Here is a 140,317-nt window from a genome sequence, read left to right as displayed (position 1 = left end):
AAGCATGTTGAAATTTTAATGTGAATTCCCTTAAATATTATAAAGGCTTAGGGCTGTTTTTTAAAAAATATGCCTATTGACCATTTCTATTTCTTCTCTGAAGTCCTTAGTCATATCCTTAGATCTTTTTTTATTGGATTTTCTGTCTTTTCTTATTAGTTTGTTGGTGTTCTTTTTCTACTTAGGGAGATTAACAGATTAACCTCTGTTACATATATTACAAGTATTTTCTCCTGGTTGTCTGTTCTTTATATCCTGGCTATTATTTAGGGTATCTTTTGTTTATTTCTGTGTAGTCCAATCTGGCACTTTTTTTCTTTTTATGATTTCTGGGTTTCATATCTTTTTGAGACTACCCCAAAATTATTAGGGGAAAAAAATCCTCTTATGTTTTACCTTATAGTTTCATTTTTCTACCTGCTACCATTTTTTTCACAGTGAGCAATTCAATCTATCTGGAATTAATTTTTGGTTTTGGTGTGACCTAGGGTCTTATTATCTAATTATTCCCACATCATTTAATTAAATAATAACTAATTATTCCAACATTATTTATTAAATAATAGCTCAGGAGTTTGCTGGATGTCCCCCATCTTCTATCTGGGAGCAACATTCTTTAAGTTACAGGACTTAGTGGAAAATTTGATCTACCATTTCACTCCAGAACATTCCTTTGGTGCCATGTGGCTTTCAGGAGCTGCCTCTGGATCATCCTCTGATACTGCAATGACCCCCAGTCCCCCCAAGGGCGACACTCCATCTTCACAGGAAGCCAGGAAAAGATGGGATGAACACACCTTTCTACCTCATGCCTCTTTAGTGTTCATAAGACCAGACAGCACTTGTTCCTTTAGCAAAGAGTTTGGACATTTCCAGAGGGAAATCACTGTGAAGAGAATCAAACATGTTAAATCTCACTTCTCCTTCAAGTTGCACAAAGGTAGGCAGCTGGTAGCCCAGACCTTCCAGACCTTGTGCTTCAGATGCTTCTCCAATAGCTTTCTAACTGGGTTCTCCAGCACTTTGGTTTGTTCATTGTCCCTCTTGCATCCTCTTCTTCAAGTCTCAAAGTGGAGAAACGCTACCTTCCCTTCCTCAGGAAAACCCTAATTCTTCCCCCAAGGAGCCTGGGTTCTTTTCTTCAAATAAACTTCTGAGTCTTAGTTTGGTAGTCTCATCCAACCCTGAGTTTCATCCATGGTCCCACAGGTGCAGGGGAGATGGGCACCCAGCTTCTGGGAGATGGTAAAGGAAGAACGTCCAGTTCCTGTTTTATTTACAATCTTCCCACCCATGAGCACGGCAGCAGGGTTGCTGGTATGGTTCCTCTACTGGTTGATCTGTAAAAGTAAGCATCTCATCCTAGGTAAATTACTTTTCTTTCCCTTAAAGACTATGCAGTCTATACCCCTATCAAAGCAAGGATATTTCCTCTCAAAATTAACAGAATCACTGAGTAAAAATTATTTTGCTGAAGAACAAAGGACTTGGTTTCTCTCCTGCTTTTCTTGAGGTCTGGGAGAGCTTCTGGCATCACAGAAGGTTTATAGCTCTTAATGGCTGTGCTCTGTGATACCCAGGAAAAAGCACCTGCCTTAGTTAAACTCTTCAAGTCAACACTGTCCTCTGATTTGGGATGGAATGGCACGGCCAATTCTTCCACACGATGCTTCCCCAGAAGTTTGAAATACCACATACATTTTTCCCTTCAATTCTAGTATGTATTTCGATCTATTTTTATACTCTCCTTCCCAGAGATCAAAAACTCTAATAGTTTTAACCCTATAGTTTTAAGACCAGGCCAGAGACCAGAATGGGGGAGTGGTGGGAATTGGGGTAAACTAAAGGATACAGCCCCAGGGGCAGCTACCACCCAGCTCCAGCCAATTGTTGCCATGTGAGAATGTAGGCCTAATGTGACTAGAGGTTTGAATTCTAGAAGAATTTTTATGAGAAAACATCTGGCAGCCTTAAAAAACATATTAATCAGCCCAAACAAAATCTGTGTATGCCGGTTTTCACCCTCTGCTTTATTATGACCCATTTTTCTCTCTGCCTATCCTTGTGCCAGTGCAATCCTGTTTGAAATAATGCTTATATGGGCTGAACTGTCTACCCCCCAAATTTATGTGTTGAAGTCCCAACCCCCAGTATCTCAGAATGTGACTATATTTGGAGATAAGACCTTTAAAGAGGTAATTAAGGTAAAATGAAGTTGAGTGGGCCCTTAATCAATATGGCCAGCATCCTTATAAGAAGAGGAGTTTGGATACAGATACACACGGTATCGAAGACCAAGTGAAGACACCTGAGGAGGATGTCTTCATGCCAAGGAGAGAGATCTTTGAAGAAACCAACCCTGCTGAAACCTCAGCTGGATCTCAGACTTCCAGCTTCCAGAACTGTGAGAAAATAAATTTCTGCTGTTTAAGTTACTCAGTCTGTGGCAGTTTGTCTGCTTTTCTTGAGTCTGTGGCAGCCCTAAAAAACTAATACACCACCTCTTTATAAAAAGACCTCCTGGGCTTCCCTGGTGGCGCAGTGGTTAAGAATCCACCTGCCAATGCAGGGGACACGGGTTTGAGCCCTGGTCTGGGAAGATCCCACATGTCACGGAGCAACTAAGCCTGTGTGCCACAACTACTGAGCCTGTGCTCTAGAGCCCGCGAGCCACAACTGCTGAGCCCGCGTGCCACAACTACTGAAGCCCATGCGCCTAGAGCCCATGCTCCGTAACAAGAGAAGCCAACGCAATGAGAAGCCTGCGCACCACAACAAAGAGTAGCCCCCGCTCGCTGCAACTAGAGAAAGCCTGCACGCAGCAACAAAGACCCAACGCAGCCAAAAATAAATAAAATAAATAAATTAAAAAAAATAAAAAGACCTCCTACTCAGAGCAACTTATTTGAATATCACAGTCTCCCTGAATAGAGGTCATTATTCTTCTCCTCCAGATAAGAAAAATATAGTTCAGGGACGTAAAGAACAGTAAGTGGCAGAGCCAGACTTAAGACCCAGGGCTTTGCGTACTGAGTTTAATGCTCTTTCCACCAGATTTGAGGTGAGAGGGGAAGGACTAGGTAGTATGAATATTTCTACTGCAGAAATGGGAAATCAAGAGGAGCCCACTATCACCCTGATAACCATACGCTGGGTGATGGTCCATAAGAAGGTAGAACCACTTGCCTGGCCCTGCATGATGGCATCTTCCTGAAGCAAACAGTACTCTTCAGCTGTAGTGACTTGCAGGGGTGGTAGCTCACTGTTATCCCATCCAGGGCTTCCATGCTGAAGTCTCTAGAAACAACATCAAGGTTATGAGCTGGCCTTCTGAGTCTGGAAGACTTTTATTTGGAATTCCATTTTGTATCAGAAAGTTATCATCAGTAAATTTAGGGATACCCGCTGCTGTATAATAAAGAATTTGTCTGGTCTTTGTCCCAGGTTCCTGAGATAGAGCTTCTAACTGTTGGAATTTTGTGAGTGATAGGAATGTCTTTGTTATTCAGTGTCGATCTTTAGATAGTTTCAGGATGGGAGTTGGTCATGCTGGAAAGATTGGTCACATAATTATAGGGTTGGGACTTCAAGCCAGGTGATACCAGCTCAACCTCTGGGAAGGGGACGGAGGCCGGAGACTGAGTTCAGTCACAACGCCACTGATTCTATCAATCCTGCCTATGTAATGAAACCCCAATAAAAACTCTGGACACCAAAGCTCAGTTGAGCTTCCTTGTTGGTGCTGGGAGGGTGATACATCCTGATTCCATGGGAGAGGACATGGACGTTCCACGTTCAAGACCTTTCTAGAGCTCATCGTATAGGTCTCTTCTTTTGGCTGGTCCTGATTCATAAGCATAATAATAAAACTGTAATTGTAAGTATAGAGCTTTCCTGAGTTCTGTGAATCATTCTAGTGAATTATCAAACCTCAGGGGGTTGCAGGAACATGTGAATTTGTAGCCAGTTGGTGAAAACTACAGGTAGCCTGGGGACCCCCAGACTTGTGGCTGGCATCTGAAGTGAAGGCAGTCTAGTTGGGGACTATGCCTTTAAACTGTAGTCTGCACTAACTCCAGGTTTAGTGTCAGAATTGCAGTATTGCACCTGCCCTTTCCTTTCCTTGTGGTTGGTTCTAATTTTGAGGGATTACATTGTGCCTAACACACGTGAGGGCCCCAAACTGGTCCTCAGCTACTATTAGCCTATGCTGCCATTAACTGAAACATCTTCATTTCTACCTGGCTTCACTCTCTACCCCTATTCCTGACCAAAAGTCTCTCAAATCCATCTCTCTCTCTCTCTCTTTCTCACTCTCTCTCTTTCCTACTTTCCCACTTCCACAGCCTTTATGGGCCCCTGGGAGCATGTGACTCTTTCTGAAGGAGAAATTTGAGGTCATCTCAGGCCTATCTGCCTACATGTCTCAGATGTCCTCATACCTGGCATGAGGAAACCTCTGGGACTTCCCTTACAGGAAGCAGGTACAGGTCTTTTTTGTTCTCAGATTCTCAGTCATTGGCAGAGGAGAAGTGCAGGACACAGGCCCCTATATCAGGGACACACATCAGCCTAGAAGAAGGAGGAGGAGGAGGAAGAGAAGAAGAAGGGGAATGGAGAAGGAAGAAGAATTAACATTTGAGGACTCGCTATGTATCAGGCACTGTTCTGACCACTTTTCTAATATTAATTCATTTGATTCCTGCATCAACTCTAAGAGTTAATAATGCTATTATCCTAATATTTTACAAAACAGTGGGGCAGAGATTTAAAATAATTTTCTCAAGTCATACAGCTAGTAAAGTCAGAGCCAGAATTCAGGAACTGGGGTCCCAGTGATTATGAATGATCTGTACTGCCTTCTTTTCCATAGACCTCAGCATCGCTGCCTTCCCTTCTACCAGCTAAGGTAACTCTTCTGCCCTCAGAGAAGAAAATCCTGGCTCTCAGTAATCAAATATTTTGTTTTAAGTATTTCAGCATTTGTCTGAAGTTCAACTTTCGCAAAGCAAATAACTATTTTGTTCTCTGCTGTGTCAGTCTTTCCCTAAAGGGAATGAGATGAAACGCTCCAACCACTGCTTCCTTAATGTGGGAGGGCCACTCGATTACAAGGGAGCAGCTGGGGTTGTTGCTATAATCTGACACTTGAATGAGGCTCCCTATCCTGAAACAAAAGAATTTATTGTAACAAGAGGCAGAATGATTCAGTGAAAAGAGCATGAGTTTTATTAAAATGCTCATGTTTCACTAAGAAACAAAAACAAATTACAAAACCCTTTCAACAGTTGGTTCTCTCTCTCTCTCTCACACACACACACAATTGGAAATATACACACCAAATTTAATAATAATTTTTTAATATAAATTCATTTTATTTATTTTTGGCTGCATTGGGTCTTTGTTGCTGCGCACGGGCTTTCCCTAGTTGCCGCGAGTGGGGGCTACTCTTCGTTGCATCACCCTAATCTCTGCCCTCATATTCACATGGCATATTCCCTGTGTGCATATCTGTGTCCAAATTTCCCCTTTTCATCAGGATACCAGTCATATTGGAATAGGGGCCCACCCTACTCCAGTATGACCTCATCTTAAGTAGATATATCTGCAATGACCCTATTGCCTAATAAGGTCACAATATGATCAGTACTTCAGCCTACGTATTTGGGGGCACACAATTCACCCCATCACTAGCATATTCCTAGGAGTGGAGTTCCCAGGTCAGATGAGCTACTGATAATACTGCGATAATGACATTATCAGTCTTAGTATGCAGCTCTCTGCAATAATTACGATATACATGGTATATTTAGAATTTGCATTTTCCTGATGGCTAATGTGGGACACTGTTTTTTCCAAAGGTAGCTGCCACAATTTCTTTTTCTTTTTTTTTGGCTGTGTTGGGTCTTTGTTGCTCCGCCCGGGGATTCTCTAGTTGCGGCGAGCGAGGGCTACTGTTTATTGCGGTGCGCGGGCTTCTCACTGCGGTGGCTTTTCTTGTTGCGGAGCATGGGCTCTACACGCACGGGCTTCAGTAGTTGTGACTCGTGGGCTCAGTAGTTGTGGTGCACAGGCTTAGTTGCTCCGTGGCATGTGGGAACTTCCTGAACCAGGGCTCGAACCCGTGTCCCATGCATTGGCAGGCGGATTCTTAAATCTTGACTGCCTTTTAAATTTTAACTATTCTAGGGACTTCCCTGGTGGTGTAGTGGATAAGACTCTGTGCTCCCAATGCAGGGGGTCCAGGTTCTATCCCTGGTCAGGGAACTAGATCCCACATGCCTGCCGCAACTAAGTTTGCATGCCACAACTAAGGAGTCCTGGAGCCACAACTAAGCAGCTGGTGAGCCACAACTAAGGAGCCCATGTGCTGCAACTAAGGAGGCTGCAAGCTGCAACTAAGGAGCCTGCCTGCTGCAATTAAGACCTCACGCAACCAAATAAATATTTTTAAAAAATAAAACTACATAAATTTTAACTATTCTAGTGTCATCTCATCGTGCTTTTAATATGCGTATGCATCATGAAATGGTATCTCCTTGGCCTTTTTAAAGTCAGCTTTATTTACTTATAAGAAAATTCATCCATCTTAAGTGTATAATTCGATGAGTTTCAACAAACATAGTCGTATAGCCACCATCACGATCAAGGTATAGAATATTTCCAACGTGCCCCTCAACTGTCCCTCCCCTCTGTCATCTATAGTCCTTAGCAACTACTGATAAGCTTTCTGTCCCTAGTTTGCCTTTTCTAGAATGTTATATAAATGGAATCATAAAGTATGTAGTCTTTTGTTTCTGGCTTCTTTCACTCAGCATAATGCTCTTGAGATTCATCGATGTTGTTGCACGCGTCAGTTGATTCCTTTTTTTTACCTAAGTAGTATTGAACAGATATATCACAATTTGTTTATTCATTCACTAGTTGTTGGATATTTGGGTTGTTTCCAGGGTTTTGCTATTATGAATAAAACTGCTGTGAACATTTGCAAGCAGGAGTGAATTGCTGGGTCATATGTTGAGTGTATTTCACTTCATAAGAACCTACTGAGCTATTTTCCAATGTACCGTTTTGCATTCCCACCAGCAATGTATGTGTTCCAGCTGCTCCATGTTTGCAGACACTTGGTATTTTCAGCCTTTTTCATTTGAGCCATTCTGCTGTGTAAGTGGTGTCTCCTTGTAGTTTTTCTTTTCTCTTTTTTTCCAAACGCTTATGTTGAGGGCTGACTTTCAATAGCTTGCAGTGAGGGAGCTGTTCAGCTACACACAACCCTGACCCAGAAGCAGGTTGTCTACGAATGGTTTAACACCAGATTCCCCAGGAATGTGCCTTGTGTGACATGCAAGGAGGCAGCCCCCCTTTCTCTGAACTAGAGGCTCTCGGCTCAGGCCCCCGCCCTGCGTGTGCTATGGGCCTCACGGGGGAGAGAGGGAAGCAGTTGGCCGCCTGCCTGCAGTAGGGACTGCGGGACCAGCCAAGGAGGCTTAGCCATGACTGCCCTGTGGTTCTGCCTTGCTGGGATTCTTATTTAGAGGTTCAGTCATAATCCCACAGTTGGTAGCTTTTCCCCGTTGGCTCCTCAGCCTGTATCATTATAGTTTTAACCGCACTTCTCTGACAACTAATGTTAAGGGCTTCAATTATTCTAAATGAATTATCTTGATTAAATCACCAGTTTGCCATCCCATGTTTATCACAGTTTTGTAAGAGCAACATGCTACTATAATAGTATCACAGTACCATTATAATAGTAACATGCTGTGTTACACGGTATGTTAGTTACTTTATGAAAATGGTTTTGGTGGTGTTAACTGTTTTTTATTTTTTTTAAATCTGCATTATATATGTATCAGGCACTTTACTAGGTGCTTTATGTATATTCTGCGCCCCCCCCCCTTAACCCTCATAACTACCCTACAAGGTAAGCTCTGGTCTCCTTTTACTAGTTGAAATTTAGAGATTATTATCTTTTCAAAATTGTGTTGGATTTCCCCATGACAGTCTGTAGCATTCCATGTGTCTCAGTCCATTATAATAATTAAGGCACAAATGGGTTTTAGAAAACACCCACCTTGCTGTTGATCCTTCTCATATTCTTTCACCTATGAGAAATCTGCCAAGAGCAACATAAAGGCTGCTTGCAGCTCTCAATGCTCCAAAGCTGATCAACAGTCAAGTCAAATGAGCCTGACATTAACAAGGGTGCAAACGGCTACGGGGAGATCTAAATGACCGAGTGTTGTTCGAGAGGCTGGATTAGACTCTCAAGTGGCATGAAATGGAGCTCCCTCAACTACACACCTCTGAAAACCATCAGTGTTTCAAAGCAGTTGGGGAATCCACGCCGTAAACAGAGCTTAGTCTTAGGACAAATCCAGAGGAAGCCAGGAGAGGAGGTCCCCCGGCTGCCTTTGGTGACTACCTTATTTGGGTAACTAATTCAGCTGTGGAAGGAAGTGGAACAGACTGTGTACCTGGATTATCAACCTCCTGCACTGGCCCACTGTTGGATGGTCCCAGAGGGCAATAAGGTGTGTCCTTTCGATAGGGTCACAGGAGGTACAATCACCCTCAACTAAATAGCCTCAAATCATAAGAATGTACCTGTAACGACAGGCGTCCCTCGGCACAGCTGTTATGTTGGTGCATGTTCTTTGGCTCCAGTTCAAGGTCTCTATTTTCTGTGCCCTGCTCCTCCCCTCTCCAGCCCCCAGGCATCCGTTGCTCCCTTACGCTCCCTTTCTTATCAAAGCTTCTCTCTGAATAGGACTGAATAAGCCCAATTCACATACTTTTAATTTGCACTCTGTCTGTGAAATATTTAACTAAAGAAATAAATCCCCAACAAAGTGTGAAACAGTAGAATGAATAATGGTGATAGGGTGAAGGTAGGGGTGATGAGGTATCACCCAGGCCAAACCCTGTTCTGGCCTTCTTCACTTCTAAAATGTCTCTATAGCTGCCTCATTCCTTAGTGGAAAGGGTTTTACATTTCTTGCCTGCCTTTCCCTAACCAAGGAACAGGGCTTGGATAGCAAATGGAGAAAGGAGTAACCATGCACTAAGTCCTATGTCCTAAGTGCTTTTACTATGTTTTGCTTAATTTTCACAACCTTACAATGTAGGTATTAAATTCGTATTATTTAAAAACTTTAAAAAGTTAGATGACATGCCCAAGGCTACACAAAGGAACTGAGATTTGAGCCCTAGCTCAGACTCCAAGGTTCATGCTCTTTTCTTATCCCCATGCCACCTCTCCATTAAGTATTCATTCTAAGTTCCTTAGTGTCTGATCAAGCTTGAGTGAATTTGAAGTAAACAGAAATGGTAACCACCCTCCTTCCCCCTCCCCCCCGCCCTCGCCCCCCCCCCCCAAATCCTTACTCCAGTGCTTCAGAAATACCCTGTACACTGCGTTCCTTGACTCAGGAGCACTTGTTCCCCTTTCTCCAAACAGGGACTGGGTACGTTATCAAGTTAGGAAAAAGCTGACATGTTCTGACAAACATCTACTCTACTATACCCTCAAATTTAAACTTTCCCAAAAATCTCATTACTTCCCCCAAATTCCTTATTTAGCTGAATACCTTATACTGTGGGTATGCAGTGCTAAGTATGTATGCTGAATTCTTAATAAGCAAGATTTCATTTTCTTTCAAGGCTGAAAGGGAAGTATGACACATTAGCCTCATTCCTTTCTCCAACCCAGCAACACACACACACCCACCAGATACTCAAAGGTGATGAAAACTTTAAAAGTATAAACATGTTTTAAGCTAGTAAGAACACTCTACTTCCATCACTCATTTAATTTCCCCACAGCCCACTCCCCCGCTTCCCATCATGCTGCAGAGCCGGTCCCTTCTCCAGTTACGGGGATGGGAATGGTTGTGCCATCCATCTGGGGATTCTCGGAAGGCAAAGTATTGAAGCTGGTTTCCAGGGAGTGGCACAGCTCAGTCAGGCCTCCACACCTAAGCCTTTGCACCACAGGATGAGCCACAACAAAACTGCTTAAGCAGGTGGCTAATTTTCCTAGGAAGGCTGCTTCCTGCCCTCGTCACAAGGTTTGACATTTGCACTAGAACACTGCACCCACGCTTGCAGGACAAGAGGGAGTTGGCTTCAAGTCTATCAGAAGAGATTTAACAGGACTGTCAAGGACCTCTCCTGCGGACCTGACTTTGAAGTCCTTACCACTGCAGAGCAGTGACCCAGGATTTTGCCATCAAGCTTTCTTCACAACTGTCAACATGGCCTTCACACATCAACTGTGTGGCCTTGAACGCAGTCAGGCCTCTCAGTGATTTTTCCAGGGCTCCCTCCCAACTCACCACAGAACTCCTGGAGCCACGAAGCAGGATATCTCTCCCAAGCTCAAGAATGAAGGCAGAGAAAGCCTGGGGTCAGACCGTGAGCAGAGCATCCTACCTGATGCGCCAAAGGGAAAACCTGGGTAACTGAGTCAAGGGGCCAGTTGGCTTCTTGTTGGGACTCGCTGATAGAAAAATGAAATGAAGTAAAGGGATTGTAGGGCTGCAGAGGGGGCGAGCAGCAACCAGAAGTGCCAGGTTAAGGAGGAGCATCGTTCAAGTGAAAACAACCTTTCTGATCCAAACCCTCCCACCTTGGCTTCCCCCTGGGCCCAGGAGAGAGAGAGGTAGAGCTTCTGGTTAGGTGTTTGTGTCCTGTGAGACCTCCGTACGTACAGTTCACGTGGTCAACATTTACTGAGTACAAGGTTTAGTCAGGAGCCTGACTGGAAGCCCATCCTACAATGGTGGCTGCTCCTGAAACCCGCCCTCCAGGCCACCAGAGTCTGCATGCCCTAGCGACCTGCGAGCCAGACCCCGAACACCAGAGAGAGTGAAGGGGGAACCACAGCTCCTTCCACCCTCCCCTTGGATTGCGTCCTTTGATATATGGACCCAGACAGGCAACAGCAAGTGGGATTATCCGGGCTCCTTTACTGCAGCCATGGGAAATCCACAAAGTTCATAAAACCTCTCACCTCACAGGGAGACAAGAGCTGAAGGGGTAACATCCATGAGAGAGAAGTCTAGAAGGTTGAACAAGTAGTGATGTGAGGTCAGAATAGGAAGACCTAGGGCTACTGGCTGGGTGGGTATATGAAAGGAGAAATGGTCTGGAGGTGGGGATGCCCCCAAGACTAGGACGATAGGAAATGGGTTCAGCATGTCATGGCCTCTGCCTGCTTATCTACTGAGGAGGTCTGAAGGCTTCTGAAAGTGACTCCTCAGGACAGGGGGTTGGGGAGGCGGGAGGGTGAGACCTGAGGAAATAAGGACCCTCAGAGGAACCTCCTCAATTATATAGAGAGCAAGGGACTTCAGGCCCGAATATGTTCAGTATGTTTTCTCCTCTTGAGCCGTAACTCAGTCACCGCACCAAGGCCTAAAACAAACCACACATGGTTCTCTAAAGGTAGAAACCAAACCCTGCTTTATAAGGCTGAGTGGCCATCATTGGCTTCTCCGCTGAGATATGAGGTGCCAGCCAGTGAACCTTCCTCACCTCGTCCCCCTCCCCACCACCCCTCCAGCCCGCCAGACACCTCCCTCTACAACTCAACCACTTCAAAAAATACTCGGAGGAGGGGCGAGGTGGAGGGTTGGGAGCTCAGGCTGGCCGGCCGGCCGGTTCCCATGAGGTAGCTAACGCTGGTGCACCTGGGCAGGGGCTAGTGGAAAGAGGCCCGTCACAGGCTCACAGCAGCCAGGAGGGAGTCACCAGCTGACTGGGAGGTGGGGGAGGCAGAAAGCCTCGAAGTCTGACCAGAGTACTTGATCAAGGGTAACGTCTGGGTGGAGAGGCTGGGCTCTTTGTTGGTGTCCTCACTGTCCTTTGAGGAACTGGGTTTCCTGGGGAAAGGGGAAAGGCCAGCTTGGGTCTTCGTGGGCTTGGGCATGGTCCCATCTTCAGAGAGTGGTATGCTTCCCTTGGAGGAGCCATGTTTTCTGAAGGGAACAGAGGGAGGAAAAAATGGCTGAGACATTGTGTAGCTGAGACTTTAACCCACGATCTGCTACCTTCAGAGTCTAGAGCGGGCATTCACCGTATTCATTTCAGTATGGCTGCAAGTGGCTGCCTTTGCGGATGAGTCTGTGCCCCAGCTCAGCTTTGCTGGGCGCACCAAGAGCCACCAGGAAGAAGGTACCATGGCTGCATATTCTGATATTCCCACCAACCCCCAACTGGAGAATGCTGATCTCATCATACTCTGGGAAGAGAGGGAGGAAGAAAACTCCCCGAATTCACACTCAACACCCTTCCCTTGCCCAGGCAGCACTCACCCCAGCTTGCCAGTCTCCGATTTGGAGAAATCATTGAGTGTCGCATCACCCTTTGGGACAGTCAGAATTGATGTCGGGAGAGTCCACTAAAAGTAAAGGAAGCAATGAGGCCAAAGGGCGAGGTAGAGGTCAGGGGAGAGTGTCTGGGTCTTAGGACTCTTTCCCAGCTCTACCTCTGAGTGATCAAAGGGCTCTTCCCTTCCCTACCCTGCAGGAATGGGCCCATATGGGGAGAAGTCTTGGTCCTCTCTTGATTCAGATAAGAAGTTGAGGCTACAAAGCACCTGATCCTTGAAAGAAAGGCATCCAGGGAATCCTGGAGGCAATTATTCCCTTGAAAGGGAAGGGTCCTGAGACACAGAGACCTGCAGAACCTTGGGAAGAAGTGAGAGGGTCTGGACCTACACCCAACCCATGCTGCACTCTTAAGGTGGAAGAGGGAGGGGCCTGAGGTAGGACTGTCCCCCTTCACCCCAATGGCACTACTCACCACTGGAGCAGAATCAGAGATGGCTCCTGTGTGGAACCCTTTGTAGCACCAACTCCGAAGCAGATCTACTCCTAGGACAAGATTAACAAGGGTGGGACTTAAGAGGGTGGAATCAACTGGCCTATTCTTGCCACAGAGGCCCACTTCTTGGTCTATTGGGATTTAATCTCTCATTAAACATGGCATGTGGGCAGGGAGGACACATCACCTCTGAGCTTGTTGCCATGGTACTTCTGCTCCCACTGGGTGGTGAGAATGTTGAAATATCGTGGCTGCTCAAAAAAGCGGAGATAGCGAGAAGAGATTCGAGAAGGAAAAATTCGTTCAAATTGACCACGGCGAGAAAACTCATCCTCCATCTCAACCAGAACCCGAACATCATCTGGCGTCAGGACATCCAGCACAGATGAATAGAAGTCCTGTGGCCCAAGGAACAGGGGGGAAAAGGGTATGACAAAGAGTGTAAGCCAGAGGTAGAGAATCAAAAAGCTGGGGGATGGGGAGTACAGCTCTGGGGTCCTAAGGCTCCAGGACCAAAGGACCACCAAGGCAGTCTGGTGGGCCCACTCTGGACCTCATCTATTCCCAAGTCTGCTGAGCTTATTCGGGGGATGAAGAGACTCTTGGCTGGGGTGAGGGGAGACAGGGGGCACAGAGGTTAAGTGATTTGTTGGATAAAGTCAAGATCAGAACCCAGATTTGGCCACAGCCTTGTGTCTGCCACACTTCCATCTGACTCCCTCATCTGCTCTGAGAAAGTCAAGCCTTCCAGGAGCTCAGTGCCCCTCAGGGAAAGAAACCCGAAGGGTCTATAGCTCTACAAGAAGGGTGGGCTGGTACAGCACTTTGCTAAGAGCAGTGGTTGTTGAACATGTGATAAGGGCCATCAACTCTCTCCGGAATGACATACATTCCAACAAATCCCTGCACACCAGGGGATGTAGGAAACCCTGCCCTAGAGGGAAGAAAAACTGCTTGCCTTGGGGCTCCACAGGTTTGACCAGGGAAGCTTTCTGCTAGAACTGGGGTGAAGGCAATTTCCTACCTGATCAGGAATTTTCTGGGTCAGGTAATAGGCTTTCTTCATCTTCTGTGCAGTGAAGTACTCCGGGGCCATTCGACATCTGTCCCTGGGGGAGCTGGGCAGGCTAAGGCAGAGGGTGGAAAGGGGGCAAAGGGTAAGGTCAGCAGCTTCACATCCTGAGGACATGTAGAGAGAGGGTCCAGCCCAGGAAGACACCCTTCTCAAGAGAAGACAAAGAAGGATGGACAGAAGTTCGTTATGTGAGTAAATCAGACTGCAATGCACTGCATTCCAGTAGCCTGAGACTCAAAGATGAAGTACCATGTAAGAACTAAAAGAGCACAAAGCACCCTCTTTAAGTTGTATTTAAATGATCAAAAAGGAGGACCATGGAACAATCACTGTATATATTTCAGTTTAGTTTAATTTAGTGAACACTTACTATAATAAATATCCAGCTTGGCCCTACTGGCTATGTGATCCTGGACGAATTCCCTGACCTCCCTGCACCTCAGTTTCATCATCCACATTACAACAATTACTGCTGAGAGAGACACAAAGATGGCCTCCAAGAAGCTCACAGGATGGCATGTGTCAAATGACAAATAACTATAGCACAGAGCCAAATATAAGTCTACAAGGTACAGTGGGGAAAGCAAGTTTTGTTACCAAAAACTTGAGCTCCCTTTCCTCCCTTTCTTCTGAGTGCTTTGGGGGTGTGGAGGAGAGAGCCCACATTGAGCTGGTTTCATGAAGATGCTGCCTTCAGCTAGGCTTTGATGAATGGGTGAGGTTGAAACAGGGAGGTCTTGCTGAGTGGAAGGAGGAAGAAACCCCATGAGCAGAGGAGGGGACACCATAGGGGAACAATGAGAAGCAGTGAACATTTCAGAGAGGAGACTAGACTAACTAATCCTTAAGGAGTCTTCCAACCTTGAGGTTCTATGCGCGATCCAGTTTGTCAGAGCACAGGAGCTGGGAAGAGGAATTAAGGGAGGGGTGCCTGGGGAAAAGAGGCTGGGGCCTTGAATGTCTGCTTGAGGAATTTTTTTTTTTGGCTGTGTTGCACGGCTGGTGGGATCGTAGTTCCCTGACCAGGGACTGAACCCCGGCTCTCAGCAGTGAAAGCGTGGAGTCTTAACCACTAGACCGCCAGGGAATCCCCTGCTTGAGGAATTTAAAGCTGATCCCCCAGGCTCTGTGGGGATTCCTGGGCAGGGGAGCAATTAAGCAAACAGGCTTTTAGGGGCACTGACATGGCAGTAGTGTGTGAGTAGATTGCAGGGGCAGACTGAGCAGCAAGGGAGACCAAGCAGGAGGGAGCGCCCAGCACCGTCACTTCCCAGAGTCTCTATGGGGCTGCTCATGCTGCCAGCCAAGCTGCAGACAAGCAAGGAGGCTGACCTGGTGGTGGAGCTGGTGGAGCTACTGGAGCTGGAAGCGATATCCTCTGCGCTGGGCAGAACAAAGCCCGCCAGGTTCAGAAGGTCACGGATCATCTGGCCTTTGATGCTGATGTCCAGTGGAGAGTTGGAGTGGAGGCTTCAGGGAAAGGATCCAAAGAGTGGTAAAAGCAGATGCCAAAACTGTTTCCAGTCACAAGTCCCAGTCAAGGCCAGCCCCATTTACATCCAAACTCATGAGCACCATCACGGGGGTCTTCTTGCCCCACGGATAGTGAATAACCTCACACAGGGTGGTTCCTGCCCATGACCTTGCTAGGGAAAAGCATGCAGTAGGCATCAAGTTTAAAAGAGTAACTTTTAACAATCTGTCTCCAATGTCAGAGAACCTTGAGATAATGGCAAAGAATAAGGGAATGCATAAACAGACCATGAAGGGAAAACACATATTCTAGTGAAGGAAAAGTTTTCCCAAAGTCAGCAAGACCGGAGCAGAAACAGGATCATGAGGACACAGAAAGGCTTCTACCGTGAGTGCCCTGAGAATACCTACCTTGGGGAGATGTTGACTTCCAGGACCCAGGGCTTGAGGTTCTCATCCAGCATGATGTCGAAACCGAAGAGCTCGTGGCAGCTGTAGGGCCGCCGCACGTACATCTTCAGCAGGCTGGTCACATAGGGTTCTGACCTGGTAACAGGGAGGAGAAAGTATTCAGCTCAGCTCCTCCCAAAGGCTCTACCTAGAGCTGCCCTGCCAATGGAGTGGCTCAGAGATGGGAGAACAGAAGCAACCCAGGAAAAGAAGCTCTCAAGAGATGTCTGTGATCTGGAGCCAGCTTCTGGGGATGAAGTTCAGCAGAAGAGCAGAATTTAAGTCTATCCGTTCCTTCCTAAACCCTGTCCTCAGAAACGGAAACACAGCATGGTCAAAAGTCTGGAGCACAGCAGGGTGGAGGCCCACAAGAAAAGGGGGGGTTGAGTGGCAGACCCCACACCCAGGGTGGCAGTGTGACTCACGAGATGATCGTTTTGACAACAACGTCCTTTATCTTCTCCCAGATGGCATCACTGTTGACTCCCTTCTGGCTCAGGTAGCTCCATAAAGCCTTCAGTGCCCTGTAAGGCAGGAGAGGAGGAGGGAGAATTTAGGGTTGTATTCTATGAATGAGCGATGAAGAAAAGAGAAAGAAAAAGGAATGAGAGGCCCAAAGGTATCTTCTTCATATATCGTCTTTTGATGTTTTGAATTAAGACAGAAATGAGTTGGATGCAAACAGACCAATTCTGAATTGCGAAGTGTTTATATAATCTCTGGGTCTTATATTAATTCTCCACTCACCACCCCCCCGAAACCTCCCCAAACCCCAGAACCCTGTGCTCCTCTAGACCTCCACTTGATGGGGACACTGTCTGGGTACCATTTGTGGCCCTGGCAGGCCGTTTCATCTTCATTGGCCTGGTACTCGGCATTCTTTTTATTGACACTGTAGTTGGTCAGGTGCATGAACTTGTTGCCAAGGCTCTTCATGGAAGGGGAATACCTGGAAGTGAGAGGAAAGGCAGACGTGAGATGGTGAGATGGCAGATGGATAACGGTCCAAACATTTCCCTACATCCTGAGGAGGCAAAGGACAAGTGGACAGATCTTTTCAGATGCACAAGGGTCTGAGAAGTACACCTACTGGTAAGGTTTCCAAAACACCACAGATAAACTCATCTCCCAATTTATCCCACCTCAGTCCTGCAGGAAGACCCTCCCTATTCAGTAAAGCAGAGAACCTCCTTATTTCCCCTTCCACATATAACTGTGATTTATAATAACAAATATACATATTGGTCTCTGCCCCCAGCCCCTGACACAGAGCTCCTAAAACCTTTGTAAATTCCTAAGTGGTAAGAGTACAAGGAGCATCTTTGTTCTCAGATTTGGTCTTTGACCCCAGTTTCTGACACAGAGCTCCTGAAACTCTTATAATTTCCTGGGTGATAGGAGCGTCTTTTGTTCTAATGAGGCGACACTGGGTAAGCTCCTGGATGGCTCCTGGATGAGGGACAGTCACTGGAAAGACCAAGCCATGATTAGACAGTTGGAAGTTTCAACTCCCCCCACTCAACTCCCATTCTCTTAAAAAGGGAGAAGGGCTGAAAATGGAGTTAATGATCGATCATGCCTAAGTGATGAAGCCTCCATAAAAATCCCCAAAACATGAGGTTCAGAGAGCTTCCGGGTGGGTAAACCTCTGGAGGTGCTGCGAGAGCAGCCAGCCCAGAGAGGGCATAGAAGCTCCGCGCCTCTTCCTACATACCTTGCCCTGTGCATCTCTTCCATCTGGCTGTTCTTCTGTACCCTTTATCACATCCATCTTTCATAAATCAGTAAACATAAGTCAACTGTTTTCCTGAGTTGAGTGAGCTGCTCTAGCAAATTAATCAAATTGATACCCCTCAGCCCCGGCCCCAAGGAGGGGGTCATGGGAACCTCTGATTTACAGCCGATTGGTCAGAAACACATGCGGCACCCTGCACTTGCAACTGGCATCTGAGGTGGTGGAGGGAGGGGCAGCCTGATGAAACTGAGCCGTTAACCTGTGGGATCTGATGCTATCTCCAGGTAGACAGTGTCAGAATTGAGTTCAATTGTAGGACACTCACCTGGTGTTGTGTAGAACTGCTTCGTGTGGGGGAAAAAAACCCACACATTTGGTGACCAGAAGCGTCAGAAGTGAAGTGTTTGATGTAAAAGTAAAGGAGACACACAGGAGAAAAGGAAGACTAGGTTTTCCCAAAGGCACCCTACCTTCTCCTTTGCTAACAAAAACTACCAAAATATTGGTTATTTTCCTGCTTGGTGTCCGCTGGCTTCCCTCCCTGGAGGGAAAGCAAATCCCCAAAGCTGTCAGGATAAGGCCTCACCACTACCACATACTTGCAACTGGCAAAGCGGACGAGTCCATCTGAAAAGAGGTAAATCCGTAGAGGATCATAGGAGGTGACGTAAACATAGATTCGCAGATCGAACTTGCTGCCGCTGATGAGGTAGGGTTTGTGGAGATACCTACACAGGGAAAGGCCAGCTTCAGGGACAGGACAGATGAGATAGGGCTTGGTAGGTAACTGAGCCATGGCAAAAGCCAGCTAACGGTCCCCAGGACAGAGACCTTTAAACAGCTGGCTGAGGAAGTTTTTTGGCTGGGAGGACAAAGGACAAAAGAACATCGTGAAAAGGGAACCTCCAGGCTGAGAAGATGGGAAACGGGGAGCGGGATCTGAGCTGGAGACCGGCTCACCTCTGTACCAGAAGGGGCCTTCGCTTGGGGAGCTGACTCCACTTGTGAATGACCTGGATGCCAATGCCTCGAGCAGATGCTGGCTAGAGGTCAAGGGGAGAGGAGAGGAGCTGTTTACCTGGCCAGACACTCCGCTGTTCCCACTCTCAGGCCCTGGCCTGCCACCTGCCGTGATCCACTCACTGGTTTAACAATCCATTTTTGGCGGCTGCTGCTCTCCCAGGCTTTGCGCAGAAGCTTGGCATCCTGGGGCAGGATGAAGGACTGAGGGAAGAAACTGAACTCCTTCTTGCCAAACCGGCTCTGCATGCGGGACAGGTTCCGCCACAGTCGGTCCTTTCGCCCAATCTGGAATGAACCTGGGAAGTGGTTTAGCTGCAGAAGGGACAAAGGGTGAGAGTAGGGAGAGAGAGAGTCCAGGTGAGACCACAAGGAAGACAGCAAGATTCATTACACCATTTCAACATTCAAAGCTCCTGTTCCATCTGATTATCACCGTCTAAAGGTCCTTAAGTATTCAGCTGCTGAGCGTTCACCAAAAAATGATTAAAACGCAAACACAACAAAACGTAGTGCCCTTTAGGAGTCAACAGTTCATGACATAAAATAGTAACTAAGACAGACATAATATTCACCTTAAGAGCAAAGAAAAAGCCGTTAAGTCTTTTTCCATGCCTGTAGGACAAAGACAGGAAAGTACCTGGCTTTCCTGGGGAAAAGGGACTATTCATTCCAGCATGAGACCAAAGTCTTCTTTACACATATTCAGCTTGGAGGAATGGAGGCAATGCGCAGCGGTTACAGGAGAAACATAATAAACTGAAAACTGACACTGCATCTCAAGACACTAGAGGAAAAAGTGTCTTTTAGAGGCTGCAACTGTCTAAGACACTGCAGCTGAACTACTAGACATGCGTGATCTGCTGGGGGCTCACCCCGCACCTGCCTCCTACACTTCCTCCACTCCCCTATGAACCCTCCTGACTTCTCCATGGTCATCCTCCTCTTCCCTCACTTCCAATACCAGCCTCCTCCTGCCCAGTCCAGAGTCCAGGGGAAGAGTGGCTCAGAAAGGGCCCCTACCTTCTGATGCTCCTGAATGGATCGGAAACTAGGAGACTTCATGTGGTGACCCCAGCAGCCCAGCCAGTCATCATTCCCTACAGAAGGCACATCAGGAAGTCAGTCCTGCTGGCAGCTCAGTCCCTGGGACAGAGAGAGGCTCAGAGGCCCCAGAAACACCACTGGGCCAGGGCATAGCTCCCAGCCCCGGTTTTCTAAGAGTTGCCACGGAGCTGTCCTACATGAGGCCCTGGGGTCAGGACCAGAACAATGGGCCTCTGTCTTCCAATTGCGAGGAACAGACTCCAGCCCAGAGGGATTTCAGACCTATGTCCTCCTATGAAGTTGGAAACTTCAGGACAGGGTCCCCACATAACAGGAGGTATCTAGGGCTCCGTTCCTGCCCAAAGCCCATCTGTTGGGGCAGAGCACAGGCTCGAAGTAAGGCAAGTGACTCACTCTTGCTGATTTTGAAGTGGGACCGTCCAATGGTCTGCTTGACAATGTTGGGGGTCACTGTGCTCATCTTCCACCGGAGCAGCTTCCTCTGCTCCCAGGGAAGTTTCTCCACTTGGGGAAAACGGGGAGGTGGGGGGAGAGTGTGGAGAAGAGCAGGAGAGTCATGGTGAGAAGAGGTAAAAGATGGCACTGTTGCTCAGCCTTCCCTGGGTAGGCAAGTCACTAAGTATTGTTCCATATCAGAGTTTGAAAGGAGCACACTTTGGGGAAGAAAGGAGGCTGCACAGGAATGAGGAAAACAGAGAGGAGAGGCGGTTGAAAGGGGAAAGACGCAAGGTTAGAGGGCAAGAATGATCATGAGATTATGGGGCTGAGAGGGTCAGCCAAAGGATGGACAAAATAAAGATCCCCCCATCAGACTGGTGAACCAGGCGGGGAACCAAGCACCAATACAGCCATTCTGGAAAGCCCCTTCCACCCTATTGCCACCCCCTCCCAACTTCGCTAGCATCCTTCTCCTGGGGGTTCTTCTGGGCTGACACTGGGCCAGGTTTACCTCTCTCATCCGGAGTGCCAAAATAGATGGTAGGGGGCACGTTGGGAAAGAGACTGTAGATGAGGGCTGGTCGGACAACTTTCTCATTGGAAAGGGGTTTGGTCAGAATCTCCATACAGTTCCTAAGATGAAAAACAGAAATGTGGTAGAGAAAGGGAAAGCCACAGCCCTGAGTGCTGTTACTATTACATATTTCATTCAGGGCGCTATCTTTTACACTTTGATTCTACAAAAACAAGTGCTCAATAATTATTTTGCAAATATTAATACATAAGGCGCTACAGCTAACCTATACACAGTCACACCATTAAAAATCACCTAAAGACAAAGTTTTCCAATACTTCATTCTATGAGACAACTCCAAAATTTCCTGTGACAAGCCACAGGCTGAGGAGGTTCCTGAAAAGAGTGGTTCTGAGAGCAGGTAATGAGTTTGAGTGGATACTAGTAGAGGAATATACTACACTAAGACTAAGAGAAATAACGAGGAGAGAAAAAGAATGATATGGGTAACTAAAAAGGAGGAAAAGCAGAAAAGGTAGAAATGAACTAAGAAGAGATATAGAGATTTTTTAAAAGGGGGAAAAAGGCAACAGAAAGAAAAGAAGTAGTGCTACTCCTAACTCATTTTACATTTATCTGAAAATATATGGATGATTAATGCTCTTCTCTGTTTTGAAAATGATTCGTTAACATCAGATTTTTACATAACAATGTGGTAACACATGTCTGGGAATCTGCAGCAGTGGGCCATGGGGTCCCTACTGTTATTCCAACAATGTCTTGGCCGAGGCTAGCTCAAGGAGTCTCAAAATAGTCAAAACCTCAACTGTTTATTGACAGACCCAGACCATTTCTTCAAACAGCACTGAAAGTGGAGAGAGTAGTTATTACTCTCTATACTGAGCTATATGATCCACAAATATTTTTTAAGATTAATTTTTAGCTTATAAAGAGCCACTCTACTTGTTATTTTGCAGCACAACAGAAATAGGCACTGTATGTAAAACATTTCAGTGTTTCAAACCTTAGAGATTTTTAGTGCATTTTATTGGGTCAAGTTAAATATTAATTCCTAATTAAATAAATCCAATTAATTCAACTCTATTTCTCATTTCCAAAATATTTCCCTTTAAAGGCTTTTCATTTACTGAGTATCAGAATTTAAGATTGTTGAAAATCAAGGAGAATGAGTTAATGTTTAAAAACAAAGACAAGACAGGAATGCAAAATGGTACAGCCACTCTGGAAAACAGTTTTGGCAGTTTCTTAAAAAACTAAACATGCAGGGGCTTCCCTGGTGGCGCAGTGGTTGAGAATCTGCCTGCTAATGCAGGGGACACAGGTTCCAGCCCTGGTCTGGGAAGATCCCACATGCCGTGGAGCAACTAAGCCCGTGAGCCACAACTACTGAGCCTGCGCGTCTGGAGCGTGTGCTCCGCAACAAGAGAGGCCCGCGCACCGCGATGAAGAGTGGCCCCCGCTCGCCACAACTAGAGAAAGCCCTCGCACAGAAACGAAGACCCAACACAGCCAAAAATAAAGAAAGAAAGAAAGAAAGAAGCTTTCATTAAAAAAAAAACAAAAAAACTAAACATGCAGGATTTCCCTGGCGGTCCAGTGGTTAAGACTCTGTGCTCCCAATGCAGGGGGCTCAGGCTCAATCCCTGGTCAGGGAACTAAGATCCCACATGCTGTGTGGTACAGCCAAAAAAGAAAAAAATCAAACAAAAAAAACTAAACATGCAATTACCAAAGAACCCAGCAATTACACCCCTGGGCATTTATCTCAGAGAGATGAAGGCTTATGTTCACTCAAAAATATGTACACAATTGTTTAGAGCAGCTTTATTCGTAATAGTCAGAAACTGCAAACAAACAAAATATCCTTCAGCAGGTGGCTGGTTAATCAAACTGTGGTCCATTGATAGCATGGAACACTACCCAGCAATATAAAGGAATGAACTATGGATACATGCAACAACCTGGATGAATTTGCAAAGAATATGCTGAGTAAAAAAAGCTAATCTCAAAAGGCTATATATGGCTATCATTCCATTTGTATAACATTCTTGAAATAACAAAACTATCGGTTGCTAGGGGTCAAGAAGGGGATGGGAGTAGGAAGGAAGTAGGCGCACTCTCAGGACAACAGGAGGGATTCTTGCAGTGACGGAAATGCTTACATTTTCACTAATGTTAATGTCTTGATTGTACTAAATTGTACTATAGTTTTGCAAGATGTTACACAGGAGGGACTTCCCTGGTGGCACAGTGGTTAAGAATCCGCCTGCCAATGCAGGGGACACGGGTTCGAGCCCTGGTCCGGGAAGATCCCACATGCCGCGGAGCAACTAAGCCCCTGCTCCACAACTACTGAGCCTGTGCTCTAGAGCCCGCAAGCCACAACTACTGAGCTCACACACTACAACTACTGAAGCCCACGCACCTACAGCCCGGGCTCTGCAACGAGGGAAGCCACCGCAATGAGAAGCCCGCGCACCTCAACGAAGAGTAGCCCCGGCTCGCCGCAACTAGAGAAAGCCCGTGCGCAGCAATGAAGACCCAACGCAGCCAAAATAAAAAAAAAGATGTTACCACAAGGGGAAATTGAGTAAAGAATTCAGGGAATCTCTGTATTATTTCTTAAAACTGCATGGAAATCTACAAATGTCTCAAAAGTTTAATTAAAAAAAAAAAATCTTTGTTAGCTGCCTCTCAAGAGTACTGAACTTAACCTCAATGGGTCTGGCTTCTGGTTTAGCAGTGCTAGAAACCTTGACCTTGCAAATAGTTACTTAACTTCTCTGGTCCTCAATTTTCATGTTTGAAAAAAAGAGGCTGGACTTGATGATTGCCATCTCTAAATTTACACAATTCTTAGAAAAAGAATATGGAACAGGAAATGTAATAAACTATTGCTGGATAGAGAAGTAGAGGTTGTGTTTTCAATGATCTTTCTGTGACTGCAAAATTTTCTATAATAAATATATAAATCTTTCATAATTGGGAAAAAATAAGATTTTAGCAATCCAAAAATATTTCTGATTTTAGTCAAAATGCAAAGTAGTTTAGAATTCATCAACCTCCATTTGCTTGAACTCATGTTTTAAGCTTCATATAGACTGTATATTTTGTAGAAGTTAAATTAATTAATGAGCAAATAATTAACGAACACCTTTTGTGAATTTTATCTTATAAATCAGAAAGGTTAAATAAAGGGCCGTTCAGCTGCCTTGAAGTAGGCCTGAAGACAAACCTAGATCGCCCTTAAGTGTGGAAAAGGGGTTCCAAGTCAATTAAATGTTAAATATATTTCTCTTCTGGAGAGTGGAGGTGCTTAGTCAACATCCAGTATATACGACCAGGAGTAGCTTTGCTTTTCTGAAAGGACAATGGGTTAGGCTTAAAGTAACAGAATTTATGCACCAGATTCAGGATACCTATGACAGGATTTCTACCAGTCTTCACAGCAAGTCCCAATTCTGTCTCTCCACTTTCCAAACAACTCTCTCCACCTTGTTGGTTTGGGACTCTAAAACTGGCACGGCCGCTGCACCATGTGAATGTGCACCATCACATTCAGAGATGCAGCCTGCCTTGTCCATACTGACTTTAGGTGAGGCTAACTTTTCCTCTTAGCTTCATCTAAGGCACAACTGACACAAAGGAAAGCAACCAGAGTCTGGGTGCTCCACATGCTAGGCAAGCCTCAACACATATGGCCAGATTTTAATTAAAATTAGAATAGAAATTTTGCTTTTTTTACATTTTTTTACATTTTACATTTTCAGTACAAGTTATTTTTTAAAAGAAAAAAACTTTAATGTTTAGTACTTTGTGAGGGTTCTTTTTCTTTTTGTTTTTTTTTTAATTTATTTTATTTATTTATTTTTGGCTGCGTTGGGTCTTTGTTGCTGCGCGTGGGCTTTCTCTAGTTGCAGAAAGCGGGGGCTACTCTTCATTGAGGTGCATGGCCTTCTCACTGTGGTGGCTTCTCTTGTTGCGGAGCACGGGCTCTAGGGCGCACGGGCTTCAGTAGTTGCAGCACGTGGGCTCAGTAGTTGTGGCCTAGTTGCTCCGTGGCATGTGGGATCTTCCCGGACCAGGGCTCGAACCTGCGTCCCCTGCACTGGCAGGCAGACTCTTAACCACTGTGCCACCAGGGAAGCCCGTGAGGGTTCTTTTTAATATCTAATAATAATTAATGAAGACAGAGCTTCATATTGAGACAAGGTTGGAAGTGATGAGGGAAACAAGGAAGATTATATTGAAGAATGTTAACTTTCTACCCAGAAAGGTGATCTATATGATCCTTAAGCAAGTTCTAAAACTCTTTAGCACAATGACATGTCCTCATTTACAGTAATTTCCTCTTAGTCCTGCATTCCTTCCTCTCCCTGGACTCCCCATCTCAGTTATACAGCATTCTACAACTATCTGTTTTACAAAAGAAGGGTCTACATTAAGAGACTGACTTCTTGGTTCCCTAGTTAGAGATGGGTATCGCTCAGATTCCACAAAGGGCAGTCAACAAAATAATCTAGATTAAAGCTAGCGAATTTTAAATTCAATTTCTTATTACTAAGGTCAACATCAGTCTTATAAAACTAACCTCTGAAGGGAGCAGAAGAGCATTACAAAAAGCTCCAATTAGCAGTATATCTATCTCAGAACTGTTTCTGCCTGTGGGACACACTCATAATGCAAGGTGGCAGTTACCCTCACGTGGGTAGCCTAACTAAGAATCTACCTCAAACATTATGGGTCTTCATTAATTAGTTATTAATTTTCTAAATACTTCTTGAGATTATTTGCTTTTTACTTGAACAATTTCTTGAAGCCTAAAGACCAAACTGCAGCCTAAGAAACTTGGTACTGTTTTTAAGCCCAACTGATAAAATATGCTTCTGTTCCCTTCCACTGTTTCCTGTTTGAAAACTAAAGTCCTAATGTAAAAATTTGGTAAAAATGAGTTAGGGTTAACAGGGCCATTAATTAATGACTTAGGTGATTAATCTCTTTATAATCTTAAAGAGATGGAAAATGGGCCTCTACCAACGATCTACACAGCCAGCACTCACCGAGAGATCACTGCTACTGACTCGCTGGGGGACACAGCACTGCATGAGGAGCACTCTGAGTCTCCTGGGGGGGAAAAGCAGAGAAGTCCCAGCTAGGAGAGGCTGCCACACAAAGTCACCAAGCCCAGGCAGCTCTTCCTCGGACATCTTGGCTCAGCCTTCTTACAGAGCCACAAGCACCCGCTGCTGCCTTGCATGGCCTCCCCGAAGCTCGACAGCAGCAGGGAGAAGGCAAGACTCGGGGGATGGGGGACTAGAGAGCAAGTCCCCCAAAAGCCACTACCGCCCTTAAACCCCCAAGGCGAATGATGAATGTAGGTGACAAAGTGAGTTAAGGATCTGGTACACAATTGTTAGTCCCCTTCCCTAGCGGTGGTGACCCATGCCCAGTTGGAGGTGAGAGGGTCCCCTACTCACCCTCCTCCTCTTCATTCTCATCATGGTTGCAGCAGTCTTCCAAACCATCTATTAGCTCTTCTTCCAGATCTTCAGCTTCAACCTGGTCTAGCTGGAGGTCAGTAGCTGAACTATAAGAAAGAATCATGCCCCCGGCCCAGCCAACTCCATAAGAGAGGTCACAGTTGGATTCTCATTCCTTCAACATCTCCCAGTGTTTGTCTCTTCCCCAGTCACCAATCTGCTGGCCCTTGCCTGGGCCTTACAACTCATTCCTCTTGTCCTCAGAGCTTAGGTCTAGCCATAGTTCCTCAACCCTACATCCCCTATTCTGCAGAGAGGCACCATGTCTTCCATCTTCTTTGACGTCCCTCATAGCATATAAAAACAAAATTCTGAATACAAAACACCATCAATCAATGTGTGGTAATAGACATCAAAGGTCCCTAGACTTCTCTCTGGGAACTCAGAACAAGGCCTTGGTGGACCACGGTTCCAGAGAAGTAACAAGGCACAAGAGAAGAGGCCAAGTATGTGTATGCCCTAACTCTGAAACGGCTGTCATACCAGGAATGACTGAGAACCTGATTTGGTTTGGAATTAAGTAGAGAAATCACAGTTCCCAACACATGATGTTTGGAATTCTTATTTTTTCCTAGTTATAACCTAAAGCAAGGCTTAGCAAACCCTTCCTCTAAAGGACAAGACAGTAAATATTTTCAGTTTTGCGGGCCATTCAGTCTGTCGCAACTACTCAACCCTACCGTTATAACAAAAAAGCAGCCACAGACAGTAGTAAATGAAGGAGTAAGGCTGCATTTCAAAAAAACCTTATTTATATATATGGAATCTAAGGGGAAATAAAGGTCATGAAGAACCTAGTGGCAAGACGGGAATAAAGACACAGACCTACTAGAGAATGGACTTGAGGATATGGGGAGGGGGAGGGGTAAGATGTGACAGGGTGAGAGAGTGGCATAGACATATATACACTACCAAATGTAAAACAGATAGCTAGTGGGAAGCAGCTGCATAGCACAGGGAGATCAGTTCGGTGCTTTGTGACCACCTAGAGGGGTGGGAGGGAGGGAGATGCAAGAGGGAAGAGATATGGGAACATATGTATATGTATAACTGATTCACTTTGTTATAAAGCAGAAACTAACACACCATTGTAAAGCAATTATACTCCAATAAAGATGTTTAAAAAAAAAAAAAATCAATTCTGAATAAAAAAAATAAAAAAAAAAAAAGCAGGCAGAGGGTGGGATTTGGCCTGCAAAGCGTAGCTTGCTGACCTCTGCCCTAAAGTGAAAACCAAAATTCTAGGGCAGTTAAGAAACAAAACCAACCTCCAGAGACAGACGGTCAGTGTCACCAAACATGTATACATTCTACTGCTTTAAATGAACCAAACACTTTCTCCGACTTACCCAATATCCCTAGCAGGTGAGTCCAGCTTCCTGGCTTCCTTAGGCTCCTCCCTCCCAAGCTTGCCCAGATGGACGGAAGAGAGGCGGGTGGTCACCTCGGCCACACCAAGGGGCTGAGGGGGAGAAGGCAGAGCTGGAGTTTTGTCTTCTCCAAGAGGTGGGGAGTCGATCGCAGATCCACAGGCAGGGCTGCAGCTGAGCCCACTGGCGTGTGAGGCAAGGAGGTGAATGCTGATGCGTTTGGTACAGAAGACTGTACTGTCCAGTTCCATGGTGTCCGAGGCTCCAGGGAGGACCCTACTGTCTGCTCCAGCATTCTTCTGAGGGAGCTGCTGGCCTACCACAGCTGGTTTCCACCACCTGTTCCTGTTGAGGACATCCCACTGCAAGCTGGGGTTCATGAAATAAGACTGTTCAAAATGGTAGCCTTGCCTTGGCTTCTTCTCAAAGCCTCTTGCAGTCAACTTCTTCACGGCCTCAGTGAACCGAACCTCCTTAGTCAGATTCTGGGAAACAGAGTCCCCATCCAGGCCATAGCGATGTGGCTCTGACCCTGTGGCTAAGTTACTCCAGTGGCAGTGGGGAGAGGCAGCACTGGTGGTGGAAGCATCTAAGGAACTGGGGGTAGACAGGGTGCTGTGGGAAGGGTCATCATCTAGGACAGTGCCACTGCTCTTGGGCACCTTGTGCTCAATAGGCTGGAGTGCACAGTCTCCAGTGCCCCCTGAATGATGCCAGGAGACAAGCTGGACCTTCGGTGAGGATACTGGCTTCAGGCCTTCTGTGGCCTGCAATAAAGGCACTTTAGTGCTATTTGGCCGCATGAAGGAGTTGTTATTTAGCATGGGCTTGTAGGAAGAGGAAGAAGAGGAGAGTGGAGATGGGGTCTTCCCTGAGATGGCAGAGGCCAGGCTCTTCCCTGAAGGATTTTCCCCAGCCGCTCCCAGTGAGAGGTATGGTTCTGTGGATGAGGATGCCATGGGGGAGACCTTGGAAGAAGTGGCCTTACTGGCAGTGAGTCTGATAGGGAGGCTCTTTCGAGGGAGAGAAAAAGGTCTTTTTTCTGACGGGCTTGAACGCAAGCAGAAAGACTCCAGCTGCTGGTATGGTCTGTGGCCGTAGTTGGAACGGCGGTAGAGCAGGGTGCTGCTGAACAGGTCCGGGAGGGAGTGCAGGTAACAGGAGTTGCTGTGGCCTGCAATGACAGCCGTGCTCCTGGAGCTACATAAAGTGCTGGGGCAAAAGAAGTATGCAGGCTGCGGTGGGACACCCAAGAGGCCTGGGCCGAACCCTGCTGAAAGTGTTCCCACGTGCTTCTTCTCCAGCTTCCAGATTGGCTTCACCTGCTGATGAGCCTGAGCCCAGACTTTGCCCTCAGAGGGTTTCTCAGGTGGTGGCGTAGGCACTGTGCCTGAGGGCCCACTCGGCTTAAAGCTGTTTCCCCGGCGGAGGCCAATACTGTAGTGCTCTGTTCTTGCTGAGGCCATGAGGAGCCCACATCACAGCCACGCGGCCTCATGGCCCAGCTCAGGTAAGGTGCCTCGTACCTCCAGCAGTAGCAGCCGCATCCTTGAGGTCCGTCAGCCTGAAGGGCAGAGAGACAATTGGGAATGTTACAGTCCTAGAAGAACAGACACAATGCTACAGTGGTGCCCAGGCAAGGAAGAGCCCCACCTCAGCACTTTTTGGGCAACCAGTCTTGGTCATCAACTGGGGCCCTGGGAGAAGAACACTAGATCCTTAGGGTGTTTTCAGTGGACTTAATGCTGCCCTCATGCAACCAAAGCTGGCGCCATCAAGGACTGGGACACTAAGGTGCCACCAGTGTAAGTCTGTCCACATGTTCCCACCCTCTCACTCAGAGAGCTCTTTCCTCTCTCTCCAAAGAAAAAATCACCTTTCTGTCTCATCATCCACAACTTTACACAAGTGGCTTCCTTCCCTCACCTGACACGAGTGTGCCTAGGAATGAGGCAAGTCTGGGTGTGGCAGAGAAACCAGCTAATACCTTCCTCCTCATCAGCCAATTCTGAATGGTCAAAGATCATCTGAGAAGCATATTTTACATCTACTGCTCCCTCACCAATTCTCAGCTGCCCCTGATGTGGTCTGCTTTTCACGGTTAAATGTGACAAGTACAGGTAAGAGCAGAGATTTCTCCTGCTGACCTCTGGAGTGCCTTCTGGAGCTGAGACAGTAATTTCGTCTCTTCAAGCATCTTGCCAACTATATAGGCTTAAATTCCAACCAACGTGTTGGTGGGAAAGAGAAGAAACAAGATGGAACTAGACACCAACATTCTTTTTATTTAAGGTGACTTTATTTCCAGCAGCCACAATGGGACAGGAAAGGTCAGGGAGTAGAATACAGAGGCGAGAAGAGGAGAGAAACTTTCTTTATTCCAAATCCCAGCCTTCAGTTTGGGCTGATGTTGGGGAAGGAGAGCCTGTCTCTTACATTTCCTCATTGAATCTTTCCTCTAAAGCAAAACCTCTAAACCAGCCTGTAGTTCTGGGTCCCCAACAGTCAGTTTAGTATGGTCTCTTGCTTTCTAAACCAAATTCACAAAATATTCTGCAGTTTTCACACCTTCAGGGAAAGGTGGGCCTGCTTTCACGACAGCATCCAGGGGAAAAAAAATACAAGACCCTTTTATAAGAAGTCATTCATCTGCGATAATTCTGAATGAAATCCTGGCATCTTCATCAAGTGTTTTCAGAGTGGCTAGAGGGAAGGAATTAGCAGAGAATTTTTTTGCTCAAGTTTCATTTGAGACGCAGTCAATGGGGAGAGGACTTTGTATTTTGATAGGAGAATTCCTGTCTACAGCTACAGGAACTGTTGGTGTTGTCTACCAACAAAAAGCCTGCAGAAGCCACATGACGTCGCCCTCTTTTCCTGAAAAGGCTGACCTATGTGGATTCTTTCTCAAGGAGAGTACCAAAAAATCACTGCCAATATTCAAAATGATAGTGGGCGAAAGACAGCATAAGGGCTAAAACCAGATATGATGCCAGTAACCACAAATTAAGGTAACAGAAAATGGACCTCCACCAAGTCCAAACTATGGAAATACTGTGCGGGGGACAATTACACTCTGTGCACTTATGGTAGAGAAGCACACACAAAGGGAAGGGTCAAATCCTGCCAGTGATTTTATACGACCACACACCTGAGTGTGTGTCATGTACACTCAACAGATTCACGTCCCAATTCACGTAGTCATCTTTCAGGAATCTACATCTTTCCCCACCGATGCAGCACAATAGATTCACCAAAGCGATGGCAAAAAGGGCTAAGGAAACAAGATTTCAGGCTGGTGCTCCCTGAATATCACCCAACTTGTGGCTCCTCACGTGCATCCTCCTATCTCAGACCTTCATGCCTCTACAAGTATCGCTCCCTAGAAGCCTTTCCTTCTCTTCCACCAGACAAAAAATAAACAGCTCAAATATCACTTTCACCAGGCAGCCTTTCTGGACTCCCCAGTTCAAATAGGATGCCTCATCTCTGTGCTCGCCACCATCACTGTCTGTATTACACTGAGCTTTAATAATGGACTACTCATCTGACTAGGAGCAAGGAGCATGTTGTCCCTCCCCTGATGTCCCCAATATAGGGTCTCACCCACAAAAAGTGCTCAATATTCTGTTGAATGAATAAACTGAAAAAAATAACAGTAAATAAAGGGGAAATACACTAGAACTGATGAATGCTAGTTTGGGCACCTAATAAATACCAGGTACTATGCTCATTTAATCCTCACAAAAACGCTATGTTCAATTTGCTGATGATGAATCCAAGACTCAGTAAAGCTAAGTAACTTTTCTATAATTAAACAACCAACAAGGAGTGGCTAGCTTAAAACCTGAGTTTGACTCCATGCTGCCTCTTAAATAGAAACGAAACACACACCTAGGCCCTGTTCCCTCACTTATCCCTAACATTCAGGTACAAGACAAAAGGCAGGTTGGAAACACTCCTCCACTGCTTATACTGAGCCCCTTTGCGGGTGAAGTGCCCAAGAGCACACCACTGCATCCTCATCTGCACCGCGGGCAAGCCCACTTTCCCTCATAGACATGGGTACCCACCCACTGCACACCTCGGGGCTGGGTGAAGAGAACTCTCCTCTCTGCACACACTGCTCAGTGTCTGCCTCTCTGCATCCCTCCACACGAATCCTTGGTGCCAGGAACACTGGACGCAAATGGCCCGGCATCTGGCTGGCTTCACTTCTAATCCAAATGAGGAAGAGGAAGGCGAAGGATACACTCCCACCCTCTTCAGAAGCTTCGGGTGGCCTGCTGGGCTAGTGCCAGAGTAAAGTGGATTCTCTTCTCTGTGACTAACAGGATTCTAGATCTTGTATGTGTCTGCAATGGCCATTTCCCACAGGGCATTTGTTTTTCCTTGTCTGACTTATCTTACTTAGCATAATACCCTCTAGATCCACCCATGTTTTTGCAAATGGCAAGATTTCTCTCTTTTTATGGCCAAGTAATATTCCACTGTATGTATGTACCACACCTTCTGTGTCCATTCATCTATCACTGGACACTTGGGTTGCTTCCGTAACTTGGCTATCGTAAATTGTGCTGCAGTGAACACTGGGGTGCTACCAACATCTCCTTGTTGCTGCTACTTTACCCAGTGTAGGAACTCTGCCACAGCCACACCCAACTGCTTCAACAGTGCCTTTTCCTCCTGAGGTCCGCTCCAAAATCCTCCACAGCTCCTCTCTTTTATCCTCTCTCCCACATCAAACCAATCTGCTCTCACCACTTCAACTATTACCTGCAGAAGAAGAGTCACTTTTCAGACCCGACTTCTCTCAAGCTCCGTGTCCTCATCGCCAACTGTCTTCTCCCTTTTCCACAGGCAAGTCCAACCACTTCAGCCCAGCTCGTCAGATCAGCTCTGCACTCTTTTTTTTTGGCCACGCCTTACGGCTTGCAGCATCTCAGTTCCCCAACCAGGAACTGAACCCGGACCCCGGCAGTGCAAGTGCCAAGTCCTAACCACTGGACCTCCAGGGAATTCCCTAGCTCTGCACTCTTGACGTTCCAATTTCTTTCAGTGGAACCTTCTTTCTCTCAGTCACCGAAGAGGAAAACTTAAGTCACTTCTGATTTCTTCCTTTCTCTTAATCTCCAAAGCCAAACCAGTCACAAAACTTAAGAGATTCTTTCTTCATGGCATGCCTCCTCCTTTCATTTCCACCACCATCCCAGATCTGGACTACTGTAACAGCTTCCAGACTGAAGTTTGTGTCTCCAGGGTCTGCCCTTCCTAATTCCATTCTGCAGGCAACCTCCAGATTAACTTTGCTTAAATATTACTTGATCAGTTACCTTTCCAAAAATTTTCCATGAGTCCTCATTTAGTATCACTGTAGCCCACCAACGACCTGAATCAGAATAACCTAGGGTGCAGATTCCTGAGCCCCACTTTCAGAGAGGATTCAGTGGGTCTGGGGTGGGGCCAGGTATCTGTATTTTAAACAAGCCTTCTAGATGATTCTCATGTAAGTCAATAAATAAATTCCAGACTTCTTAGCCTGAGTCTGGCTTCAGTCTTTTTTTAAGGCGTATTTCCATTTCCTTCCACCTTGAACTCTGTTATATGACCTGTTCTGGTCTTATACTAATCCTTTCAAACCTGTCTGCAGGCCCTTACTCCACACAGCCTCTCCCTTCCTAATCCTTATCATATTTTATTTACCTTTTCCAGGCCCAGCTCAAGCTCCATCCTACCCATGAATATGTTGTGTATTTATTCCTCTAATTTGATACTTTGTAAAGGCTATCTTTTACCGCTGTTCTCTTCTCATATGAATATGCCTCATAAGCTCCATGATGGCTTTTATAGGAAAATCTTGTGTTTCTGTAACAGATAAATGCACAGCTATGCGAGTAGAAGGAGGAAGATCACTGCCCTAGTCTGGCCTCCTCCTCAGCAATGCTACCCAAGCCTCCCCGCAAAACGTCATGAGATATTAAGGCTCCCTAGAACAGTTTAAAAATTAATTGACTTGAGGGTGATGAATATTTTCAATGTCAGTTATACCTCCACAAAGCTGTTAAAAAAGAAACTTTTTTTTTTTTTCCCTTAAAGGGATAAGAAAGGAAGGTAAAGAACTGCTGAGCATTCTGAAGATAAACAAAATGGCCTCAAACATCCTTTTCTTTCTATTTGCATGGCTGGCTCAGTCCAATTCCTAGTCCCTCACCCCCCTCACCAAGTGCAGGACTGTTGCAGTAGCATCCTGCCTGACGTCCCTGGATCCAGCCTTTCTCCTTCTAAAGCATGCAGTCTCAGGAATCTCAACATCCTGCTTTGCCATCTTTAGACAGCATTCAGAAGCTGTCTATCTCATTCTGCCTTCCACTCTCTGTGGGGTCATTTTGCCTCACGTTTCCTCCTTAAGTGAGAGTGAATGACGAGCAGTCTATGCTAGAAAATCTATGACTGTTGTCTCAAACCATCAAGTCACCAGGGGCCAGGCCCAGACCAACTTGGACAAAGTATCTATTTCTACCGAAAGCAATTATTCATTACACACTGACTGTATCACTCTCCTACATTACAGGAGTGTATGTGGCTCTTGGGATCTGAAGCTTCCTTTTCTTCCTCCATCTAAGTGTTTCCCTCAGTCACCAGAGGAACTCAGGACATCGGAAACGGTTCAGAGTCTACAGTCATAAGATCTCTGATGAAATTACTTTAGTTGCTCAACAGTTATGTAAGAAGGTAGAACTGACTTGTCTGAAATCAAACAGAATGAGGAGGAGTATAGGAATTAGACCCATTTTCTCTTATGAGATAAATCCCAAACTATGTCTCCCTAAAGAAAGCTGGAGGAGCATGGAACTTCTTTAAAGCCCTGTTAAGAAAGGAAGGCCAATACCCTAACCCTAATGAGAAGGAAGGGTCACTACCACAAGTTGAGAAGGGCAGCTCTTGTAGAACACAGTTATGTAAAAGTAGTTAGCAAACCTCAGGAAAAAATACAGCTTACAGCAGCTAGAGCTGAGGGAGGTCCATCTGCAAATTACTAAAAAGCGAAAACAGTTGAAGCCTTAACATAATTAAGTGATTAGCTCTCCTGGAGCCTTGACCTTCAGCAGCTTCTGAAAGAAACCTCAGGTGAGCTCTCTAAAGCAGTGGTCCTCGAAGTGTGGTCCCAGACCCTAAGGGAACCCTAAGACTCTTTCAGGGATTCCACTAGCTGAAACTATTTTCATAACAAAACTAAGATGTGATTTGCCTTTTTTTACTGTGCCAGCCTTTCCACTGATGGTGCAAGAGCAATGGTGGGTCAAACTGCTGGTTCCTGAGTAGGAGTCGAAACAATGGCACCAAGCGAGATTCTTCACCACCACACACTCCTTCACTGCACAGTGAAAGAAGAAATGCCAGCTTTACTTAAGAATGTCCTTGATGATGCAATAAAAATGAAATCTCAATCCTCAAGTACATCTTTTTAATATTCTGTGTGACAAAATGAGAAGTACATATAAAATAGAAGACGATGGTTGTCTCTAAATAAAGCACTGTTTGAATTGCAAAATTTCTCTGTGGAACATCATGTTTACTTGAAAGAATGAAGGACACACAAGTGATGGTTATTCAGACGTTGATACTTGGCAGGCATTCTCTAGAAAATGAAACAGAGTAAGCCTGTCGCTTCAGGGAAAACAGCTGACAGTGTTTGTTGCCAATGATAAAATTTGAGCTTCCAAGAGAAAATTATAATTTTGGCAAAATTGTATCTGCCACCATGAGCTTGACAGCTTCCCAATACTTAACCATCTTTCTGATGAGTGTGGTGATAACATATTGTTTTTTGATACTGTAAAATAAAATGTGGCAACATTTGTAAGATCTACATAACTCAATGAACCAGTATTTTCCAAATATCTATCACACAATGTCAAAGAATCAGGCATGGGTAAAAGGTCCCGTCAAAGTCAGAGACAGACCAATGGATTCTAATGAAACAAAGTATGAAAAACTCACTGATAACATTTCAGATTCCATTGCAGCTAACCTTCATAAAACCACTCCTTGTTAACTTCTGTGTAGTACCAAAGAAGAATACCCACTATTGTCTGAAAAGGCCATAGAAATATTCCTCCCTTTTCCAACTAATTATCTATGTGAGGCTGGATTTTCATCATCATTCAATCACAACAACATATCGAACCAACTGAATGCAGAAACAAATATGAGAATCCAGCTGTCTTCTATTAAGCCAGACATTAACGAGATTCTCAAAAATAATGCCACTCTTCTCACTAATATTTCTGAAACAAGAGCGTTTTGCCTTTTTAAAAATGCTACTTATGTTTACTTGTAATGTGTTTATTATTATTTCTAAATGAATTAATAAATAAATACTTCAATTTCTAGTATGGAGTAGATATATATCCCACATTAAAAAATATACTGAAGACCCCAAAGAGCTTTAAAACTGCAGATAAGAGGGACTTTCCTGGTGGTCCAGTGGTAAAGAATCCTCCTTCCAATGCATGGGACGTGGGTTCGATCCCTGGTCAGGGAACTAAGATCCCACATGCCGTGGGGCAACTAAACCCGCGCAGTACAACTACTGAGCTCCCGCGCCTCAACAAGAGAGCCCACATGCCGCAAACTACAGAGCCCACACGCCCTGGAGCCCACGTGCCACAACGAGAGAAGAGAAAACCCACACGCCACGCACCGCAACGAAAGATCCCGCATGCCTCAGCAAAGACCCCGCGGGCCGCAAGTAAGACCCGAAGCAGCCAAAAATAAATAAATAAATTTAAAAAAAAAAAACTGCATATAATGAGAACCTCTGGTCTAGAATAGCACTGCCTGTCCAGGATGTCCAAGAGGCTCCCAAAGACAAGGCTCTTTGTATTTCAGGGCCTAAGAGAAATTAGCACTCTCAGTATTTGTTCCAAAAATACCAGGTCTGGCTTCCCAGTTCTGCCAGAAGAGAGGATGAGAAGTTCAGGGCATTAAAGAAAAGTTTTCTCTGCATTTCACCAACAGATCAAAGCATCTGATTGCATGCTAAAATCCAGGAATCCTATGACCAGACAATTCCAAGGTCATAGAAGGAATCTAGCAGGAAAGCTAAACTCAACTCCACATCATGAGTACCAGATCCTGAAGTTAAAGGTTCATCTAAGTTTTTCAGGTGAGAGCTGGGTAAAGAATAAAAACAGTAGAAAACAGGATTGGTTCAAGATGGCGGAGTAGAAGGACGTGCACTCACTCCCTCTTGCAAGAGCACCAGAATCACAACTAACTGCTGAACAGTCATCGACAGAAAGACACTGGAACTCACCAAAAAAGATAACCCACATCCAAAGACAAAGGAGAAGCTGCAGTGAGACGGTAGGAGGGGTGCAATCACAATAAAATCAAATCCCATAACTGCTGGGTGGGTGACTCGCAAACTGGAGAACACTTATACCACAGAAGTCTACCCACTGGAGTGAAGGTTCTGAGCCCCACGTCAGTCTTCCCAACCTGGGGGTCCGGCAATGGGAGGAGGAATTCTGAGAGAATCAGACTTTGAAGGCTAGTGGGATTTGATTGCAGGACTTCGACAGGACTGGGGGAAACAGAGACTCCACTCTTGGAGGGCACACACAAAGTAGTGTGTGCATCAGGACCCAGGGGGAAGGAGCAGTGACCCCATAGGAGACTGAACCAGACCTACCTGCTAGTGTTGGAGGGTCTTCTGCAGAGGTGGGGGTGGGGGGGTGGCTGTGGCTCACCACGGGGACAAGGACACTGGCAGCAGAAGTTCTGGGAAGTACTCCGTGGCGTGAGCCCTCCCGGGAGTCCACCATTCGCCCCACCAAAGAGCCTGTAGGCTCCAGTGCTGGGTTGCCTCAGGCCAAACAACCAACAGGGAGGGAACTCAGCCCCACCCATCAGCACAGAAGGGGATTAAAGCTTTACTGAGCTCTGTCCACCAGAGCAACAGCCAGCTCTACCCACCACCAGTCCCTCCTCTTAGATAGCCTCATCCACCAGAGGGCAGACAGCAGAAGCAGGAAGAACAACAATCCTGCAGCCTGTGGAACGAAAACCACATTCACAGAAAGATAGACAAAATGAAAAGGCAGAGGACTATGTATCAGATGAAGGAACAAGATAAAACCCCAGAAATACAACTAAATGAAGCTGAGATAGGCAACCTTCCAGAAAAAGAATTCAGAATAATGATAGTGAAGATGATCCAGGACCTCGGAAAAAGAATGGAGGCTAAGATAGAGAAGATGCAAGAAATGTTTAACAAAGACCTAGAAGAATTAAAGAACAAACACCTAGGGGGGACCTTCAAGATGGCGGAGGAGTAAGACGTGGAGATCACCTTCGTCCCCACAAATACATGAAAAATACATCTACACGAGGAACAGCTCCTACAGAACACCTACTGAATGCTGGCAGAAGACCTCAGACTTCCCAAAAGGCAAGAAAATCCCCACGTACCTGGGTAGGGCAAAAGAAAAAACAGAGACAAAAGAATAGGGATGGGACCTGCACCTCTGGGAGAGAGCTGTGAAGGAGGAAAAGTTTCCACATACTAGGAAGCCCCTTCACTGGTGGAGACGGGGGGTGGGTGGGGGGGAAGCTTCGGAGCCACGGAGGAGAGCGCAGCAACAGGGGTGCAGAGGGCAAAGCGGAGAGATTCCCACACAGAGGATCGGTGCTGACCAGCACTCACCAGCCCAAGACGCTTGTCTGCTCACCCGCCGGGGCGGGCGGGGGCTGGGAGCTGAGGCTCGGGCTTCGGAGGTCAGACCCCAGGGAGAGGACTGGGGTTGGCTGCGTGAACACAGCCTGAAGGGGGCTAGTGCGCCACAGCTAGCCGGAAGGGAGTCCGGGAAAAAGTCGGGACCTGCCTAAGAGGCAAGAGACCATTGTTTCAGGGTGCACAAGGAGAGGGGATTCCTTCCCTGTCTGCCCACAGAAGGCAGAGCACCGCCTAAACAAGCTCCAGACAAGCGTGCAAGCCGCGGCTATCAGCTCGGACACCAGAGATGGGCATGAAACGCTAATGATGCTGCTGCAGCCACCAAGAATCCTGTGTGCAAGCACACGTCACTATCCACACACACCCCCAACCCCCCAGGAACCTGGCAGCCCGCCACTGCCAGGGTCCCGTGATCCAGGGACAACTTCCCGGGAGAACACACGGCACGCCTCAGGCCACTGCAATGTCATGCTGGCCTCTGCCGCCGCAGGCTCACCCCACATTCCAGTTATAACTACCGTACCCCTCCCTCCCCCCAGCATGAGTGAGCCAGAGCCCCCTAATCAGCCGCTGCTTTAACCCCGTCCTGTCTGGGTGGGAACAGAAGCCTGAGGGCGACCTACACACAGAGGCAGGGCCAAATCCAAAGCTGAACCCCAGGAGCTGTGCGAACAAAGATAAGAAAGGGAAATTTCTCCCAGCAGCCTCAGAAGCAGTGGATTAAATGCTCACAGTCAACTTGAGGTACCCTGCATCTGTGGAATACCTGAATTGACAACGAATCAACCCAAAATTGAGGCAGTGGACTTTGGGAGCCACTGGAGACTTGGGGTTTGCTGTCTGCAACCAACTTGTTTCTGCTTTTTATGTTTACCTTAGTATAGTTTTTAGCGCTTGTATCACTAGTGGATTTGTTTATTGGTTTGGTTGCTCTCTCTTTTTTTTTAAATTACTTTTTTATTGCAATAATTTTTAAAATATTTTTATTTTATTTATTTTATTTTTATTTATATTTATTTATTTATTTTTCTTTCTTTCTTTTTTCTCCCGAGCCGTGTGGCTGACAGGTTCTTGGTGCTCTGGCCTGATGTCAGGCCTGAGCCTCTGAGGTGGGAGAGCCGAGTTCAGGACATTGGACCACCAGAGACCTCCCAGCCCCACGCAATATCAATCAGCAAGAGCTCTCCCAGAGATCTCCGTCTCAACACTAAGACCCAGCTCCACCCAATGGCCAGCAAGCTCCAGTGCTGGATGCTCCATGTCAAACAACTAGCAAGACAGGAACACAACCCCACCCATTAGCAGAGAGGCTGCCTAAACTCATACTAAGTTCACAGACACCTCAAAACACACCACTGGATGCAGCCCCACCAACCAGAAAGACAAGATCCAGCCCCGCCCACCAGAACACAGGCACCTGTCCCCTCCACCAGGAAGCCTACACAAGCCACTATACCAACCTTACCCACTGGGGGCAGACACCAAAAACAATGGGAACTACAAACCTGCAGCCTGCGAAAAGGAGACCCCAAACACAGTGTATTCAGCAAAATGAGAAGACAGAGAAATATGCAGCTGATGAAGGAGCAAGGTAAAAACCCACCAGACCAAACAAATGAAGAGGAAATAGGCAGTCTACCTGAAAAAGAATTCAGAGTAATGATAGTAAAGATGATCCAAAATCTTGAAATTAGAATGGAGAAAATAAAAGAAACATTTAACAAGGGCCTAGAAGAACTAAAGAGCAAACAAACAATGATGAACAACACAATAAATGAAATTAAAAATTCTCTAGAAGCAATCAATAGCAGAATAACTGAGACAGATTAGTGACAGAAGAACAGATAAGTGACCTGGAAGATAAAACAGTGGAAATAACTACTGCAGAGCAGAATAAAGAAAAAAGAATGAAAAGAATTGAGGACAGTCTCAGAGACCTCTGGGCCAACATTAAACGCACCAACATTCAAATTATAGGGGTACCAGAAGAAGAAGAGAAAAAAAAAGGCTTTGAGAAAATATTTGAAGAGATTATAGTTGAAAACTTCCCTAACATGGGAAAGGAAATAGTCCATCAAGTCCAGGAAGTGCAGAGAGTCCCATACAGGATAAATCCAAGGAGAAACACGCCAAGACACATATTAATCAAACTCTCAAAAATTAAATACAAAGAAAAGATATTAAAAGCAGCAAGGGAAAAGCAACAAATAACATACAAGGGAATCCCCATAAGGTCAACAGCTGATCTTTCAGCAGAAACTCTGCAAGTCAGAAGGGAGTGGCAGGACATATTTAAAGTGGTGAAGGGGAAAAAACTACAAACAAGATTACTCTACCCAGCAAGGATCTCATTCAGATTCCATGGAGAAATTAAAACCTTTACAGACAAACAAAAGTTAAGAGAATCCAGCACCACCAAACCAGCTTTACAACAAATGCTAAAGGAACTTCTCTAGGCAGGAAACACAAGAGAAGGAAAAGACCTACTATAACAAACACAAAACAATTAAGAAAATGGTATTAGGAACATACATATTGATAATTACCTTAAATGTAAATGGATTAAATGCTCCAACCAAAAGACATAGACTGGCTGAATGGATACAAAAACAAGACCCGTATATATGCTGTCGACAAGAAACCCACTTCAGGCCTAGGGACACATACAGATTGAAAGTGAGGGGATGGAAAAAGATACTCCATGCAAATGGAAATCAAAAGAAAGCTGGAGTAGCAATTCTCATATCAGACAAAATAAACTTTAAAGACTGCTACAAGAGACAAAGAAGGACACTACATAACGATCAAAGGATCAATCAAAGAAGAAGACATAACAATTGTAAATATTTATGCACCCAGCATAGGAGCACCTCAAAACATAAGGCAAATGCTAACAGCCATAAAAGGGGAAATCGACAGTAACACAATAGTAGTAGGGGACTTTAACACCCCACTTTCACCAATGGACAGATCATCCAAAATGGAAATAAGGAAACACAAGCTTTAAATGACACATTAAACAGGATGGACTTAATTGATATTTATATGACATTGCATCCAAAAACAACAGAGTACACTTTCTTCTCAAGTGCTCATGGAACATTCTCCAGGATAGATCATATCTTGGGTCACAAATCAAGCCTTGGTAAATTTAAGAAAACTGAAATCGTATCAAGTATCTTTTCCAACCACAACACTATGAGACTAGATAACAATTACAGGGAAATATCTGTAAAAAATACAAACACGTGGAAGTTAAACAATACACCACTAAATAACCAAGAGATCACTGAAGAAATCAAAGAGGAAATCAGAAAAAACCTAGAAACAAATGACAATGAAAACACAATGATCCAAAACCTATGGGATGCAGCAAAAGGAATTCTAAGAGGGAAGTTTATAGCAATACAATCCTACCTCAAGAAACAAGAAACATCTCAAATAAACAACCTAACCTTACACCTAAAGCAATTAGAGAAAGAAGAACAAAAAAACCTCAAAGTTAGCAGAAGGAAAGAAATCATAAAGATCAGATCAGAAATAAATGAAAAAGAAATGAAGGAAATAATAGCAAAGATCAGTAAAACTAAAAGCTGGTTCTTTGAGAAGATAAACAAAATTGACAAACCACTAGCCAGACTCATTAAGAAAAAAAGGGAGAAGACTCAAATCAACAGAAACGAAAAAGGAGAAGTAACAACTGACAGTGCAGAAACACAAAGAATCAGGAGAGATTACTACAAGCAACTCTATGCAAATAAAATGGACAACCTGGAAGAAATGGACAAATTCTTAGAAAAGCACAACCTTCCAAGACTGAACCAGGGAGAAATAGAAAATATAAACAGACCAATCACAAGCACTGAAATTGAAACTGTGATTAAAAATCTTCCAACAAACAAAAGCCCAGGACCAGATGGCTTCACAGGCGAATGCTATCAAACATTTAGAGAAGAGCTAACACCTGTCCTCAAACTCTTCCAAAATACATCAGAGGGAGGAAAACTCCCAAATTCATTCTATGAGGCCACCATCACCCTGATACCAAAACCAGACAAAGATGTCACAAAAATAGAAAACTACAGACCAATATCACTGATGAACATAGATGCAAAAATCCTCAACAAAACACTAGCAAACAGAATCCAACAACACATTAAAAGGATCATACACCATGATCAAATGGGATTTATCCCAGGGATGCAAGTATATCTTCAATATACACAAATCAATCAATGTGATACACCATATTAACAAATTGAAGAAGAAAAACCATATGATCATCTCAATAGATGCAGAAAAAACTTTCGACAAAATTCAACACCCATTTATGATAAAAACTCTCCAGAAAATGGGCATAGAGGGAACCTACCTCAACATAATAAAGGCCATATATGACAAACCCACAGCAAACATCATTCTCAATGGTGAAAAACTGAAACCATTTCCTCTAAGATCAGGAACAAGACAAGGACGTCCACTCTCACTACTATTATTCAACATAGTTTTGGAAGTCCTAGCCTTGGCAATCAGAGAAGAAAAAGAAATAAAAGAAATACAAATTGGAAAAGAAGTAAAACTGCCACTGTTTGCAGATGACATGATACTATACATAGATAATCCTAAAGATGCCACTAGAAAACTACTAGAGCTAATCAATGAATTTGGTAAAGTTGCAGGATACAAAATTAATGCACAGAAATCTCTTGCATTCCTATATACTAACAACAAAAGATCAGAAAGAGAAATTAAGGAAACAATCCCATTCACCATTGCAACAAAAAGAATAAAAAGCTAGGAATAAACCTACCTAAGGACATAAAAGACCTGTACGCAGAAAACTATAAGACACTGATGAAAGAAATCAAAGATGACACAAACAGATGGAGAGATATACTATGTTCTTGGATTAGAAGAATCAATATTGTGAAAATGACTGTACTTCCCAAAGCAATCTACAGATTCAATGCAATCCCTATCAAATTACCAACAGCATTTTTTGCAGAACTAGAACAAAAAATCTTAAATTTGTATGGAGACATAAAAGACCCCAAATAGCCAAAGCAATCTTGAAGGAAAAAAACGGAGCTAGAGGAATCAAACTCCTTGACTTCAGACTATACTGCAAAGCTACAGTAATCAAGACAATATGGTACTGGCACAAAATAAAGAAATATAGATCAATAGAACAGGATAGAAAGCCCAGAGATAAACCCACGCACCTATGGTCAACTAATCTATGACAAAGGAGGCAAGGATATACAATGGAGAAAAGACAGTCTCTTCAATAAATGGTGCTGGGAAAACTGGACAGCTACATGTAAAAGAAAGAAATTAGAACACTCCGTAACACCACACACAAAAATAAACTCAAAATGGATTAAAGAACTAAATGTAAGACTGGACACTATAGAACTCTTAGAGGAAAACATCGGAAGAACACTCTTTGACATAAATCACAGCAACATCTTTTTTGATCCACCTCCTAGAGTAATGGAAATAAAAACAAAAATAAACAAATGGGAACTAATGAAACTCAAAAGCTTTTGCACAGCAAAGGAAACCATAAACAAGACGAAAAGACAACCCTCAGAACGGGAGAAAATATTTGCAAATGAAGCAACTGACAAAGGATTAATCTCCAAAATTTACAAGCAGCTCATGCAGCTCAATATCAAAAAAAAAAAACCCAATCCAAAAATGGGCAGAAGACCTAAATAGACTTTTCTCCAAAGAAGACATACAGATGGCCAACAAACACATGAAAAGATGCTCAACATCACTAATTATTAGAGAAATGCAAATCAAAACTACAATGAGGTATCACCTCACACTGGTTAGAATGGGCACCATCAGAAAATCTACAAACAATAAATGCTGGAGAGGGTGTGGAGAAAAGGGAACCCTCTTGCACTGTTGGTGGGAATGTAAATTCATACAGCCACTATGGAGAACAGTATGGAGGTTCCTTAAAAAACTAAAAATAGAATTACCATACGACCCAGCAATCCCACTACTGGGCATATACCCAGAGAAAACCATAATTCAAAAAGACACATGCACCCCAATGTTCACTGCAGCATTATTTACAATATCCAGGTCATGGAAGCAACCTAAATGCCCATGGACAGATGAATGGATAAAGAAGATGTGGTACATATATACGATGGAATATTACTCAGCCATGAAAAGGAATGAAATTGGGTCATTTGTAGAGACGTGGGTGGACCTAGAGGCTGTCATACAGAGTGAAGTAAGTCAGAAAGAGAAAAACAAGTATTGTATATTAATGCATATATGTGGAATCTAGAAAAATGGTACAGATGAACCAGTTTGCAAGGGATAAATAGAGACACAGATGTAGAGAACAAAAGTGGACACCAAGGGGGGAAAGCGGGGGATGGGGGTGGGGCGGTGGTGGTGGGATGAACTGGGAGATTGGGATTGACATATATATACTAATATGTACAAAATGGATAACTACTGAGAACAACCTGCAGTATAAAAAATAAATAAATAGAATAAATTTTTTAAATAAATAAATAAAAATAGTAGAAAACAGAAAAAATAAATAGTTTTTCAGCAAGGGCTTTTTCATTTACATATTCATTTTTGGATTTGGTTATAAATATTGTGCCTCCCTTCCTCCATCCCTTTTCCCCTACCTACTCTCTCAAAGTTGGTGCTCCTCTGTGCTCAGTCTTCTCACTTGGCCTGGCACATAGTAAGCGCTCAATAAATGGCAGTTGCAACTATTAACACAGACTCTACCAAAGCAACCTCTTTTATCCCACGGCCTCAACCATCTCCTACATTCTCAACTTTCTTTCATCACTCAGACCTACAGAACAACCTCCCAGGCCTTTCTACCTTGATGTGCTGCAGGAACCTCAATTCAGCATGCCCAAACTCCTTTATCTTTCTCCTCAAAGCCCTCCTCCTAATAGTTCCTCCTGCATCACCACCCACTTAATCACTAAAGTCAGAAAACAAGGATGATTCCAGACTGCTCTTTGTCCCACTCTCCCTACATCTACTTTGCCACCAGGTTTTGTCCACTCTACCACTGTTAATATCTCTCTAAACCCTCTCCCCCACTGCAACCACTATAAAGCCCTCATCATCTCTAGTCTGGTCTCTAGTTTTCTCATTGGCTCCCTGCCTTCAGTCTAAAATCTTACTTATTCAAACTGCACACTGACACTACAGTAGTAATCTCAAGCACAAATCTGATGTTACCTTCCTGCTAATTACCTTTCCATGGTTTTCCTGCAATATACTCTTCCAATGATTTTACTCATGTATTCCCCTAGGAATTTTTAAAACCATGTATTCCTTGGGGAGTTCCTGGTGGCCTAGTGGTTAGGATTCCAGACTTTCACTGCCGTGGCCCAGGTTCAATCCCTGGTTGGGGAACTGAGATCCTGCAAGCCACGCGGTAGAGCCAAAAAAAAAAAAAAAAAAATTAAACCCATGTATTCCTTGCACATCTTAAAGTTGAACTCTAAAATTTTTCATCACAAGTTTAAACAAGTTTATCCTTTTGTTAAGAGGAGGTAGAAAATACTAAACATTTTATAGAAAGAACTAAGGTAAGGATTAACTGTAATTGAAATAAACATTTCATGACGATTTAATAAAATGAGTTTTAACTATCTGATTAACACACATCTAAACTAAAAGAAATCTCTTTTAAAAAATTTTATGCAACTTTTATCCAATACAGCTTGAAAAATCTGTGGTCCCGAAAAACATTTTAGACACATTTAACTGTTGTGTTCTTTTTTTTTTTTTTTTAATATTTATTTATTTATTTCACTGCACCGGGTCTTCGTTGCAGCATGCAGGATCTTCATCACCGCATGCAGGATCTTTTAGTTGCAGCAGGCAGGATCTAGTTCCCTGACCAGGGATCGAACTTGGGCCCCCTGCATTGGGAGGGCGGAGTCTTAACCACTGGACCACCAGGGAAGTCTCCAACTGTTGTGTTCTTCTGAATTCAGAATATCCCAACAAGGAACAAGCTTCACTCTAACAGCAGTGTGTATTACACATGGGAAGACAGGAAGCCTTCTAGGGTTTTTTTTTTTGTTGTTTGTTTGTTTTTTCTGGGTGGTCTCATCTGTATGACCCTATTAGGAAATGTATTCATGAATTCAATAGTTATGTCCCGAACAGAAGGGTAGAATAGTACAATGATAAGAGTATAGATGCTGCAGTCTCAGGCTTTCCGGGTCTGGATCCACTTAGTGGCTCTCAGACTTTGGGCAAGTCAATTTTTTCCCATATGGCTCAGTTTTCTTACCAAATCTGGCTTCACTTGGTGAGTCAGGGGGAAGGAGAGCCACACAGAGTACAAGGTGGTGAGTACCGTGGACAGCCAGGACTGCTGGACCTCCCGGCTTCTGGGAATGCGGTGAATATAGTATTCGGGAAACGTAGCACTGGAGTTTCTATCAGCTCGATTTACTTCAAAAGAATTTATTTTACGGGCACTCATTTCATCAGTGTCAGCAATGTCTAGGAGAGTAAGCATCGGACAAGTTCTCGAGCAGCCTCAGGATCTCAGTGGTATGCCCACCGGACCCAGCCACCACCAAGAGGCTGAGAGACCGCCGGGGCACAGCGGCGCGGGGACGCAGCACTACCCATAGCCGCACTGCCAGCCGCCGCGAGGATAAGGGTGCCACCCATTCAAAGACAAGACGCATGCGTGCTATCCCCCGGCTCCGGCCGCAGGAGCCCTTCTAGGTTTTTGAGGTAACTTAATCAATCACCAAAGAAGGCCTCCCTGAAATTAATATTTCCAAAATATTCCCTGTTTGCCAACCTGAGGTTTTTATACTCCGAAAAATATACTATAGTAAAATTTGAGAGCGTGAGAGATATGACACTCTCCACCCCTTTTTTGTAAGGTCAGTTTTAGAAGCGTTCATTTGGAAGCTGAGGATCTGGGAACTGATTCTTCTAAAACTATATGTGCATGTCTATCCCTTGGAAGTGTCAGGCCCCTGAGTATCCTGCTTGAAAACCACTGCTCTGGAGGATCTAGTTCTAACTCTTCAGCAAAACATCCAAAGCCCTTTGTGATCTAACCCCTATTAATGTCCCTATTCCTATTTGTCCCGGGCTGGTTCCCTCCAAACACAGCTAAAGTCTATCCGACTGTTTCCAGTTCTCTTTTCAGGCCTTTACTAAAGCTACTTTAGTATCTTTACTAAAGCTACTTTGTATCTGGAATGTCCTCTCACCTCTTTATTCCCAGAAAACACTTGATAATTTTTCAATGCTCCATTCAGCCCAATCAATAAGCAGCTGGTAACTTTACGGGCACCAAGTGAGTGGTTTTTATGCAAACAGTGCCTCAGTATTTATTGCAAGAAATTAAGGATGGGATAGACCACTGTCCCAAAGGGTCTCCCAGCTACTCGTTGACTGGCTAAATCAACAGGTAATCACGTTAAGGAAGATGGGATCTGGAGTAACTGAGAGAGCAGGGATACCTACCTAAGGAAGGAAGGATTAAAACATTTTCTAGATCCAGAATGGGAATGTGAAGACCAGGGAATGGGGAAAATATAGTTTTCCAAGTAAATTTGGGTTAAATATCCTTCTAATGTTCTATCAGAACACACACCACACATATGGCAAATGCTGTTTACCTGATTAAAATCTCCTCTAGACTATAAGCTCCGAGAAAACACGCCTGCCTTGCTCACCACTGTATCCCCCCCTCCCCCGCCGGGCCTTCCACAGTGCCCTGGCTCACTAAATATTTGTCGATGTTTATTAAAAATTGTTGAATGATTAAATGAAGTAATGGATGTATGGATACATGAAGAACTCAATTCCACAGCATCTCGAATGCTGTTTGAATCTCTACAGTTTAGGAAAGTATTTCACTACAGATAGTGAATATGGGGAAGTTAAAAAGTGGGTATCCATGTAAAATTCAGCCGTGAGGCCTGAGAGGAGCTTGGGCTCACACCCAAGCAGGGAGAATTTAAACTGCAGCGGAGCGGGAAAGACGAGGCACGGAGGCCCAGGGTGAGAGGGTGCTGCAGGGTTCGGGGCACCCAGAGGCGGGGCGACTAAGTTCACTGGGCGTGGCGGGGAAGGGGGCGGAGGGGGGGTGGAGAAGGGTTCCGAAGAGGCGCGAAGTCCTGGTAGGGTGGGAGGACGCGGCCCCCTCTCCTCCCAGGGGATGGAGAGGTGGCGGGCAGGAAGCAGGGCTGGGGCAGGAGCGGCCAGAGGGCTGGGGGCCGCGTGAAAGGACTCGGGCAGAGGGAGGGGCGGGAGAGTCGGGGCGGCGGAGGGTCGTTTTCCCGGCTCCGCGGCCACACTCACCCAGCGGACTCAGCTTCGCCCCGGCTGGGCGCCGGCTCCGGGCTGCTTCCTCCCTTGGCCTTCCGGGCGAGCGGGCGGCCTCAGGCGCCCCTAGCAACCACGCACAGCCACACGGCCCGCGCTCTCAGCCGCCGGCGCCGCTGCCACCAGCCACGCACTGCGCGCGCCCCCAGCGGACGGACTGAGGGCCTGAAGGGGCGATCCCAGCGGGAGGGAGGCAGGCGCGCGGAATCTCCGGGATTGTGGAGTTTGGGAGGGCAGGCGGTCACAGGGCTCGCGCACACGCAATCGCTTCAACGGGGGTGGGACTCGCCGAGTGGAATTCTGGGAGATGTAGTCTCAAGGTTAAATCTCTGAAAGGTTAAGCTCTGGCGCTCCAGGACCCGCTATACCTTGATTCTACCTAACCCCTATGGACTCTTTCTTCGGCCGTGCCTTAATTCGCTCCTCTAAAATCAAAGAGCTCAGGCTTTATTAAAGAATTTTCTTGTAGTTCCTTCCAGTAAGCCTTTGAGTTTGACCCCAGGAAAGGAGAGATCGCCAGATCCACCATGCTTCCCTCTACCCACCTTCCCCTAACCCCACCCACCCAACAGGCTCCAGTTACAACCACCTGCTTCCTGGGCTCCAAGTGTGAACTTTAGGAAACACTGACTCAATTAATTATCTCGCCAGGCAAGACAGATTGTACCCCCTCAGTCTCAGATGTCCCTAGACCTAATGGATTTGGAGATCTCAAGAGAGCTGGAGGGTGAAAAGAACTTTTCTAAATAGTCTGGTACAGAAATAAAGGGGACAATAAAAGATGAAACTAACCTAAGGAAAATAATCGGGACCAGAACAAAGATGCTTAATAAATATTTGATTTAGGCAACAGTCATTGATAAATGCTAAAATCATTAGAGGGTTGATGGGGGACTTTTACACTGAAAGGACATTTGCTATCACTTGTATATTTTAATCAATCTTAGATCATGAAATGTGGGGCAGCTATAAATTACGTCTCATGATGTGATGCAATTTGAACTACACATTAATACTTAGGAAGTAGTGTATTTTTGTCTAAAAATCAGTTGAATCTGAATCTTAATCAAACTTTTGGCTCCAACTTCCAGTTTTCAGGAAATAAAGAGAAACGTTGTCACAAGAAAGCCATTTGACCAATCCAGAATGTAGGCCAATGTATAGGGGAATCACCTAATTTCTCTGACAATTTCAGAGTATAAAAAAAGAGTGAGGTGTTCTATATCATGAGACTTAAGAGACATAATTACATCAATGAGTGGACCTTGTTTAGATCCTGATTCAAATAAGCCAACTGCAAAAAAGATACTTTTGAGACAATAGAGAAATCTGAACATGGATGGGGGAATATTAACATAGATAACGTTAAGAAATCATTATTAATTTTTTTAGTTATTGTAGTTTACTGAATGGTGACCCCCCCCCAATATATCCTTGTGTTAATTCCAGGAACCTGTAAATATTACTTTATATGGCAAAATATGTGATTGAGGATTTTGAGAGGATGATCTTGAAAGGATTAAGGAATTTTCCTGGATTATCTGGGTGGGCCCTAAACCCAATAACAAGTGTCCCTAGTGAGGCAGAGGGAGATGGGACAGACACAGAGAATACACAGAAAAAAGGAAGAGGCAGTGTGGCCAAGGAGGTACAGATCAGAGTGAAGAGGAATGCCTGGGGCTACCAGAAAGTGGAAGAGGCAAGAATGGATTCTTCCTTAGAACATTCTGAGGGAATGGGGTTCTTCAGACAGCCTGATTTCAGAATTCTGGCTTCCAGAACTGTGAGAGAATTTCTGTTGTTTTAAGTCACTAAATTTGTGGTAATTTTTTCTGGCAGCCACAGGACATTTTGACATTTTGACATCTTTTAAGAAGATATCCTTATTTTTTACAGACACTTTAAGGTATTAAACAACATGATGCCAGGGGGTTGCTTTCGCTTTAAAATACTACAGCAAACACCCTAGTAGCAACGAGCACAGGTAGCATCCAGGTCTTAGTTTCTAATACCACTACATTACAAGGAACCAGGGCTCCCTAGAGAAATGGCTGATTCTCAGACTGGGACAGGAAATATACAAAATGAGCCTGAAGCATCTGGTAGTGCCAGAAAGAAAGTGTTCCTAAAACAAACAAAAAAACAGATTGGTAGGTGTATGTCACAGGAGCTAACTGAAAGAACTCCCAATGACCAAAGCTCGAACAATTTGAGCAATAAAATTAAATAAATAGTGGTTTATGACCCAAAGTATAAAATATCCATGAGTTCCTGATATAAATAAATGGTTGAATATATTCACAAATGGGATAAAGAGACAAATCTCCTATGCAGAAAAATTCCCCCCAAATTATGTAGATACTCAGCCCTAAAGGAGGGGGAGTATAACCCCCATTCCTTAAGTTTGGGCTGTGCAGAGTGACTTCTTTCCAAAGAGTACAGTATGGAAAGGGAGGTGGAGTAGGGCAAAAGTAGTAACAGTAGAAAAATCTGACAAACATCACTTCTGCCAGGTGATCAAGGTCAACACCAAGTCCTAAGTCATGTACATAGTATATGCCCTTGATATATGATGAAAATGGCATTTTACTTTTGTGATCTTCCTCCCCCAAACCCATAATTCCAGTCTAGGCATGAGAAACACCAGGCAAATTCCAGTAGAGGAGCATCCTACAAAATACCTGACCAGTACTTCTCAAAATTGTCATGGTCACAATGTTCACTGCAGCACTATTTACAATAGCCAGGACATGGAAGCAACCTAAGTGTCCATCGACAGATGAATGGATAAAGAAGATGTGGCACATATATACAATGGAATATTACTCAACCATAAAAAGAAACGAAATTGAGTTATCTGTAGTGAGGTGGATGGACCTAGAGTCTGTCATACAGAGTGAAGTAAGTCAGAAAGAGAAAAACAAATACCGTATGCTAACACATATATATGGAATCTAAAAAAAAAAAAAAAAAAAGGTTCTGATGAACCTAGGGGCAGGACAGGAATAAAGACACAGACGTAGAGAATGGACTTGAGGACACGGGGAGGGGGAAGGGTAAGCTGGGACAAAGTGAGAGAGTGGCATGGACATATATACACTACCAAATGTAAAATAGATAGCTAGTGGGAAGTAGCTGCATGGCACAGGGAGATCAGCTTGGTGCTTTGTGACCACCTAGAGGGGTGGGATAAGGAGGGTGGGAGGGAGATGCAAGAGGGAGGGGATATGGGGATATACGTATGCATATAGCTGATTCACTTTGTTATACAGCAGAAACTAACATAACACTGTAAAGCAATTATACTCCAATAAAGATGTTCAAAAAAAAAAATTGTCAAGGTCCTCAAAAACAAGAAACGTCTAAGAAACTGTTAGAGCCAGAGGAGCCCAAGGACAGCTAAATGATGTGTAATGAGATCTTGGAACAGAAAAAGGAAATTAGGTAAGAATTAAGGAAATCTGAATAAAATACAGGTTTTAGGTGATAATGCAGTTCACCCTTGAACAACACGAGTTTGATGAACCACATGGATCCACTTACATGCGAATTTTTTTCAATAAATACATACTACAGTACTACATAGTCCACAGTTGGTTGAATCCTCGGATATGGAGGGCTGACTGTAAAGTTATACTTGGATTTTCCATTGTGCGAGGGTCAGCACCCCCAAGCCCTGTGTTTTTCAAGGGTCAACTGTATATCAATACTGGTTCACTGATTGTAACAAATGTATCAAAATAATGTAAGATGTTAATAATAGGGGAAATTGTGTGTAGGGGCAAGGTATAATATATGAACTCTCTGCACTATCTGTTTGATTTTTCTTTAAATCTAAAACTGTTCTAAAATATAAAGTCTAGTTAAAAAAAAAAAAAAAAACAGCAACAGAAATCTGCCTAGCCCACCTTAACCAAGTCATCAGAGGTAACTTCACCAATAATGGGAAAACGCAACATCATCGGCCTCCAGAAATGATGTACTAAGAGGACACGTCATCACTTATATAGTGTTTCTGCCAAAAATGTATAACTGGAATCAAATCACACAAAAAAATCAGATATACCCAAACATCAGATTATACTCAAATCACAAAGAAACATCAGATATACTCAATATCAATCACTATCGTAAAAGAAAGGAAGGATGGGGAATGGTTCTAGGTTAGAGGCAAAAGAGTTATCATAACCAAACACAAAGCATGATCTTGGGTTGGATCCTGGACCAGGAGAAAAATTGGTATAAAGAACATTATTGGAACAATTGGCAATATCTGAATATGGGCTGTAGATTAGTTAATAGTATTATATCAGTGTTGAATTTCCTGATTTCATTAATCCCATTAATTATACTGTGGTTATATAAGTAAATATCCTTGATCTTAAGAAACACAAGTTTTTTAAAGGTAAAGGGTCATGGTATTTACAACTTACTCCCAAATGGTTCAGAAAAATATGATAAAACCAATTGTGGCAAAATGTTAACAGTTAGTGAATCTGGGTGAAGGGTATATGGGAGTTCTTTGTACTGTTCTTACAACTTTTCTTTAAATTTTAAATTATTTCCAAAAAATGCTTATTTAAAACTACAGCAATGACAAAATTAAACAAGGGAATAGGTAGAACCAGTGTGATAAAATGTTGATAACAGCTGAATTTGTGGGATCAGGGTATTGGGGGTTTAGCATGCCATCTCTCTACTTTCATGTGTTCAAAAACTTTTAAGTTCCTTCTCCCCTCCCCAAAAGTTAAAATACATATGCACTCAAAAGAAGCACAAATGCTCAAACCTTCCAGACATTCTCTAAATTCCAGGCACTACTCAGACTTTCATTCCAAATCCTCTCAGCACTTTGTGTGATAATTGCTAGATGTAAAACTGTTTACATATTTTTACATATTTCTCTTTTTTTTGGCTGCGCTGGGTCTTCGTTGCTGCATGCGGACTTTCTCTAGTTGCAGCGGGAGGTGGGGGGCTACTCTTCGTTGCGGTGTGTGGGCTTCACATTGCGGTGGCTTTTCTTGTTGCAGACCACCGGCTCTAGGCGTGTGGTCTTCAGTACTTGTGGCACTGGGCTTCAGTAGTTGCGGCTCGCGGGCTTTAGCGTGCGGGCTCAGTAGTTGTGGCGCATGGGCTTAGTTGCTCTGCGGCATGTGGGATCTTCCTGGACCAGGGCTCGAACCTGTGTCCCCTGCATTAGCAGGCGGATTCTTAGCCACTGCGCCACCAGGGGAGCCCCTGTTTACATATTTCTAATCCTTTAGATTGTATGCTCACAAGGATGGGAACATTTTTCTTATTATGCTTCCTCATAAAATTATTAATTATTGCTTGATGCAATAGCCTAAAAAGTTTGGATGTAAATTTAATTTCTCTACATTAAATTGTTTACATACCAGATAAGCAAAATATTTCAAGCTAGTGTTTAACAAATTATTTGGAAAAAGCAAATAATTCCTTTACAAGGTAATTCCCCCTAGTTTACCTTTTAGGAAAAAAAAAATCCAGATTTAAAAACACAATACTGTATACATATTTGTGTTAATCCAGACAGGTCTTAGTGAAGTACTGTGGTTTTGTGAAAAACAAAATTTCTGATTTGTCAGAGATACATTCCGATGTACTCATGGATAACATATGTTGCCCAGGATTTGTTTCAAAATACTTAAGTAAAAAAAGAATAGATATGGTAGCTATCGAAGTGGTGATGGGGTTCACTGAACTAATCTCTCTACTTTTGTGTACGTTTGAAAATTTCCAGCTAATAGACTTAACGTTCAAAACTAAACTAGAGTTTTCCCACCCACTACCACTCCATTAACAGCCTTCCCCATTTCAGTTAATGGCAATTCCATCCTTCCAGTTGCTCGGGCCAAAAACCATGGAGTCATCCTTGACTGCTTTCCTTTGTTACACTCTCACAACCAATCAGTCAAGAAAACTTATTTGTTCCATCTTCAAAATATATTCGAAATCTGACTACTTTTCACCACTCCATTGGTACCACTCCAGTCCAGGACACCATTATCTCTCATGTGGATTATTACAATAGCCTCCTAACTGCCCACCCTACTTCCCATCCTCCCCCATTCCTCACTGTCCATCACAGTACAAGAATGAAGAGTGATCTTTTAGAACATAAGGTAGATCTCAGAACTCCTCTGATCCAACTCTCCAATAGATCCCTACTCTATGTAAAATGTAAGGTCTTTAAGGCCTACATCTGGTCCCCATTACCTTCCTGTCCTCGTTTCCTACTGTTCTCCCCCTTCCTCACTTTTTCCATCCAAACTGGCCTCTTCATAGCTCCTCAAGCACTCCAGGCATACTTCCATATGGCCATACTCCAATGGTCTTTGAAGACCGTTCTCCCTGCATAGTCTTTTCCCTCAGAGAGCTGCACTGCTTTGTTCAAATGTCTTTGTTCAAATGTCACCTTCTAAGTGAGGTCTACCCTGGCTATCCAACTCGGCACTCCTCATCCCCCCCTTCCTGCTTTATATTTCTCTGGAGCTTTTATCACATTCCTACATACTAAAAAATTCATTTTTTAAAAAAGTTTTCTTTAAGTAATTTAATATTTTATTTATTTATTTTTGGCTGGGTTGGGTCTTTGTTGCTGCGCACAGGCTTTCTCTAGTTGCGGCAAGCAGGGGCTACTCTTCGTTGCGGCGCATGGGCTTCTCATTGCGGTGGCTTCTCTTGTTGCGGAGCATGGGATCTAGGCATGCAGGCTTCAGTAGTTGTGGCGCACAGGCTTAGTTGCTCCAAGGCATGTGGGATCTCCCCCGACCAGGGCTCGAACCCATGTCCCCTGCATTGGCAGGTGGATTCTTTTTTTTTTTTATAAATTTATTTATTTATTTTTGGCTGTGTTGGGTCTTCGTTTCTGTGCGAGGGCTTTCTCCAGTTGCGGCGAGCGGGGGCCACTCTTCATCGCGGTGCATGGGCCTCTCACTGTCGCGGCCTCTCTTGTTGCGGAGCACAGGCTCCAGACGCGCAGGCTCAGTAGTTGTGGCTCGCGGGCCTAGCCGCTCCGCGGCATGTGGGATCTTCCTGGACCGGGGCACGAACCCGTGTCCCCTGCATTGGCAGGCAGATTCTTAACCACTGCGCCACCAGGGAAGCCCTGGCAGGTGGATTCTTAACCGCTGCGCCACCAGGGGAGTCCGTAATTCACTCATTTTAATAAGCCCACTGTCTCCCCAACCAGAATGGAAACTCTATGACAAACAGGCATTGCTTTACCTTCAGTGCCTAGAATAGTATCTGGCATATAGAAAGGACTCAATAAATATACGTTGTAGAAAATAGACTGGTGGTTGCCACGGGGAGGGGCCTGGGAGAGGGTTGGATTGGGAATTTGGGGTTAGCAGATGCAAACTGGTATATATAGAATGGATAAACAACAAGGTCCTACTGTATAGCACAGGGAACTATATTGAATATCCTGTGACAAACCATAATAGAAAAGAATATGAGGGCTTCCCTGGTGGTGCAGTGGTTGAGAGTCCGCCTGCCAGTGCAGGGGACACGGGTTCGAGCCCTGGTCTGGGAGGATCCCACATGCCCCGGAGCAACTGGGCCCGTGAGCCACAACTACTGAGCCTGCGCGTCTGGAGCCTGTGCTCCGCAACAAGAGAGGCCGCGACAGTGAGAGGCTCGCGCATCGCGATGAAGAGTGGCCCCCACTTGCCGCAACTAGAGAAAGCCCTCGCACAGAAACTAAGACCCAACACAGCCAAAAATAAATAAATAAATAAATAAATTTATTAAAAAAAAATATGAAAAAGAATGTATATATGTATGTATAACTGAGTCACTGCTGTACAGCAGTAATTAACACATTGTAATTCAACTATACTTCAATAAACAACTTTAAAAAACAAACAAATAAATATACATTGAACTGAACTGAAATAATCTGGATAGGAGGAAATTATGGTGGTCTCTAGAAAAAAATGTTATTTTTGCCAAAATATAAACACAGACAGTGGGCAATGAAGATGAGGTCTAAATGAATTCTTTATAAAAATAAAGACACCTTACTCATCTTTCATTTCTAAAACAAGTGGAATTTAAGGAAGGACAAAAAGTAGTCTCCCTATGTTACAGATGGAGAAATTAGGGCTCTGGGAAGCTGGTTGCAAGCTATCCAGTGAGTGAAGGTTTAAGCTTTCCAGGATGGATTATGATTCTAACCAATGGGCCTGCCAAACATCCCTTTCTGGTAAACTGCACAATCTCCATAAACAGCCATCCTTCTAAAGCAGCTGGGCTTCCCTATACATTGAAAGTCCACCAAATATTAAAACTAGTCACTAAGCCTGAGATCAGAAAGCAATCCAATTTACCCCTCTGTTTAATCCTATCCTTTCCTATTTCAGCTCCACTGGCCCTGGCTTGGAAGTAGGGGATCACATGCAGCTCATCTGGGATGGAGGACGCTGGAAGGCAGGAAAAGATATAAATAAGCTCCCAAACCAGGATCTTCTGTGAACAGAAAACCAGTGCTTCCAGCATCACACATCAGCTAAAAGAGCTGAACCTCTCAACTCTTTACCCTGGCAGCTCCAAGTAGGGTTAAAAAAAAAAAAAAAGAAAAAAGGAAGGAGAGAGGGAGGGAGGGAGGGAGGGGAGGGAAGGGAAGGGAAGGAAGGGAGGGAGGAAGGAAGGAAAGAGGGAGGGAGGAAGGAAGGAAGAAAGAAAAGGTACACTCCCACCCCCACCAATGGATGGGAATGGGGGCTACAGGCTGGGGAGCCCTCCATAACAGGGACTGATGGCATTTATCCCCACAGCAGGCTATCCCCTAGAGGCAGGCTCTGTCTTCATCACTGTCCTGGGACCACTGCATCTAAAACAAGAACCTGCTGGGAAGATTTCAGGAGCTCCAGAAAGGAAGAGACCTCTCAGGTAGAAGGTGTCTCCCTAAGGTCCAGGAGGCATGTCCCTTGGGTTTAAAGGCACATTATTGGAGAAAAGACCCCCTGATGTAGAGAAGAAAGGAATCTCCTCTGGCACCAACAACAATGAAGTTTACTGGCTGAAATCATCCTGAATCTGGGGGAAAGAAGGAGCTGTATACATAAATCTCTTCCAGGTTCTTGTCCTCAAATCAGTTGATTGGCAGCTTATCTCTTTCAGTCTCTTTAGCTCTTGGTTGAGTTGGTGGCTTGTAGAGCAGAAAAAGGAAGGGTTGGCAACAGTAGGGCAATGAAGGTTGGAGGCTGGACCCCAGGAATCTGGGGTCATGTATTGTGGGTTGGCCTCAAGAGGTGAATGAGTTTCCTGCAGTGTTTGGCAGAGGCCGGCCTGGGACTGCTATGTGGCAGTAACTGATTCCCCAGAGAGAGCAAGGCTAATTTCTCACTGGCACCCAGGGACACCAGCACCTGTGGGATAGAGAGAGATGATAGAACACGACATGCAGAGGACTGTGATTTGGCCCAGCAATTCCCACTCTAGAAAAGGAAGAAAAAGAAAATGAGCTCTTGGGGACTCAAAATAGGTTGTGTGGGAAAAGACAGACCTTGGAGACAGGAATCACCAGGACCAGAGGTCTATTTCCATTCTCTTTGGTTACAGACCATGAAACCAAGGCACCAAAGGAGCCATGCACTTGTCCCCAGAAAGAGGTAATAAATGCAGCAGTAAAAGTAAGCCAAAAGGTGAGACTCCCAGCTGTGGATCTAGACCAGTGGGTCTGGACCTCCTTACCACCAAGAATCCCTTTTATTATTTCCCCACACAGATTGCCAAAAAACTCTAATATATATCATAACCATCCTGTCAAAACATCTCTTCTGCGTGAACCACTCAATGCTACCACATTGAACTATTATAATTTGGAGGTTTAGCTTTATCATAGGTAGATGTATGATTTTTCCATTGGGCTGTTTATATACTGAAAATTGAGCAGAAAAAAGAAAAAACAGAGTAAAGCAGTGGTTAAGAACATGGGCTCTAGGAACTTCCCTGGTGGTCCAGTGGTTAAGACTCCATGCTTTCACTGCAGGGGCCACAGGTTCAATCCCTGGTCAGGAAACTAAGATCCCGCATGCCGTGTGGCACGACCAAAGGAAAAAAAAAAAGAGCATGGGCTCTGGACTTAGACTCTTGAGTTCAAAAGTCCAATCCTACATATTAGCTTTGTAACTTGGACAAGTTATTAAATTCTTTGTGCCTCAGTTTTATTGCCTGCAAAATGAGAAGCAAAGCTTAAACCAGATAATAAAGGTAAAATGCTTAGCATGGTACTTTTCACATGGTAAGTGCTAAAAAAGATAGTTAGCACCTTCATGGCCCTCAGAATGAAACCACTCTATACCTCAACGTCTAGTCTCCCCTCACCTCCCTCCTGCACAGCCTCCAGAAGAGAGAAACACTGGTCCTTGAGATCCCAGGCATCTCCTAGCCCAGTGGAGCCCTCTTCCAGGTCCCCTCCCTTCTCCACGTGCGAAATGTTAGATGAAAAACTCATGACCAAGTCACGGCCCCTGGGTTTCCTGCTCCCAGAGAAGGATACCGCTTGGGCTTCTAGATGTCTCAATTCCTTAAAGACTATCTCAGAAAAATGTTGTGAAAACCAGCCCCATCATGGTGATTCCTAAGTCCCCTCGGGTGTACCTGATGGATGCAGGGCTCCTGTCGGAGGCTCCGGAGGGCAACGAGGGCGGCTTCCTTCACATTTGGCTGGGGGTCTCCACACGCCACCTCTAGGAGCCGCTGGGGCACTTGGCACTGTAACAGCTCGTCCCCCAAACCCTCAGGCCCCAAGTTGCCCAGAGCTGATGCGGCATTGCGCCGGATACCAGCCTGAGGATCTCCAAGCAGCTGGGTCATACCGGGCACCGCGGCTGCCAGGGCAGGCCCCAGGGGACCAGCTTGGTAGGCTGCATTGCCCACAGCAAAGCTGGCAGCGCGCCGCACAGCAGGGTCCTGGTCTCCAAGCCCCAGCAGCAAAAGGTTGAGCAGTCCTAGCTGGCTCTGCAGGGCCCCACGCAGGGCTCCGCTGTGCTGGAGCAAGTGTCCCAGGAGCCCGTAAGTACGGGCCCGCACAGAATTCTCTGGGTGGCCCAGGAGGCTGCGCAGGGTCCGATAGGATTCATTGGGGCCAGCCAGGAGTTCTTGGATAAAGGACAAATGGCTGGGAGACAGTACCCGGGCGGTGTGGGCCAGGAGGGAGAGAAGGTCAGAGGTCAGCAGCGGCTGGTCGCCCAGGAGGGCAGCTGAGAGGAATGAGATGGTGGTTGTAGGGGAGGCGGCTACTGTGCTCACAAACTGATTGAGAGAGGGGGGCTCCGAGAGGGCCAGGCGTGTGAGCAGACTGATGGGCAGCTCGGCTTGTGTCAGTGGAAGATGGTGGCGGCAGACCTGGAGAAGGGCGAGGGGTGCAGGCAAAAGAGCTCAGGGAGAGGGAGAACACACTGCAGCTAGATAACGAGACAGAGCCCACAATCTGGGAGAGAGAAAAGCCAAACTCTGGTGAGAATACCACAGAGAGCCGGAAGACCTGAACCACAGCACCGCACGTGAGACACAACGTGGAGCCCAGGAGAACAGGTCCTTCCCAAGTCCATGCCTTGCTCTGCAAGGACTTAGTCTCTCTGCTTCAGAGACCCGCTCACTGCTTAATGCCAACAATTTCCAAGGAAGTGATTCTCAGCTGAGGAGCTGAGTCTCCAGGGCCTAGACTAAGATATCCACCCCACTGGGCTCCAAGTGAATCCAGATATCGGACTGATGGAGAGAAGAGGCACCAGCCCAGCTCCAACCACATGCCTCTGTTCAGGCCCAAATGCTTTCTCCACTCCAACTCTTAGACCAAGCCAGGTGCTGCACTCCTACAGGGGCCTGGGAGAGCCCCGGAGCTGTCAGGAAGTGAATTTGAGTACACAAGGTTAGGCCACCTTCCTCTCCCACCTTCCTGCCTGGGTAGCTTCCCCAGTACCTGCAGCAGGTGGGCTGTGACTTCTGAGTCTGTGAGGTCAGCCAAGACACCTTCAAGGAGGTCAGCGTCCACATCCAGGGCGAAGGGGAAGCAGAGGAGCTGGCAGACAGAGAGCACCACGACGGGGAGAAACTCAGGCCCTTGAGGCCTAAGGAGGGGAGAGTGGAAGGAGATACTCAGTCTGGCGCACCCACCCTTTAGCTTTCTTCCGCCGACTCTTCTCAAATTCCCTAGTCCAGCTCTCCTTCCCCAACCTCAGTAATCCCATTTCTTGCCTCATAGCTCAAGCTGTCAGCTCTTTCTCTCCTGCCTTCCCCTCCTCCTACCCCCAACAGCCAACGTTGAATTTCTGGTCTCCCTCCTCTAGCTCCAACTCACGCCTGGGTCAGTTGATGCAGAAAGCTGGGCGAAAGCAGATGCTTCAGGGTGGACATGAGGATACTTCCACGCTGAGACAGGTGGCTCAGGCATAACTGGGGTTCCTGGGTAAAGGTGGCCATGGCCAGGCTCAGCAGGGCTGCCATGCCTGGAAACACCAAGAATGGAGACCCAGTGGAGCAGGTAAGAGGTCAGGATGCCCCTGCGTCCCCAGGGCTCTCAGGGCTACCACCTGTTCAGCCCCTTCCCCGTCCTTGAGCAGCTCCAGCATAGACTCTGCCATCCTCTCCCCAGGCAGCAGCAGCAGTAGCCATCCCCATGGGCTAACCCAGTTCTAGGCTGTTTCCTCTTGAAGAGGAATCAACACACTGGCCCGACAAAAGGGGCCGTGCTGTTGGAAAGATACCTTGGGGTGAGATCAGCATCCAGTCTGGCTCTGGGCTTTGTGGACTGGACAGTGACTGCTCCTCTTCCTGTACAGATGCCTCCTCGGGGAGCCTCAGCACCATGGAGAAGCGGTGCCACAGAACGGTCCACATTTCTGAGCTAGCCACGACCCTTATCGGATTACCCTTCCCCTGCTAGAGACAAAATTGAATGAGGGTAAACGAGGAGGTCCAAGACAGGAGTCAAAATGCTTTTTTCTCACTCTTGTCCCTGACCTACGAGGAAGAGGAGTCCCAGAAATAATTCCTTCTGTTTTCCCACCTAGGATTTCCCTGTTGTCCCAGTTCCCTCACTTATCACATCTTAACCCCTGACCTCTCAACCCATGTGTATGTCTACTGGAAACCAGGGAATTACAGCTTTCTTCCCACTGAATCCCAAGGGATGCAGCTGAATGGTTCCCCTTAAAGGGTCCGTACTGACGGCAGATGGGCCCAATTTAAGGCCATCACAGGCGGTTTGAGAGGAGAGGTGAATGTGTTGCTTCTTCCTTCCTATTGGCCAGTGGCTCCCCAAAGCAGCTCTCCGTACTTCCCATCCGTCCTAGGATGCAGCTGTACCTGGGTGAGCAGCTGCAGCAGAAGGATGAGGAGGCCATCATAGAATCCACAGCCACCCGGTGGAGTCAGCCGGACCTGTCGGAGAGAGGTGGGAAGAGAGCAGATCTGAGAGGGGTGAGGTGACCACACAGGCCTGTGCTCCCAACTCCAAGTCAGGCAGAAGGAGTTCTTCTTCAGCCTGGTGTAGTGGGGAGAGTTCTTTTGGACTTAGGAGTCTTGGCTCCTGCCTATTCGTTCAATGACTAACTCTGTCCTGAAGACACAGTCAGTAGGGTAAGCAGCCAGACAAACTATTACAGTTTAGGAAGATGCTTGCTACATGACAGGCTGTGAGGGAGGGCTGTGGAGAGGGAAGGGGACACAGTTGAGAGTGCTAACTCTGCCTCCTGGAGGTAGGAAACTGATGGGATTAAAAGTTTAAAAGGGCGATGAGGGGGAGGGAGGGAGATGCAAGAGGGAAGAGATATGGGGACATATGTATATGTATAACTGATTCACTTTGTTATAAAGCAGAAACTAACACACCATTGTAAAGCAATTATACTCCAATAAAGATGTTAAAAAATAAATAAATAAATAAATAAAATTAAAAAATAAAATAAAATAAAAGGGAGATGAGGAAGGGAGAGGTCATAGCTTCCATAAAGGCAGACGAGGAAGGGAGAGGTCATAGCTTCCATAAAGGCAGACGAGGAAGGGAAAGGTCATAGCTTCCACAAAGGCAGACGAGGAAGGGAGAGGTCATAGCTTCCATAAAGGCAGACGAGGAAGGGAGAGGTCATAGCTTCCATAAAGGCAGGTTGTGAGAGACCACAGTGAACTTTGGAAATGTTAACTCTTTGGTGGAGCAGGATTAGAGAGCCCAGAGGGAACAGATGAGCTTTGAGTAGCCTGCTAACCAATTTAGACATTAACCCAGAAACCGTGGGAAGCCACTGAGGACTTACACAAGCTCCACATGGGCGAGATTTTTTTGTCTCTCCTTTCACTACTGTATTCTCAGAGCCGAGACTAGTGCCTGGTACTCATTACTATATTTATGTGTGAAATAATTACTGGTTGAACAAATGGGCAGGTTTTCCTTTAAGAAAGCTCACTTTGGTGACGGCGAAGAAAATGGACTGGAGAGGAGAGAGGCTGGAGGGGAGATCCTTCAGGAGGCAAGTGCCAGAGTGAGAGAGAGAGAGAGAGAGAGAGAGAGAGAGAGAGAGAGACACACACACACACACACACACACACACACACACACACACGCGCGCGCGCGATGCCTCCCCCTCCCCCTTCAGAGGTCCTGCAAGTTAACAACAAACCTAAAGCCCTGACAGTCTGGGCTCAGAGGGATCTATTATCCGAGGGCAGAAGGATAGGACAGGAAAGACGCCTTGATTCTCTCACACTCCTTAGTTTCCTCTAGGCTTGCTGGCATTTCAGTCTTTTTCCCTGAACACAGACCTTATCTGACTCAGAGAAAACGCGTCTCTGCATTCCCTGGTAGAGCTCACCTCCGCAGGGGCGGACAGGGCATGTGTGGCAGCTGCAATCCACTCCACAGGCTGGAGGTCAAAAGTCACCCCTTGCTGACCAAGCTGTCCCAACAGACAGGCTGCCGCGCTCTGTGGAGAGTTAGACAAGGCGGAGGAATGTCCACATCTGAATGGTACTCGGGACAGGCAGAGAGGATTTATTTCTCTGTCCTGGTCCAGAAGAATGCCTCACAAACAGCTGCAAATTAGGAAATGACTCTCCTGCTTGCAGAAGGGTGGGATGATAGGGTGAAAAGTGGAGGAAGATGAAGGTTGAAAACTCACCACAAGGGAGACGACGTGTGAATGGGTAAAGACAGTAGCAACCTCACTGCCTAGCTTCTCCATTCTGGAATAAAGAGATACATCAAGGCATGTAGCAGTGTGAAAGGAGGCTGCTGCATGGCCTGCCCTCTCCCTTGGATGGCACTCTCCACCTAGGCTGCATGTCCACCTCCAAGGCACAAAGTTGGTGGGAATCTAGGTCTCTTCTTTGTACAGAAACCCTCACACTCTTTGTCCCAATCCCTCCTTAGGATAGGCCGTAGGGTGTCACTCCCCACAGTCCATGTCTGGGTGAGCTATGTGGGTGGAAGATTTCAGTGGAGAGACCCTGCTTTATGACTCACCCAGAAGGCAGATCTTGGAGGTGAAGGACAAGAAGGGAGAGGAGGTACAGTGTCACTTCAGCAGACTCTTCCCAATCCACTACCTTTACCTACAAAGGAAACCCGAGATACCAGAGGCTCCTCTGATTGAGATGGTGGGACCCCCAAGAGATGCCCATTCGTGCTGCTGGCCTACCTTGCCCTGGACCAACTTCCACAGTGACTCCAAGGCCAGGGGCTCTTGCCCTAGAAGACGGCACAGGGGCTCACTGACGTGGCAGCAGGAGTAGAGAACCTAAAGGGAGTGGGAAGGAGTCTGTCAGGGAGGCAGAGCAGCCCCTGGGCTCCTAGATTGAAAGGCTCAGCTGAAAGCAGGCTAGCCTCTCGACAGATCTAGTATCCACAACTAGGGATATTAGAGAAATTCAGGCCACTTCTGCCTCTTGCTCAAAGACTGTGAGATGCGGACACTTCTCAGTTCTGCTGAGGACTGGCTGAACAGTTTTAAAAGCAGAAAGGGGTCCTCCAAGTGGGGGTGTCTCTCATTTCTCTCAGTGTCTCTTTCTCTCTCTCTTAGTCCTTGGGTGACAAAGAAGTCTGAAAGGCCAAGAGTTAATGGGCAGGCAGTACCTTGAGAAGGTGTAGGCACAGGATGGGATGCTGCAGGCCAGAGATGAGGGATGACCTCAGTTGGTTGCTATCTTCAGTGAGCTGGTTTGCCAAATGCCGAGAGATCTGTAGAGACATACCTGAAGACTCAATCCCATTCCCATTATTCCAATCCCATTCCTCTCTTATCTCCAACTAATCAGGACTCTCAACCCCTTGCTAGCCACTCTTCCCCAGATTCACCAGGAACTTCAGCCCCCATTCCATTCCCAGTCTTCATGGCCAGTGGAGAACCAAAAGGCAAGGCCTAGTTAAGTTCCACTGCAGGCAGGTACAGAGGAAAGTGTTGCTAGCCAAAAGGGAGCAGGAAATCTGAATCTTGAACCCTTGAGGAAGCATCACTGGTGGCTTCAGATCAGCTACCCCACCACATGGGCAGTTTGTCACTGAGCTCTCTAATCAGCTGGCCAAGGGCTCTGGGATTTTGGCTACATCATGTTCTACAAGTGGCCCAAACCTAGTGGGAGCATCTGTTTCTGGAAGTACTGAGTAAAGGGAGGCATAAAAGCTTGTTTTTCTGCCTTTCTTAAAAGCTGGGCCAGCCTCCCCTACTCTGGCAACAGGGAGGACAGGAACAAAAAAATTGTAGCTCAGACCCGCTCCTTGGCTTCCCAGCAGCCAGGCAGCCCCACAGGAGCAGCGCATACGGCTGCCAGTGCCGAGGACATGGCTCCAGGCAGATCCTCACTCTGCTCCCGAAGCGGCTGGCTCACCTCGGGGGCTCCTGCGAGAAAGGCAAAGAATGCAGGAAGGCGTTGGTTGTTTCAGATTCCCCATTCTTTCTCTCAGTTCATAGTTATTTAACACTCACTAAATGCCAGGCCTATTCTAGGTAATGGCAGGAGAAAGAGCAGAGCTGGACCTACTCGACAAGTAGGTCGAGAGAACCTTACCTTCCCAATCCAGTTACCTGGGGGGCTGTGGAAAGGGAGCTGTGGAACTGTCAAGCCATGAAGGAGCCCGTCCAACACAGCCCGCTGTGTGGTCATCAGGCTGGAGTAGAAAGCTCTGGAGATGGTCCAGCTGTTCCCATCCATGGCTTCACACAGAACAGTAAAGCACTAAGGGAGACAAGGCAGGGTTAACAGCAGGCACATCAGAAAACTGACTGGACTTAGGGTAAGGAGCAGGAGTTCCCGGAGAACCTGAGAAAGGAGGAGAAAAACCCAGGGGGACAAGCTGATGAACTCTAAGTATTCCTCACACAGAAAGTGCAATATAACTGCCTTCACATTTCAAGGACAGGAATTTTAGGTGTCCTTTTATTCTGATCAGCTGCTCCCTAGATGATGTTTCTCAAAGTATTATCTGTGGACCCTGAGTATAAGAATTCCTGGGGATTCATGGGTCCTTCCCAACCCAGTCAATGATTCAGAATTTCGAGAGGTGGGGAATTTATTCCAAACTCCCCATGCTACTCAGTGCACAATGACATATGAGAAGTGCTGACCAATAATGTGAGTCACTACTGGCCAAAATTTACATTAGATGTTAAAAGCTTTCTGACCGGAAAGGGTGAGGGATGTTAAAATGGGCTCTCAGAAGAGAAGAGACTGGGCTTCCCTGGTGGCGCAGTGGTTAAGAATCCACCTGCCAATGCAGGGGACACGGGTTCGAGCCCTGGTCCGGGAAGATCCCACATGCTGGGGAGCAACTAAGCCCAAGCGCCACAACTACTGAGCCTGCGCTCTAGAGCCCACGAGCCACAACTACTGAAGCCCGTGCACCTAGAGCCCATGCTCAGCAACAAGAGAAGCCACTGCAATGAGAAGCCCACGCACCGCAACGAAGAGTAGCCCCCGCTCGCCACAACTAGAGAAAGCCCGTGCGCAGCAATGAAGACGCAATGCAGCCAAAAAATAAATAAATAAATAAATTTATTTAAAAAAGAAGAGAAGAGACTGAATGGACTGCTAGCTGCTAGCTGGAAGTAGGAATGTAGCCCAGATCTGTGCTCCCAGTTTCCAGTCTGAACAACAACCAGGCAATTGTTTCCTTCCTTGAACATGTTCCTCTCTGTCTCCTCTGAGATCAGTCAGAACTCAACTATTTTCTCTTTCAAGCCTCCCTTCCCATCCCTCACCTCCAGAGTCCAGGAGAGAGAACCCACATAGGTTACTAGTCTGTAGGACAAACAAGGTTGGGAATACTAGCTGATCTGTAAGTCTATTCAAGAAGAAATACTTCTATTTGTAGTTCCCTAAAATAGGCCACACTGCTTAATGCCTCTGGGCTTTAATATAGGTTGCTCTTTCTACCCGGAATGTCCTCCCTGCTTTCCTGCCTCATCCACGTGGCAAACTTCTGTGCATTCTTCAAATCCTAGCAGAGATGATTTCCTTCTTCAAGATTTCTTCTATGACCCTTAGGGACTTCCCTGGTGGTCCAGTGGTTAAGACTCCGTGCTTCCACTGCAGGGGGCGCGGGTTCAATCCCTGGTCAGGGAACTAAGATCCCACATGCTGCGTGGCGGGTCCAAAAAAAAAAAAAAAGATTTCTTCTATGACCCTCCAAGTAGCGTTAGTCTTCTTCAGTGGTGCTTCTGCATTTTACATGAAGTTCTAATGTACTTTTCACACTGTTGTCCTTGATCACATCTCTCCTATTAGACTAGCCCCGATCCCTTGAAGATGGGGACTTTCTCTTACTCAGATGGCATATGGCACATAGCTGGCATTCAACAAACATTTGTTGTATTACCTCAATCTAACCCTACAGAGCCATAAGAAAGAGGATGGGAGAAACACAGGGAAAACCACAGACAGAAATCTGGAAGGGGGAGCAGATTACCATAAGGCTGTCCCTCCGCAAAGTCTGCTCAGAGTCATCTGGTTGGGCCAGTAGTTTCCCCAAGAGCTCCAGAAAGAGGCTGGCAGCCTCCTGAAATACCTGTAGGCTAGGAAAAAATGAGTCCGTGGTTTCTTCTCATCTCTCTACTAAAAGCCCACATGTTGTGAATGGGTCAGTTCAGGGCAGGTAGGAGAATCTCTGCAAAGGAACACATCAGAGTGCTCTCTCCCCTCTCCCCTCACACACACACACAGTCTCACATACATACCTCCAGGCCTCTTTGGCATTTTCTCTAGCTTATTCACACCCTGAGCCTTCCATTTAGTGTGACTGCTAACCCTTAGAAGCTGAAATTCCGTGGGCAAACTTGGAGGAGTCTCGGGGTCCTTAAGAGGACTAGGTGGACTCTAAGAGGTCACTCAGCTGACCCCTAAACCTGGCACAAATCATGGCTTCTTCTTACTTAGCCTCTTCCTAATGGGGATGGGAAGAAATGGGGGTAGAAACTGAAGCCAAACTGGCCAACAGAGCAAAACTGCCTCTCATCCCACCTGTCACCTGTCTGGCTCCTCTCCAGATTGAAGGTGCAGGCAAAGTAGGCCTGAATCACAGCCATCAGGTCCCGTAAGAAGGTCCCATACCAACATTGCTGCCAGGGAAGAGGACAGAGAGTTAGGGCAATGTAGGGGATGGAAACAAAGACTAAGGGAAAAGGGTGTCAGATATCCAGTCAGGCTGAGCAAACAGAAAGGGACAGAGGGAAGAGAGCGTTTGGACAGAGAGAGGAGATCCAGAGGCAACAAAGTGGCGGCCGACGGGCTGTAAACAGCCAGAAAATGTGTCTTGTTTGGGCCTGAACAGCATTTTGGAGTTTAGGAGGTTCTATTTTTCAAAATAGCTCAAATTCTTTTCTAAATTCCTTAAAAACTCTCAAGACTAACACTCATCAGCAGAGTGCAGCTTCCAGCCGCCAAGCCTTGGCCATGTTAAACATTTCTGCATTCCGGCCTCTCAGCTCAGCTGCGTCGGGACACAGAACAGGGACGTGGACACTGAGACTCACTCCTAGCTCTCCCGCTTATCATCTCCATGACCACTGACAAGGCAGTGCCCGTGTGTGAGTTAGTTAATCTCTGAATTTCAGTACCCTGCTCTATAAAATCAGGCCGGTAAAGCCTAGGATTTTACCTTTCAAAACACAGTGCTCTAAATATTGAGAAATTGCACATAAAAATCTGGATTTCTAGCTTTTCTTGGAAAACTGCAGGATCTGGCACTACTGAGCCCATATTCCCACCTAGCAACAGTGAGCTGGCGCTGAGGAGAGGATGCCCCGTTCCGACTGAGCACGAGATCTCAGTTTCTCACATTCCCACTGATTCATATAGTCACACACAGTCTACTTCACTGATGACATTACCTGCCTGGCCTCGGAAGGCATGAGAATTTGCAATTCATGATCTACTAACTAGAGAGGAGGAGAAGAAAAGAAAAGGCAGTTGGGCCAAATAGAGATGGCAGTTCAAAGAAAAGAAATCCAAAGAGAAGAAATTCTGGTAAATCTTGAGAGGCTCCGGGCGCAGCGCTTACCTGCTGGAGACTGCTGTTCTCCTGGCTGTGTCGGAGGAGGCTGAGCAGCAGCCGGGGGAGCCCTGCCTCACGGCAGAAGGAGTACAAGGGAACAGAGTCACCGCAGCTAGAGAGAAGACTGCTCAGGACCCGGAGCACAGGAAGGATATGGGAAGCGCCCTCCAGCACGCCTTTCAGGATCTGGGTGACACAAAGGAAAGAGACAGTAATCGATATTATGAGAGGTAAAGGAAGGAGAGTCACAGATACCAAGTGTCCCCAAGATGTTGACAAAGCAGACCAAATGTTCTCATTCCTTTCTTTGGGAATCTAAAACCCAGAAAAGGAGAACAGAGAAACAGAGAAAGTGTACCAGGAAAGGGGAATATAGATGGCCAGGTCACCTGACTTAGAGGTGACCAAACCGGGGGGAGGGGGGAACACCTCCCCTCAGTCAGTGACAGACCCAGTGACATTCCTATCTGCTCCCTCCCTTCTCCAGCCCTTCACCTTAAAACAAAATGAAACCACACACACACATTTCTGAAAATTAAAAACAATGGGCACAAAACAATGTTGCTCAACTCCAGATAGACAAAACATATTATTCAACTCTAGATCAGGGGTTGACAAAATATGACCTGCAGGCCAGATCCTACCTACCACTTATTTTTATACAGCACAGTATTATATTTTTAAATGGTTATTTTTTAAAAGGTTATTCTTCAAAAGAAGACTAACGTTTACATCAAGTGCTTTACAATATGCTACTCACTGTTCTGAATCTGTTCACTTATTTACTCACTTAATCTTTACAATAACCCTAGTGATTGTAAAGTAAATACAATTACCCATTTTATAGACGAGGAGACTGAAGCTTCTAGATAGATTAAGTAAGTAGTCAATAATCACACACAGTAGTTTGGCTGGAATTCTAACTCAGAAAGTCTTACCCTGGAGGCAGAGTTGTTAACCTCCTTCCCCACTGAAAAATTATCCAACACAAGGAGGACAGGTAAGGGCCAAAAGAGAGGTGCAGGGTGCCAAGGTAATTCAAGAGCGAAAGGAGAGTCTTTTCAACAAATGGTGCTGGGATGATTACATAACCACATGCAAAAAGATGAACTTATATCCCTACCTCACAATATATACAAAAATCAACTCATAATGGGTCAGAGACCTAAATGTCAGAGCTAAAAGTCTAGAAAGCTTTTAGAAAAAACATAGGAGAAAATCTTCAAGACTTTGGGTTTAAAAAAGATTTCTCAGATACAACACCAGAAGCATAATCCACAAAGGAAAAAAATGGTAACTGGACTTCAAAATTTAAAACGTTTGTGCTTCAAAAGACATTCTTATAAGAATAAAAAGACATATTAGAGACTGGGAGAAAATATTTGCAAGTCATACATCTGATAAAGGTCTTGTATCCAGAAGGTACAGAGAACTCTTACAACTCAAGTAGAAAACAACCCAACTTAAAAATGAGCCAAAGAAATGATTAGATATTTCACCAAAGAAGAAATATTAATACAAATGTCTGGTAAGCACATGAGAAGATGCTCACATTAGTCATTAGCAAAATGTGAATTAAAATGGCAATGAGATACTATTTCACACTCTCTAAAATGACTACACTCAAACAGACAGACAGTAATACATGTTGGCAAGGAGGTGGAGAAATGAGGACCCTCATACATTGCTGGTGAGAATGTAAAATGGTGCAGCCACTTTGGAAAATAAATAGTTCAGCAGTTTCTTAAAATCTTAAACATAAATTTACCATATGCCCCAGCAATTCCACTCCTATGCATACACCCAAGAGAAATGAAAACATATGTCCACACAAAGGCTTCCTCATGGATGTTGACAGCAGCATTATTCATAAAAGCCAAAAACTGGAAACAATCCAAATTTAAATCAATTAGTGGAATGGATAAACAAAATGTGATATATCCGTACAGCAGAATATTAATCAGCAATGAAAAGGAATTAAGTATTGATACACGCTACAACATGAATGAACCTCAAAAACATTATGCTAAGAGAAAGGAGCCAGACACAAAGATTATACATTGTATGATCATATTTATATGAAATGTTCAGAAAACGCAAATATAATAGACAGAAAGTAGTCTCCTGTTACTAGGAGTGGGAATGATAATTAACTGTAAATAGTTAAGAATGATGTTATTGGGGTGATGAAAATATTCTAAAACTGAATTATGGTGATGATTTCACAACTTGGTAAATTTACTAAAAATTATTTTTTAAAACTTTAAAGAAAAGGGACTTCTTTCCAGTGGTAAAGAATCTGCCTTCCAACACAGGGGATGCGGGTGCGATCCCTGGTCGGGGAACAAAGACCCCACATGCCGCGGGGCAACTAAGCCCACGCGCCACAACTTCTGAGCTCGTGCGCCTCAACGAGAGAGCCCACGTGCTGCAAACTACAGAGCCCAGGCGCCCTGGAGCCCACAAGCCACAACTAGAGAGAAGCCCGCTTGCCGCAACGGAAGATCCCACATGACGCAACTAAGACCTGACGCAGCCTAAATAAATAAATTAATTAATTTAATTTAATTAAAAAAACTTTAAAGAAAAGAGAGAGAGATGCATGCAACATATTTCGGTGAGTTCCCAGGAAAGAAGATCACCATTTCAGAGAGGCAAGGAAAGGCTTTGTAGGAGAGAATACTAATTATGAACACCAATTAAGCAAGATGTTATCCCCTAAACAAGAATCTCATTCTTCTCATTAGTATACCTGCATTAGAAAATATTACACACTTAATTTGTTACATATTTTTAATTTTGTCAAAAATTTTGTGGAAATGTGTTTTCTCTCATTATAGAAGTAGTTACATGATATCCTCCATTTTTTCCTCTTGGACAACAGTGCCTAAAAAAGTTCCATCAGAAAGTTTGCTGATCCCTGCTCTAGAGGAATACTTTTCCCTTCAGAAAGGAAAACCCAAGGTCTGCTCTTTCTGTATTACTAAAGGAGGTTGGCGAATCTCCTTGAATTAAACAGAAGGAGTGAAAGAGAATAGGAAAGGGACAAACTTTCTTTCTCCTTATGTCAATCAACGTTTTTTAATGCCTTATCTGTGAAAACAGTCTCCAATTTCATCCATGGTATGCTTCTGCTGGTTACCTGCCCTCCAGCCTCATGCAGCTGACTCTGGATGCGCTGGCAGAAGTTGGGATTGCACAGCAGGGCGAGAGGGGCCTTCAGTTGGACGGGCACAGGCTCAGTGGTCTCTAGCAGGTGCCGCCACTCATCATCATCGTTGTCTGGCTCCTGAGACATCAGGGAGTGAAAGAGGTCAGGAGGAGTGTGTCAGGTTCAAGGGTAGTAGCTCCCAACCTGGGGAATCCTGAAGTAACTGCAAAAGGCCAGTGACTCCTTTGGCACAGATGTATTTTTTTCAGCCACCCGTTTAAAAAGGTAGAGTTGGCAGTAAGTGAGGGGTCTTGAAAAGTCTCTTGGAGAACACTGGCAGGTGTGCATAAAGAGACACCTAGAAAGATGCCCACTGCATGGTTTATAATAAAAAAAATTGGAAACATCATAGAGCCAGTCAGTAAGGGAATAATCAACCATGGCACATCCATATTAGGACATACTAAGTTGTTAAAAAGATTGTAGTACTGACAATGCATCACTTATGTAGTGTGCCCACCAAAAATGCATGACTTGAATCTAATTATGCGGAAGCATCAATTTGAGGAACATTCTACAAAATAACTGACCTGTGCACCTAAAAACTATCAAGCACGAAAGACAAAGAAAGAGTAGGTACGGTTTCAGATTAAAGGAGACTAATGAAGCATAACAACTAAATGCAATGCTTAACGCTGGATTGGATTGTGGACCGGGGGAAAAACATGTTTTTGCTATAAAGAACATTACCAGAGCAATTGGCAAAATCTAAATATGGACTGTAGATTAAGTAACAGAATCACATCAGTGTCAAATTTCTGACTTCTATAATTGCACTGAGGTGGTGCAAGTGCATCACCTTGATCTTAGCAAATACGCACTGAAGTATATTTGGCAGTAAAGGGGCATGTCTGCAACTTACTCTAAAATGATTCAGAAAGATGATGTGTCCATATATAGAGGAAGAGAACCATAAAGCAAATGTGGCAGAATTTTAACAATTGGTGAATCTGGGTGAAAGGGTATATAAGAATTCTTGGTTCTATTTTCACAATTATTCTTTAAGTTTGAAATGTTTTCAAAATAAAAAGTTAAAACCCTAAAAAAACAAAAGACTGAAGTAGATGTAGAAAGATCTCTAGAACAGATCATGTAAGAGATGCATGAGGCAAAACGATACATATGGTATGAACTCAGTAATGTAAAAACAGCCAAACTATATATTCTATGTAAGCATATATATATATATATATATATATATATATGTGTATATATATATATATATATATACACATATATATATATATATACACATACATATGTAAAAGCACAAAAAGTTTGGAAGGAGACAGACACCTCTGGGACTGAAATAAGGCTCAAGAGGGACTTTCCTTTTTACTTATGTACTCCAATTTTTGAAAATTAAATGTTCAGATACTATGCAATTAAAATCTAAAATAATAAGAAAGCAATTTTTAACACAAAGGGAGCTATTCCTTGGAGGGTTGGGAATCACTGTTCCAGAAAACATCTACCAAGACCCAACATCCCAGGGCAGGGACAAGGCCAGGAGGAGCCCCTAGGTCTCACCTCATTTTCTAGGTCCACTGCATCAAGGCTCTGCTGGCCCACCACCTCTGGCCTCAGCTCTGGGAATGCTCGCTCACAATCCTGGGTGATCCAGTTTTCCCTGCCCGAGGACGCAGGGAGTAAGATGAGTTCCAGACCTGTGAGGCTTAGAGTTCATGAACTTGTCCCTCCTTCTACGTCCAGGATAGGAATGAAAAATAAGCCATATAGGATTGGCTAGAGGAGACCTCCTTCTAGGATCTGGCCAGGACAGGATAGGTCCACTACATGCATATCCTTGACTGCCCTCCCACTTTGGATCTTCTTCTCAAAGCTACCTTGGCAGTTTTCACCCATAGCTCTCAACTCAAATAATCTTCCCTTTTGTGTGGAGATGATTCTTTCCTTTTCAGTTAATGTATCAATACAACTGAGACATAGAGAAAGGAAAGCTTCCACGTTTCCTGATGAATCAGGAAAGTATCAATACCTGGAATTAGGGTTTAGGCACCCAGGACTCAAGACTCCCAGGGCCCTGTCTACATTTAGGCAGTAGGGAGTGACAGGGACCATGCTGTATTTGCTTTGACTGGAGCCAAAGATCTGCAAGCAACCTCATCCTATAAATCCCTGGTTCTACCCTCCTCACCAAGGTGCAGGGGGAGTTTCTCCAGCCCTCCACTCAGCCCAGCTGCTCTTCATTTCTGAGCCTAAGACCCCAGTCAAGAGGCTTGGTTCCTGAGGAGTGGCCTCTGGTCTGGGCAGAGAGGCTATGCCAGAAGCCACCTTGCTGGTCCTGTCCTCTTGCTCGAGGGCAGGTCCTGTGTTCTGGTGTTTCTGTGGGAAATGAGACACAGAGTCAGAACTATTTGGTTGTCATAAGGCACTATGAATCCTATTCGTGGTCCTTTCCCAACCCTAGAAAGTCACCCTCCTTCTCCAACTCCCCCAGTCACCAGCCTGGCTATGTCATACATGCCCTTCTGCCCCACACACCTTCTGCTTGGCCTCCTCAGCCATGCGCTTACAGGCTTGCCGCAAGATGCGAGATCGATTGCCCTTGGGGGCCAGACGATGTGCCTGTTGGTCCTTTAGGACCTGAAGTTCTGGGGGTAAGCGACTGGTGAATGGGGTACCCAAATCTGGGCCTGCTGACTCGGTTAGTACTGCAAGGAGAGACGAGGGGGACAGGTGATCACACTGGAGCTGCGCCACTGTTTCCATTTGGCCAGAGACAACTTCAGCATCTCCAGGCTTCTGTGGAAGGAGACCCTTTTGACAAAGTGACAAAGAGGGATTGGAGGGGCTTCCCTGGTGGCGCAGTGGTTGAGAATCTGCCTGCCAATGCAGGGGACACGGGTTCGAGCCCTGGTCTGGGAAGATCCCACATGCCGTGGAGCGACTAGGCCCGTGAGCCACAATTGCTGAGCCTGCGCGTCTGGAGCCTGTGCTCCGCAACAAGAGAGGCCGCGATAGTGAGAGGCCCGCGCACCGCGATGAAGAGTGGCCCCCACTTGCCGCAACTAGAGAAAGCCCTCGCACAGAAACGAAGACCCAACACAGCCATAAATAAATAAATAAATAAATAAAATTTAAAAGAAAAAAGAGGGATTGGGGTTACAAGGGAAGTGGCAAGGGTCATGCAAAGGGCTAGGGAGAAATTTCAAGCTGGTGGGGAAAAGAATATATGTTGGATCCAGAGGTTGGCGTCAGGGGTTGCATTGGGTAGAGTACTAGGGAAGTGCAAGAGCCCTGGGAACCCTAAGGACTCACTGGTGACACGACCAGCAATAAAGGGGTGATGTAAGAGGTCTGGCCAGGACAGACGCTGCCGAGGGTCCTTGGTGAGCAGTCCCTGAAGGAAGTTCTGTGGAGAGAAAGGATACCCCATCAGCCTTCACTTCTCCACAGGCTCTCTCAAACTCATCAGAATCGGCCAACCAAGACTCCTGAGCGCATTCTTACAACAGACTAGCTGGTCTTAATCACACCCTCTCTAATCCTATCCTTAGGCCTCATTTCCCTGGCTGAAATCATGAACAGACCTCACTGCCTCACCTCCTGGGGAGCCCCAATTCCTGTCCATGGACATTTTGGAACCCCAGAAGTAAAACCAGAAATCTCAATGTCAACATCTTTGTGAAGAAGTGAAAAAAAATGAAGAGAAAGAGAAGAATGTCACCTTCACAATCATCTTCAGAAAGCAAACATTCAAGGGGGTCCCAAACTGCTCACTTTGCCCTCCCTTTGACTGCGGTTTGTTTGTGCTGGGTAGGAACAAATGCACTTACAGTTAAAAGCACACTCACACGCATAAGTCATTGTGTAAAGATGTGTTTGGGAGCACTCAAAAACAAATCTTTCAGCAAGTCTTCAGATGGTGGAGGGGCAGGGAGACTGTCTGAAAAGGGTACATCTGTTATGAGGTATCCTTGGGGAAATACTCAATTGGGCCTGAAATAGGAATAGAAGGTACTAGTAGCTTACGACCCCTGTTCTAAAACAAGGTGATCATTACACCTTGGCTCTTGCTGGAGATACCTGCATGTCTGCCCTAAGGGAGAATGAATATCTTATGTATATCACCCACTTATGTTTCCTTTGTTTAGGTTCTTTTTGATAATTATTTGGGCCACCCCCAGCTAAATAGGTTGGGGAGAAACTTGTCTCTTTTCATCTTAGATAAAACAAAGGAAAGTTATGAGATTTTACTCTGGGAGAAGGCTGCATTTAAATTTTATTGAAGGCCCAAATCTTGCCCTAGATGAAAAATAAAAAAGGTCAACTCCTTTTCCTCCCTCCCACCCTCCCTCTGGCCTGCTGAGATTTAACTGCAAAAAACAGGCACCATCTCTATCCTCTGCCCCTAATCAGTGAGCTAGCCCCATTAGCCCTGGCCATTTGGATATCTAAAGATTCTTTCAGGAAGAGAACAGCTATGTTGGCAAATCTAGAAATCATTCGGACATTGCATCTGATAGGAAATTAGTAGAATAGAGAGTGTGTAAAGGGACCAATATCTGTTTCTGGTGTCTTGAAATTACCTCTCCATTTTGATAAAGGACAGCCTGACCCAAGGAGGGGCTGCTACTCCTAAGTTAGGCACACCTTAGATCACCCTCCCAGAATAAGCCCCTGCAGTACAAAAGCAAGGCAGCTTGCCCCAGCTCCTGCATCAATTAAGTAACTGCAAAGTGCAGCCCCAGCTCTGGAAAAAAATTGTGGAAAAGGGAACAGGGCAGAGGGAGACAGGTTTCTGATGCAAAAGCAGTCTTTCAGTATTCATCACCTTGAAGCAAGGACTAATGGTGGGGGGCCAGCGCACAGGGTCCTTGAGAATGAGGCTGACCAGCTGAAAGATGCTCGTGGTATAGAAGGGAGGAGTGCCCACTGCCAGCTCATACAGTATGCAGCCCACAGACCAGAGGTCCGCGGTGTGGTCGTATGGTCGTTCCTCCACCAGCTCTGGAGACATGTAGAGTGGTGTGCCTTTAATGGATGTCAGCACCATCGTGTTGGTGCTCATAGCCCGGGCAAATCTGCAGTAGATGATGGAATCAAAATGGAAAAAGAAGATATTCAATAAAAACAAGAGAGACTTCCCTGGCGGTGCAGTGGTTAAGATGCTGTGCTTCCACTGCAGGGGGGCGCAGGTTCGATCCCTGGTCGGGGAACTCAGATCCAGCATGCAGTGGGGCGGGGCCAAAAAATAGATAGATAAATAAATAAATAATAAACACTAGAGCTGGTCACTGCTACTACCACTGTGTGAGATATCCCCAACCTGAACAAAGAGACCATCTTCTAAGACCCAGCAGGAATCCCAGTCTCCAGCTCAGGTTCTAAAATGAGGCCCAAGGAAGTCAGGCATATGGTCTAAGGCTCCTTGCAGAACTGGAAGCAGAGACAGAAGGTCAGGCACCTCACCCAAAGTCACAGAGCTTTATGCCACCACCCTTGGCAAGGAGGATGTTCTGAGGCTTCATGTCTCGGTGGAGGATGCGGTGGGAATGCAGATAGTACAGGGCTGACACCAACTGGGCAGCAATGGCCTGAACCTAGGGGTCAAACAGTCAGGTGGGAGGAAGAAAGGAGAAGTCAGCGGAAGGAGTCTGCTGATGAGCCCAAAGACTCCACCCTAATACTACTGCTGACGTGATCTTCTCTTCCTTCCCTTTCTTCCAGAGCTTCACAAGATACCTTCCTTATTTCTTGCTCCCCTATTCATTCATTCTTTCATTTGTTCATTCATTCGTTCGAGGAAAATTTATTGAGTCTCACTAACTGCATGACCACATGCAAATTACCTTATGGCTCTTAGATTCATCACCTATCCATAAGGTGACAATAATGATACTACTTATTTCATAGGATCATTGTGAGGATTTAAATGAGTTAAAGCATGTAAAGTAACATATTGCTCAGAATGGTGCCTGGCACTTAGCATTCAATATATATTAGCTGTTATTAAATAAGACAAAGTCCCTTTTCTCAAGAGAAGTAGCCAGACAAACAAACAAGACTGACAAAACAAATAAGATGATGACTTACAAATAATTTTGAATGCTTGGAAGGAAACAGAATGCTGTGACAGGAAGTCCTGAAGGGGGCCTACTTGCTAGAGTACAGAGAAATCCCTAGAATGAATATGGCTGGAGAATGTGTTCAACCAAATCCTACTGCTAACCACTGTGTCTTGGTGGTGAATCATGCCTTAACCACAACGCTTATCCCTTCCTGCCTCTCTGGTACCACCACACTGGGCCTTCTTACCTAGAGGTGCCTAACAATAACAACAGCATTAATAATACCTAGAAATATTGAACACTTGTGTCAGGCACTCTTTCAAACACTTTATAGGAATTAACTCATTCATCTTCACAATAGCCTTATGAGGTAGACATTATTATTATTTCCATTTTAAAATGAGGAAAGTGAGGGCAGACAGCAGAAGCAAGAAGAACTACAATCCTGCACCTGTGGAACAAAAACCACATTCACAGAAAGATAGACAAGATGAAAAGGCAGAGGGCTATGCACCAGATGAAGGAACAAGATAAAACCCCAGAAAAACAACTAAATGAAGTGGAGATAGGAAACCTTCCTAAAAAGAATTCAGAATAATGATCGTGAAGATGATCCAGGACCTCGGAAAAGGAATGGAGGCAAAGATCGAGAAGATGTAAGAAATGTTTAACAAAGATCTAGAAGAATTAAAAAGCAAACAAACAGAGATGAACAACACAATAACTGAAATGAAAAATACACTAGAAGGAATCAATAGCAGAATAACTGAGGCAGAAGAACGGATAAGTGACCTGGAAGACAGAATGGTGGAATTCACTGCTGCGGAACAGAATAAAGAAAAAAGAATGAAAAGAAATGAAGACAGCCTAAGAGACCTCTGGGACAACATTAAACGCAACAACATTCGCATTATAGGGGTCCCAGAAGGAGAAGAGAGGGAGAAAGGACCCGAGAAAATATTTGAAGAGATTATAGTTGAAAACTTCCCTAACGTGGGAAAGGAAATAGCCACCCAAGTCCAGGAAGTGCAGAGTCCCATACAGGATAAACCCAAGGAGAAACACGCCGAGACACATAGTAATCAAATAGGCAAATATTAAAGACAAAGAAAAATTATTGAAAGCAGCAAGGGAAAAACGACAAATAACATACAAGGGAACTCCCATAAGGTTAACAGCTGATTTCTCAGCACAAACTCTACAAGCCAGAAGGGAGTGGCATGATATACTTAAAGTGCTGAAAGGGAAGAACCTACAACCAAGATTACTCTACCCGGCAAGGACCTCATTCAGATTCGATGGAGAAATCAGAAGCTTTACAGACAAGCAAAAGCTAAGAGAATTCAGCACCACCAAACCAGCTCTACAACAAATGCTAAAGGAACTTCTCTAAGTGGGAAACACAAGAGAACAAAAGGACCTACAAAAACAAACCCAAAACAATTAAGAAAATTGTCATAGGAACATACATATCGATAATTACTTTAAACGTGAATGGATTAAAAGCTCCAACCAAAAGACACAGGCTTGCTGAATGGATACAAAAACAAGACGCATATATATGCTGTCTACACAAGACCCACTTCAGACCTAGGGACACACACAGACTGAAAGTGAGGGGATGGAAAAAGATATTCCATGCAAATGGAAATCAAAAGAAGGCTGGAGTAGCAATATTCATATCAGATAAAATAGACTTTAAATAAAGAATGTTACAAGAGACAAGGAAGGACACTACGTAACGATCAAGGGATCAATCCAAGAAGAAGATATAACAATTATAAATATATATGCACCCAACGTAGGAGCACCTCAATACATAAGGCAACTGCTAACAGCTATACAAGAGGAAATCGACAGTAACACAATAATAGTGGGGAACTTTAACACCTCACTTACACCAATGGACAGATCATCCAAACAGAAAATTAATAAGGAAACACAAGCTTTAAATGACACAATAGACCAGATAGATTTAATTGATATTTATAGGACATTCCATCCAAAAACAGCAGATTACACTTTCTTCTCAAGTGTGCACGGAACATTCTCCAGGATAAATCACATCTTGGTTCACAAATCAAGCCACAGCAAATTTAAGAAAACTGAAATCATATCAAGACCACAACGCTATGAGATTAGAAATCAATTACAGGGAAAAAAACGTAAAAAACACAAACACATGGAGGCTAAACAATACATTACTAAATAACCAAGAGATCACTGAAAATATCAAAGAGGAAATCAAGAAATACCTAGAGACAAATGACAATGAAAACACAATGATCCAAAACCTATGGGATGCGGCAAAAGCAGTTCTAAGAGGGAAGTTTATAGCTATACAAGCCTACCTCAAGAAACAAGAAAAATCTCAAGTAAACAATCTAAACTTACACCTAAAGGAACTAGAGAAAGAAGAACAAACAAAACCCAAAGTTAGCAGAAGGAAAGAAATCATAAAGATCAGAGCAGAAATAAATGAAATAGAAACAAAGAAAACAATAGCAAAGATCAATAAAACTAAAAGCTGGTTCTTGAGAAGATAAGCAAAATTGATAAACCATTAGCCAGACTCATCAAGAAAAAGAGGGAGAGGACTCAAATCAATAAAATTAGAAATGAAAAAGGAGAAGTTACAACAGACACCGCAGAAATACAAAGCATCCTAAGAGACTACTACAAGCAACTCTATGCCAATAAAATGGACAACCTGGAAGAAATGGACAAATTCTTAGAAAGGTATAACCTTCCAAGACTGAACCAGGAAGAAATAGAAAATATGAACAGAACAATCACAAGTAATGAAATTGAAACTGTGATTAAAAATCTTCCAACACACAAAAGCCCAGGACCAGATGGCTTCACAGGCGAATTCTATCAAACATTTAGAGAAGAGCTAACACCTATCCTTCTCAAACTCTTCCAAAATATTGCAGAGGGAGGAACACTCCCAAACTCATTCTACGAGGCCACCATCACCCTGATACCAAAACCAGACAAAGATGTCACAAAAATAGAAAACTACAGGCCAATATCACTGATGAACATAGATGCAAAAATCCTCAACAAAATACTAGCAAACAGAATCCAACAGCACATTAAAAGGATCATACACCATGATCAAGTGGGGTTTATCCCAGGAATGCAAGGATTCTTCAATATACGCAAATCAATCAACGTGATACACCATATTAACAAATTGAAGGAGAAAAACCATATGATCATCTCAATAGATGCAGAGAAAGCTTTCGACAAAATTCAACACCCATTTATGATAAAAGTCCTGCAGAAAGTAGGCATAGAGGGAACTTTCCTCAACATAATAAAGGCCATATATGACAAACCCACAGCCAATATTGTCCTCAATGGTGAAAAACTGAAACCATTTCCACTAAGATCAGGAACAAGACAAGGTTGCCCACTCTCACCACTATTATTCAACATAGTTTTGGAAGTGTTAGCCACAGCAATCAGAGAAGAAAAAGAAAGAAAAGGAATCCAAATCGGAAAAGAAGAAGTAAAGCTGTCACTGTTTGCAGATGACATGATACTATACATAGAGAATCCTAAAGATGCTACCAGAAAACTACTAGAGCTAATCAATGAATTTGGTAAAGTAGCAGGATACAAAATTAATGCACAGAAATCTCTTGCATTTCTATATACTAATGACGAAAAATCTGAAAGTGAAATTAAGAAAACACTCCCATTTACCATTGCAACAAAAAGAATAAAATATCTAGGAATAAACCTACCTAAGGAGACAAAAGACCTGCATGCAGAAAATTATAAGACACTGATGAAAGAAATTAAAGATGATACAAATAGATGGAGAGATATACCATGTTCTTGGATTAGAAGAATCAACACTGTGAAAATGACTCTACTACCCAAAGCACTCTACAGATTCAATGCAATCCCTATCAAACTACCACTGGCATTTTTCACAGAACTAGAACAAAAAATTTCACAATTTGTATGGAAACACAAAAGACCCCGAATAGCCAAAGCAATCTTGAGAACGAAAAATGGAGCTGGAGGAATCAGGCTCCCGGACTTCAGACTATATTACAAAGCTACAGTAATCAAGACAGTTTGGTACTGGCACAAAAAGAGAAATATAGATCAATGGAACAGGATAGAAAGCCCAGAGATAAGCCCATGCACATATTGTCACCTTATCTTTGATAAAGGAGGCAAGCATATACAGTGGAGAAAAGACAGCCTGTTCAATAAATGGTGCTGGGAAAATTGGACAGATACATGTAAAAGTATGAAATTAGAACACTCCCTGACACCATACACAAAAATAAACTCAAAATGGATTAAAGACCTAAGTGTAAGGCCAGACACTATCAAACTCTTAGAGGAAAACATAGGCAGAACACTCTATGACATAAATCACAGCAAGATTCTTATTGACCCAGCTCCTAGAGAAATGGAAATAAAAACACAAATAAACAAATGGGACCTAATGAAACTTCAAAGCTTTTGCACAGCAAAGGAAACCATAAACAAGACCGAAAGACAACCCTCAGAATGGGAGAAAATATTTGCAAATGAAGCAACTGACAAAGGATTAATCTCCAAGATTTACAAGCAGCTCATGCAGCTCAATAACAAAAAAACGAACAACTCAATCCAAAAATGGGCAGAAGACCTAAATAGACATTTCTCCAAAGAAGATATACAGATTTCCAACAGACACATGAAAGAATGCTCAACATCATTAATCATTAGAGAAATGCAAATCAAAACTACAATGAGATATCATCTCACACCGGTCAGATTGGCCATCATCAAAAAATCTAGAAACAATAAATGCTGGAGAGGGTGTGGAGAAAAGGGAACACTCTTGCACTGTTGGTGGGAATGTAAATTGATACAGCCACTATGGAGAACAGTATGGAGGTTCCTTAAAAACCTACAAATAGAACTACCATACGACCCAGCAATCCCACTACTGGGCATATACCCTGAGAAAACCATAGTTCAAAAAGAGTCATGTACCAAAATGTTCATTGCAGCTCTATTTACAATAGCCAGGACATGGAAGCAACCTAAGTGTCCATCATCGGATGAATGGATAAAGAAGATGTGGCACATATATACAATGGAATATTACTCAGCCATAAAAAGAAATGAAATGGAGGTATTTGTAATGAGGTGGATGGAGTTAGAGTCTGTCATACAGAGTGAAGTAAGTCAGAAAGAGAAAAAGAAATACAGTATGCTAACACATATATATGGAATCTAAGGGAAAAAAAAAAAAAGGCCATGAAGAACCTAGTGGGAAGACGGGAATAAAGACACAGACCTACTAGAGAATAGACTTGAGGATATGGGGAGGGGGAAGGGTGAGATGTGACAGGGTGAGTGTCATGGACATATATACACTACCAAATGTACAATAGATAGCTAGTGGGAAGCAGCTGCATAGCACAGGGAGATCAGCTCGGTGCTTTGTGACCACCTAGAGGGGTGGGATGGGGAGGGTGGGAGGGAGGGAGATGCAAGAGGAAAGAGATATGAGAACATATGTATATGTATAACTGATTCATTTTGTTATAAAGCAGAAACTAACACACCATTGTAAAGCAATTATACTTCAATAAAGATGTTTTTTTAAAAAAAAAAAAAAAAGAAAATTACAGACCAATATCACTGATGAATATAGATGCAAAAATCCTCAACAAAATACAGCAAACAGAATCCAACAGCACATTAAAAGGATCATACATCATGATCAAGTGGGATTTATCCCAGGGATGCAAGGATTCTTCAATATACACAAATCAATCAATGTGATACACCATATTAACAAATTGAAGAAGAAAAACCATATGATCATCTCAATAGATGCAGAAAAGCTTTTGACAAAATTTAACACCCATTTATGATAAAAACTCTCCAGAAAGTAGGCATAGAGGGAATACCTCAACATAATAAAGGCCAAATATGACAAACCCACAGCAAACATCATTCTCAATGGTGAAAAACTGAAAGCATTTCCTCTAAGATCAGTAACAAAACTAGGATGTCCACTCTCTCCACTATTATTCAACATAGTTTTGGAAGTCCTAGCCACGGCAATCAGAGAACAAAAAGAAATAAAAGGAATACAAATTGGAAAAGAAGAAGTAAAACTGTCACTGTTTGCAGATGACATGATACTATATTTACAGAATCCTAAACATGCCACCAGAAAACTACTAGAGCTAATCAGTGAATTTGGTAAAGTTGCAGGATACAAAATTAATGCACAGAAATCTCTTGCATTCCTATACAGTAATGATGAAAAATCTGAAAGAGGAATTAAGGAAACGCTCCCATTTACCACTGCAACAAAAAGAATAAAATACCTAGGAATAAACCTACCTAGGGAGACCAAAGACCTGTATGTAGAAAACTATAAGACACTGTTGAAAGAAATTAAAGATGATACCAACAGATGGAGAGATATACCATGTTCTTGGATTGGAAGAATCAATATTGTGAAAATGACTATGTTACCCAAAGCAATCTACAGATTCAATGCAATCCCTATCAAATTAGCAATGGCATTTTTTTACGGAACTAGAACAAAAAATCTTAAAATTTGTATGGAGACACAAAAGACCCCGAATAGCCAAAGCAGTCTTGAGGGAAAAAAACGGAGCTGGAGGAATCAGACTCCCTGACTTCAGACTATACTACAAAGCTACAGTAATCAAGACAATATGGTACTGGCACAAAAATAGAAATAGATCAATGGAACAGGATAGAAAGCCCAGAGACAAACCCACGCACCTATGGTCAACTAATCTATGACAAAGGAGGCAAGGATATACAATGGAGAAAAGACAGTCTCTTCAATAAGTGGTGATGGGAAAACTGGACAGCTACATGTAAAAGATGGAAATTAGAACACTCCCTAACACCATACACAAAAATAAACTCAAAATGGATTAAAGAACTAAATGTAAGACTGGACACTATAAAACTCTTAGAGGAAAACATAGGAAGAACACTCTTTGACATAAATCGCAGCAAGATCTTTTTTGATCCACCTCCTAGAGTAATGGAAATAAAAACAAACAAACAAACAAAAAATGAGGAAAGCAAACAAAGAGAAGTTAAAGTAACTTGCCCAAGAAGATCCAGCTAGAAAGTGGCAGACCCAACCTTTGTATTCAGAGATTTGGGTTCTAGCGTTCACATACTTTACTGTCACACCACACTGCCTCTACATATACCTAGACTCTTATATTTTACTTGGGAGTTTTCAAACTGGAGACTCTCCGTGCCCTCAGCTCTCGCTACCAGTCCTTAAACTGAGAAGAGGTCATGGGTGGAAGAAGTTTGAGCCAGGAATACCTGCTCTTCGGGAAGTTTTCCGTCATCTTCTAGGATCTGAAAAAGCTCTCCCTCAGCATAGTCTGTCACCACCACCACCTGCAGGGAGAAGGCAATGCTACTAATGGCTCCACATTTATGCATTTTGAGGCTGGGAAATTCCTGGGACCCTTCTTCTTGGCGAGAGGTGACCCAAAACCAAAGCGCACCTCTTTGTCAGTCTCAAAGCTGTCAAGCATATGCACAATATTGGGATGCCGCAGGCCCCGCATGATTTCAATCTCTCGTTGTAGATTCCTCAGCTCTTTCTCTGAGCGTCCCAATTTTGGAATGAACTTCAGGGCCACCACCTGTCAGTGGTAAGGTCAAGAGTCAAGGCCTAACCACACTATTGAAACATTAGCCTCAAAGGTCCAGAACTCAGACTTCAGATTGTTTGAGCAATTCTCACTATACTTGCTAGTCTCCCACTCGACTTTCCCCATGGTACCCTGGCCTTACCCAGGTTTCCCCTGCTCTCACCCTAGGAGGAAAGAGCCTCTGCCAGACAGATCCCTTTGGTGGATTCTGGGAAAAGAACTGGATAAAGAACTCAAGATTTAAGGGATTTAGGGGAAAGGGAAGGAAGGAAAAATGAAGAGGGAAGAATAGAGTTCAGGTGGTTTATCCCTTCCTGCATGGTATGATAGATAATAATATTAATAATAATAATAATTGTTGTTTACTAGGTGCCAAGCACTGTTCTAAGTGATTCAGTGTGACATCACACTTAATTCTCGTACCCCAGTAAGACGCTGTTCTTATTTTCATTCTATAGATGAGGAAACTGAGACATAGAGAGGCTGAGTAACTTGTCTATAGTTCTAAGGCTAGAAAGTGGTGGAGCTGTGATTTGAACCCAAGTAATCCAATTTCAGAGCTCATATTCCATAAGTATGAAGGAATCAGTGTCCTAGGAATACAGATCAGTATTCTGGCCCCATTCTCCACTGGAGTTGAGGGTGTAGAATACCACCCAAGAGATATCCCTCTTTGTTCACCACCTGAGCACTGTATTTTCTTCGACCCTTGTACACCCTCCCAAAAGAGCCTTCTCCAATCATCTCCAACACGTGGTACTTTTCCATGACAGAGATTTCAGGATCCCTCAGAAGGAAGGAGATAGAGATGGTGGTGAAGGGCTACAGCTCCAGGGACAGTTCCACACATCTGGGAGGCCTGGTTCGGGCATGGAAGAAAGGTTAACGTTAGCCGCCTTGCCTTTTCCTTTTTTTTCATAACAATCCAGACCTCATAAACAAGGTAGGGTAGAGAATGGAAAGATGAGATCTTGGAGCAGAGTGCCTTCCGTAGTCCTCCCTCCTTTTCTCTTCCTGTCTCCCAACCCAACCTTGTTCCCACCCGACCCCGTGTCCCCCTTCCCCCTCCACCCAGCCTTGCCCACCCGACCACTGCCCCCTTCACCCAGCCTCTCCCCCTCACCCCACCCTCTCCACCCAGCCTCGCCCACCCGCCCCCGCCCCCCTCCATCCAGCCTCTCCCACCGACCCTGCCCCTTCCAGCCACCCCAAAGTTCCTGCCACTGCCAACCTTCTCAGCACCCCCGCCCACATCCCCGGCCCCCCGGCTTAGCGGACAGGAGCGCCTCTCTTACCCAAAGCCTAGGAGCTTCAAGCTCTTCAGGCCGCGGGACGCCGGCCCTGGCCTTCAGCCCCGCCTCTTCTGGCTGCCTTCGTATTTTGCCTGACTTGTCGTTCTTATCGTGGGACTTATAGTCCCACCCCCACTGCCGGTCTCTTTAGACTCACATTGTTACCAATTTTACTCGCTAGAACTGGTCAGAGGTTCGGAGGAACAGGCGTTCAGGGGTGTGGGAGAGACGGTGAGCCGCCCATAGGCACTTCCTAGGGCATTTCCGAACCATCCCTTGGCCCTCAGGACCATCTAAGGACCGGGAGTCTGCGGTTGCCTAGAAACGGCCGCTAGCTACTCTCCCTCCCCTGCTTTACTTTCCGCCTCCGACTGCCCGGAGGCTATTTCCGGTTCCGGCTGCGGGCCGCAGAAGACATGGCGGCGTCTGCGTCGGCAGCTGCAGGGGAGGAGGACTGGTAACTTTGGGGTCATGGGCTTTGGAGGACCGCCTGGATCCGGTCCGGGGGACTAGCGGCAGCCGCGGACGGTCCGTACGGCGGGCGCGTGGGGCGGGGAGAGGGATGAGGGATGGCAGAGACGCTTACATCTCTTCCTAAGAGAGTTCTGGACTGGGGAGCGGGTGGGTGGAGGGGCACTGGTCTGACCCGGAGGAGACCGCATCAGCGCCGGCCTGGCTAGTTCGGAACGCGCCTTATCAGGTTCGATCCTCCGGCTTCACCCCGTCCCATTCTCGCCTTCTGAAGTGGATTTGCTCAGGGTCCCGGGGGATACCTGTTTATCAGATCTCTGCCCCCCTCCCCGTACCTTTTACTTCCCAGAACCGATGTCCTCCAGTTCCCGTCCCCTTTTCCTCTCGGATCGGACTATTTCCACTGAGGCTTTCCGCAACCTTCTCCCTTCCCGACAGCACTAATGAGGACTGTTGTCTGAATAAAGCTTTACACCTCACAAAAAGCGCTCCTAGTCCTTCTCTCAAGCATTCTTCACAAGGGACCGGAACATGGAAGGACTCTGGGATTTGGAAATAGATAAATGTGGGTTCACATCGTATTTTGTTAGCTGTGTGATGCTGACCAGGCCACCTAGCTTCTGTGAGTCAGTGTCCTCAGCTGTAAAAAAAAAAAAAAAAAAAGTGGGTGTGGCATCCACCTCAGAGAAGGATCTGAGAGGATCAAGATGGCTTTGTAACATACCTAAGCCTCCTTTTCATTAATAACTCTGAGGTGTAGGCACCTGAGGAGACTAAATGAGGCCTGAAGAGGTAAAATGAGTTGCCAAAAGGTACATAGTTATGACTAGGAATCCAGGTTGTCAGAATCCAAACCTTATGTTCTTAGTTCTAGGACATTCTACAGTTCCACCTCCCCTTTTTTTGTCATCATCTTACCACTATCCCATCCCATATCTCACATCCAGGGCCCAAGTCACAGGTAGGGTGGGTGAAGTATTGAAGGGCTTCTTGATGGAGGCTACACCTCAGTGTTTCATTGGTTCAGGGAGCCCAGCCAGTGCTGGCCTTTTTTGAGACCATCCAGACTTGCTGTTTTCAACCTGTTCAGGGGGAATTTAAGATTCTGAGGGGACACGTTGTGCCTTGGCGAGGGCCGTATTGATTGTACAACCAGCCTGCGGTGCTCTAAGACTCCAACGCTCATGTCAACCAGAAGTACTCAACTGTTACCTACGTTATCTATTTTATATTTTCAGGTGTCTGCCTAAGACTTAAAAAGACTTCAAAAATATTTGAGAGTCACTCTCTCTATATATATACACATACACATGTATACACACACACACCCACACACACATGTATGTCACACTAGGGCAGCCCTGCTCCTGGTGAAGAAGGGGCAATATAACTATAAGAAAGCAAACCAAGCATGTATCTTTCCATGTATTATCTGGGTCAAGCTGTGGCCTCAAGCCAGTAACTCATCTTCAGTGGCATTACAACTGCTGTTTCTGTGATTAAACATGTGTGTCCTCTGAGGGATGGCAGAGACACTGACATCTCTTCCTAAGAGAGTTCTGGACTGGGGAGCGGGTGGGTGGAGGGGCCACTGGATCCTGACCTGCACAAGTTGATCTAGATCAGTCAGACAGCAGGGATTATAAATACATTGAATATTAACTACAACCTTCTCTCTTTCCTTTTATGGGAGAAGGTTAATACAAATAGGAAAAAAAGAGAACACAGATTAGCTACTATGGCCAAGATACTATTAGGCACTTGACATAAACAAATCACCTTTGATCCTCATGATAACTGTGGAGAGTGGGTGGTAATATCTATATGTGGTGGACAGGGTAATTCAGGCTTACAGATATAAGTAACTACTCAGATCACATAGCTGGTAAGTGATTGGTACCTGTTACTCATTCCAAGGCTGATGGCTCTTCCACTACAGCACAGCCTTTACAGCATGTAGATCTGTTCTGTTCAGGTTGGTATCTCCTTTGAGGAGGTTTACAGTGACTGGTATTGGCAGTGTGTGTAGACACTGGGATCCATGAACGGTGTAGGGAAAGCCAGGAGTGGTATTGGTAACCTTAATGCTAATCAATAGATGTCATATTTCTGGGTCAGAGAGATGGCCACTAAGGAACAACCAACAGTACAATGAAACTTAAACAGGGAGTCAGGAAATCTAGCTTGGGTCTCAGTCCTGCCTCTGTTAAGCCTTGAGATTTGGGCTAGTCTTTTCACCTTCTTGGGAATCTGTTTCCTCATCTATTGGCAGAAATGATCTCTAAAACTCTGATTCCTGTGCTTTCTACCTGGCCACTTGACAAATTAAGGAAACATGTTTCCCCCATTTTTATGGAGGTTAGCAAGAGAATGCACTCATGCACATTGCCATTTTTCTACAAAGCCAGCCTTCATTGGCCTTAGTAGGCTTTAATAGGGAGAGTTGTAATGGTGAGTCAATCTCCCCTGTCTCTCTAGGGTCCTTCCCTCTGAAGTTGAAGTGTTAGAGTCTATCTATCTGGATGAACTACAGGTGGTCAAAGGAAATGGCAGGTACGTATTCAACTAGAGGTGGGCAGGAGTCCCCTTGGTAGTAAGAGGATTCCGTGCAGTATCTGTGGGCCTTGATTTGAGCTAATATTTCTGTCATGTAGACAGTCTATTCCTTTAATCACCCCAAAGAAAGAGCCTGATGCTCACTTCCTCTGCCCGCTTTACTCTCTCACCCCCATCCTCCCCAGCCCTCAAGTCCCTGCCCAGTCACATCCCAGGTCTCCACTTCATCCACCTGCAGATCATCACCATGGGAGATCTACATCACCCTGCACCCCGCCACTGCAGAAGACCAGGATTCACAGTATGTCTGCTTCACTCTGGTGCTTCGGGTCCCAGCACAGGTGAGGCCTCTACTTTATGGCAGCAAAGGGAGGAAGGGGAGAGGCCTTGGGGTGGAGTGCATTAGCAGTAGCGTGGTATTTTCTCTCTCTAGTATCCCCATGAGGTGCCACAGATCTCTATCCGTAACCCCCGAGGACTCTCAGATGAACAGATCCACAAGTAAGTCGGGCTGGTCAGAGCAGGGAAAATTTGGGATACAGCTCAGTCTGGTGAGGGAAGGGGGCAGGCCTAATGTTTGCTTTGCCCTCTCCCCACAGGATCTCACAGGCGCTGAGCCACATGGCTGAGGCTGGGCTGGGTACTGCCATGCTCTATGAACTCATCGAGGTGAGAGGTGTGCTAGCCTGGGGAAATGTCCTTGCCTTCCAGCTAGAGCAGTTTCTTTCAAGGGAGGCCGTGGGCCTAGAATCTTAAATATGTCTGGAGACATTCATTTAGTTCTTGTTTAGGTAAGCCTAAACTGCTCCAGAAAGGTGAGACTCTCTTCTGTTTCAAAAAATCTCCCCAAAGACAGTTCCATAGCTTCCCCAAGTTGCCTATTCCAGCATCGTGACAGAAAATTTTTTTTCCTCTTTAACTTGAATTTTTCGTGCTTCATTATCAGTGCATTTCTTGTTCTCTTGGCATTGGCAACTGAAAATGGCAAGAGATCTTGCCTCGAGGGTCTAGCCATAAATGAACATTTGAAGGCTAGTGTGCCATTGGAGCTGACTAGAAAAAGTCATGGTTCTTTTCCTCAAAGAGTTTCTACGCTAGTGAAGGAAACAACCCACATGAAACTATGCCTAGAGCTACAAGTTAATATACACAGCTAACTTTTGTTGTTTGAGATCAAAAACACAAATACAGTCTTGTTTTCCTCTACTTTGAGTTTTTAAGAAAAATGTTCAGAAAAGAATGAAGGTGGGTGGCCTGGAGTCAGAGTGAGCATAGACCACTGTAGCATTTTGGAGTCAGGCCTCCACGATGCAGCTTTGAACTTTGTGGAATTCCAGAGTATTAGCTATTCAAACAACAGTGCAAATGCGTATTTCATAGCTCAACCTGATGCCTTTTGAATTCTCTGTCCGTTTGGGGTGTCCATGCCTTCACTTTCTTTCTGAAAGCTGACTCCAGAACAGGCTCGTTGAGGGAGTGATATTCAAAGGGGGATAACCAGGAAAGGCCTCCCAGAAGATGTGAGTTTTAATTGAACATTTTTTTTCTCTCTAAGGTATTTTATTTTCATCCCCAAGATGTATTAAAAGTGACTTAATGAGTGGAAAAACAATTAAATTGGATTTTGAAGCTGGGTAGATTTGGGGGGAGGGGTGTGGGCATGGAGGAGGATTGATTCCAAGCAGAGGGAGAGCATCACCAAGACAGAAATGCATGAACACAAGGCCAGCTGGCTCAGTGGGAGACAGCCCGCCAGTCACTCCTGGGAGTAGTCGACAAGCTTCACTCACAGTTCTGGCCCCTGCCTCCCTATTTGAACAGTGTCTTCTCTCCTCTCAGAAAGGGAAGGAAATTCTCACAGATAACAACATCCCCCATGGCCAGTGCGTCATCTGCCTCTATGGTTTCCAGGTGGGTTACTCTCTTGGGACCTGGGGGTCGGCTGTGACAGACAGTGGAGGGCTCGGGGAGAGCTCTGACACAGTGCCTTACCCTCCAGGAGAAGGAGGCCTTTACCAAAACAACCTGTTACCACTACTTCCACTGCCACTGCCTGGCTCGGTACATCCAGCACATGGAGCAGGAGCTGCAGGCCCAGGGACGGGAGCAGGAACAGGAATGGCAGCACGCTGCAACCAGACAGGTCGACCTGCTGCCCCCGCTTGCTTGACTCTCGTACCCTCTTCTATCCCTCCACTCCAGGGCCGCCTTAGCCTTTTCAGGGTCATAGGTACCTTTGAGATTAACGAAAGGTCACCTTTGTCCAGGAAAAAGGGGCATCCTTATACATACACGTAATCATATTGCACACGGTTTCAGAGGGTTCCCAGACCTCTAGTTAGGCAGCCCCTGCTTTGCTCCCCCTCACTGCTGAACAGGTATTGCTATGCCCCTCTGTCCCAGCCTTCTACAGATGAGGCTGGGCAGCTGGCAAGCACCCTAGGCTGGGAAGCAGGGGTGCGATTTCGCCTCTCTTTTCAGAAGGCCGTTGGTGTGCAGTGCCCGGTGTGCAGAGAGCCACTCGTGTACGATCTTGCCTCGCTGAAAGCAGCCCCTGAACCCCAGCAGCCCGTGGTAAGGGAACTCGCTGCTCATCTGATGATAATGGCATCTTGTCTGCTTTGAATGGGGTCTCTGGAATTGGCCTCAAGCTGCCTGGGCCCTCTCTGTAAAGCTATGGCCCCCAGCAGAAGTCCAAAACTCTGTTCGGGAGCCCAGTCTGAGGGGTAAAACCAAGAACCTTGAGCAGATCTCCTGAGGCAGTCCTGGAAGAGCTGGGGTTTCGAGTCTGCCTTCTCCTGTTTATTCTTCTCTCCGTGCCATTCTGCTCCTTTCCCTCCAGGAGCTGTACCAGCCCGATGCAGAGAGCTTGCGCCAGCAAGAAGAGCGTAAGAGGCTCTACCAGAGACAGCAGGAGAGGGGGGGCATCATTGACCTGGAGGCTGAGCGTAACCGGTACTTCATCCGCCTCCAGCAGGTGAGGGAAGGGTTTCCCACTCCTCCCCTTATGACACCAACCTTCCTACCAACACCCCTCTGCCATGGCCCTCGGGTGAGCTTTATTCTACCCTGGGAGGTTATAGGCTGATGGCGGTCGGCTCAGATTCTAGGTGAGGGGCCTGCGGTTCCCCGCTTTGAGGAACTGCATCCCCTTCATTGCATCTGCTCACTTCCTTCTAGCCTCCTGCCCCTTTGGAACCCGAGTCAGCTGTAGATGCCTCCGGAGGATCCCACCCACCCAGTACCCTTGCCACCGAACAGTCCACCTCATCAACTGCTCAGACCACCCTGTCAGCTCCTCTGCCTGTGGCCTCCCAGTACACATGTGAGAAGATTCCAGGGGCTGGGCCAAATCAGCAAAAGCTGGGCGAGACCCAGAAAGCTATGCTAGATCCTCCCCGGGCCAGTCGAGGTCCCTGGAGACAGCCCGAACGGAGGCACCTAAAAGGAGGGGAGTGCAATGCCCTCAAAGGTACCAGTGACACCCAGGAACTGCCACCTCCTGAGGGGCCCCTCAAGGAGCCCATGAACCTAAAGCCAGAGTCCTGTAACCAAGGGGTTGAAGGTCCTCCCCAGGAAAAGGGGCATGGCAACTGGCAGGGTCCCCCGCCCCGCAGGACTCGCGACTGTGCCCGCTGGGAGCGCTCCAAGGGTCGGACACCGGCTTCTTCTTACCCCCGCCTGCCTCGGGGTCGGGGAGCCTACCGGCCTGGTCCTCGAAGAGAGCCCGTGAGCCTCGAATCGGAGGATGGTTCCTAGCAGTACTGTGGGGGGTGGGGGGGGACAATAAAGAGATTGGCCTTGTTTGGCTTTCCTTACTCAGTAGTGCTTAGCCTGTGAAGTATGGCTCTCTTTCTGAATTCCCAGCAAGACGAGCATGGGAGAGTAGCCGCAATCTCGCTCTGAAGTCTGTTCTCCCAAGAAATCGGGGTCTGGATAAAGAGGAGTCTGACATCTCAGCTAGTATAGTGGATTCCAAGGAAAACTAGTGGAGGCCAACACTTAAGAATATGCAGGACCCACCCTGCCCCATAACCCACTGTGCATACGCCCACATCTATCTATCTGTCTATACTTGAATATCTTGAGGTGGAGGGTGGTACTTTCCTGTTTACTACAGTCGTCTCTCTTCTTCCCCCTTTGTCTAAGGGAGGCTGTGCCCCCAGCATTTGCATATGTGGACACCTGATGGCCCCTGAAGGCATCTGTGTTTATAGCCCCTGCTTTTTCCTCAAGTGCCAACACCGGAAGGTAGGAGGGAGGTCAGAGAACGGAGTAGCATGGCAGGTGTTTATTGATCCCCTGGAGGAGGAGAGGGCTGGGTACAGCCCAGTTGTCACCTCCTCAGAGACTCCGCATTGTGAATTGCCCCTGCAGGGTCACTTTTATACAGCATGAAGTAGCCCTGCACCTGGGCAGGACTGATCTGAGTTGTAGCTTGAAGGACACGATCTGCAAAGGTCTCGGCCAGGGAAGCTGCTTGCCCTGGATAGAACCTCTGGAACATCTGAGTCAGCTGCCAGCGTGAGCAGTGGCCCACGTACTCCTTCAGGTCTACTCGCCCAGGGCGTATCAGGGCAGGGTCGAGCCTAAGAGAAGAAGGCAGCAAAAGCAGAGTCATAAGCAGCAGTGCCACCAGCACCCCCAAAAATGGTCCCGCTGAACCTCCTGATCCTCCTAAGATGGTGAGGGGGCGGAATCTTGCCTCACAGTGTGAGTACCTCACTCCTCACCTGTCAACATGGTTGGTGGTCATGAACACAATGCGTGCCTCAGTGGAAGCCACGCCATCCAAGGCGTTGAGCAGGCCGCTGAAAGTGAGACGACCTAGACCTTGGTACTTTACTGGGTCTGGAAGAAGGGAGAGAGAAAGCGTGAGTGATCATAGCCCTACTTAAAATTAGCATCCCCTTCTACTCCTTACTTACCATGTCCCCCCACTTATCAGTGCGTCTTGTGGGCTCTCATTGCTAACCCAGGTGTCCTCCATCAGCTCTCTGGATTTCTCCTTTCTTCCACTGTTCCTCATTTAGGAACACTCCCCCTTCCGTCAACTTCCCTCACTTACTCTCCGCAGCCAGGTCTCGACTGAGAAAGGCAGCATCCACATCCTCCAGGAGCACCAGGCTCTGCTGCGGCGCCACGCTCAGCAGGTGGTTGAGCCGGTCATCAGAGAGGCTGGAGTCTGTGAGACTCAGCAGGCAGATGCTGTGCTGCAGTTCCCCAGCCAGGGCTGTGCTATGGAGGAGGGACGACAGGTAATGGGCAACCTGGGAACTGGTCCTTGGGCCCAGCTGCTTGTTCCTCACTGTACTAGTTTTGTCTCGGAGGCCTAAACCTTTCACCATACCCTGCTAGTGTTCCACATGTCTCATGTTTATCCCAGTTCCTGTTCCCCACATTTATTTCCCTTTCCAACCCCACCAGTCCAGTTTCTCTCCAGTTTGAGGGTTAAGGGAAGTTTGACTCTACTCACATAAAACTGCTCTTTCCACAACCAGGGGGCCCATAAAGCAGGTAGCCACGTCTGTAGGGAATGCCTAAGAATACAGCCGGGATGACTGTCAAGACCTAAAATGAATCATGTACTCTGCCCCAGATGTCCACATTCATGCCCAACTCTGCTCCCTGGAGGCCTGATGACTTTGGCATTGGAAGAAATCATTCCCATAGACAACTTTTCTCTCCCCTTCGTCTATGGGAATTAGGCTAGAGTTTTGTATTTGCCCACAAATATAAAGCGCTAGCCCACAGCTTTATATCTGGCCACAAAGACCAGCCTGTTCCCTCCTGTTCTAATACCACATCAAAAACAACCTGGCCAAGACCCCAGCTGCTTCTCACCTCTGTCAGTGTACCACTTGGGGTTATCGATGAATTCCCGGATGTCTCTGACAATTCGATCAGCCAGACCCTGTTCTAGAACCACAGAATTCAGTGGCCGGCGGCGGCGTGGATAGCCAAAGGGGCGCCATTCAGAGCCCGCAGCTGTGTACATCACTGTCTTCCCTTCCTCCTGCTGCAAGGCTAGCTCTCGAGCTGGGAGGGGGGGAGATGAGACAAAGCCAATAATTCCTCTTTGCCGTGCTACTAGGCAGAGCTGTGCCAAAACCGTTTCCCTAGCCACCTGCTCCCGTGGTCTCAGAGCCCCCTGCTCGTCCTCTCCAAGCTTCTCTTCCTTTGATGTCGAAGACCCCATCCCTGCAACCACCACCCCCCGCCCCCATAAAGCCTGTCTGTGCCATCCCACACCTTCCTCCAGGATGTTGAAGAAGACCTTTCGGTCAGTGCCCAGAGCCGTGAAGGTGACAGATTCCCAGGGGGTCCCCGTCTGCAGGTCTATCATCTGCATCTCTCGGCTCCGTTCCACCCGGATCCATTTCCCTTGATACCTGAATAAGAATGGTCAAAATGAGGTGAACGAATGGGTCAAACCCACCTCCCCTCAGTCTCCTTTTCTACTCTCAGAGCCCTCTCTGTTTCCCAACCTTACCAGATAAAGTGGTTTCCAGGGCTGGGGACAAATTCAAATTTAGTGGAGATGCGGCCACTCTCATGCTGAAGGTACGAAGTCTCGACACTGAGGTGCTGAGTTCGGGTACTGTGGCGGGTGAGCCAGCTAAGCAACCAGGCATAGCTCCTGTCTCGAGCAGGGACTTCCAGTGTGATCATGTAATGGCGCCGGAATGCCACCAGACCCAGTTGGGCACCTTTCCGGGCCAGGGCCAGGGCTGTGCCCACACCCACCAGCCCAAATCCAGCCCCAAAGTAGGGATTGTCCTTCAGGGCCAAAACAAAGTCTGAGAGGGGCATCTTGAAAGGAAAACACTGAATCTTACAGGCCCCAAGGCATTTTCAAGACCTGGGGGTGGGGAGCAGTGGAGATGGGACAAAGCACAAGATTAGTTTAGAAAATGGACTCTGAAATTCCTCCCCAACCCACCCCCTCCCCCACCTGCAGAAGCTGGGAGCAGGAAGGACAGGTCAGCATTACTGTGTGCTTCAATATCCTCCCTTTGTGGGGTGGGGTTGGTGTTGGAATGCAAGGGATGGGACTCTGGGCCACTTGCCCCATTTTGCCTTTCATTATCCTGTTCATACCTGTTTCCTGCCAGACGACTATGTCTGCAGATTCCTTAAACCTGAGAGAACAATATAACCGGCTTCACATCAGGATTAACGGATGGACAGAATTTTTGTGGTCCCTAGGACCAGCTGAGTTAGAAAGGGGCCCACTGGCCAGAGTTAGGAGGGGATGAAGAAGCTACTGTCTTCTGTCAACCTGTCAGTAACCTCATGCCTTGCTATTATGAGTCATGTACTTCAAATATCCTCTCCTCTCCTTTACATGCTAATGTCCTGTTTAGCTCTTTATTACCTCCCACCTAAATTGTCTCTTCAAAATTAATATTAGTTCTTGAAGTGGCATCTTAATGCGTCTCCATGTCCTGCTTCACCAAACTGCTACACAGGGGTCCAGATCTTTCTTCATAAGGATCTGCTTCAATCCCACTACTTTCCCTACTCCAACACCTCCAATGACTGGCTCTCAACAGGTCCCTGAATTAGGTAAACTCCTCTGCCTCCACAATACAGGGCCCACCTACCTTTAATGGCTTAGCTCCTAATACTCTCTGTTGAACAAAAATACAAACCTCCTTCTTCCTTGCTCAAGCAGTTCTCTTGACTCGGAATGACCATTTTAATTTATTTCCTCCATTCTCTCCAGTTGAAATCCCGCCCATCTGCTACTTTCTCCAAGGAGATTTCCTCGAATTCCACCCCCAATAAAATGTGACAGGGCCTGATTCTAGACTGTAAGATCCCGAAGGGTAGGAGGTCAAATCGTTTCTAGCACACCTCACCCGCCCCCCTGCCACTTCGCTCTACGCCTGGCACGCAGTGCAGTGAACTGACAGCAGTGACCTCCGCTGAAGCTCAGAATAGGATCCAGAATTCCAAAATTCGTATGCGTGGAAGGCTACAGACAAAGCCCTTCCCGCTCCCGGTCCTTGTCGGTCGCCCAGAAGCCCCCTCCCGAACCCCCTCTACACTCCAGCTCGCGCCTCCGGCAGCGGGGTTTGGAATAATCGGTCACTCCCCCGCCCCTTACCGCCATGACTCTCTGGCCCTTCCTCTCGATGGTTTCACCCCTTCGCTCTTCAGGGAAGCGCTGCTTCGCCCGGCCCCCGAGTTGTTTCATCTACTTCCCGCCACACCCACCAAGAGGGCTATGCCACTCTGCTCCACAACTCTCGATGGTACTCTTTGGGCCTCAAGGCCAGGAGGGGGGTAGGGGTGGGGAACGATAGAACCATAGAGTACTCAGCCAGCCTCGCAGAGGAAGAGAGAGCGGCCTCCAAATGCCCGAGGTCCTAGAGGCGGCTGGGCCGGAGGCGGTCGCACGAAAGGAGTCACGGGAGGCTGCTCCAGCCGCTGGTCGACCATAGACATGAGGCTCCCGCCCGCCCAGGGCCGGGAGGTAAGCGAGCGGCAGCGGGGCGGGAACTAGTAGGGAGTGCGGGTGGAGTAGGCCGGAAGCAAAAATTTCTCGAGCCCCAGGGTGAGGGGTGGGCCTGGGCGGTGGGAACGCTCGGGAGAAGTGCTGAAGGGAGGACGGCGACGAGCGAGGCCCCGGAGCATCACATCAGCCGCCCCGGTGCCTCGGTCGCGTCACTGCCCTGGACCGCGCCCGGTTACCCGCTGCCTCTCCTTAGCACCATAAGCATGACGATGCTCCATCCTAAGCCTTGCAGGTTACAAAACGGCTTTCCCATTTGCCGGCACTTGTGATTCCCGCTCCCGCCCAACGATGTGGACACTGTCATCGCCTCCACTTTACAGATAGAAAAGCTGAGGCCCCGAGAAGCGAGGGGACTATATCTGTCCAAGGCCACGCGGTGAGTCAGAGCCCACAGGAAAGTGGAAACCGGGTGCCTTGGTCCCCAGGCTGGATCTCATCCTTTTCCCAGGCTTTCTCTCTGCCTTAATTTGTCCTTTCTCTTCCTCAGTACCCGTGCTCCGAAGATAAGTTCATTTCTTCTCTTGCGCCCACCTATGTCCCACCTCACTCCGCCTTCCAGCGGCTCAATCTAGACGACACCGCGTCCTCCTTGGCTCCCCACTAAGGCAAGTATACTGCCCGAGCTGGAAGACTCCCGAGAGCAGCGATGATAAGTGGAGGCTGTGGTTTCCAGAGAATCCTCTGAGGGCGGAAGTGCCCTGCCCTGCCACCTTCTGAATTTCCGTGATCTGAGGCTTTGAGTTGCAGAATTCTCACCTGCAACCTGATTTCCTAGCCCTAGGCCATTAGTCGACCTCCATGACTCAATTTCATGAAATGATTACTGTCATTCTTATTAATTCCTAGTTATTTAGCTTAGACTAATTTTAGCCGTGTATAACAAGATATGCAGTGTACTTGACATTCGTTTCTGTTGTGTTCCAGTGTTCAATGTGAGGCCATAGTCAGTTTGTTAGAAATTTCTCCAGGTGTGTTAACTTGTAAGGCACCACTGATTTGATTCTACTTCTATCTTAGTAGAAGCCTAGCTTTGCTTTGATGCATTTCTGTGTCTGGAGTTCTTCACTAGAATTCCCTTATTTGTCTGACTTGCATAGAATGTTGTGGTGTGTTCAGTGAAGTGATAACATCAATAAACTCCACTCAAAAAGCTCCAAGTCTAGGAAGGGAGACTGATAGGTAAACGACAGTGCAGTGTGACACAGTTTCTGTCAGAGCCATGTACAAGGGGCCATTAGGACCTCAGAGAGAGAAACTTAGATGAAAGGTATCCGGAAGCCATCCTAGTGGAAGTGACATTTGTGCAGATTCTTAAAGGCTAGTTAGGAGTTGGTTAGCCAGACAAGAGAGATGGCAAAGGGGAGGAGGCCCATCAAGCCGAGAGAGGGATGTGTAAGGATATGGAAGCAGAAGAGAATGTGGTGAGTCTGGGGAATGGCAAATGAATGACAAGCTGAATCATCAGTTCAGAGATCTTTTGCGGAGAGAGGTGGAGGATGAATCTGGAGAGGTCAGCAGGGGCCAGATCATGAAGGAAGGGCTTTGAGCTAAGGAATAGTGAGATCATAAAATGTTAAGAGGGGAGGGGACCTCTGAGATCCCTTGGTCCCACCCAATTTTATTGCAGATAAGAGACCTGAGACCCAGGTTGCTTAATAATTTGACCAACATCACTTAGCTCCAAGAAACAGTCTTTAATATATTGGCTACAACTTCTTGTCTCTTTCCTATATTGATCCCTATTATCATGTTTATGCTTTTTGTTCTAGACATTGTCATATAAAGAAAATTTCTAGGTTAACTACGTATGGCATGCTGCCATGCAAGGAAATGCCTGATTGGGCAGGCACTGGGCTGTGCACCCACACCAGCTGGGAGGAAAGTGAGAGATCTAATTATATGTTGTTTGGTTTTTCTTCTGGTTGGTTTATCAGCACGTAAGAGGACATAGCACACAAGTTGGTGGTGATGTCAGACCCTGTGTTGGACTCACAGGCAGCCAACAGCACTGGGGAGATGGATGGACTGTGCCCTGAGCTATTGCTGATCCCCCGACCTCTCTCTAACCGTGGACTCCTAGAGCCTGTCCAGAGCCCCTGTCCTTCTGGGAACCCTCCACCTTTGCCTGCTGACCCAGGCTGCCTGCTGGTAGAAGCCACAGCAACTGAAGAGGACACAGGGAACATGGAGATCATTGTGGAAGCAGTAGCTGGAAACCTGTCCCCAGGTGCTCCTGGAGAGACCCCAGGTACCAACACAGTTGCTAGCAGGCCAGTGAGACAAGCAACCCTGAGTTTTTGTCTGTGCTGTTTTTGATCGTTGTATATAAATATGATGAAGACACAAGGTAGCATCCTATTTTTATACTTAGAGATGTTGTAATTTGATTTGCAGTTGGTGAATGTTGATTGAAGTCTGGCGAGGTGGTGCACAACTTGTACCAAGCTCTTGGCAGTCTATCCCTGCGAGGGCTTCACGTCTGCTAGGCAGTAATCCAGAAGGGAAGACCTTTCTGACACCTCTGCCCAACCCTTACTCCTATAGTCCTCAAGGATTCTTTTCTCCATGTTGACCCTCCCACCCAGGGACTGCAGCCAGGGATTAGGCAAAAGGCCCAGCCTCTCTCCACCACCCAGGACTTGGCAGGGCTTCCTAGCGGTAATCTGGTATTTCCCTGCTCTAGTTTCTCGCGGATAACATACTTAACTCACCCAAGGCATGCCGTTAAGAGTGGGAGTTGAATAATTTATATTTACGTTAGAAGAAAGAGTCTCCCCTTTAATCTTCCCACATCTCAACTTCTTATTTTTAGGTAACTTCCCTGTTTTGTAACTGTCGTCTTCCAGCTACAGTTGTACCATTTTTCCTTGGTAGTGTACAAAGAATACTGGGAAAGATTAGCTAGTTTGATCTTATAATATTTCTAAACTTTGATGTGGTGAAAGAAATAATGGATAAATTAAAAAGGAACCTGGAAAAACATTTGCAATATATAAAACATTTGCAATATATAAGAAAGAGTTAATATCTTTAAAATTCAAAGAGCTCCACAATAAGAAAAAGAAACAGTATTTTTTTAGAAAGGGAGAAAAGAAATCTATGTGCAGTTTACTAAAGAAGAAATGAAAATAGTTAATAACCGTAAGTATATTTAATCTCACTAACACACAAATTCCAGTTTAACTATAAGATGCCATTATTGTTTCTCAACTTTGGCAGAAATTAAGCATTTTTTATAAAACTAGTGTTGGTGAGGCTATGGGGAAACAGACACTATCTTATAGTTTATGGAGTATAAATTAGCAAAGTTTTTGAAAATCAATTTATCCATGTAACAAATTTTAAAAGACGTGGACTCTGACCTAGTAGTTCCACTTCTAGGGATCTGTCCTATAGAAAGAGTCACACACATGCACAAGGATACAGGAATAAGGATGTGTAGGGCAGCTTTATTTGTAATGGTTGGAAACAACCCAGATATCTATCAGTAAGAGCAAAATTTCATTTTGATTTACCCGTGCTCTGAAGTACCATGAACTGGACAAAAAAAATTAGGTAGATCTAAATGTCCTACTCATAGGTAAAAATATCTTTGATATATAGCAAGTGAAAAAAATTTTTTAAAAAGCAAATTGCCAGGGCTTCCTGGTGGCACAGTGGTTAAGAATCCGCCTGCCATTGCAGGGGACACAGGTTCGAGCCCTGGTCTAGGAAGATCCCACATGCCGCGGAGCAACTAAGCCCGTGTGCCCCAACTACTGAGCCTGCGCTCTAGAGCCCGAGAGCCACAACTACTGAAGCCTGTGCGCCTAGAACCCATGCTCTGCAACAAGAGAAGCCACTGCAATAAGAAGCCCGCGCACCGCAATGAAGAGTAGCCCCTGCTCGCCGCAACTAGAGAAAGCCCACGCGCAGCAACGAAGACCCAAAGCCAAAAATAAATAAGTAAATAAACTCAAAAAAAGCAAATTGCCAAAAAATGACCCAAAAGGTCTGAAAGGATATAGACCAAATTATGTGTGTGAGGGTGGGAGGTAGTTATTCTTTATATAGTTCTGTTGTTGCACTGAATTTTTATTTAAACGAAAAAATAATAAAGAGAAAAAGAACCACCAGAATAAATGTAGGACAAACCTGGGCTCCACCATTAACAGGCATGGTGGCCTTAACCTTGCAGCATCCCAGGTCCCTCTTCTCATAGGGCAGTTGGAGGACCAAGCAAAAGTGTTTCCTAAGCCTTTCTTTGTCAAGGTCGTGCCAGTTGCTTAAGAAATGGCAGCAAGCGGAGCAACTAGACCCATGCGCCACAACTCCTGAGCCTGTGCTGTAGAGCCCACAAGCCACAACTACTGAGCCCGCATGCCACAACTACCGCGGCCCGCGCGCCTGGAGCCTGTGCTCCGCAACAAGAGAAGCCATCGCAATGAGAAGCCCACACACTGCAACAAAGAGTGCACCCCGCTCGCCGCAACTAGAGAAAGCCCGAGCGCAGCAACAAAGACCCAATGCAGCCAAAAATAAATAAATAAATTAATTAATTGATTAAAAAAATAAAAATAAAAATTATCAAAAAAAAAATGGCAGCAATTATTATGAATGTGATCTGGCTCATCTCAGAAAGGATGTCCTCCATTTTGTGAATTACTGTGCCTTTGAAAATCTCTTCACAGAATATAAAAGTAATGCTTTGTCATGTATATTGCAGATATTTTCCTCAGATTGTCATTTTCTTCTTTTGTAAGTTTCTAATTTTTTATTTGGGCAAAACATATCGCCTTTTCTTAATGCTTTCTGGATTTGGTTAATACTTGTTACATTCACTTCACAAATATTTATGAAGTACCTACTTTGTGCCAAGTATTGTGCAAGATACTGGGAATCCAAACACACGTGCAAGATAGACCATCTTTGACCTTAGGGGGCTTTGAAAATCAGACTTAAGGTGTAGAATCAGACTTAAGTCCATCTCCATTCCATGAATGTTAAAAGATTCACCTACATTTTCTACTGGTAACTAACTCCTCTGAGTCTTGTTCCATCTGATTCTGTGCCTTTCTCTGTCGGTCCTCTGCCTGCAGGTGTCCTGGTAAAGGTGGTGGAGGTGTACTTCTGTGAGCACTGTGAGCAGAGCTTCGCAGAGCCCACTCTGCTGGCCCTGCACCAGTGCACTGAGACCATTATACAGCCTGTGCAGGGCCTCGCTAGCCCCCCCTGCTCTGTAGAGCTGCCCCCCAGCAACCTCACTCTCCCTGGCCCTCTGCAGGGCCAGAGCCCACCAGATAGCCCCCTGCCATGCCCTGTGTGTAGACAGGAGTTTGCCCAACCCCAGGCCCTGAAGAGCCACTTCAAGATTCACCGGGGCACTCCTGACGCCTTCTCCTGCCCGGAGTCTGGCTGTGTGTTCTCCGCTGAAGATCGCAAGGGTCTACAGCACCACCTGAGGCAGACCCACAGAGCGCTTCCTGTGCCCTGTTCTTTCCGGGGCTGCCCCCTGCTCTTCGGGAGCCAGCAGGGCATGGAGCTGCACCGGCAGGCCCATTACCCTTTCCACTGCAACCACTGCAGCTTCGTGGGCTCCAACATCAAACTCTTCCGGCAGCATCAGCGGAGTCACGGGCACGGGACACAGGGAGAACTGTCTGCTGTTCAGGGTCTTCCATCCCAGGAGCTGCTGCCAGGTATGAGGCCAAGGACCCAGCAGTATCCTGCCTGGATTGCAGCTGCAATTGGTCTGTAGCAGAGGCAATTGTTACTAATGCCATGAATGTAAGCCTGAATTGAAGAGAATCTGGGGTAGTGGCTCAGGAGGACGGGATTATTGGCTGACGTGGGAAGGCATCTAGACACCCCGGACCAGGCAGAAAATCTGGGACAAAGAGGAAGTCTTTGTCCATGACAATGAATGAAGTTTGGCTTAAGCTACACTGTGGCCTTGAGGTTACTTAACCAATGTCTCTTATGATCCATTTCAGAACTTTCTGAGGGCAGAAGCTAAACTGCCCGTCAGTGGCTGTAGCCATTGGTAGAATGCCTGTAGACTCCCTGTTAGAGCAGGTGGGATTGGGCAGGAGAAGCTGGGGTTATTTTAAAAAGAAACCTTCGAGGGAGGTGGTGCTTCAGTGATTCTTATTCCTCTTGGTTTCAAAAAGAGTGTTGGGTGAGCAGAGGAGCAGGAGGAAATAGAGAAACCAGGCCAGGAGAGGCCAGGGTTCTGATGAGAGAATTTGGCTTGCTAAGACTGATTTGTGCTCTGGTACAAAGAGAAGATTCCTCTTTCCTGGGAAAAAGTCATACATCTTTGCCTTACTGAGGCAGCTGCCTCTAACTGAGGGAGAGAAGGAATGGATTTGAGAGCACAGGATGTGATCCTGAATTGCTGAGTTGGGTTTCTCAGTACAAGTTTAGAGGTCAGGGATGTTTGCCCACACTGAGCCACCAGCCATTAACCCTGGGGACCTGAGCCAGGGAAGTACAGTCTAGTCCGCCCATTCTCTACCTCTCTGCCCCCTCCCCCCACTGCAGTGACCTCAAAGATCTTGCCTTCAAGGGGTCCGAGGTTGGTGTTATCTGAGGTTTGATTTACTTCAGACTGGAGCATCACTGACAGCTTAGCTCCTGGTCTTCCTATCCCTGTCTTGTGTGGGAATAAATTAATAGACTTAGAACCCCAGATTCCCTTATGCTAAATGGTGGGAGGTGATTCTTCCGGCCAGTAAGAGGAGAAGTACAAGCACTCAGCACTGCGTTGGCTCCTCTAGTCATCAAGTTCTTTGCATCTTCAGCTCTCAGAGTGTCCCCAGGAGAGGGAGAGCCTTCAGAGGAAGTCGGAGCACCCTTGCCTGGGCAGGAGTCAGCTGAAGAGGAGGACGTAGAGGAAGAAGAGGACAGTGGCAGCCAGAACTCCCAGAAAGCCCTGGAGAAAGGCCAGGGGGCTCAGCGGTTGGAGGGTAATGATGTGATGGGGCTTGAACCTCTTGGTGGTGGGGAGGAACGGACTGTGGGGGGCCTGGTATTGAGGCTCTGGGGTTTGGTTTTCTGAGTTTTGGTTCAGATCCTTCTGTTCCTAACATTCCACTTTGACATGTCTAGTGGGAAAGTGATAAATGGGCACAGACCCTGGTGACACAGGGTAAGAGTAAATAGAGTTTGCTCTCGGGGTTGGTTTTCCCCAGGCAGAAAGCTCTTTTGTGAGGAGGGAGAGGGTGATATTCATAGTATGAAGATGCCAGAGGTTTTTGACTGGCAGCCTGTCTTGTCTGACATTGAGCCCCCTAAGGTTGTTTCTCTGAATCCTTGCTTCCAAGTTTTCCATCTGAGGAGAACAGCATTTGAAACCCATCCCACAGGGAGCATATTTACCGTCAGGTGACCAGGAAGGATCTGATTATATTTATTATCAGCTCTCTATGACCCCAGTGTTCAGAAATGGGAGTACTTCACCTTCTCTTCCCTCTGCTCGCTCCCTGTGGGGTTCTTTTCCTGCCAACCAACCTACTGATTCTTCCGCCTGCCCTCCAGGTCAAGGACAGGAAGAACAAGAATGCTCCATCAAGATTCTTCTTTTGAGCCTTTCTAGATAAAAGCTCAAGAATAGTGGGTGGCTGGGTGAAGCACTTCTTAAAGGTCACAGCAAGGTCTGAGAAGTCCTTGTGATTTTGTTTCTCTAAATACTTGAATGACTTCTCTCTTCTTTGAGGCTACAAAGTTTGAGATGCTATTGTTTGGTTTCCTAGAAAGAAAGGAACAAGGCCATGCATGCATGCATATTTTGTCTGGGCAAATGTGGTTCTCCCATTAACTGGCCAGCCCCTGACCTATCGAAGAATCTCACTCTTAACCCTCCCTGCCTTTCCCTCTCCCAGGAGCTGTGGCTTCTGGCACCGAGTCCCTCTTCAAGACCCACATGTGTCCAGAATGCAAGCGCTGCTTCAAGAAGCGGACCCATCTGGTGGAGCACCTACATCTCCACTTCCCAGACCCCAGTCTCCAGTGCCCCAACTGCCAAAAGTTCTTCACCAGTAAGAGCAAGCTCAAGACCCACCTGCTGCGGGAGCTGGGCCAAAAGGCCCACCGCTGCCCACTGTGCCACTACAGTGCAGTGGAGAGGAATGCCCTCAACCGCCACATGGCCAGCATGCATGAGGATATTTCCAACTTCTACTCAGATACCTATGCCTGTCCCGTCTGCCGGGAGGAGTTCCGCCTCAGCCAGGCCCTTAAGGAGCACCTCAAGAGCCACACCGCAGCAGCTGCGGCCGAGCCGCTGCCCCTTCGCTGCTTTCAGGAGGGCTGTAGCTACACGGCACCCGACCGCAAGGCCTTCGTAAAGCATCTGAAGGAGAGCCACGGGGTGCGGGCCGTGGAGTGCCGCCATCACTCGTGTCCCATGCTCTTCGCCACAGCAGAAGCCATGGAGGCCCACCACAAAAGCCACTATGCCTTCCACTGCCCCCACTGTGACTTCGCCTGCTCCAACAAGCACCTGTTCCGTAAACATAAGAAGCAGGGCCACCCTGGCAGTGAAGAGCTGCACTGCACCTTCTGCCCCTTTGCCACCTTCAACCCGGTGGCCTACCAGGACCATGTGGGCAAGATGCATGCTCACGAGAAGATCCATCAGTGCCCTGAGTGCAGCTTTGCCACTGCCCACAAGAGGGTGCTTATCCGCCACATGCTGCTGCATACCGGTGAGATGGCTTCCACCCTTCCAACCATGTAATAGTGGTGATGATGGCAAACGGGAGCGTTTACTGTGTGCCAGGCACCCGAGGGCTTTGCATACATTGTGTAGGACTCATCTGACCTAGTGTTCCTGGAGATAAATCTAGTATTTGCGGTTTACAAGTAAGCCTTAAGTTGAGTGTCACTCAGCTAGTAAAGTGGTCAGGCTAGGATTTGCGGCATGTGGGATCTTTTTAGTTGAGGCATACGGGATCTTTTAGTTGCGGGATGCGGGATCTAGTTCCCTGACCAGGGATCGAATCCAGGCCCCCTGCAGGGAGCGCAGAGTCTTAACTGGACCACCAGGGAAGTCCCGTGCCTCACCTTTAAAGCCCTGTCGGGTTCTGCCCACCCCTAATCAGGCGTGGGTGGGTCAACACCTATGCTGTTAAAGCAAAGAAACCCAGACCAGGACAGATACCTTCCTTTGCAGTTCAAGTTTTGTGATGTGCTGTGAGAGATAGCGGGTGAGGGAACTGAGCCATCCATATATATTATAGCCTTGAAAGCCGTGACACTGAAACATGATCACGTCTGGTGACCTGAAAGTTGCAGGTTTTTCAACTCAGACTCTTAATTGGTTACCAGCATTACTGATGCTTTGAGTAAAAACCAAACCAGGCTTCCTGCTATAGCATCTTCCCATTTGTGATCTCTGTGTAAGCATTGGCGGATTGACAAGACATTAAAAAAATCTCATCAAAGATTCTTTAGTTTGGGAGGACAGTATTTAGGCAGCTTGTGGCAAAGCCATTGTTGTTTCCATTAAACAGTTCATTTCTATACAGGTTTTAGTCACAAAATCTCATTTTTCTGAGGCTTCTTAAAACCTCACATCTATACAGGCATACTTTCTTTTATTGCACTTTATTGTTCTTAGCAGATACTGTGTGTTTTTCTAAATCGAAGGTTTGTGGCAACCCTGCATTGTCAGGTGATAGTTAGCATTTTTTAGCAATAAAGTATTTTTTTAAATTAAGGTATGTACACTGTTTTGTTAGAATGTTATCGCACACTTAATAGACTACCATGCAACGTGTGAACATAACTTTTACGTGTACTGGGAAACCAAAAAATTTGTGGGACTCGGTTTCTTGCGATGTTTGCTTTGTTGTGGTGGTCTGGAACTGAACCCACCATCTCTCTGAGGTATGCTTGTGTAGTGCTTTATAGTTCTTTCATATATATTATCTCATTTAATCCACAATAACGATCTTGTAAGAAAGGCAGGTAAAGATGAGAAACGCTGAACATTTAAATGGCCTGTTTCAGGATCACACAGCTGGTATCAGAAGCAGAGCCAGAACACCACGTTGCTTGCCTTTCACCATAAGGAGAGGGGCTGAGCGGGTGGGCAGGGATAACAGGGAATGGTCCTGAAGGAACACGGCCCCAGCCTCACCTCTTAGCGCTAGGTCTTGACCAACGTACAGGGACAGCTCGTCCTTGAGCCCTTTAATCTTCATATCAACCATGTGAGGTCAGTATTTTTGTTGCCCCCTTTTTGGAGACCAGGAAACTGAGACTTAGAGGGGTTAAATGACCTGCCCGAGGACACACAGTAGTAAACTGAGATTTGAACCACTGCCTAATAGCTCTGTGGTTTCTCTCTGCCTCAGCTTCTTCCTCTGTAAAATGGGGTAATAAAGGGCTGTTGTGAGGATTCAGTAAGAGGAGGCATTTTTTTTTTGGAATTTATTTATTTATTTATTTATGGCTGTGTTGGGTCTTCGTTTCTGCGCGAGGGCTCTCTCCAGTTGTGGCAAGCGGGGGCCACTCTTCATCACGGCGCGCGGGCCTCTCACTATCGCGGCCTCTAAGAGGAGGCATTTTTATAAAGTGCTCAGAAAGGTGCCTGGCACATAGTGAGCACAGTATAAATGTCAGCTATGAATATCTTTATTACTGTGTTGGACTCCAGAGTCAGAGTTGTTAACCACTATGTTGTGTTGCCTAATTTTTTCTCCTCCTCTTCCACAAAACTGGAACGAATTGGGCTAAGTGGAGCAGTTGGCCGTTAGTGCCAATAAGCTGTATAACAAATCCAGAATGGACTTTGAAGCTACTTTTGAAAAGCTGGGTCTTCACTTTCCCCCTACCTTCCTTGGCGTCAGGGTGGAAGAGTGGTCGTCCCAGAGAGCTGTGAGGCAGCACTGACTTTTGCGAATAGCACCTCAGCTTCCACTCCCGCTGGGCATCAGGGCAAGCCTGCTGGGGAGGACGGTCTGTCACTCCCTCGGTCCGTGTCTGACTTGTGTTCTCTCCCCGCTCACCCCCATCCCCACAGGCGAGAAGCCGCACAAGTGTGAGCTGTGTGACTTCACGTGTCGAGACGTGAGCTACCTGTCCAAGCACATGCTGACCCACTCCAACACCAAGGATTACATGTGCACCGAATGCGGCTACGTCACCAAGTGGAAGCACTACCTCAGCGTGCACATGCGGAAACACGCGGGCGACCTCAGGTATGAGCACACGCGTGCCTCCCTCCCTAACCCAATGACCTGGAGCTAAGCTAGCCGCCTCTCAAAGTCAGCTTCCGGCCCCATCTCTCTTCTGGCCGCAGAGAGACTCCTCTGCACGGCCCTCTGCTCCTGTCATCTCGGCTCCGCTGCCTCTAGCTGACCTCTGCCTGTGGCCTAGTCTGCACGGTGCGAGCTCTCTGGGCTCAGGGAAGGGGGTGTAGACCCAGAGTAGAGGCCAAGAGACTAAGGTGTCATTTGAGTTCTGAGTCCAGTCCTGGTGAAGTAGATGGGCTTCGCTTGTGGCTCCAATCCTGGCCATGTCCAAATCCAGGCAAGTTCCCCTCTGACCTGTGGGCACAGCTGGCTAGGGGGTTTCTCCGTGGCTTTCACGTCTCCGTGGGAGAGTGGGAACTAGGCACAGAAACCTGCCCCGTGGGGCTGTAGCCATGTCAGCTCCTCAGAAGTCCACAGAGGTTGACTGATCCATAATACCTTCCCTTTAGGAAGCAAGGTAGAGTAGGGGGTAGAACACAAGCCCTGAAGCTAGACCGTCTGCCCTTCACTTCCTTTGTAACTCGAGGCAAGTTATTAACTTCTGTGCCTTAGTCTCCTCACTAAGACGATTAAATTAGATGATGCATGTACAACACTGAGTGTAGAGCTTGGCGCATAGTAGGTATTTATACAGTTACTGGTAGTTGCTGTGATTAATTTATGATTGTGATTCTTCCCTCCTCACCAGATACCAGTGCAACCAGTGCTCCTATCGCTGCCACCGGGCTGATCAGCTGAGCAGCCACAAGCTGCGGCACCAGGGCAAGTCCCTGATGTGCGAGGTGTGCGCCTTCGCTTGCAAGCGGAAGTATGAGTTGCAGAAGCACATGGCTTCCCAGCACCACCCCGGCACGGCCGCCCCACTCTACCCCTGCCGCTACTGCAGCTACCAGAGCCGCCACAAGCAGGCCCTGCTGAGCCATGAGAACTGCAAGCACACCCGCCTCCGAGAGTTCCACTGTGCCCTCTGCGACTACCGCACCTTCAGCAACACCGCCCTCTTCTTCCACAAGCGCAAAGCCCACGGCTACGTGCCCGGGGACCAGGTCTGGCAGCTTCGCCGTGCCAGCCAGGAGCCAGAGGGAGCCGGGCAGTGCCCGACACCCCCACCAGACTCAGAGCCCTCAAGTCAGCTGTCTGCCCAGCCTGAGGGGCCGGACCGCGACCCAGGGACGGTGGTGGACCCCGGCTTGGATCAGGCCCCGCCAGAGACCAGTGAGGAGGACAGTGCTGGGAAACAGGACGGCGGTGAGGTTCCCCAGGGGGACGACCTGGTTGGCAGCCCCAGTCCGGCGGAGGTAGATGAGGGAGGCTGCATGCTACACCTAGAGGCCCTGGGAGTGGAGCTGGAGCCTGTGGCCAACCCGCCCCTTGAGGAGATCACCGAAACAGCTCCTGTGGAGTTCAGGCCCCTGGATCCCTCAGGGCCTCTGAGACTGGAAGGGCCAGATGGAACTTTGACAGAGCTGTCTACCTTTGAAGGTGCTGGAACTTCCGGCTTGGGTGCTGAAGAGTCCATTCTGGAAAAGCCAGTCTCTGAGCCCCCTATAAATCCCCCTTCCTCAGAGGAGCCCCCTAACAGCTGGGTGGGAACCTTAAAGGCAAATCCACCCACTGAGACAGCACCCCTGCCCCAGTTCCCTGAATCAGAGTCATTACTCAAGGCCCTAAGGAGGCAGGACAAAGAACAGGCAGAGGCGCTGGTGCTGGAGGGGCGGGTTCAGATGGTAGTGGTACAGGGAGAGGGGCGGGCTTTCCGCTGCCCACACTGCCCTTTCATCACCCGCCGGGAGAAGGCCCTGAGTCTGCACTCCAGGACTGGGTGCCAGGGCCACCGAGAGCCCCTCCTCTGCCCTGAGTGTGGAGCCAGCTTCAAGCAACAGCGTGGCCTCAGCACCCATCTGCTGAAGAAGTGCCCTGTTCTCCTCAGAAAAAACAAGGGCTTGCTCAGACCAGATTCACCCATCCCTCCGCATCCTCAGCCCCCGGGCACGCCGGCCTCAGAGGATGCAGCAGGTGGCAAGCCCCCACCTGCACCATTAGAAGTAGAGATCATGCTCCCAAAAGATGCTCCTTCCAAGCTTCCTGGGGAGCCAGAAAACGTAGAGGAGCCTGTTGCCACACTCTGTGGCTCCACAGCCCCTCCTGCAGAGGACTCCTCGCCCCCGGAGGCCCCTGAGAGGTTCCACTTCGAGCAGGGCAAGTTTCACTGCAATTCATGCATGTTCCTTTGCTCTCGGCTTTCCTCCATTACCTCTCATGTGGCTGAAGGCTGCCGGGGCGGACGTGGCGGGGGAGGAAAGCGAGGCGCCTCCCAGACCCAGCCTGTTGTGTCCCCGCTGAGCAGCAGGGACTCTGCTCCCCTGAGCAGTGGGAGTGCAGAGCGCAGCCCTGGTGATGGGAATGCAGCTCTGGTTCCAAAGCAGAAAGGGGCTCGCTTCTCCTGCCCCACGTGTCCCTTTAGCTGCCAGCAGGAACGGGCCCTGAGGACTCACCAGACCCGGGGCTGCCCCCTTGAGCAGTCCGGAGAGCTGCGCTGTGGCCTCTGCCCATTCATCGCTCCTGCTGCTGCTGCCCTGAGGCTCCACCAGAAGCGGAGGCACCCCGCCGCAGCCCCAGCCCATGGCCCCCGGCCCCCTCTTCAGTGTGGGGACTGCGGCTTCACCTGTAAACAGAGCCGGTGCCTACAGCAGCACCGGCGGCTGAAGCATGAGGGGGTGAAGCCACATCAGTGCCCTTTCTGTGACTTTTCCACCACCAGACGGTACCGGTTAGAGGCTCACCAGTCCCGACACACAGGTGTTGGCCGCATCCCCTGCAGCTCCTGTCCCCAGACATTTGGTACCAACTCAAAACTGCGGTTGCACCGGTTGAGGGTACACGACAAAACACCCACCCACTTCTGTCCACTCTGTGACTACAGTGGCTACCTTCGCCATGACATCACTCGCCACGTTAACAGTTGCCACCAGGGCACCCCAGCCTTTGCCTGCCCCCAGTGTGAGGCCCAGTTCAGCTCCGAGACAGCACTCAAGCAGCATGCTCTGCGCCGGCATCCCGAGCCTACGCCCCCTGTCCCTGGCTCTCCCACAGAGGCCACTGAGGGCCCCCTGCACTGCTCCCGCTGTGGGCTGCTGTGCCCCAGCCCTGCCAGCCTGCGAGGGCACACCCGGAAACAGCACCCACGGCTCGAGTGTGGGGCCTGTCAGGAGGCCTTCCCCAGCCGGCCAGCATTGGACGAGCACCGAAGGCAGCAGCATTTCAGCCACCGCTGCCAGCTCTGTGACTTTGCTGCCCGGGAGCGGGTGGGCCTGGTGAAGCACTACTTGGAACAGCATGAGGAGACTTCAGCAGCAGCATCCTCAGCTGGGGATGCTGGCCAGCCCCCTCTGCGCTGCCCTTTTTGTGACTTTGCGTGCCGCCATCAGCTGGTGCTAGATCACCACGTGAAAGGGCATGGGGGTACCCGGCTCTACAAGTGCACTGACTGTGCTTACAGCACCAAGAACCGGCAAAAGATCACCTGGCACAGCCGCGTCCACACTGGGGAGAAGCCCTACCGCTGTCACCTCTGTCCCTATGCCTGTGCTGACCCCTCTCGCCTCAAGGTAAGGTCAGGGGCTAGGGGGTCTGGGAATGGAAGGAATGCAGGCTGCAGAGTTAAACTCCCTGGGTTCTTTAATCCTGACTCTTCTGAAAATTAACTCTGTGACTTTGGTCAAGTCCCTTAACTTCTCCAAACCTCAGATTCCTCATCTGTGAAGAGGGGATAATACTTCATAGGGTTGCTACAGAGATAAAATTCCGTAATACATGCTTGGCATGTGATAAAGGCTTGTAATAGGTTGTAGATAACCTAGATGATAACAGCTGACATTTATTGAGTACTTACACTGCATGTCGGACACTAATTTTAATCCTTTCAAAAATATGAGATGTACTTTTACTGTTTCCCATTAATTACTGTTTTCCAGATTAATAAACTGAGAATTAGGGGTAAGGTTGCCCAAAGACACAGCTAATAAGTGGCAGAGTTGAGATAGGGCAGACCTGGGGTCGGCCGAATGGGTTAGGGTTGCGTCAGAGTGACTGGCCTCGGAGACCTGATTGGCAGTGGGGGAGAATGGGTAGGATCGGTGCAGGGAACAGGATTATCTGCCAACAGTTTCTCTGCCTGCTTGCTCTATTTCCACATCCAGTGAGTACCAAAGGGTACACATTTTCTGGGTGTACTCTTTGCTCTTCCCTCCTCCAGTACCACATGCGAATTCACAAGGAAGAACGGAAGTATCTGTGCCCTGACTGTGGCTACAAGTGCAAGTGGGTCAACCAGCTCAAGTACCACATGACCAAGCACACAGGTGAGTCTGCATGGTTTTGACAGGCCCGAGGGGTCCCCCTGTGCCCTAGCACACCCAGCTTCCCTGAGGTGGTGTATGTCCTTACTCAGATTCGGGGTGCCCATCAGTATTCACGTCAAGGGTAGTAGGTAGACTGAAAAGCCAGAATAGCTTCCCAACCCACTGAAAGCCTATCAGAATTAGGAGAGAGGTGAACCTGAGAGTCTGGGCATGTGTACTTTGCAAAAGCTTCCCGGGGTATTATGGAACGAGGTCACCCACCTCCGGTTGAGAACCTCCAACTCAAACATGAGTGACTGAGCAGGTCTGCCTGGTCCCTACAGAGACAGGATGGAACTATCATGAGTGAGGAGGACAAAGTAGAGGGTTCAGCTGTTATTTATTTATTTATTTATTTAGGCTGTGTTGGGTCTTTGTTGCTGTGCACGGGCTTTCTCTAGTTGCAGCGAGCAGCGGCTACTCTTCGTTGCGGTGCGAGGGCTTCTCATTGCGGTGGCTTCTCTTCTTGCAGAGCACGGGCTCTAGGCGTGGGCATAGAAGGTGTGGCTTATGGGCTCCAGAGCGCGGGCTCAGTAGTTGTGGTGCACGGGCTTAGTTGCTCCGCGGCATGTGGGATCTTCCCTAACCAGGGCTTGAACCCGTGTCCCCTGCATTGGCAGGGGGATTTTAACCACTGCGCCACCAGGGAAGTCCCTCACTTGTTTTAACTTGTCCTTTTTTTTTCTCCTGGGTACAGTCCATAAACCACAGGTTCTCAGAGAAGGGTTAATGATGGTGTGCCTGTGATTGTTGCATATGCTGCCCCCCCCCCAAGTAAAGGAATTAACCAGATGCATTTCAAGGCCCTCTGCCTCTACCCCTTCTTTCGCCTCTACCGCTTCCCTCTTAAGCATTTTCTTTTACTTCTTGTGTTGAACAAGGGATCCATTTCAATGGATTCCCAATTCCATGAGTACTCCATGACCAAAAAGGGGTTGGAGTTCCCCATGTAGAAACCCTGTCATATTTGAGTATTTATTGCTGTCAGTTGGCTACTTAGGGGTCCAGTTAGTTACCGGCATCCATCGAGCACCCATTGTATACAAGGGGCTATGTTGGGAATAGGACACACCAATGTCAGACAGGATTGGAACATTCCAAAGACATGGTCCTTAGGTTGCTGCTTGTGTTCCTTATGTCCCAGGATCACAGTGACTCCTCTGGTCCACTGATCCTTGTTCCACCTCCTTCAGTGGTGATGTGTTCCCTGTCCTTGCCCTGTCCTACAGGACTGAAGCCATACCAGTGTCCCGAGTGTGAGTACTGCACGAACAGGGCCGACGCACTGCGCGTGCACCAGGAGACGCGGCACCGGGAAGCACGGGCCTTCATGTGTGAGCAGTGCGGCAAGGCCTTCAAGACACGCTTCCTGCTGCGCACCCACCTCCGCAAGCACAGCGAGGCCAAGCCCTACGTGTGCAACGTGTGCCACCGTGCTTTCCGCTGGGCCGCCGGCCTGCGCCATCACGCCCTCACCCACACCGACCGCCACCCCTTCTTCTGCCGCCTCTGCAGCTACAAGGCCAAGCAGAAATTTCAGGTGGTCAAGCACGTGCGCAGGCACCACCCTGACCAGGCTGACCCAAGCCAAGGCGTGGGCAAGGACCCCACCACGCCCACGGTGCACCTACATGACGTGCAGTTGGAGGATCCCGGCCCCCCTGCTCCTGCTGCTCCCCCCACTGGACCTGAGGGCTGAGGGCCTCCCCCACCTCCCGACAAGAAGAGGGTGTGGGCCCAGATGTGCAGACTGGAACCAGAGCTAGCCTGAGGAGCTCAGGGCCAGAGGAAAGGCTTGGCTTCAGGGTGTCAGAGAGGCTGGAACCCTCTTGGGACTCTGGCTGTAGTACTTGGAAGTTGATATAAAAGAGAGACCTGGACCACAGATTGACTTCTGTTGAGGCACATTGTGTTTTTAACCCGTGAGTTCCTAATTTCTTCACCATCACGCCACCAAAGTCCCTGGCTATAACATCGTGGTTTACCCATTTCATCTTCTCTTTCCTTCTTACTATGTCAAGTCCTATTTTCTTTCAGCATCCTCAGAACAGTTGTATCTAACCGCATGTGCTGTTGTGCCCACTGCTCTATAAAGCATGGTTAAATGATTAGTAGCTTATATAGACTCGTCCAAGTCCCCGACTTAACACTGCCAGGCTGTCATCTCAGTCTGCCCTGTCCCCTCTCAGGCCTCTGTCTCTCCTTTGTCTCCTTCCATCTTCACTGAGCGATTGATTCTGAAACACCCAGGTCTGCCTTCTCTCTGTCCTCGAGCCTGAATCAGCCCTTGCCCTGTTGCCTATTTCTGAGTCCCTTTGTCTACCTGTAGAGGGAGGATTGCCACCCACTAAGCCTCCTCGTGGAAGCAGCTTTAATTCGGCAGCATCCTGACTGGCTCAGCTGCTGCACTAGAGTTAAAGCACAAGGATAGGGTGAGACAGACAACTGGGAAGGTAAATCTCTAACCCAGGATTCTGTCAGTGCCTCACAGTGACTGTATAGTTAATCATCTAAACTGGGACACACTGGGAAAATTGAAGAGGGTACTATTAATAATTATGCTGAGACACCAGACATAAACCAGGACTATTCCAGGCAAACTCTTTAGGAGGGCTGGGATCATATAACTCTTTGTCTCCTCCTTTTGCCCTGTCCCTTAGAAGCCATACTTGTAGTAAGTGCAGTGGGGGGCCCTGGAAACCCTATTTTTCCACCTTTTCCCTATCCCACCTGTCTACCCAAATGTCCCCCAACCTTCATATCTCCCCTTCTTGCCCAACAATGAGGGACTGTACTCAAGCCAAATTGAGAGAGAAGCTCTATTTATACTGGAGGGGCTAGGGAGCAGCAGTCCAGTGGAGACCCTGAGGGCTGTGTAGTGTCTCTTGAGAGTCGTAATACAGTGTTGGGGTCAGATCTCCTTCCCCAGCCTTTGCCTGGGGAGACTTGGGGCTTGATTTGTCCTTCCCTTGGCTCTGGACTTTGAGGAAGTTAGAGGTGGAGGAGATAGTGCCTCTTAGGGTTTGTCTGCCTCAAGCCCTTCTCTGGATTTCTAGTTGCAATCTGCCTTTGAGCCAGAGTTGGTGCGAAAGTGTAGTCCTAGATCTGGGTATGGTATTGAACCTATAGCAAGAGGAAGGAAGGAAGGAATGCCAGTGTAGAGTATGCAGAGGGTAAGGACAGGAATGATTCCAAAGGCTGGTGAAAACGAAGAAAGGGAAAAGAAAGAAGGTGAAAAATCAGGTCCTAGATTTGCTTGTCAGGAAGGATGAAGTAATTTTGTGCCTAGGAATGCACAGTCAAAAGCTTGGTTTTCACCACCTCTGTTTGCTTTCTGGAGCATCCTTCCAGGCTTTTCTTACCATCTAAAGGCGATGCACCCACTCTTCCCGTGAAGTGCCCACCTTAAGCTTGAACCCCCTCTAGCCCTTCCCGGGTGCAGATGTACACAAAGATGGAGGCTGGATGGAGGCTGATGCCATCCTTGGAGAGCAAGTGTATGTGGCGGTAACCTGGAAAGGGGGGCGGGGGACAGTATTAGGAAGGCAGCCAGAGCTGGGGTGTGGGCCAGGGGTGGGAGGACTGGCTCACCTTGTTGCATGCAGTTCCAAGGCAGGGTGTACTGACCAATGAAATCGTTTCGGGATTTCCAGTCATAGTCTTTTACCACGAAACGCAGCAGGGCCAGTTCAGGTACCAGGACCCGGAAGCACAGTGTCTGCCCCCAGTATGGATTAAAACCTGAGCGGGGGAGGGTAAGTGAGGGAGGAAATGAAGGAACAGACATTGTTGACCATGTTGGGTTGCTTTCCCCGTGTTCTCTCGCTTAATTTTCATAGCAGCATTTTACAAGTGAGGAGATTGAGAGGGAAGCAGTTTGCTTAGGTCACTGGAGCTTGTAAGTGAGGGGCCTGGCTTCAGACCCAAGATGTCCAAGTCCTTATTCTTTGTCCGGTTCCACACTGCCTCCCATGAAGGTGGCAGGAGGGTTGACGGGCTGTGCTTAATGGAGGGCTGGATGGTCAGAAAACAACAGCCATGCTCCTCCCGCTTTCCCCCAGCACTGCCCAGTCTCACCATTGTTCTCCACGTAGCTGGTCTCTTGCCGGCTTGTGTCTGGGCGGACGCCAAAGATCTCCACTCTTACCAGTGGATCCACAATGGACTCCTCTTTGGTCTTGTCCACTTTGGGGAGTTGCTGCCCACTGATTACCTGCAACCAGAGCTCTGGAACCTCACTAGTTCCTGCTCAACCCAGCCCCCCCTCCAGCTCTCACACCCTTGCGGGGGAGACACAGGACCTTGCACTATAGCTTTGGGGTTTGCAAAGCTAATTCTCATGGGTAATATATTCTAGTACCTCACCTGCTATTTAAAATGCATCCAAGTAGAAATTTAGCAAGGTTTGAAAGTAGGTATTTTATGACAGCAGCCCTTCTATAGCACTTATTATGCCCTAGGCACTGTTGTAAGCACTTCAAATTAATCACAACAGCCCTGAGAGGTAGGCAGTATTATTACCCCAGTTTTGCAGGTGAGGAGACTAACGTTAAGGAGTTTGCCTAACGTTACACAACTAGTAAATGGGTTTGAACCTAGGCAACTGGCTCCAAAGTCCATGCTGCCTCACGAGGAACTTTTCCCCCATTACACTCCCGTCAGGCCTAGCCACCCATCACTCACCCCTCCCACCCTCCACCCTCCCTGGCTTCTATCCCAGCGATCCCAGTTTCTTCTCAATAGTTTCTCTTTCCATTATACCTGGATTAGGAGGGTCTGGGCTTTGAACGGACTGATGGGCCTCTCAGGGTGGAAGGAACTCTGGGCGTCACGCAGGAAGTCTGGCTTCAGCACGTAGCCGGAGCCAGCGTTCTGGCGGAAGAGCCCATCACACAGGTCCATCTCAAGCCCCGCAGTCTGCATATTCAGAGCCACTGAGGGCCCCGGGAGAAAAGGAAAGATTCACCGTGGGGGCCATCCAGCCCCTCTTTCATGGAGCTAGACAGACATATTGAGTGTAAAAGGGCTGCAGGGAACACCATGGAGAGCATCTTTCTCAGCCTAGCCCTCCTCTCAGAGCACTCCCTGGCCCCATTGCCACCCAGGGACTTACTTCCCACCCGTAGCTCTTCCACTCCCTCTTCCCTGTCCCTACTGCCCCCTCACCCATCTGGCAGCCTGCATTCCAGAACTCCTGGGGGTTGTAGTTGGATGAATCTGTCCTCAGGCCACTGGGATATACACGGCTTAACTGCCAGGTATTGTGCAGCACAAACTCATTGCCTGTAAAGAGGGTGTGGGTAGGGAGATGGTAGTGGGTAGGGTGGATCTTCCCACTTCCCTGGTCTCGAGGACCCTGCCCACCCACTTCATTCTTCTCTGCAGCATCTCCTAAGGCTGTGCCTCTCTCTCTTCCATGCAGACCATCTCCCACACCTGTCTTACCCCTAGAGCCTTGAGCCCACTGTTAATACTCCCATCCCCGTACCTGGTCTGAGGAGTTCCTTGGCTCCACCATCCCTCCTTCGCTCCCTCATCCTCTTGGGACTCATCTGCCTGCCCATCAGACCTGACTCTAACCCATCGCAGTTCCTTCCCTGTCCCTCCCTTTTGGTCCTGACCAGCCTCCTTGATGAGGCTCTTGGCCTTGGCTTCAGAGAAAGATGATGTTTCATAGAAGCGGTAGTGCTCCCTTGAATGAGTGAAGCTGTAGAATGTGACAGCCTTCAAGTAGACAACCAGGGCAGAGAGGGATGGACATAAGATGGGCTTGGATTTCTGGAAAAGGAGAAAGTAGAGAGGAAGATGGAATTGAACCATTAGCAATCTGAGAGGGAAGAAGCCAATGGCCAAGATCTGAACTTCCCCACCCAACCTAAGGCTCTGCCCACTGCCTCCCCATTGTATTCTCCCTCCTGCCTCACCTGCTTGGGAAAGAGAAGGAACCCAGGCTTGGAAATAGGAGCCTGGGACATAATCTGACAACACATAGGCGGACACAACAGTGGGCACATCACAACCTGAGGATGGGAATGGCAATAAAGGCAGTCTATGTATACTGATGGGATCAGTTTCAGCCTCTGGGCTTGAAGGGTTACTTTGTAGGTTACTTTGTAAGTAACAGGTTTTTAATTTATTATTATTATTATTAAACAGATGTCATACTCCCTACCTCTCATCTTTTAAAACAAATAAATAATTTTTTATCGAAATGCACATGAGCCCAGACAGATAACGTCAAGGTATGCAAATGGTCATGGAAATCACACCTGGAAGGATGTGAGAGTCCCAGAGTAATATCTATAGATTTTTCTCCTGAATTCCTATTTCCATCCCTGGGCATGGTAGCAGGTTAGACAACACAGCTCCAGAGAGAACAGGATAAGCTAGAAGTCAGCTGAGCCAAGCAAATGCACAAAAGAGAGAAATGCAGACTTCAGAGCAGGATCTCGGTGGTCCCACCAATGGTACCCCTTCCCCACCTCTTCCTGCTCCTCCTCTTTGGCTATTTCTGATCCCTCTTCAGACTCACCTTTTCCAAGAAGCTTTCTCTAACTAAGCCCACTTTAGTTGAGGTCACAGCAGTCACTGTAGTAAGCCCTACTTACCCGATATAATACACACACGCACGCATGCATGCACGCACCCATCAGTGGTTTTCGAACTAGCCTTCAAGGAGACTGGGAAGTAGTACAAAGATGTCTCAGAAGTCACCTGGGAGACCCAGGAGAGAGCCAAAGGTGTGCTTCAACCAGGAGGGCTCTGCATTTATCGATTTTGTGTACTGAGCTTCCATATAAGATTTCATTAAAAAAAAAGATTTCACAGCCCAAAGAAGTTGGAAAGCCACTGCAATGTATCTATATATGGCAATCTATATAGTGATGCTATGTACACATTCTTACGCCTCTTTCATTGGAGGCAAGGAGCATTTTGCTCCTCGGCCCTCCACCCTGCCTGGCTCCAGTCTCTTCACATGTGGGCTCTCAGCTAGTGGTACCACCTGATCAAATGCCAGAGCAGAAAGACCACTCTCCTGGCCTACCTTCTTTTTGTCCTTACTGCGAGGGCTCAACTCCTGGGGCTCAGACTCCATCTGGGCCTCCAGCTGCAGCTCAGCCTCCTCCAGTTCAGACTCTGGCTCCTCCTCCTCTTCCTCAAGATCCTCCTCAAGTGTTTTTAACTTCTTTCCCTTCACAAGGATCTTCCTCCGAAGCTCCTAAGGGACAAAAATGAGGGGGCCTGTCTACCTATCTCGTCTGGAACCCTCCTGGGGATCATGCAGGTCCCACTGCTCTCAAAGGCACAGGAAGTGAGTGAGTGGTCAGAAGTTCCCACAGGAAGGCTGCTTGATACATACAACAGGGATTTCCTATTAAGCGAACCTGTAACATCTCTATCCATAAGGAAAAAAATACATGCAGACCCCTACCTCACATTTGACACATGAAGATTCCTCACAGATTAAAGATTTACATGTAAATATAAAGAACATAAGAGTATTAGAAGAAAATACAGAATATTTCTGAACAACCTTAAGGTGGGAAAGCCTTTAAAAACATGAGATGAAAACTCACAAGACATAAAAATAATTGGCTGATTTGACTACATAAAGCTTAAAAATCTCTGAAGATGCTATAATGACAAAAAGAAAAAGTAGACTGCAAGGGCAGTTCCCTGGCGGTCCAGTGGTTAGGACTCCGCACTTTCACTGCCGTGACCCGGGTTCATTCCCTGGTCTGGGAACTAAGATCCTGCAAGCCGCGCGGCACGGCCAAAAAAAAAGGAAAAATAGACTGCAAAAAAATATTTTCCAAAACATTATCTTTAACATTTAAAAATTTGTTATATATCAATAAAAATTATAAACCGTATATATTTACCCTATAAAAGGGGGTAAATAAAATTATCAATTAATTGAAAAGAAGAAAACATAGACCTTCCTTTTTTAAAAAGTTGACTTTTTTTGTTGTTCATGTTTGCCATTATGAATTATCTCACTACTGGAATTATTTGTAGTCACTGCCTTATACTGTTGGTTGGAGTGCAATTTGGTATCTTTTTTCCAGAGGGCAACTTGACAATAATAACCAAAAATGTCAACATGCAAACTTTTCAACACAGCAGTTTTGCTTCTAGGAATCCAACTCAAAGAAAAAATAAATGGGCAGAGCTCTATGTACAAGTGAAAAATTATAAACAACCTAAATGTTTACCATTTACTGGTTATGTTTACCACCTACTGGTTGAATAAATTATGGTCAATAACATAAAATACAATACTATAGAGCTGTTAAAAAAGAAAATACGTATATATGAAAAGACATTCATGATATATATTGATATTTTATGTGAGATATAAAAGGGGTAGAAAGGATGATCCCATTCACGATTTTAAAAATGTGACCATATATACACATATATGTCTATATAAGCATTTAGAAAATCTTTTGGCAGCTGTTATGGGAGAGGCTGAGATTATGGTGGGGGGGCTTTCCCTTTCTCTATATTTGTACAGGCTATAATTATGAACTATCAAGAAAAAAATTAAGATTTTCCATTGAAAAAAGAAATACAAATAAATGATTTTAAATTTAGAGAACTTTATCTAGAATTCTATGTTAAATTAGATTTTTTTTTTTTTTTTTGGCTGCGCCGTGCGGCTTGCAGGATCTCAGTTCCCCATCCAGGGACTGAACCCGGGCCACGACAGTGAAAGCCCGGAATCCTAACCACTAGGCCACCAGGGAACTCCCTGAATCAGATTTGTAAAAAATTGAAGTTGTGTCCAAGGATATTAAAGAGTGAGATGGTCCATCTGAGGGTGAGAAGAAGGGAACAAGATGGGCATGGAGGAAGGAGCCAAGGTGGGGTGATAGGGAAGCCACGGCAGAGCCTGGGCTGGGGGAGCATGGTCCTACCTCAGGGGAGGGCAGCTGAGTGGGAAGATGCCCATCCAAGGTGGTGCTCAGTAGCTGATTCCCCAGGATCTCTGTCAGATGGCGTGCTATGATCTCCTGCTGTTCCCAGCTGCAGTGGTTCTCCAGGGACAAGATGACTGGATAGTCTGATGTCTGATGGGGAGGGGAGGGCATGCTGGAGCCAGAGTTCTGAGGCCTATAACCTCCTTGCTTCTCCAGGCCCCCCTAATTACTAACTCAACTGAGTACCCTGATTGCCAAGGTCCTCCGACCCCATGCCAGGCCTCAAGGAGATCTTCCTGGGTCTGGGCACCCCACATCTAAAAGTCACTCTTGGGACCCCAAATCTCAGATCTGTGCCAGGTCTGACCCAGGTCCCTCTGGGACCTTTGCGTTTTCAGGCTCAGAGTGGGAAAGCCAGGCCATTCCCCCAGTTATGTGTTCATGTTACACTCTCAGGCTTTCATCTCCAGATTGCTATTGTCTCCCAGCTCTACCCACCACTTTCTCTGTTTCCTTATCCACCCTCTTCCAGATGGGTGACGAAGTTGTTAGAGGTAATAATTACTAATCTCTAGCAATTAGCTCTATGACTACTAGTAACACATCTAACACTTATTCATAATAATCCCTTAATATTTGCCTGATGCTTCACAGTTAAAATCTTTTACACATATGCCATTTGACGTAACCTCCCCTGCAACCCTCCACCCTCCCCAGACCCAGAGCCTCTTCCTTCAGATCCTCTTGCCTCATCAGTATTTCCATCCTGAGGCTCCTACCTGGAAGGCATACTGTCCAATGGCGGCCACAACATCTTTGAACGGGATGCGAGAGGTCAGTGTGTGTCCGTGGTAAACAATAGGTTCCCCGCTAGGTCCATCCCATATATCCACCTCCACGCAGCGGCATCCCCGCTTCAGGGCCCTGCAAGAACCCCACCCCCCAGGGACAGGAGGAGTCAAGGTCTGATCTTCCACCTAGGGACCCTCTCTCCCCACCCTGGAGAGAACAGTGCTTACGGGCACTTACCCATCAAGACTCCACCAAGCTACATCTCCACGGACCCTTCTCTGTCTACTGGGACACGGCTGCAGCTCACACTGATCTCCACCCACCCCCACCCCGCCCAACTCACAATCCTCCCTTAGCGAGCGATCACATCCTGCCTTGGGGTGTTTTGCTTGTAAATCATTATACAACACCCGAGTTATTCAAACTCTCAGTAAATTTAAAGTTTATTTTCTCTACTAGACTTCCTGGGGAAGTTCCACTCATCATGTATCCCTTGAAGCTACTAGTTCAGTTGCTGGCACTACAAGGATATCTTGACTATTTGCTCTAATCCACGATTAACTGCAATAAAAGCAGATACCATTTATTAGCTATTGACACATGGATTACCTCATTTCATCCTCACAACAACCCAGACAGAATAGGCATTGTAATCATCTCTGTTTCTCAGATAGGGAAACTGAGGCATAGAGAGGTTAAATATTTAGCCCCATAGTCCCAAGTGAGGGAGTTAGTATTTGATCTCAAATCGTCTGACTCCAGAACCTATGTTTTTAACTCCTCTTCTCTACTGCCTCCCATTTAACATTTAGTTTATTTATTTGTTCACAATAAATCTGTCAGGACCTCTGAGTTCCAAGAGAGTTTCATAGCCTATGAGAGAGAGAGAAGCTCCATTTACCCACAGGGTTTCCATACCACTCTCCCGCCAGTCTTCAGTAGCTCCTCCACGTCTCTCAGGTATCCAGGGATCCTCAGCCCCAAAGCCCCCCACAACAACTTTTCAATCCCTGTTATCCCCTGACAGCACCCCCCAACTTCCCACAGATGTTCCCTTCTCATGAGCTGGACCCTTCCACCCCTCGGCCCCACTGCACCGTATGTATCCCTCCACGCTGCTCTGGCCACAAAGCTGGTCTCCCACTAGGTAGGTGTTGTGGGAGCTGCTGATGTAGTACTGGTTCAGGGGCTGAGTCATATCCTGGTAGATGGGGAGGCAGGTCGGATTGAAGATGTCTCCGTCCTTCGAGTAGAGGTAGCTGAGGAAGCCATCCATGCTCAGCACATGCCGCAGTTTGCCTAGGGTGTGGAGTAGCTAGAGTGAGAAGTTCTGGTGACAGCACCCAGCACACCTACAGGTGGTTCTCCACCCCAGCCCTCTCCAGGGCCTGGCCTTTCCAATGGTGTCCACTCCCAGCCTCCAGATCCCAAACTTGCCCCATCCAGTGTCTGTCATTTCAATCATCCCCACCCTCAGAGAACATTAAATCTACAAGGGGAATCGTTAAGATCATTCTAGTCCAGTGCTGTCCAATAGAACTTTCTGCAATGACAGAAATGTTCTATTCTGCACGGCCCAATATGATAGCCTCTAAATACATAAAGCTACCGAGCATTTGAAATGTAGCTGTGCGACTGAGGAAGTGAGTTAAAATTTTGATTTTAGTTACAGTCATCCCTCAGTATTCACAGGGGATTGGCTCCAAGACCTCCCCCTTCCCCACAGCAGATACCAAAATCCGTGGATGCTCAAGTGCCTTACATAAAATGGCATGGTACAGTCGACCCTCCGTATCCACGAATGTGGAATCTGTGGATACAGAGGGCCAACTGTAAATTAAATAGTCACATGGAGCTTATGGTTACCATAATGGACAGCACAGTATTCAGTCCAAAGCGCTAATTTCATAGATGGGGAAACTGAGGCTCAGAGAGGATCAAAGTCAAAGACTTGTTAGTGACAAGACCAAGGTACCTGTGTTTTATTCCCTGTGCTGTGTAGCTGCTGCCAACTATGGCCTGAGGGTTTCTTCCTATCGTCAGTTCCCATATGGTGCTTTGAGGAGTGTTTGTCCAACATCCCCTCCCCTTGGACTACACTCTGAGGGCAGGGCCCTGTTGCTCCTCCCAGAGCCCTCACCCCCTCAGCATGGGCTTCATATAATAACAACAATGATGGCTAACAGTTCTTGAGCACTTGCTCTGTGCCAAGGACGTTACATGCAGCATCTCTCTTAATGCTCTCACCAACACGATCAGGTGGATGTAACATGATCTGCCCTGAGAGGTTAGGTAACTTATCCTAGGGTCACATAACTAATAACTAATAAGTGAAGGAGCTGGGATTTGAACCCAGGCAGCCAGATGTCAGAGCCACACTCTATACCCCTGGATTGTACAGTCTCACTGAGGGTAACGTTGTTGCAGGGGAGACAGAACAGCTTGACTCTCATGCCCAGCTTCCTCACTCCAGGTTTGACAAGGCCCGAGGATGGTGGAAAACGGCAAGAAGTTGGGCACAAAGTTTCATTCTTGACTGTAATAACTCAAATCGCTAGGGTAAGTCCATAGTTACTAGGTAGTTTTCATGTACATTATTTCATTTGATCACCAATTATTTTACAAATGAGAAAACTGAGTCTCCAATAAGTTAAGCGACCCTTGTCCAGGGTTACTCAGTTACTAAGAAGCAGAGTGGGGACTTGAGCCCCCGTCTCCTGACTGGTACCATACTCTGCAGCCAGAGTGTAGTATCTGAGAGTCAAATGCAAGGGGAAGGAACACCAAAAGCGGTGGGAGGTAGAATAAATGTAATGATGTATACCGGATCCTGAACCGGAAATAGAGGATCCTATTTCTTAACCCACCAACTTCCTCTTCTATTTAGTTTCCTGAAATGATTGCTTTACAGCCCCTTCCTTCTCTGAGCACCCACATGAATCTGGAATCAGCGATTCCAACGCTTTCTGTTTGACTCTGCGTTCCATGAGGGCACTGTCCTTGTCTGACCTACTACTGTATCTCTGGTGCCTACCATAGGTCCTGGCACATTATAGGTACTCAGTGAGCATTTGCTGAAGTAGTGAGTGAATGAATGAATGAAAGGGAGTGGGAGTTGAGACCTAGGAAACCTGGGTCACCTGTCCAGCTCACATTCCTCTCATCTCTAATCCTCGTTCTCAAGAGAGGCACCAGGTAAGAGTCAGATGACCTGGGTTTGAATCCCAGTTCCTCCTTTCATTAGCTGTTGACTCTGAGCAAGTCATTTAATTTTTCTTAACCTCAGTTTTCCTCTTTTGTACAACTGACAATAATAGATCCCACTTCCTCAGGTTGTTGGAAGGATTTGAAGAGAAAAACATGTAGAGATATTAGCACATTACGGGATACTTAGCAAAGGCCCAATAAAGATTATTGGTTTTGATTTACAAGGATGTAGTGAGGACTAAAAGAAGTAAGAGATGTAAAATGCCTTGTAAGTCACTTAATATTAGTAATGTAAATTCTTCACTTTCTGCAGGGAATGGAGGGCAGGAAGGTGTCTAGTAAAGGGGCAAAGAGAAAGGTTTGAGTGCAGACAGGGCATATTTTAGCTGTGCTTGTAAAGAGCTAAATGATTGGCCACCTCATCATCCCCCTCAGCCAGGGACTGACTAGTTTCCCTGCTCAGGGGCTTAGGACTCAAGAACCACTTGGAGAATTTGGAGAAAGCCCAGGAAAGGATAGAGAGCCAGCATTTAAAGAGACAGCCAACAGGAACCATGAAGGGAGCTGGAGGAAAAGGAATCACATGCACTAGAGAAGAGACCAAAAGCAAGAGGACTGGGCTACCCTGATGGTGCAGTGCTTAAGAATCCGCCTGCCAATGCAGGGGATATGGGTTCGAGCCCTGGTCCAGGAAGATCCCACATGCCACGGAGCAACTAAGCCTGTGCGCCACAACTACTGAGCCCGCGTGCTACAACTACTGAAGCCCGCGCGCCTAGAGCCTGTGCTCCGCAGCAAGAGAAGCCACCACTATGAGAAGCCTGCGCACCACAACGAAGAGTAGCCCCTACTCGCCACAACTAGAGAAAGCCCGAGCACAGCAACGAAGACCCAACGCAACCAATAAATAAATAAATTAATTAATTAATTATTTTAAAAAAACCAAAAAACAAGAGGACCAAGGATTTTCCGTTTCCACTGAGGACAAATGTTGATAGCAGGAAGAACTTCCTGAAAGTGAAGGATGAGAAACATGAGCATGGTGGAGGAAAGGGGACTTATGGAATGTTCTTCCTCCTGAGAAATCCAGCACTACAGGGGAGACTCCTGCCTTATGTGGGCAGGAAATGGCTCTCTCCTTCCAAAAGAGTGATTGAATGAGATGAAGCTGATTGGGCAGGGGGCCTGGATAGGGGTGGACTCAGCCTTCCCTTAGTTAAGCAGAAGGCTTCTTGTCTCTGCACCTTTCTAATCACAGTCCCCCATCCGGCCCCCACGTCTGGTGCCTCTCCACGCTTGTCCTCTTACCGCTATCTGAAGGCTCATAGCAGTCGATGAGTTCTAGAGCAAGGTCAGAAGCCCGTTCTCCTTCTTTCTGCTCCTCTTGGAGAAAATCCACAAATTCCAACAGGGTCAGCTTCTGCCCATCAGATGAAAACTTTTCAAACAGTTCCTGCACCTCAGGACGCTGAGTCAATGACTTATAAAACTCTACAAATTCTTCTCCCTCCAGAGTCCCAGACTGGGATGCATCTGCTCTCTGCAAAAGAGGGTTTAGAGGAGAGTGGACAAACCCTATTAACAGCAGATTTTTTGGCTTTGACTTGCCCTGTAAGGGCAATATTACTGGTGGAACCAAACATGCTTCCACAGAATTCCTGACATTCAGTGTTCATAGAAGAAGCCACTTCAATAAGTAAAAAGCAAAATTTCAGCCATACCATTTGCTACTGGAGATAATTTTCAACTAGAAAGAGTTAAATACCCCAACATGTCCCTAAAAGATCAGAAGATCTCTCCTCCTATTTACTCACATACCAGTTGGAGTTTTCCACTGTACTAGGCACTTGTGAAATTCTGGCCAAGGGCAGAGAAATTAGCGCTTTGGACTGAATACTGTGCTGTCTATTATGGTAACCATAAGCTCCATGTGACTATTTAATTTACAGTTGGCCCTCTGTATCCACAGAGGAGAGAGGTCCCTGAGGTCTGATGTAATAACATGTTGTTATTTACCTTTCATAAGTTTACGAGTCATCTTTCCAACAAGACTGAAGGTTAAGAACCATGTCCTGCCCACACTTCCCATTGAGCCTGGCATAGTGCTAGGGTGCATAGGAGAGATTCAACAGATGAGTGTTCCTGGAGAGTGTCAGAGGACTTCCGGCCAAGTGAGAATGTGGCCTTGGCTGGCTTCTGCTATTCCTTCCCCAGAAGACTCACCTGGAAAAGCTGGAAGGCATGGTCTTGGTCCATTTCCACATTCATCAGGTGCAGTAACCGCTGGACTTCTCCGAAAGTCATCCGACCATCCTGGTTTTTGTCTCCGTGCTGGAACCAATCACTCAGCCATCCAGGTCTGAGTCAAGGCAAAAGCACTGAGTGTGTGTTTGTGTGTGCACGTTCATCCATTGACATCTGCGCCCCTGTCTTTGTCGCCAGTCTCTCCCCAATGCCAATTCATTTTCCACATTAGTTTCTGGAATAATCTCCCCAGAGCACCGATCTACCTTGTCCCTGCATGGCTCAGGTGCCTGCGGGGACCTCCCTGTTGCCTGCAGAAAGAAGCCCAAATTCCTTAACATAGAAGTTAAGATCTCCTTCACCCCCATGATCTGGCCCCAACCTCGTCTTCTCAACACATCACTGACCTCCCCGTACCTCAGCCAGACTCAGCAACTCCCCTGCTCGCTGATGTCCCACTCTCTCTCCTGCTCTTCAGTTTCCCACCTCTGGGCCTTTACTCATGCTGTTCCCTCAGGCAGGAGTGCCTTTCCCTCCTCCTCTCTTCATGTTCAAATTCTACTCATTTTCAAGGCTCAGCTCAAATGCTACTTCCTCCCTGAAGCTTTCTCAGAACCATCTCAGCTAGAAATAAATATTTCTCCTTCCTTTGGACACCCACATATCATCTAGAGTACCATAACACTGCTAAGGTACTTAAATTATTTACACAATTCTATTTTCTCTACTGACTAAAACAGTATCTGAGTCTCATTAATCTTTGTATTCCTAAAGCCTGGCATAGTGCCTCATACATTCTGCTTAATAGATGGTGAATGAATGAATGAACTGGCATAGAAGGTGAATACAATCTAGGAAACTTGAAGTGCGTTGACCCCACTAAGCCCTCTGAGGAGTTGCTTCCCATCCCTATGGTAGTTAATGTCACTGGGATCTTCTGTTCAGCTCTCAGGATCAGCACCTAGTTTGATCCTTTGCCTCTCACTGTCCCTTCCCCCAAGCCTGGGGGCCCTGATTCCTGCCCAAACTCTGCCTGGCTATGCCTGTGCCATCGCAAGCCTCCATTCCTCCCTCAGTGTCTCAGCCTCACGTCGGCTGAGCTGTCCCTGCCCACCCCATCTGGACTCTCGGGCTTCCCTAGCCCTGTGCCCCCTCCCACTTGTCCCTAGCCCTGCAGCATCTGGCTCCTTCAGTGACCCGTGGAGCCCACTCTGACTCCATCCTGCTGATACTGGTCCAGCCGCTCCTGTTGGTCCATGCTGGTGACAAAGTCCACCAACAGCTGGAGCCCCTGCATCCAGATCTGGGCCTCCTCGACACTGTTGGCCACCAGGTCCAAGTTGGAGCGGCGGCCATGGAAGACGATGGTGAAGCCCTGCTCCAGGGGGAACTCCTCTGCCAGGTTTCGCAGCAACTCAGACTCGTGGCCCTCACGCACTGTGTCCACGTCGGATATTGAGACTGCCGGAGAAGAGGCAAGTGCGGGCACTGAGGAAGAGGGTCCGCCAAATTGCAGCAGCTGAGGGTCAAGGACCAGTACTCCCTTCTTTTCTCTGAAGCCACAGGAGGAGGGACCCCAGCCTCCACAGGCTGGAACCCCCAAAGCCTTAGTACAGGGAGATGCAGACCCTTGGAATTCAGGATGCCACGAGTCATTGCTGTTTTCATAGGCAGCATGGCAAGGGGCCTGTTCTGGGAGTGGCAAGACCTGGCTTCCAGCCACCAGCTGGCAGAGTGACATGGGCCAAAATGACATAACCCCTCAGTGCCCTCATCTTAAATAAGGGATTGTCCCCTCCATGGCCAGTTTACATGGTGATCACAGGAGGACTGGCGGGGCTGACAAGTGGAAACACACTTGCGGGGTAGAAGCAGTTACACCAAAGCATGATGTGCCCAAATTCAATTCTCCCATTCCAGGTTTGAGGGCTTCCTCTTTCCAGATGTCTGGGAGGGAGCCAGAGAAATCCTTCCCCCCACTTCTTCAGCTGGAGCTGGTGTGGATCGTGAGCTTTGGTTATGTCTCTAAAGTAGATTCTCTTAGATGTGTCCTGTGATCAAATTTTTAGAGGGATCATAAAGTGTTTGGCCAATAGGATGCACATTATTATGACACATTTATGATATTTAGAAGTATTCGTTATAATGGCTAACATTTATTAAATGCATCCTGCTTTCAGACCTCATGCTAGGTGATTTATACATTAACTTCTTAAGCCTCTGTAACATACTGGACAGGTACTGTTTAATCCCCATTTTATAGATGAGGAAACTGATATTAGTTTAAGTTAAGTAACTTGTCCAAAGCCAGTCAGCTAGAAATTGGGAGAGCCAGGGCTTTAATCCAAACATTCTGATGCCTGAGATCAAGCTCTTATTATAATAATAATAATAATAATAATAATAATAATAATAATAATAATAGTAGTAGTATAATATATAATCTATGATTTACTGAGCTTTATTATGTGCCAGGACTCCTCGAAGGTCTTTGCATGCGATAACCAATTTGATCCTCATAACACACTTAAGAGGCAAGTACTGTTATAATTTCCATTTTACAGGCTCAGACACAGACACAAAAGGGACAGCACAAGGGCATGTCATAGGACACTGGTCCCTCCCCCTGCTCTCAGGCTGCTGGGTCCTCAGGGTTCTATCCACCCATGTGCCCGCCCCTAGCTATCCACATCACTCACAGCTGGGCTTGGCCCTGCCTCCGGCCTGCCGGGCATGCCAGACTGTCATGCCATCGTCCTGAAGTCTGAAGTATCTTAGCTTCTTCCAGCTTTTGGACCTCACCTTGCGCATCAGCGTGCCTTTCTGCATCAGCATCAGGTCTTGATTAACAGGCAGCCCTGAGCCAGGAGAAGCAGGGACTGGGTAGCCGGCAGGGAGGGTGGAGGGCCCAGGAGGAGCTCTTGAACAGGGGTCCAGCCTCCTCCCTGTCCCTGGGCTGTCTCCCCAAGCCCTCTTCTCCTGCAGGGGTACTCACGGCCTTGCAGCAGGGACGCCATCACCCACTGCTTCACCAGCTGATGCCAGAGTCACCTAAAGGAGCGAGGAGCAGCAAGAGGCTTTAGGTTAATCTCGGGGTCTTAGAATAATAGATCAGCGGAGGAAGAGAAGGAAGTAGTGTTTCTTGATTGCACACTGTATGTCAGCTACTTCATCTACATAGTTTGTAGCTCTTTTTACTTCTGATTTGAGTTTGGTGATTCTGAGGCTTAGAGAGGCTAAGAAACTTGCCTCAGTCACATAGGGACTCGGAATTTAAACCCAAATATATCTGATTCCAGAGCCTATGCTGTTTCCCACAGCCATCTCCGACAGGGCCACACCAGGGCTTTCTGCCAAATACCCCTTCCTTCCCAATATCCTGCTATCCACAAGGTAACGCTGACCACACGTCTCAGTTCCCCATTATTAGGAATCACCAACTTGCTAGCTGTCCCCTTTCAGAAACTAGACTCTCTCTGCATCCTAGCCTTCCCTTCTCCAAGTGGAATCATCCCAGCTCCCTCCTCCAGGAGCCCTCTCCATGCTCCCAAGTAGGTCATCCAGCTCCAGAAGGGCTAAGCCAGAGTATTTCTTTTGTCTCTTCTACAACGCTTGGTGCTGCACCTACTTAAATAAGCCACTTCTACCTTCACATGATAAAGTATATTTTATACTCCTTTTCATAACAGTAATTCTCACAGTTTTAATGGACCAGATAAGTTACATAGTCTCAGAACTGCATTTTCAAGTTTTCCCTACCTACTAAAAAGAGTTCCTACCTTTAAATATGTGCTGTCTAATTTAGGACTGGTTAAGTTGTCCTAATAGCTAACAACAAACTTGCCTTGAAAAGAACTAGAAGATTTGATTTGTGGCCACTTTGATTCTAGCTCTGCCTCAAGAAGAAATATACTCAACTCTTAACCAAATCATGCTGAAACTGGCCAAGCCCATGAAACATAAAGCTCTATGCTCTTGTATAAGCAAAGGATCTACACTTGAATAAAAATGTTGTGGTTTTTAATTAATAAGTTTAACATTTTGACAGTGGTGAACATCTAAAAAACTGAAAGAATCCTTAAACCAATCATTCAGTTAGTACTCCATTGAAACATCATGCAGTTCAACTCCCTACGTTTTACAAATGAAAAAGCAGAAGTCCAGATATGTGATGTGACTTGTCTGAGGTCACACAGCATATTAGTGCCCTATCTCCCTTAAGTAGGAAGAGACTATAAAGTCACCCAGGGTAACTAAGTCTTCAGGAATAATGTGGAGGTCACTGAGAATAGAGCTTTCCTGACTGCAGGACCTAGAGAAGGCTTTCCAAAGGAGTAGAAATGTGCAGGGAATCCGTTTGAGCCTAAGCAGAAGAAATATCTCAAGGCAGCTCTCAGGAGAGCAAAAACCCTGAGACAGTTCCAACAGGGAAAGGTTTTGCTGGCTGAGGCCGAATGTGTAAGCTTGGGTGAGACCAGAAGAAACCTCTGATTGAAGAAGGAAGAAAAGAAGACAGAAAAGCATCTCTGCTTTGCTGGGTGGGGATGCACAGTTTGGAATCTGAGGTTTACAAAAGCTGTATGAAGACTGAAAAGTAACGGGTCTCTCTTAAATGTCTTAGGTCCTCAGACTCTAAGGGAGGTTGAGGTAACCCGGGCTGAAGCCTAATCCCCCTTGCCAACATCCTGCCTCATCTCTCCTCTGAACTTCTGGGATGGGTGGGCCTTGGCCCTGGAAGAAGACAGAATTACCTTCCCTTATGCCTGTGTCTGGGAGCCTCACCATGATGTCCTGAAACATGGGAAGCCTGAGAACAGAGCCCAAGTGCTGGGACACCCCTATTTTGCTGGGACACCCCTACCTCCTCTCAAACCAGCCTTAGAAAATTATTTTAACCTTTCTTGTCAAACTCTTCCAATCCCAGAGCTCGGCATGCTCTTCCAATCCTGCTCCTATCCCTGAATCACTATTTTAAACCTGTATCTAGGTGACATGTGTCCATTAGAGGGCCAATTTCAACTCAAGGAGCCACAGAATGTCAGAGCTGGACTGCATTTTATAGAGAAGGGAACAGAGAACTAGCTGAACTGCCAGTCGCCTAATGAATTAAGTGGCAGAACTGGGACTAGAACTGAGGTCTCTATCTGACCACCTCAGAGGTCTCACTGAGACTCTGCCCTTAGAAAGGGCTTTCTCTAGGAAGCAGATTAAAGGAGAGATAAGACTGAATGAGGGACATCAGTGTTTTTTCTCTCCTCCCCATCATTTTCTGTTCCCACCGTATCCCACTTAATAGCCCTTCTTTTCTTTCTTTCCTTTCCCCACTCTCTGCTTGACCCCTTCCTTTTCCTTTCTCCCCAGCTCACTCTTCTCTTCTCATCCTCTCTCTGCCTCCCTGTTTGCTCACTTAAGTCAGCCTCGCTTTGCTCTCTTCTCATCCTTCTCCTTATACCGTCTCTTCATTACTCCTTCCTCTTTTGTTTCTCTTCTAATTCTCAATAGCTCTGGTTCTCGTCCGCTGTGAGGAGTATGAGGCCCTGGAAGGGGGACACTTGGGTTCGGATACTGAGTAGCACATCCCTCTGCTCGGCCTCATTTTCCCCTGTATCCTAGGAGATTGACTAAACAAACTGCCCAGAGAATGAGACTTAGAACCCAGGTGTTCTAGGTCTTGGTGTTTCCTCTGGTGCCTGAAGGTAGGATGGGAAGGATGGTCACAACTGATGTTAGGACAACAGTTAGGAGAGGAGGGAAAAAGGATTTGGAAGTGGGAGCAAGAGCAAAAGGCAAGGAGCAGAGGATAATGACTGAGAGTAAGAGAGATTGGGTCTTAACTGTTTACTCCTAGGCACATATGTGGAGATCCTCGAGGATATGGATAATTACCTCTATAATACAGATGAGAAAATAGAGACACAGAATAAGGTGGGAAGTGGCCAAGGGCTGCCGAGCAAGATTTGGTCCTCAACTGCCAGGTGGCTTCATGTCACCTAGAGATGGACTTCGGCAGAGTTGCCAATGGCGCCAATGGCTAATAGTGGAATTCAAGGTGTCTATGGTCTCTCTGAGGGTAGGAAGGAAGAGAATCATTCTGTCTACTCTCTTGCTTTGGAGCAGGATTATGACAGACCTGGTTCATATAAAGAGGACAGAATGGGTCATAGCCCTCAGAATGTTAGAGCTTGAAGACTCCTCTTTTATAACACATCAATCCAGCAGTTCCTGGCTATATCAGTATCTCCTGGAGAGTGTCTTAAAATAGAGATTCCTTAGCTCCACCTCAAATCTACCAGATCCAAATTTCCAAGGATGGGGTCCAGGAATATTTATCTTTAATAAGCACTCCTGATACACAAGCAAATCTGGGGAAGCCTCCACTCCCTCTGATCACAGATCAGGAAGTTGTGGTCCAAAGTCACAGAGCTAGTTAATGTCAGAGTCAGGACTAGAAACAAGTGCTCTTCCCAGCACAGCACTCTGGCACACCAACAAAGTGCCCTGGGTCATTGAGCAGGCTAAAAACCAGGCATAGAACTCAAACCCTGGCTCTTTCCAAGGAAGTCTCACAACTCTCCCTATTACCAGGGGTTTCTGTACTCCCCATGGGTCTTGGCCAGCCCTCATTTGGTAATCCTCAACAATCTGTAATTGAATTTGTTCTAAAGCATGGCTGCTCCAATTCTCTCTCTTCCCTTACTAGGGTGGGGCTCACCTCTGAGTGGCAGCCTGGGTAGCTAAGAGGTCCTCATATAAAGAGGTGACTGACACAACCAGCAGGAAAACTGTAAGTCAAAGAGGTTAAGCTAGAGAAAACCAGGAGGTCAGGGCCCTGTAGGTCTGTTCAGGCAAAAGAGTCCAGGGTATGATTTAGTCAGGGTGGGTAAGAATGTGGAGGGCAGAGTTAGGGACTCAGACAGGCCAGAGCTTGGAGCAGAGGCTGGTCTGAGCCTCCAGGCCCTTACCGTGGGCAGGAGAGAAGTCCTGTGTCTGAGATCTGCGACGCTCTCTGCTGTGGGCCGAGGAAACCCAGGAGGGCTCCTTTTCTCGTTTGCTCCTCTTGCACTCACTGGCTTCCTCCCCTCTTCTGCTGCAGTTTGCTGCTGTCACTGGCAGACTTACAGCCAGATGGAAAGAGTAGGGTGGGGAGAGGTGTGAGCTCTCTCCTCAGTCCAGCCCATCCAACTCTTAAAGGCCCAGGACACTGGTCAGTGTGAGGGAGTAGTGGGGGTGGGGTGGGCAGAAGAGGATTAAGGGGAGGGATTGACGGGCATCACATCTCCAGGGAGGAGGAGCCTGTCTGTCCTTCATCTTGATGCCAGCCCTCACTGACCTCAGTCCTGCAGTAGCTCTCAGAGTGAAACCCAAGGAGTATCTGAGTTGCAGTGCTCCATGAATCACTGCTTTTCATTCTGGTTGGTTTCTCTCTGCGTGTTGTACAGCTGTCTTTGCCCTTATTTCATCTGGCTCCTTTCCATGGTGTCTGTTTCCACTGGCAGAAGTGTCTCTGCATCCTGCCTTGCCGAGCACTCAGTCTAACTCTATGGCTCAGGGAAAGGAAAAAAGATAGAATGGGAAAGGGGGAAGATGAGAAAAGGAGGAGAGGAATGATTTGTGTAGAGGGATAGGTCGGTATCTACGTATATATTAGGTACTTGCTAAATATTGAAGGAATGCATACGTGAATGTAGGAAACAATTTGTTTCATATATTCATTCATTCTACAACCATTTGTTCAGCACCTCTAATATGCAAGGACGTATATGTGTTTTTATAATGGGACATGTAGAAATGAAGCAGAATCATGGTGTCTGAGGATCAAGGGCAAAAAGAGGAGCACAAGGCTGGAAAGACACCCAACTGGGAAAGGAAGGTAATGTGCTTCTTACAGCGTGCATAAATAGGCAGCGGAAACAGGAACCAAGATTGAAGAAAGGGGACCAAGTTAGGTGAGGAATAGGGGATTGTAAAGGGCTTTATCATGGCCCCATACTTCACTGTGAGAAACTAAGGCCCAGGGAAGTTTAGGCAATGTCCTAGACTCACATGTCGGCAGCAGAGACTGCCAGTCCCTTACACTCGCCCAAGTACTGTGAGCTGGGACCTACTTTTGCTCTGCCTTGGGAAGACTGTGGGGTATGGTTCTTTCTGGATCAGTGGATGACAGTATGGAGCTGAGGGCATAGGGCACAGCACTGTACTTGGACTTCTGTGGGATCGTCTTCCGGTGAGGTGTGTCTTAATCATAGGCACAGAGGGAACTAACTGTACAAAGTGGTGTGATTTTTGAGTGTGCTGAGATCCAGCTGCCTCTTGTGGCTCCTCCAAACATCCCTCAACTGCCTAATAGTCTACCATTAGTGATTGTTGATAGCTAAATCGTTAGTCCCATTAAAATAAAATCCTCCTGAGTGATTACCATAAATGTCAGGATAGTGGTTACTTTTGGGAGGAGGGAGGAGTCGTGATGGGATGGGGCCCATAGCTGGCTTCTGAAATAGCTGACCAAGCTCTATTTCTGGTTCTGGGTGCTAATAAGGGTTTTCACTTCATAATAACTTATTAAGCTATACATTTTCTTTACGTAGTTTTCTATATCTGTGTTATATTTTACAATAAAATGTTTTCACATTTTATTAACTGGTAATTTCAGAAGCCTTATGGGTCTTTCATAATTTATACCTAAGTTGAGTTTACTGTACTAAGAGCAGGTTTTGGTAAAGGAAAAGGAGTATGCAGGGAGTAGAGGCAGAAGAGGGAAGGCCATTCATGGAGAACAGGAAGATTAGGAGGCATCAAGATTTAAACTGTGCTGATTTCATATTTTACTTAATAGTGGTCCTGTCTCACATGCTCGTCTTACTATCCCATTTCCACTTCTCCAACATCATCATGTCCTTATTTTTCCATACTTCCCCTTCCCCTTCCCCACTCCCCTTCTGTATTCCAGGATTACATACAGTTTGCCTCTCTGAGTCACTATTTGCCTCACCTAATTGCGGGCCAACCTCCTTCCCTTCTGGGTATTCTGTGAGGGGTATTATCACCACCCCCTCAGGGTTTTCTCGTAGAGTTCGAACCTCAAACATTCTGTTTCAGTGTTCTCATAAGCACCCCAGATCATGTGTCCTGATTTTTGGGAAAGGCACTTGGAGACCTTCACAAGGTTAATGTGGCTCCAAAGAATGGCTTAGAAGACATGTCCACTGCAGAATGCTCCTCAGACACAGGACGGGAGCAGACGGACAGGGCCCTGTGCATAGGAACTGTCCATCTGGTTTAGTTGCTCCTATTTCCATAATGATCCTGGCCCTTCCCCCACTGTTGTCTATTATTAACAGATCCAGAAACCTGATCAGGGTAGCAGCAGCAGAGGGACTTTCTGGGAACCATGCCCAGGAAAGGCCTAGAAGCCCTAAATTGAAATGAAGGGGCAGCTGGCAAAGAGGGAGACCTAAACAGTATACTCTCTTACTGCTATACAGGCAAGCCTAAACTCTCCTCCTGACACCCAGGGGAGATGCCCTAAACTTCTCTGCTTCTCAGGAGTCAGGTTGGGGTTTCAGAGACCTCTTTCCCAGACCATCCAACCAAACTACTCAAACTTCTGAAATAAAGCCCCCTTCTTGTTGGTCAAAAAGGTAACTCAAAATATTAAATTCCATCTAAAAAATCATCAATATGAGACCACCTGTTGAATTAAAAGCCAAGATATATAACTTCAAAAGACCACAGAATGTGTAGCCACTCTTCCATTCCAGCAAAAAAAACAAACAAACAAAACAACCCCAAAACAAAAACAAAAAAACACCAAAACCACCAAGGGGAGTGGGAACAAGTAGGTATAAAATAAACCAGAGAACAAGATGATAGAAGTTAGAACTAAAAATGCAAAGGGTGTAAATGCAAAGGGTGTAAGAGGTAAAACTTCAGAAAAATTCACAAAATACAAGTGTATGCTATTTGTAAGCCATATCTCAAAAAGGTGGTACTAAAATGTTGAAAGTTAAAGGAGGATATCTGGGTGTGGAAGGACTCCAATTTCATTTTTATTCAAGATTGCCTTGGCTGTTTTGGCACTTTGCATTTCCACGCAAATTTTAGAATCAGCTTGTCAATTTTCACAAAAATAAACCTGTTGGGATTTTACTTAGAATTGAGTTTCACCAGCAGATCAATTTGACAGAACTGTCATCCTTACAATATTATTTTCCAATCCATGGAGTCGATATATGTCTTCATCTTTGTCAGTCTCTTTTTTTTTTTTTTTTTTACATTTAAGGCATTTCAATTTTTTTTATTTTCAAAATGTATTCATTTATGTTATTGTCAGATCGTAAAGTCATCCCTGAAATTTCATCAGGGTTAAAAATGCTTCTCAAATCTAATGTTATCTTATATACAATTTAAAGAAATAAAACTAAGTTATTGTGAAACTTTCACAGTGAGATTTCCAAATAGCTGAGAACATAGGCAAGTTTCCCCTTTGCTTCCAACAGACAGAAGCTAACCTATAACAAGGAAGAAAAATATTTGGTGAATTGACTATACATGATTTGACCACACACCTATCA

The 140,317-nt window shown here is 46.5% G+C and overlaps 6 protein-coding genes across 12 annotated transcripts; 2 read left to right on the top strand and 4 right to left on the bottom strand.

The window, feature by feature from the left end:
* Window positions 1–10,505: 10,505 nt before the first annotated feature.
* Window positions 10,506–48,785, bottom strand: TTLL4 (tubulin tyrosine ligase like 4). Its single transcript, XM_061187428.1, has 19 exons — window positions 48,621–48,785; window positions 27,512–29,096; window positions 26,100–26,209; window positions 25,683–25,746; window positions 20,599–20,720; window positions 20,043–20,153; window positions 19,605–19,681; window positions 18,705–18,896; window positions 18,522–18,604; window positions 18,161–18,289; window positions 16,653–16,775; window positions 16,252–16,350; window positions 15,788–15,922; window positions 15,236–15,373; window positions 13,853–13,955; window positions 13,016–13,226; window positions 12,808–12,878; window positions 12,318–12,403; window positions 10,506–11,981 (listed from the first exon to the last, which is right to left on the bottom strand). Exons 2-19 carry the CDS (start codon window positions 28,996–28,998, stop codon window positions 11,723–11,725), a joined length of 3,600 nt encoding a protein of 1,199 aa, XP_061043411.1. The 5' UTR covers window positions 28,999–29,096; window positions 48,621–48,785; the 3' UTR covers window positions 10,506–11,722.
* A 7,848-nt stretch (window positions 48,786–56,633) lies between these two features.
* On the bottom strand, window positions 56,634–87,449 carry STK36 (serine/threonine kinase 36). 2 transcript variants are annotated; one of them, XM_061187416.1, is made up of 27 exons: window positions 87,392–87,449; window positions 86,781–86,955; window positions 85,947–86,087; window positions 85,759–85,836; window positions 77,804–77,934; window positions 77,166–77,415; window positions 75,650–75,743; window positions 74,873–75,042; window positions 74,526–74,713; window positions 73,898–73,997; window positions 72,299–72,445; window positions 69,163–69,342; window positions 68,124–68,221; window positions 67,573–67,678; window positions 65,693–65,843; window positions 65,379–65,506; window positions 64,744–64,848; window positions 64,310–64,408; window positions 64,135–64,223; window positions 63,791–63,854; window positions 63,485–63,595; window positions 61,983–62,057; window positions 61,382–61,556; window positions 60,976–61,123; window positions 60,598–60,745; window positions 59,274–60,020; window positions 56,634–58,039 (listed from the first exon to the last, which is right to left on the bottom strand). In XM_061187416.1, the coding sequence occupies exons 2-27, from the start codon at window positions 86,862–86,864 to the stop codon at window positions 57,896–57,898; spliced, it is 3,951 nt and encodes a 1,316-aa protein (XP_061043399.1). In that variant the 5' UTR covers window positions 86,865–86,955; window positions 87,392–87,449; the 3' UTR covers window positions 56,634–57,895. The 2 variants fall into 2 exon arrangements, with proteins under 2 accessions (XP_061043399.1, XP_061043390.1); XM_061187407.1 differs by lacking the exon at window positions 87,392–87,449 and having other exon boundaries at window positions 61,382–61,553; window positions 86,781–86,907.
* Window positions 87,450–87,774: 325 nt separating this feature from the next.
* Window positions 87,775–94,189, top strand: RNF25 (ring finger protein 25). 2 transcript variants are annotated; one of them, XM_061187514.1, is made up of 10 exons: window positions 87,775–87,845; window positions 90,338–90,412; window positions 90,654–90,756; window positions 90,849–90,916; window positions 91,015–91,084; window positions 92,255–92,326; window positions 92,415–92,558; window positions 92,900–92,989; window positions 93,258–93,392; window positions 93,596–94,189. In XM_061187514.1, the coding sequence occupies exons 1-10, from the start codon at window positions 87,805–87,807 to the stop codon at window positions 94,172–94,174; spliced, it is 1,377 nt and encodes a 458-aa protein (XP_061043497.1). In that variant the 5' UTR covers window positions 87,775–87,804; the 3' UTR covers window positions 94,175–94,189. The 2 variants fall into 2 exon arrangements, with proteins under 2 accessions (XP_061043497.1, XP_061043489.1); XM_061187506.1 differs by having other exon boundaries at window positions 92,897–92,989.
* Window positions 94,190–94,684: 495 nt separating this feature from the next.
* LOC133089185 (mitochondrial chaperone BCS1) lies at window positions 94,685–98,808 on the bottom strand. 3 transcript variants are annotated; one of them, XM_061187539.1, is made up of 9 exons: window positions 98,529–98,808; window positions 97,517–97,557; window positions 96,909–97,277; window positions 96,668–96,807; window positions 96,260–96,454; window positions 95,892–95,955; window positions 95,484–95,653; window positions 95,149–95,266; window positions 94,685–95,004 (listed from the first exon to the last, which is right to left on the bottom strand). In XM_061187539.1, exons 3-9 carry the CDS (start codon window positions 97,226–97,228, stop codon window positions 94,752–94,754), a joined length of 1,260 nt encoding a protein of 419 aa, XP_061043522.1. In that variant the 5' UTR covers window positions 97,229–97,277; window positions 97,517–97,557; window positions 98,529–98,808; the 3' UTR covers window positions 94,685–94,751. The 3 variants fall into 3 exon arrangements, with proteins under 3 accessions (XP_061043522.1, XP_061043511.1, XP_061043531.1); XM_061187528.1 differs by lacking the exon at window positions 97,517–97,557 and having other exon boundaries at window positions 98,529–98,719; XM_061187548.1 differs by lacking the exons at window positions 97,517–97,557; window positions 98,529–98,808 and adding an exon at window positions 98,071–98,433.
* On the top strand, window positions 98,735–118,122 carry ZNF142 (zinc finger protein 142). Of its 3 annotated transcripts, none has more exons than XM_061187381.1 (11): window positions 98,735–98,897; window positions 99,172–99,315; window positions 99,427–99,544; window positions 100,874–101,187; window positions 104,018–104,617; window positions 105,722–105,886; window positions 106,802–107,626; window positions 109,948–110,125; window positions 110,868–113,787; window positions 114,435–114,540; window positions 115,809–118,122. In XM_061187381.1, the coding sequence occupies exons 4-11, from the start codon at window positions 100,908–100,910 to the stop codon at window positions 116,276–116,278; spliced, it is 5,544 nt and encodes a 1,847-aa protein (XP_061043364.1). In that variant the 5' UTR covers window positions 98,735–98,897; window positions 99,172–99,315; window positions 99,427–99,544; window positions 100,874–100,907; the 3' UTR covers window positions 116,279–118,122. The 3 variants fall into 3 exon arrangements, with proteins under 3 accessions (XP_061043364.1, XP_061043357.1, XP_061043374.1); XM_061187374.1 differs by having other exon boundaries at window positions 99,164–99,315; XM_061187391.1 differs by lacking the exon at window positions 104,018–104,617 and having other exon boundaries at window positions 99,164–99,315.
* PLCD4 (phospholipase C delta 4) lies at window positions 117,385–136,745 on the bottom strand. Its single transcript, XM_061187563.1, has 16 exons — window positions 136,709–136,745; window positions 132,742–132,797; window positions 132,446–132,604; window positions 130,979–131,207; window positions 129,726–129,861; window positions 128,811–129,042; window positions 125,393–125,594; window positions 124,283–124,427; window positions 123,501–123,653; window positions 121,625–121,798; window positions 120,201–120,357; window positions 119,746–119,862; window positions 119,341–119,513; window positions 118,657–118,792; window positions 118,171–118,320; window positions 117,385–118,091 (listed from the first exon to the last, which is right to left on the bottom strand). The coding sequence occupies exons 2-16, from the start codon at window positions 132,761–132,763 to the stop codon at window positions 117,985–117,987; spliced, it is 2,292 nt and encodes a 763-aa protein (XP_061043546.1). The 5' UTR covers window positions 132,764–132,797; window positions 136,709–136,745; the 3' UTR covers window positions 117,385–117,984.
* Window positions 136,746–140,317: the final 3,572 nt, after the last annotated feature.

Source organism: Eubalaena glacialis, chromosome 1, assembly GCF_028564815.1.
Source record: "Eubalaena glacialis isolate mEubGla1 chromosome 1, mEubGla1.1.hap2.+ XY, whole genome shotgun sequence".
In the NCBI taxonomy this organism is placed as follows: Eukaryota; Metazoa; Chordata; class Mammalia; order Artiodactyla; family Balaenidae; genus Eubalaena; species Eubalaena glacialis.
This window is presented reverse-complemented; position numbering and strand designations above follow the sequence as displayed.

What these genes read in the sequence shown, in the direction of transcription:
- TTLL4 (XM_061187428.1), bottom strand. Translation starts at nt 28,998, where the DNA reads ATGGCCTCAGCAAGAACAGAGCACTACAGTATTGGCCTCCGCCGGGGA. An exon ending in TGAGAATGAAGAGGAGGAGG is followed by an intron (nt 25,747 to 26,099) that starts GTGAGTAGGGGA and finishes TTTCCCCCCCAG; the next exon opens with GAGACTCAGAGTGCTCCTCA. An exon ending in TCGGAGACTGGCAAGCTGGG is followed by an intron (nt 11,982 to 12,317) that starts GTGAGTGCTGCC and finishes TGTTCCCTTCAG; the next exon opens with AAAACATGGCTCCTCCAAGG.
- STK36 (XM_061187416.1), bottom strand. Translation starts at nt 86,864, where the DNA reads ATGGAAAAGTACCACGTGTTGGAGATGATTGGAGAAGGCTCTTTTGGG. An exon ending in GAAACTCCCCCTGCACCTTG is followed by an intron (nt 73,998 to 74,525) that starts GTGAGGAGGGTA and finishes GTCCTCGGGCAG; the next exon opens with GGAAAACTGGATCACCCAGG. An exon ending in GGAAGTTGGTCCAGGGCAAG is followed by an intron (nt 64,224 to 64,309) that starts GTAGGCCAGCAG and finishes TTTCCTTTGTAG; the next exon opens with GTAAAGGTAGTGGATTGGGA.
- RNF25 (XM_061187506.1), top strand. Translation starts at nt 87,805, where the DNA reads ATGGCGGCGTCTGCGTCGGCAGCTGCAGGGGAGGAGGACTG. An exon ending in TGCTCTATGAACTCATCGAG is followed by an intron (nt 91,085 to 92,254) that starts GTGAGAGGTGTG and finishes CTCTCCTCTCAG; the next exon opens with AAAGGGAAGGAAATTCTCAC. An exon ending in TCTGCCTCTATGGTTTCCAG is followed by an intron (nt 92,327 to 92,414) that starts GTGGGTTACTCT and finishes CTTACCCTCCAG; the next exon opens with GAGAAGGAGGCCTTTACCAA.
- LOC133089185 (XM_061187539.1), bottom strand. Translation starts at nt 97,228, where the DNA reads ATGCCCCTCTCAGACTTTGTTTTGGCCCTGAAGGACAATCCCTACTTT. An exon ending in CTTCAACATCCTGGAGGAAG is followed by an intron (nt 96,455 to 96,667) that starts GTGTGGGATGGC and finishes CCCCCCTCCCAG; the next exon opens with CTCGAGAGCTAGCCTTGCAG. An exon ending in ACCACCAACCATGTTGACAG is followed by an intron (nt 95,005 to 95,148) that starts GTGAGGAGTGAG and finishes TTCTTCTCTTAG; the next exon opens with GCTCGACCCTGCCCTGATAC.
- ZNF142 (XM_061187381.1), top strand. Translation starts at nt 100,908, where the DNA reads ATGTCAGACCCTGTGTTGGACTCACAGGCAGCCAACAGCACTGGGGAG. An exon ending in ATCCCAGGAGCTGCTGCCAG is followed by an intron (nt 104,618 to 105,721) that starts GTATGAGGCCAA and finishes TTGCATCTTCAG; the next exon opens with CTCTCAGAGTGTCCCCAGGA. An exon ending in AAACACGCGGGCGACCTCAG is followed by an intron (nt 110,126 to 110,867) that starts GTATGAGCACAC and finishes CCTCCTCACCAG; the next exon opens with ATACCAGTGCAACCAGTGCT.
- PLCD4 (XM_061187563.1), bottom strand. Translation starts at nt 132,763, where the DNA reads ATGGCGTCCCTGCTGCAAGGCC. An exon ending in AGCGTGGAGGGATACATACG is followed by an intron (nt 124,428 to 125,392) that starts GTGCAGTGGGGC and finishes GGGTTCTTGCAG; the next exon opens with GGCCCTGAAGCGGGGATGCC. An exon ending in TTGGACAGTATGCCTTCCAG is followed by an intron (nt 123,654 to 124,282) that starts GTAGGAGCCTCA and finishes CCTCCCCATCAG; the next exon opens with ACATCAGACTATCCAGTCAT.